At 34.4% G+C, this 131,735-nt stretch overlaps 3 protein-coding genes across 3 annotated transcripts; 1 reads left to right on the top strand and 2 right to left on the bottom strand.

Annotated features, from left to right (window-relative positions):
• Positions 1 to 32,441: 32,441 nt before the first annotated feature.
• LOC133337356 (probable ATP-dependent RNA helicase DDX28) lies at positions 32,442 to 35,948 on the bottom strand. The gene is made up of 3 exons (XM_061545586.1): positions 35,748 to 35,948; positions 33,246 to 34,070; positions 32,442 to 33,188 (listed from the first exon to the last, which is right to left on the bottom strand). The coding sequence occupies exons 1-3, from the start codon at positions 35,946 to 35,948 to the stop codon at positions 32,442 to 32,444; spliced, it is 1,773 nt and encodes a 590-aa protein (XP_061401570.1).
• Positions 35,949 to 36,799: 851 nt separating this feature from the next.
• Positions 36,800 to 38,196, top strand: LOC133337354 (la protein homolog). Its single transcript, XM_061545584.1, has 3 exons — positions 36,800 to 37,492; positions 37,557 to 37,889; positions 37,991 to 38,196. Exons 1-3 carry the CDS (start codon positions 36,854 to 36,856, stop codon positions 38,189 to 38,191), a joined length of 1,173 nt encoding a protein of 390 aa, XP_061401568.1. The 5' UTR covers positions 36,800 to 36,853; the 3' UTR covers positions 38,192 to 38,196.
• A 10,001-nt stretch (positions 38,197 to 48,197) lies between these two features.
• LOC133337355 (protein spire-like) lies at positions 48,198 to 127,178 on the bottom strand. The gene is made up of 17 exons (XM_061545585.1): positions 127,134 to 127,178; positions 120,001 to 120,118; positions 119,430 to 119,545; positions 112,815 to 112,932; positions 109,326 to 109,402; positions 92,924 to 93,054; positions 92,370 to 92,481; positions 92,006 to 92,138; positions 64,209 to 64,411; positions 59,907 to 60,192; positions 56,264 to 56,374; positions 51,284 to 51,429; positions 50,777 to 51,133; positions 50,489 to 50,692; positions 50,192 to 50,421; positions 49,997 to 50,089; positions 48,198 to 48,412 (listed from the first exon to the last, which is right to left on the bottom strand). The coding sequence occupies exons 1-17, from the start codon at positions 127,176 to 127,178 to the stop codon at positions 48,199 to 48,201; spliced, it is 2,694 nt and encodes an 897-aa protein (XP_061401569.1). The 3' UTR covers position 48,198.
• Between the last annotated feature and the right edge of the window lie 4,557 nt (positions 127,179 to 131,735).

The following is a 131,735-nucleotide window of genomic DNA, read 5'->3' as shown; positions in this document are numbered from 1 at the left end:
GAATTGCGTCTACAATAATATGTGCTAAGTTTCATGAAAATCGGTTTAGATTTAGATATAGCTCCCATATATATCTTCGTCCGATTTTAGGTAAATAGTCCACTAAAGTCGCTGGAATTCTTTCGATTTGCACGAATTTTCGTATAGCGTACAGAATTAAGTCTAGAATGATGTGTGCAAAGTTTCGTGGAAATCGGTTCAGATTTAGATATAGCTCCCATATATAGTATCGTCCGATTTAAGGTAAATGGGACACCAAAGCCCCTGTATATCTTTCGGTTTGCACGAAATTTGGCACAGGGTACTGAATTGCGTCTACAATAATATGTGCTAAGTTTCATGAAAATCGGTTTAGATTTAGATATAGCTCCCATATATAGATTCGCCCGATTTTAGGTAATTGGTGCACCAAAGTCCCCGGAAATCTTTTCATTTGCACGAATTTTTATATAGCGTACTGAATTAAGTCTAGAATGTTGTCTGCAAAGTTTCGTGAAAATCGGTTCAGATTTAGATATAGCTTTCATATATATTTTCATCCGATTTTAGGTAATTGGTGCACCAAAGTCCCTATATATCTTTCGATTAGCACGAATTTTGGGTACTGAATTAAGTCTAGAATGATGTGTGCAAAGTACAGATTTAGATATAGATCCCATATATATCTTCGTCCGATTTTAGGTAAATAGTCCACTAAAGTCCCTGGAAATCTTTTGATTTGCACGAATTTTGAAATAGCGTACTGAATTAGGTCTAGAATGATGTGTGCAAAGTTTCGTGGAAATCGGTTCAGATATAGATATATAACAAAAACGCGTCATCTGTTAGGATACATATGTAGAAAATACCCAAAGTGGTGAAGGGTATCATATAGTCGGTCCAGTCCGACTTTACCAATTTCCTTACTGGTTTGTTACTAGAATTGTTTTTGTGGAATTTGAATGAAATCAGCTCCGATTTGGATATAGCTCCCATATATATTTTCATCCGATTTCAGGTTTAAGATGCACCAAATCTGTAATATATAAGGGATGGCGATGAAATTTGGTTTGTACGTTTTTTTAGTCTGCCAATAAGTGTGTCGAATTTGGTTCAAAGCGGTTCAGATTAAGATATAGCTCCAATATATATGTTCCATCCGATTTCACGTCTAAGTAACGCAAAACCCACAAAATACATCCGATCATCGTAAAATTTAGTTTTCATGTTTTTTATAGGCTAAAAACAACTCAGAAAAATTTGTTTCAGATCGGTTAAGATTTAGATATAACATCTATATATATATGTTCCATCCGATTTCACGTTTAAACTACGCCAAAATCACAATATACACCCGATCATAACGAAGAGGGCACACTCAGAAAAAATATATAATTTTTTTGTTATAGTCCAATTTGTTAGTCCAACTTCCTAAAATTATTTCAAAATATTTTTTTTTTCGAAAAAATTCTATTTTTCACATAGCTTGTTAACACTGCTCATGTAGGGTAACATATAGTCGACTTTACTACTCTTGTCACTTTCTACTTCAAATATAATTAATTTCTATTTTTTTGTTAAAACAAAAATATATATTTATTCACATATACATATTTTCCAATGATATTGTTAATACAGTGTTAAACGTTTGTTTTTCGCCCTCTTGGCAGGCATGTCAGCCATCGTTCGACCTTGTGTGTGCGTTTTTTGCCTGACCATTGGATGATGGTTGAAATATTTGAAAATTATATTTTTTTTTTTTCAAATTTATTTCCATTCTTGCCATTCAATGAATGAATGGAAATGTTTGTTTCACATTGTTCAAAGTATTGTGGACAATGATGATGTTGTGTTTTTTTTTTAATTTTATCCCAAACATCTATAGATTTGAAAATATTTTTCGCATGAGAACAAAGAAAATTCAATAGAAATTCCATAAGTTAAACGAAGTTGATCGTAGACACATTTTTTGTATTATTAAAATATAATATGTTGAAGAGATTTTGAAGCAGATATAAATAATAAATATATTTTTAAAACCTGTTATAATATTTGTTTAAAAAAAATAGAAATTCTCCCAGAATTATTCAAAGATAACAAAATTTTTAAAGAGTTTTCTATGATTCATTTCAGGAAAATAAAATATTGGGTTAAGGAGAGCGTATAATTGATGTCATAATGTATACGCCGCAAATTGAAATTTGAATGTAAAAGAGTAGTTACCAGAACAGTGATTCAATCGAAGGGATCATCGAAGCGGCCAGATTTCGCAGAGTACTATCTAATGATCCAAAATTCATAGGTAGTATTAAGCGAAGTGATGGACAAACGTGGACAAACTCTTACAGTGAGACTCTTGATCTTCTGTTGTCAACCCACTTTCCTGGTTGCAAGGACTATAGGGAGGGTGAGCAGTGTGTGCATCAGCCTACAGTTCGAACGAGGGAGGAGAAGAAGTTGATAGAAGATACTATAAGCCACCCAAAACTGGTATGGGCGATAAACAGTTTTCAACGCTATAAATCTCCTGGCCCAGATGGTATAATACAGGCCATGCTGCAACACGCAGATAAACGAGTTATAGCATCTCCGCCGGACATCTTTAGGGCTTGTTTACTTCTGTCGTATATACCAAGTCTATGGAAAGAGGACAGTGACCTTCGTCCCGAAAGCCGGGAACCCGAGTCATACGCTACCAAAAGACTATAGACCGATTAGTCTTTCTTCCTTTCTACTCAAGACGTTAGAAAGGTTACTAGACTCAGAAATTAGGAACACTATTGACCATAGTAAACTTAGCAACTCCCAGCATGCATACATCAAAGGCAGATCAGTGGATACAGCCCTGCATGAGGTGGTTGGTTGCATCGAGAAGAACATGGAGTCCTCTGGCTACACTTTGGCAGGATTCCTCGACATTGAGGGAGCTTTCAACAATGTGAAGCTGGAAGCCATTCATTCTGCTCTCGTAAGCACAGGTATCCCCTCACTCCTTACGTAATGGATTGATAGAATGCTTCAAAGCAGAATTATCAACTCATCCTTAGGAGGTAGTGCTCTTCACTAGGAAATGTAAGATTCCTAGTTTCCGTCTGCCATCACTGGGAGGAGTGACTTAAACCCTTTCTTAAGAAGCAAAATACCTTGGTAGCATCCTTGACCTCAAACTAACCGGGAATAGGAATGTTAAGGAACGCTCTAAGAAAGAACTGCTGGCATGTAAGAATTCCATATGCTGGGGATTAAGACCCGAAATTATAGACTGGCTGTTTATGACGACCGTCTTACCCATTCTTACTTATGGTTGCCTTGTTTGGTGGCAGATGCTGCTGACAAAATTGAGTTTAGTACAGCGATCGGCTTCAATCCTGATCACCGGAGCGTTAAGAAGTACACCACAGTCAGTCTTGAACGCAATTTTTAATCTCCCACCTTTGGACATTCTGATTAAATTCCAGGCGGCCCGGTGTCCACTGAGGCTCCGGGAAACGGATACATCCTAAACATAACGCCAGGTTGCGACCTCTTTAGGGGGGAATAGTCATATTAGTGACTATATTGGGACTTTAATGACATCAAAGTTGAGTCTCCTAGTAGGGAATCATGGAGTAGTGGCTCCTTACCTCTGCTAGGTCTGTCATTCTTTACAGACGGGTGAAAGATGGACGAAGGCACTGGCGCAGGCGTTTACTGTATTGAACTAGAAACATATAACTCATATAAACTCAACAATCTTTGTAGCGTCTTCCAAACAGAAATGCAATCACGAAATCGGCCGAGATAGTAAAATCATTTACGGCCGACATTACGGGATCGGTGACTATATATATCGATAGTCAGGCGGCCTTTAAAGTGGTTAAGTCGCGTACTATAAACTCAAAAGCAATTCATGATTGCAAGTCCGCTCTGAATGATATACGAAAGATAGTCGTCCAATCTTCCGATTGAGAGATCTGTGAAACCTCCCTATTTCATTGGCAGAATCCGTGCGCTATACTGCGAGGTATTCGGCAACATACGGCTAAGAGAACCTGCTTGCAGAATCTCAAAATCTATCTGGCCAGAATTCTCTCATAAAAGAACGTCTTCGCTGCTGATACACAATAAGAGGGATATCAAAGTCGTTGTGGGGATCATAACAGGGCACTGCAAGATTAGATCTCTCACTTCGAAGTGGTGTAAGTTCTTGCACTTTGTGAAATTTCAATGGCTTTACCCCGAATTCATTTTTCAATATTTGCCGAATGGAATTTTTTTCGACCACTACGACACGGGTTGCGATGAAGTCACTTCTTTACTTTACTTTTGTAAACAAAGTACAGGTCGCATTTATCATTCGATTTATCAAAGTCCCTATTTATCTTTCGATTTCCACGAAATTTCACACAACGTATTGACTTAGGTCTAGAATGATGTTCGCTAAGTTTCGTAAAAATCGGTTCAGTTTTAGATATAGCTCCCATATATATTTTCGCCCGATTTAAGGTAAATGGTGCACCAAAGTCCCTATATATCATTCGATTTGCACGAAATTTCGCACTGCGTATTGAATTAGGTCTAGAATAATGTGTGTTATGTTTTGTGGATATCGGTCCAGATTTAGATTTACTCACATTTAAATGCTGGAGAGTGCTCTGACGATAGCCACTTATAGTTTTCCAACGAAATATACAGAAATCACACGCCTGAACTCTATCACGAATAAAATTTTTTTTTGGAAAATTCTGACCAAAATGCTTTTGTACGCTTGTAAACAATATAATGAGCTGTCACTGGAATAATTTTAACAGCTGTCGGACAAGTGGCTTAGAAATAACAGCAGTCTGAAGTTGGTTGCAGTTTTTTCATATCATGCTATATATTCACGTAAGGACCCTTAAGTATATCTGAATAAACTTCTATGTAGATTTAGATTTATAGGCGAGAACTGATACAATGGTACCTATCTCAAATTTCGATATTTTATGGAGATTCGAATTTTATATTTGAAAATTATTCCTATTAATTTCGGAGTGGAGGTTCCGACTCGCTGTATATATATATATATATATTACCATAAAAACTGTTTGAGTGCGTAAATTTTCTAATTTCAAAACCCACATAAAAATAAAATAAAAAAACACATTTTTTTAATTTCAAACCCATTGCAATATATGTTTACATATTTATATTTATCTTTCTTTGCGCCTAATATATTTTCTATGTAATATAGCAAACACATCTACAACAACAACAACACAAAGAAAAACTATTAAAAATAAAATAGCATCATTTTCAAGTTCAAGTCTAAAATAAAAAACAAAAAACCGAACAAAACACCGCGAAGAAGAAGAGCAGCATACCTTGAATTTCTAAAGATTTTTTTTTGTGTGCGGGTTAAAAAAAAATAGAGGCAGCAGCAGATTTTCTTTAGACAAATGAACGATGAATGAGGATGATAAACGCCTAAGAGAATTTCAGCAATTTCATGTTGGCCTCGTCGTTGTTCGCACATAGAAACACGACCATTATGTTCCATAAAAAACGCACACAGACACAAACACACGCACACCGAAGAAGAACAAATGATTTTCAACAATTAACGAGTTCAAGTTGAAGAAAAAGACGACACGAAGGAAAAAACCAAAAAAAAAAAAAAAAAGTTGGCTCATCCCACTCCAACAGATGTTGGGTAGGATGCCGGCGGTTGACGGCGATGATGCAGCCGCTTCTGTTGCTAAAATTCCGAAAAGTGAAAAAACAACAACAGAATTTTCGTTGACACAATGCACGTCAGTAGTGCAACGACGACAAAAAAAAAAAGAAAAAACAACAATGTATGCCTTACAACAAAAAAATGCAATTTGTTTTAAGTATATATCCGGTTTGGGGCGACGACGACAACGGCGACAATGTCGTCGTCCGTGTCTTTAGGCGTAGAGGAAAAACAAAAAGAAAAAAATCCGCAATTAAATCACAGCGCCGAAAACAGAAAAACAAAAATAACCCGACTGTCGTTGCATTGGGAATTTTTGTTTTTCTTTCCGAGAATTATATTTACAATTTTACGAATCAGAACAACAACAAAAATATGGAATACGAAGTGAACAAATTGTGACAACACTCAGCCTGATGTTAGTCACTTTGGCAAGATTAAAAAAAAATGATGGCGATCATGATAAATATAGGGGGGAAATTTTGTTTATGTTTGAAGGTATTTCCGATTTGTTATTGTTGTTTTCATCAGAATGTGGACAGACATGAAAATGCAAATACCTTGCAAGAACAAATCAAATTTGCAGGACACTAATACCCATTTTTAAATATTTTTACAATATCAATAAGTTGAAAAAATTAGGGTCAGTGTTACTAACAGATATATATCCTCAACCTATGAACGCATTTTGAAACCCATTGTGTGGGAGTTACCGAAAGGGGTGTGCCCATGAACCTCATCTTCGGTCCTGATCTATGTTTGCAAAAAATATTACAGTGCACAAATTTTGAATCAAATGGGCCGCATCGTTTATTTTATATTGAATTTAAAAAATTTTCAAAAATTTCGCTTGAGGTTGAATTAACAAATTTTCAAAATTTTGTACCCTTTGTGGGGGATGTATCAGAAGGGGTGGATCCATAGACCTCATCTTCGGTCCTGATGTTAGTTAAAAGTATTACAATGTGCAAAGTTGGGACCAAATCGAAACACTCCAATCGGTTCGTATTGGATTTGCAAATTTTCAATATTTTGAACCCGTTGTGTTGGAGGTATCAGAAGGAGGAGACCTATGGGTCCCATCTTCTGCCCTGATCTAGGTTTGATAAACATATTATGATGTACAAAATTTGGAACAACTCGGTCACTCCATACCCTATATATTGAATTTACAATTTTTCAAAATTTTTACACTTTGTGGGGGAGGTACCGGAAGGGGTGGGCCCATAGACCTCATCTTCGGTCCTGATCTAGTTTTGGTAAGAATATTACGATGTGAAAAAAAAATTGTGGAACAAATCGGTCACTCCATTCGCTTGAAATCGAATTTAAAAAATTTCAAAATTTTGAGACTTTGTGTGGGAGGTACCAAAAGGAGTGGACCCATGGGTCCAATTTTCGGTCCTGATTTAGGTTCGGTAAAAATATTACGATATGCGTAATTTGGACAAAATCGGAACTATTAAATAGGTTCGTTTTGGATTTGCAAATTTTCAAAATTTTGTACCCATTTTGTGGGAGGTACCAGATGGAGTCGGCCTAAGGGTACCATCTTCGGTTCTGGTTTGGTTACAATATTACAATATTACGATGAGTAAAATTTGAATCAAATTGGTCACCTCATTCCATTGATATTGTATTTACAAAAATTTCAAATTTTTGACATTTTGTGGGGGAGGTACTGGAAGAAATGGGTCTAAGGGTCCCATCTTCGGTCGTGATTTAGGTTAGGTAAAAATATTACGATGTGTACAGTTTCGATTAAATCAGATTCACCATTCGCTTGAGATTGAATTAAACATTTTTCGATATGTTGAACGAATTGTGTGGGAGGTACCAGAAGGAGTGGACCGGCGGATCCAATCTTCGGAAACGTTCTAGGTTTGGTAGAAATATTACGATGTGCAAAGTTTGGACCAAGTCGGAACTATCATATCGGTTGGTATTGGATTTGCAAATTTTTGAACCCTTTGTGGGCGAGGTACCAGAAGGAGTGGATCCATGGGTCTCATCTTCGGTCCCGATCTAGGCTTAATTAAAATATAACAATGTGCAAAGTTTAAATCAAATCGGTCAATCCATTCCATTAATATTCAATTTACAAATTTTTCAACATTTTGAGACTTTGTGGGGAAAGTGCCAGAAGGGGTGGACCTAAGAGTCCCACCCTCGACCCTGCTCTAGGTTTGGTAAAAGTATTACGATATGCAAAGTTTGGATCAAATCAAATACTCCACTCGATCGATTTTGTATTTAATAAATTTCAAAATTTCCCACCCTTTGTGGAGGAGACACCAAAAAGAAGTGAACCGATGGGTCCCATCTTCGGCCCGGATCTAGGTTTGGTAAATATATTACGATGTGCAAAGTTTAGACCAAGCCGGAACTATCCAATCGGTTTGTATTGGAGTTACAAATTTTCTTCTGGAGGTACCAGAAGAAGTGGACCGATGAATAGATGTAAAAATTATTTTTCAACAAAATTTGGATCGATTTCAAATTGTCTAAAATGGATTTAATTCAAAACAAAAATTGGGGCACACAACCAAAACTTCTCTAATTAGCGGTAAGGTGAGGGTATTATTAAAAAAAATCTTAAAAAATACACACCGAAAATGTTTCATGTTTCAACTCACTTTTTAAATACAAAACATTTTATCATATTTTTCAAAAAAATATTTTTCACTTTTTTCATATTTTTTAAATTATTTTTTTAATACTATTAAGTTTCAACATTTTTATTTTTTTTAATTCTCTATATTTTTCAAAATTTATTTTAAATTTTTCAATACATATATTTTTCAATTTTTATATAAAATTTTTTTGAGTTGTGAAAATATATATTTTTTAGATTTTTCAATATTTTGTTTTATTTTTCTAATTTGTCAAAATAAGTTTTGAATTTTTCAATATTTTTTATTAAAATTTTATTTTCAATATTTTTAATTTGTCACTATTTTTTTCAATTTTCAATTTTTTTTTTAATTTTCAGTATTTCTTCAAAATAATTTTTTTTTTTAGTTTTCAAAATATTTTTTTTTATTTCAAAATATTTTTCAAAAAAAAATATTTATTTCAATGTTATTTTCGTATTTTTTTTTCAATGTTTTATATTTCTCAAAACATTTTCTTTTTAATTTTTAAAATATTTTTTTTTTAATTTTTCAAAATATTCAATATTATTATTTTTTTTTTTCTTTTTTTTGCAATGTTTTATTTCACATTATTTTTTCGTGGTGAGGAAATTAATAATAAATTTCTGTATTTTTATTTCAAGGACATCACACACACACATACACTAACCAAACAAATGTATTTTTTCTTATATTTCGAATTAATTATAATATTTTTTCCCCGATAACAATTTACGATCCGAATCCGATACACAATTAAAAAAATTAAATTATTTTTTTTTATTTCACTTTTCTTTCGGACGTACGTAAATAACGAACTAAATTCATAATTTGTGTTCCGCTTTTTTTTATTCCGCGTTCTCGGTCACATCACGCTCGTGTGTTCACAGTAGTCAGGGGACAACTAAAACGCTGAGCACCAATTTTCATTGAGTGAAGCCATCAGAGAGCGCAAAAATATATTTTTTGTTTCAAATAAAAATAAAAACAAACAAAAAACGTTAAGAAGAGGGCGCGGATAAAATTTTACGCTCGGAAATACACACATACATACAAACAAGCACCATCATCATCGCCAACATTCAATATGTGAAAAATTGTTGCAAGGCAATGAAATGAAAAATACACTGAGAAAAATAATTCAATATCGAAATTAGAGATTTTCAACAAGAATATAACAGCGGCTAAGAATCTAGGGAAAGGCTGAAGGCCCCAATGAAAGGACTAAAGAGGATATGAATATTTGATAGCATAAATTTTATAAGAGGGACAGATCGCCAAAAGATGAAATGCTTTCGAAAGGTCTTCCATAGACAGAAGAATTTCGAAAGATCCTCTTTTAGCTAGAGAAAATCTGGGGTTGCAAAAAAAATGTTTTTTCAAAGTTTAAAAAAAGGCGTGCACTTAAAAAAATATGTTTTTAAGTAAAAAAATCCAGGCCTTGAAAAAATATTTTTTTAAAAAGTCCACTCCTCCAATATTGAAAAATATTTTTTATAATGTCTCCCGAGTATTTTTTACACCGTTCATTTTCTTCCTCTTCAACGAACATTTTTTTTTCGAGTGTAAAACCAAAATCCCCATATATTTTCAAAACACACATTTTTGTTTGTCAATGATGTCTTTTGTTTATAAACCACAATTCGTTTTAATTAGCCCGGTAAAGAGTGGTACAATAATATACATTTCTACACAAAATAAACACACACCCATACACTCATATAAATACGACCATTAATATATGTGTGCCAAAAAAAAAAAACACAAATTGAAAACCTCCTAATGCAGAGATTTTTTCAACAAACAAATAAAAGGAAACAAAAATATACACCCTTCCTAACAGAAGAGGAAGAAGTGGTGGGTACTTATTTGCATTAAAATTTTTCTTTGTATTTCAATTGAAAATAAAAACAATTTTTCACAGATTTTTTTGTTTGTCGTTTTGTTTTCATTTCATTTTAGTTGTGGTTGTTTTTTTTCATTTTTGGTTTATTTCTATTTGTCAATCAAAGAAGACAATATTGCATTTAGAACAGATGGTGGGCAGTATTCTTTGGACCGAAATTTTGGGTTCTCAAATATATTAAAGATGGAGGAGAAATAGTCGCTTAATTTCTGAACTATATAACCAAAGACAAAATATTGAGTGAATGTAGCAGGGCGCGTATGATTGTGATATTGATGCGTATTACGTATTCGCCCAAATGTTTGTTTGGAGATAACGAGTACAGAGGGTTTCTCAATAAAACTTTTTGTTTTGAAATAAAAGAATGTCTAATTTTCGTATTTGTCGGGAGCAGAACTTTTTATACCCTCTAACATTAGATGAAGATACAAAATACCTAAATTCAATGGGGATATTTGGTAATAACATAGTAATTTGTGGCAAAAAGGAAACGAAATAGGAAACTACATATACTCAGGATGAAGAATGTTGCTAGGACGGACCTTGAACATACAGAATTTTACGTATGAAGTTTTGACTCCAAGCGAGTATCCAACATATTAAATTAAAAGCAAATAGGTTGAAATCACCACGTGTCCAAAACCTGCAAACTACAAAATTTGAGGGAATACTTGGGCTACACTGAAACTAAAATTAGAGCCAATAGGGTCTCATATACGGGCTCAAATTCTGTAAAACACCCACATTCGGTTTCTTCGATGTATTATAAACATGAGTTTTTCGGAAACAGAAGACATTTTTCAGGTCGAGGTCCTAAGGGAGGTCTTTAATCTATACTAATAAAAGAGTAAAGTGATTGACTGACTGACTGCTGAAGCTAGAACCTTGAAATTTTGAAATTTTTTTAGTAATAAAAAGGACTAAATGTGATACCATTTGTATTTGGCGAACCGGTAGAGCTAGAACTCTGAAATTTGGATTGGTGATTGAGCTTCGAAAAGATTTACAGACACGGCGGTCTTTGAGCAGTTTTTTTTTCAATTTGAATGACCATATTCGGCATGTTATATTCCAATTCATCTTATCCCCTTCTGCGTGAACCATCAGTGGGTTGCGTTTATATGCCTTCCGGGATGGGGCATCTTCATACATACAACAGCGTCTAATAATGTCGATGTCCGAGAATAGCTGGTACAACTCATGGTTCACTCGACGGCGATATTCACCGTCAACGCAGATCGGCCCATAGATCTTTCGTAGAATTTTTTCTCTCAAACACTCCAAGAGCGGCCTCATCTGCTTGCGCAAGTACCCATGATTCAGATCCATATAACAGCACGACGGGTAGTTTCAGCGTCTTGTAAAGTGTGAGTTTGGTCTGATGTTTGACTTAGACCATAGTAGCGCCTGTTGGCCATCACAATCCTTCTCCGAATTTCAAAACTGATGCCATTCGATTTGTTTATGGCGGTACCAAGGTATATAAAATCTTTGACTACCTCGAAGCTGTAGTTCTCAAGTTTCACAGTTGGCCCAAGTCTACTGGACGTCTTGTGCGTTGATACCGTCAGCTTGGCTTTCCTGCCATTTACTGCAGAACCCACTTTGGCAGACTAGTTTTCAATTTGCTCAAAGGTGGCTGTTACCGCTCGCACTGTTCCACCCATTATGTCGATGTCATCGGCGTAGGCGAGTAACATGTGTTGTTTGGTGTACAGAGTGTCATTTCTGTTCACTTTTGCCTCTCGTATGACCTTTTCCAGCAAGATGTTAAAAAGGTCACTCGACAAAATGTCACCTTGTCGGAATCCTCGTTCGGTATTAAAGGGCTCCGAGAGGTCCTTTCCGAGTTTAACTGCTGATCTTGTGCCAGTTAAAGTTATCCTGCATAGCCGTATTACTTTTGCAGGAATGCCAAACGCAGACATGGATATATTAGATCGCAGCTTTGCTGCTACATTAGATCGCACCGCTGCTACATTAAGACGGGTGCGTACCTTGATTGCCACAAGGTAATGATCCGAATCGATATTCGCTCCTCGGATCGATCGTACGTCTAAAACACTGGATGAATGCCTTCCGTCTATTACAACATGATCGATTTGATTTCTCGTTGTTCGATCGGGAGAAATCCAAGTGGCCTTGTGTATATCGAGATGCTCGGATCTGGTGCTACTAACTACCATGTTTTTTGCTGCCGCGAAGTCAATCAATCTCATGCCGTTGTCGAATGTTTCTTCATGAAGGCTGAATTTTCCGACGGTGGGACCAAAGATATTTTCACTTCAGATCAGTGAGTCTTTTATTCTCCTGTTAACCATAAATTCACGTCTCGTTTCATTGCAGCTATAATACAGGACGTATTCGTCTGATTTACTTACATCTGTCCCTTTCCATCGCATTTCCTGTAAGGCAATAATATCGGCTTTGTACTTCTTGTGTACCTCCGCCAAAGCGAGAACTGCTCCTGTTCTGTACAACGTGCGCACATTCCAAGTGCAGATTCGCAGATCGTGGTCCTTCTTTTTCTTTGTTTTTTCATTGTAGGTTCGGTTTTCCGAGTGTGGGCAACTAACCCTACGCTTCAACCCATTTTTTATAGTTCTTTTGGGTGAACTCGCGGCACATATTAGCTGACAATTTCATCGCTGACGTCCCAGGTGGCACCACGGGGACGTCAGTGTCCACAATTGAGATGAAAGATGGACCAAGTCAGAGCCGTTGCTTGATATCTATCATCCCCTAAAAAATATTATTTAAAAAATCCAAGCCAAGGTTGATGCTTGAAAACATATTCTTTAAAAAATCCACGAACATTGGTGCGTATAACTATTGTGTAGAGTTTCAACACGTATACGCCACACTGTTGTTTTGGCCACAAAGCTTAGCAATAAGCATGCAAATCACAGTCGTCATACTCTAAATCACACAGATGCTTACACACAGCCTCAATTGAAGAAGTGTGTATTTCAATATACCCCCTAAAAAAAAACGAGAATAATTTTGGCATAAATTTAAAATACTATTAGTGTCAATAGTCATCGTAAAAAACAGATACCGAGATATTTTCACAGCTATTCATAAAAAATAACAAAAAACACACTTTCAAAAAAAACAACAACAAATTAGAAGAAAAATTCCCATAAAAACAATAATAAAAAAAAATTGAAAAACAAACAAGCCAACAAAATATTCAAATTTAAAAAAGAAAGGGTAGCAGCAGCAAACGACGACAGATTGCTGTGAATGTCTGCCTGGCAGCGGCATATCGTCGCTCATTATAATTATTACGATTATTATTATCATGTGTGAGTGAGTGATTGTGTGTCGAAATAAACAAAAAAATTGTTACTTTTTTAGTTACTCAGCTTTTTTATTCCTGCCTGCATTGACGATTTGTCGTCATGTCCCACTATTGCCGTATCGTTTGTTTGTTTGCCGAGATAGAGAGGGAGATGCCGTTTTTTTGTCATGACAGGAAAAACCAACGAAGAAAAATATTCATTTTGGCCATCTGCCAGATAGAAGCGAAAGCCAAAGAGGAAGACAAACAAGAACAAGAAGAAGCATCAACAAAAAATGAAATATTTCAACAAAAATTCCTATTCAGCGTGTGAAAAATGTTTTTTTGTTTTTGTTTTCAACAGCAAAGCATAAAAAAGCGGTGGACGGCAATAAACAAAGACACACGAATAAAAGACCAAAAACAAATACATTGGTGACCCAACAGCAACAATAACGAAATGCATAAAAATTCCAAACAAATTAAGTTAACAAATTTTTTGTTCGAAAAAAAAATCCGACATCACAATATTTTCATCTGGATGATGATCTCAGATCGCTGCAGGATATTCTAATCAAAAAAAAAACATGTGGAAAGTATTCAAAGTATATGTACCTTATGGAAACCCTGTTCGAGGTGTTTCTACATAAAATTAGAACCCTAAAGGGTATGACCTGTAAATTGCAATTTACACCAGAAAGTGCAGTAATTTGACATTCTTGGAGGTTAGAAAATATCTAAATAGGTCCATGGTCTGGCATAATCTACATATAATGGCCCCACCCCTAATAGTTTGAAGGTTATGACTGCATTTTCAGAAATGTTGCCCGATGCCGTCGTATTTAACGATTTCTGAAAATATTAAGGATAATTTGACGACCATTCGTTCTTAAGGACAACAAGAATATCGTTGGAAATAACATTTCCATTGGAATAGTGAAAAGTTTCAAAATTGTTATCGGATGTTGTCGTTTTTAAAGATTTCTGAAAATATCCTTGATAAGGATAATTTGATCCTTCAGGACAATTGTTCTAGAACAACATTGGTATCGTTGGAAAGGTTATTGAGTCTACTTTCCGTTTCAGTAACAAAAAGTTTCAAAAGTGTTGCCCGACGATGCCGTCGTATTTAACGATTTCCGAAAATATCCTTGATTAAGGATAATTCGGCGCCCATCGGTCCATCAGGACAATTCTTCCAGGACATCATGGGTATCGTTGGAAAGGTTATTGAGTCTACTTTCCATTTCAGTAGCAAAAAGTTTCAAAAGTGTTGCCCGACTATGCCGTCGTATTTTACGATTTCCGAAAATATCCTTAATTAAGGATAGTTCGGCGCATATCGGTCCATCAGGACAATTCTTCCGAGTCATCATGGGTATCGTTGGAAAGGTTTTTGAGTCTACTTTCCATTTCAGTAGCAATAAGTTTCAAAAGTGTTGCCCGATGCCGTCGTATTTAACGATTTCCAAAAATATCCTTGATTAAGGATAATTCGACGCCCATTGGTCCATCAGGACAATTCTTCCAGGAGAGCATGGATATCGTTGGAAAGGTTATTGAATCTATTTTTCATTACAATAATAAAGAGAATCTAAAATGTTACCCGATGACGTCGTATTTAACGAAGACGGGAAATATCCTTGATTAAGGATAATTTGGTCTTTCATTCTGAAGGAACTCTTCCAGGATAATATTGGTATGGTTGGATAGGTTATTGAGTCTATTTTTCATTGCATGTCGTCGTATTTATCGATCTCTGAAAATAACCTTGATATGGATAATTTGGTCCATCCGAACAATTCTTCCAGGACAACACGGGCATCGTAGGATTGGCTTTTGAGTCCACTTTTCATTGCAATAGTAAAAAATTTCAAAAATTTTACCCGATCTTGTCGTATTTGAAAAATTTTGAAAACATCCTTGATTAAGGATAATTTGGTTCATCAGGACAATTCCTCTAGGACAACATGGATATCGTTGGAAAGGTTATTGAGTCTACTTTCTATTGCAGTAGTACAAAGTTTCAAAAATGTTGCCCGATGATTATTGAAGAAATTCTGAAAATGTCCCTGATTAAGGATAATTTGACGATCCTTGGTCCTTCTGGACAATTCTTCCAGGTATCTTCGGTATCTGTGGAAAGATTATTGAGTCTACTTTTCATTGCAATAGTAAACAGTTTAAAAAATTTGTCCCGTTGCCGTTGTATTTAGCAAATTCTGAAAATGTCCTTGAAAAGGATAATTGGGTCCATGAGGATAATTCTTCCAATTATACTTACTCTTTATTAATGGACCCGACCCCGAATTTTTTTTTAATATTTTCAATTTTTATTTAAGATTTTTGCCGCATTCTTCATCCGTAGGTCCATGTACAGAACTTCGTCCTAATATAAAAGTGACCCATTTTCGATGGTTTGAAATTTTTAGCCACAGTTTTAAGTCTCTTAACATAGGCGTTGATTTTTTAAGAAATAGTTTTTCAAGTACCATAACAGAGACGCGGTTTAAAAAAAAAATCATATTTCAAGTCCCTTAATAGAGGCGTGGATTTTTTATAAAGGAATAAAGCGATGAAACTTGTCATTATCGATTTTTGAAACTATTATTACCCCATAGCCTCGCTTTAATAGTCCCGCCCCCCTAATTTCGGGATTTTGAAGGTTGTAGTGCTGTTATTTGATATTCCGACTGCTTGAAGTGTGCGAAAACAATCTTGCAGAATATGTTTGATATAGGTCGATGTTTTGTCACAGTCCCACAACTAATTGTCTCGCCTCCCATTTGGGGAATTTTAATTTTTTTAGCCGCCTTTTTCTAACGAAGTAGCTATACTGATGGCATTGGTATATCGTTCGGCTTATGGCAAGCACTCTTTTTAGGGTTCATTTCGGTTTTTAGTCTGTCACATTACGTCAAATTTAGTAGTAGGAGGCTGCCACCTATCGTTGCCTAGAAACAACGCCTACTTGAATTTTGTGTAGTGGTTGGGATCTTTGCTTATTTAGCTAATATTTTTATTGATTAATTTTTCTCGTTCTCTCTCTTTCTTCCTACTTTTTTTTGTTTATAATATATTTTTTATGAAAATTGAAATATTTATTGGCAAAAAAATCTTTATTGTAGATAAAATTAAATTCTAATGGTGGAATAAAAAAAAGAGGGAGCCAGGTATAAATAGGTAGGTAGGGGTGTTCTCTGCATTGTCCGTGCGATTTTGGTAACAACTGTGCCCCATATGCTAAAATTTAAATTGTTTTTTTTTTTTGTTTCGTTTCGTTTTTATTTTGTATGATTCGTTTATTTGTTTGATTCGTAATCCACATAGCTGAGAGTATGGGGCAGCCATGACGTCTGCCTTTAATTATACAAAAAAAACATAGAATAGCTCGGCACAGTCCTCACTCAATTATAATTTCACTTGCAAACGTGAGTGATCTTGTTTGTTTGTTGTTTTTCGTTTTTATTGTTGTTTTTGCACATTTTCGGTATGTCGATCGCTTAATTATAATTATTATTATTGTGCATAAATTATTTTCGCCTTGCTCTATTTATTTCACGAATTGTGAGGGGTGGGCAATACATACATATAGATGGCGGTACTTCGTAGCTGATATGAGTGACATCTTCGGGGGATATTCTTTCGAAAGGCCTTTGTGAAAAACTTGCATTGAGAGGGTGTTACATGTAAAGCTTTATTCATTATTTCATGATCAGATTGAGTATTTTGATGGAGTCCCAGTATTGTTGGGAGTAATTTTTCTAATAAATGTTTTTAATAAGGAGATTGATTTTATTTTTTTACTATTTGAAGATGATAGGGCGGGATTGTCATCTTCAAATAATAAAACAAGAAATATGCAAAACGTGACATAATTCGTTCTCCTATTATTCCTCTTGGGATCACAAAAAGTATCACAATCTTCCTATATTAGTTTCGTTAAAAATATTAGCAGTAGTCTATGCTTAGTGCCATCTATGGTTGCCTAGAAACAACACATCATTAAATATTGTATTGGTTGCGATCCTTGGTTATGTAGAGTTGCCATTTTTACTGGGTGGCGCTATTTCCTGTCATATATATTTTCTGTCATGGCAGGGGGCTTCGAAAGAATTTCATCGGGCGAATGGAGGTGAGCCATTTTTTTAATAATCGAAAATTACTTTATCAATTTCTACATATCCGCTGGGATTCGAATACGGGACCTATTGGTTCCTAGTCGGGCACACTATTTTGTATTTAGTCATAGATGGCTGCCATCTCTCGTTACCTAGAATCTTGAATTTTGTGTAGTGGTTGGGGTCCTTGCTTATTTAGTGTTGAAATTCTCCTAGGGATGGATTTGTGGATTTTGTGTTATTTTCATGTGTTGGACGTCGATGCCAAGGAGCTTCGAATGAATTGCATCTAGCGGATGGGGATTTAAATAATCGAAAATTACTATATCAATTTCTGCATCTCCGCTAGAATTCGAATACGGACCTATCGGTTTGAAGTTTGGCATACTACGTCAATTTAGTCGTTGGTGATGAGGGCTGCCATCTCGCGTTGCCTGGAAACAACACCTCCTTGAATTTTGCGTAGTGGTTGTGATCCTTGTTTATTTAGTGTTTGCAATTTTCCTCTGGGTGGCGGTATCTCTTTTCATACAGATTTTGTGTTATCCTTATGTTTTGGACATCGATGTTAAGGTTGTTTCATAGAATTTCAGATGGCTTCGAATGAATTTCATTTGGAGGATGTATGAAAGTCTTTTTTTACAAATAATCAAAAATCATTTTAACAAATTCTGTTTCACCGCTGGGCTTCTAACACGAGACCTATGTGTTTGTAGTCTGGCACACACCTTTGCTTTTAGTCGTAAGTCATCTCGCGTAAACTAGAAACAACACCTCCTTGCATTTTATGTAGTGGTTGTGATCCTTGCTTATTGTTGCAATTTTCCTCTGGGTGGCGCTATATACAGTCATACAGACATCATCATGTTATGGACATCGATGCCAAGGCTCGTTATTATATTGCCAGGGGCCTTCGAATGAATTTCAACTGGAGAATGGATGAAAGTATTTTATAAATAATCGAAAATCACTTTAACAATTTCTGCTCATCCGCTGGGATTCGAATAACAGACCTATCGGTTTTTAGTATGGCACATTACGTCAATTTATATATAAGCTATAATTTGATTATTGATCTGCTGTAGTCTACCGTAGGTGATGAGGCTGTCATCTCTTGTTGACTAGAAACAACACCTTCTTGAATTTTGTATAGTGGTTGGGATCCTTGCTTATTTAGTGTTGGCATTTTCCACTGGGTGGTGATATATCCTGTTATACCTATTTTGTTCTCATCCTCATTTTTTAATGTGGATGTTGTTTTATAAGATTTCATGTGGCTTCAAAAAATGTCATCTGGAGGATGGATGTAATCTTTTTTTTACAAATAATCGAAAATCACATCAACAGTTTCGGCTTCTCCCATTGGATTCTAAGACGGGGCCTATGGGTTTGTAGCCAATTTCTGTATAAGCTAAGTAAATTATTGGTATGGTATAGCCTGCCCTAGGTGATGGAGCTGGCTAAGTCTTCTTCTCTCTCTGTTGATATTATTTTGTGCAGTGTTATTTCTTTATTTAACGTTGCAATTTCATATGGGTGGCTTTTCCATTGTATTTCATTTTTGATATTATTGCTGAGGTTATTTCTTAGAATTTCACGTGGCTTCGAAAGTATTTCATTTGGAGGTGAAGTTAAGCATAGGTTTTCTTGGAAATATTCGAATACCTCCTTAAAAAAACTTCTCATATTTTGCTTGGATTTGAACACAGGACCTATCAGTTTATAACCTGACACACGACGTCAATTTGTATATATATTTTTGTTTCAATTTTAAGTTATATATATATTTTATTTCGCTCCATAGGTTTCATCTATTAAATACATTTTGTGTATATGTATATTTAAAAAAAAAGTTTTATTATTGACTCATGCCGAAGATATTCATCTATATAGTAGATTAAGTGTCACACACAAAAATATTTAAAAGCTTTTGTGCTTGCCAAAATTATTATGCAAAAGATGAGAACAAATAAAAAAACGAAAAGAAAATGACACGACAAAAAGAGAATTGTCGGCACCTATCAATGATAGGTATACAGTATGGAAAATGTCCAACGATCACTGTACCCGTTAATATTAAATTTGGGTGGTGGTCAATTCTAAGGTGGTATGGGAAATATTTGGTAATTAAAAAGATACAGTAAAATTTCGAAAATTTGGATAAATCTGAATAATTTCAATATTGGATTATTCTCAATAATAATTAGAGCCATGAGATTAGAAATTTCATTTAAAAGTTCGGCGGGATAACATTTTTTAAATGTCGACCATAATACATTTAAAAAAATAAATAAATCCCGTTAGGAATAATAGTAAAGCATCAGGTGCCAATGGATTACCAGCCGAACAATCCAAACCGGTTCTCAAATGCGCCCACTGATTAATACAATTTGGCTAGAGGAGTAAATGACCAATGATTTGATCCTCAGGATTCTGTTTCCCGTACACAAAAAGGAGACAAGTGTCATCTTCAGAGGAATTAGTCTCCTTCCTATCGCATATCTAAAGTATTATCCATCGTGCTTTGCGTGACCGATTGAAGCTGATCGACATTGCAATTATTGGACCATACATATGTAGAATCAGACCTGGTAAATCTATCATAGGCCTGATATTCAAACTGGGACAATTCCTTTAAAAAATACCACGTTATTAGTCTACTGTAGCCTACCGTAGGTGATGAGCATGTCATCTTTCGCCTCCTTGAATTTTGTGAAGTGGTTGTGAACCTTACTTATTTAGTGTTGATATTCTCCGCTAGGTGGCGCTATCCCCTGTAATACCTATTTTCCGAATGACAAATTTATTCTGCACTACACCTTGTGGTGAATGGGTACATTTATTGTTTCCGTACGGGTACATTTATTGTTTCCGTACGGCCTGGTTGTACTTATCAAATAATTCCATCATAAATCATTTGAAAATTCGAATTTGTACCCCTTTTGATTTACTTTGTAGAACATTGTAAGTGATTCAGAAAATATACCGACTCCATTAACATTTTCATTTCATTTTTCTATAATTAAATTTTTCAATTTATTTACATCCAAAATAGAATTGCAAACAAATATACGAAGTTCCGGTTTTTTATTTATTGCCCCATCATATTTTCTATAAAATATTTCCTGAAGTGTAGCTCACCAAATTTTCTATTTTTATATGAAGTGTTTGTGTGTGTGTGTGTTTTTATTTTTTGGTAACAAAATAAGCGCCCTTGATGTTAACACAAATTGAAATTAGTTCTGCAACCGAATATGAAAGGCTGTAACATAATACACACTTTACAAGAATAGGCACTATTACCTCCTTCTCCTCTCCCTGCCACCTTCCGCTCACTTTTCGGACAATTTCTTATATCTATTTTTTATACATTACATGCTAAACTGAAGTACCTCCCTACCTGCCTTTACAATAAGAAGTTCATTCGTTCGTTTTATGCTGCTGAATTGACTTGTGCTGCGTCGTGTCTATGAATAATTTAAATAGAATTTGTCACAGGTTCCTTGCAGCTTCAATCGAATGGACGAACTAACAATATCATGCACCACGAGGGCAAATCAACGAGGGCGATATAAAAAAATGAAGAAGAAGAAATCCACTGGGAGGAATTAAAATTGGAAAAATTATTTTTTATTCGTATTTTTTGAAATGACCTGAAGAAGTCAGATCAAAAAAAAAATACAAGTAATACATCGTGATGATCGACGGATCCTATTTTTTAATTCTATCCACCATGAGTTGGGCATTTAAAAAATGTCTATAATGGAACGGGACTTTTGAACATCCTTTGAAAAACATATCTGAAGTCCTTAAAATACGGAATATTGAGGGGAACCCGTATATGCAGGCTACCCTGAAACTTGGTAGGAAGATTTGTTAGCCATTGAGAACCCATAATATTCAATTACATTGAAGAATCGAATCAAAAGCTGCCAAAATACCGAATATGGGGTCTACTCGAAAAATTGGACCAATATTCATAATTTTTGGTGGGAAGATTTGTCACCCAATGAGAATCAAGAATAATGAATTACAGCCAAATCGGTTGAAAAATCGTACCGAAAATCCCCAAAATACCGAAAAACATAAGGGTGCTGAAATCCTATTCAAAATTTTCGGTACCCAATGAGATTCCAAAAATTTGGGAGGTACTTTTATATGGGGGCTATCCTGAAACTTGGTCCAATATTAATAGTTTTTGGTAGGAAGATTTGTTACCCAATGAGAACCCATAATATCCAATTACAGCAAAATCGATTGAAAAATCCAATCAAAAATGGCCAAAATACCGAATATTAAGGGTTACCGTTATATGGGACCTACTCAAAAAAATGGACCAATATTCATAATTTTTGGTGGGAAGATTTGTCACCCAATGAGAATCCAGAATACTGAATTACAGCCAAATCGGTTGAAAAATCGCACCGAAAATCCCCAAAATACCGAATAATGAGGGGTAACGTAATATAGTGGCTGCCTTGAAACTTGCTCCAATATTCCTAATTTTCGGTAGGAAGATTTGTCACCCAATGAGATTCCAAAATACTACATGACAGCCCATTTTATTGAAAAACGTGCCGTATATCCCCCAAAATACCGTACTGGTACTTTTATATGGGGGCTATTCTGAAACTTGGTTCAACCTTGATAATTTTTTGTAGAAAGATTTGTTACCCAATGAGAACCCATAATATTCAATTACAGCCAAATCGGTTGAAAAATCGTACCAAAATACCCAATAATGAGAAGTTCCGTTATATGGGAGCTACCCTGAAGCTACCCTGGTCCAATATTGATAATTTCTGGTAGAAAGATTTGTTACCCAATGAGAATCCACAATAATGAATTACAGCAAAATCGGTTAAAAATTCGTACCCAAAATCCCAAAATACCCGAATAATGAGTGGTACCGTTATATAGGGGCTATCCGAAAAAATGGACCAATATTGGTCAATTTTGGTAAGATGATTTGTTACCCCATTAGAATCCAAAATAATAATTCGGTTGAAAAATGTGCTCAAAATTCTCGAATTATAAGGTGTACCGTAATATGGGGGTTACCCTGAAATTTGATCCAATATTGATAATTTTTGGTAGTAAGATTTGCTACCCAATGAGAATACATAATATCGAATTACAAAAATCGAACCAAAAATCACCAAAATACCGAATATAGAGGGGTACCGTTACATGGGGGGCTACCATAAAACTTGGTCCAATATTTATCATTTTTGGTAGCAAGAGTTCGTACCCAATGGGAATAAAAATTAATTATTATAGTCATTATAGTTTTATTTGTTTGGAAAATATGCCAAAAATTTTAGAGTTACCGTTATATCGGGACTATCCGAAAAAATGAACCACTATCGATCATTTTTGGAAGGAAGATTTTCTACCCAATGTGAATCTAAAATACTAAATTACGGTCAAATCGGTCGAAAAATTTGTACCCAAAATCGCCACAATACTGAATAATCAGGGGTACCTTTATATAGGGGCTATCCTGAAACTTGGTCCAACCTTGATAATTTATTGTAGAAAGATTTGTTACCCAATGAGAATCCGAAATACTAAATTACAGCGAATTTGGTTGACTAACTGACTGAAACACTGAAATTGTCGGAGATACCGATATGTGGGGGCTATCCGAAAAAGTGAGCAAAAATCGATAATTTTTGGTAGGACGGATATTTACCCAATGAGAATCCAAAATACTAAATTACAGTCATTTTGTTTAAAAAAACTCCTTAAAAAAACTAACTATGGGAGGTAAAATAAATAATATGGCGCCTAACCGAGAACCTGGACCAATTCCGATAATTTTAGGTATGAAGATTTATTAACCAATGATAACACGAAATATCAAATTACAACCAATTTGGTTAAAAAATGCATAAAAAAAAACTAAAATACTTCCCTTATGTAACCTAAATCGGTGGCATATACAGGGTGAGATAAAAAACTGCAACAATGTCAAACGCCATAATTTTTACATTTTTTTTTAAATTTTTTTTGAATGAAAGCAAAAAATGTCGGAAATAGCCTCAAATTTTAGAATAAGTTTAGATTCACCCCGTGGCACGAATTATGGCCTTCAAACGGCCAATGAAACCGACACACCCACCCCGATTGTTGCTCTGTGGTATTTTGGTCCATTCCCGGCGAAGCGCTTGTTTGAGCTGATCGACACTTTGGTATTTTTTAGTGCCAACGTTGCTTTCTTGCAAATACTCCAGACACATTAGTCCAAAGGATTGGTATCCGGTGGATTTTGGTGGTCATTGAGGGCTGGAAAAAAAGCGCGAGGAACCTCATATTGTAACCGTTCCTGGGTGGGCTTGCTGAGTGCGATTGAGCTGAATCCTGTTGGAATGTCCAAGGTCTGCGACCAAAATGTTTGCGTACCCAAGGCACCCTCCATACACCCTCCAGAATATTTTCGCGATAATATTCAACATTTCTTCTAATGTCACGGTCGAGCGGAGAGCGACATCGGCTGTTATGGCGGCCCACACCATCACCATGACCGGCGCTTGAGTTCGGTTTGTTTGTTCGCAAAACTGCTGGAGAACGAATGTTTTTTTTTTTCATCGGAGAAAACCAAATTCGGTAGTTCACCACCTTCGGCCAAGTGAAGTAGCTCTTTCTGTTGAGTCTATTTTTTTCTGTTGCGGTGTAAGTTCTTGCGCTTCTTGGAATTTCAAGGGCTTTACCCCGAGCTCATTTTTCAATATTTGCCGAATGAAATATTGCGATATGTTCAGCTGCCGAGCCATTTTTCCGACACTGGGACGCGGGTTTCGGTAAAGTCAATAATTTTTCGTATGGGGATTTTCAACCCAATGAAAATGCAAAATACTCTCAGGTCGATTGAAAAACGTGTCCAACTTATCGATTTTTTTTTTTTTTTTTGATATTGTGAGGGCTGTTCCAAACCATGGACCATTACCAAACATCCTAGGAGTGCAGGTGCAAAATAGCTCCATTTCAAACATGACGAGCTCTATCAGAATCTCTACAGATGGATAGACATTTCTAAATCCACATAGAATTTAATTCTGATCAGGAATATACTTTAGGAGCCGTTAAAGTATTACGTAAGCACTATAGGGTGTGGGGAGGTCATGACTTTGCTTATTTTTGATCGCTTTTGCTTATTTTGGGTTAAGAGCTATGCTTACTTTTGATGACAAGGGGGAGGGGGATAAATAATTGCAATAAATCTGCTTACGTAATTCTTAAAGGTCCTCTTATGATATCTCGGGTAAATGTTTCGAGTTGCTGGCAGTATGGCACGAGAAGAATGCTGAGTTGTTAAAACCATGGCAATGGTCCGTCACAATTTCAATCTACCGAAAACTTCGAATTATTGTTCATCAAAAATGTTATATTTCAATTTCTGACATTCGAGTCATAAGCCGGGAGTTCAACAACCTCTCAACTTCAGGCCCAAGCAATATTTCATATTTAAACTTTTTTTCTTCGTTTTTATAAGGGAATTCTTATCCTCCACTCTCCCTCATTCTGTACCTTCAACTACTTAAGACGCTTTACTTCCTTTCCTACAGATTTTTTTCTTTGATCCTCCATGCTGGTTTGCTGCATCGTCACTGCTATTAAAAGTCAGTATTTTTATTTTCTTCTTATATTTTCCCCCTTTCTTTCTATCTATCAACAGATGTCAACAGTTTGAATAGCTTAGCTCTTTCACATGAGTATGTATGTTTGAGTGTTTGTGCAAGTACTTTCTTTGTTTGTTTGACAGCTTTTCTTGGCGTTTTTTTGCTTTGTATTTGCCTTCCTCGAAGTCATCTCTATTTGCTTGACTTGGTTTTTTTTTTCTTTTCAAAATAGTAATATAAATTTTTTATTATTACTCAACACAGAAGTCAGCAATAGTCATAGAAGTAATTGCACACCAATTGTGGAATTTAAGAACCAATTCTAGGAGACAAGGAGATATAAAAGGGGAAAAAATAGTTGAAAATGCGTACAGGCTATATAACCAATGTAATGCATATTAGGAAGGCAGTTGCGGACAGTCAGGAAGAACGGAGAGAGGTAAAATTGGTCATTTAATTTAATTTCCATTCAAACATCATTTCTACCAGTTCCTTAATGACTCATCCGACAGTAAATACAAGTCGACCCATTTAAATGATATTCTTCCTGACACCTTAAATGATATTCTAAGAAAATAGACTAATTTGCTACTTAGCGGAGAAGATCGAGTCCTTTCGCCTTAGCTAAGAAAGCATCTCTCCTAGAACGAATCTAATTATTTTATTAAGATTGAAAAAATGCACCACGGCAATCAAAATGCCAACCGCTAGAAGAGGTAAATGATCGCTGATTGAAACCGAAATTGCCGAAATTGCATCTTGGGGTCGTTTTAACTTCGACTGGTATTGACATACAAGGTATTGCCTTCGACACAGACAGCTTCCTATAAGAATTCCAACTTCCCCGGATTACATGTAACGGCAAATAAATTTGTATCTCATTCATATGTATCATAAGCATAATGTATATCGACATATGTACATTTAAATTCTATAATAACAAAACAAGTTTATGTATTGTCTAAATGGTTGACAGAAAGAGACGTGTTGCTGTCATTCGGTTTCCATATATGGGGAAAAACAATACATACCCCCATTCATAATAATACACCGGCTATTACTGATATGTCGATAGAAAATGGTCAACTTGATACCTTTTCGGGCAGTTAAGAAAAGTTGTAGGTGTGGTGCTGGACATGTTTCTTTTTTGTTTATTTTTTCGACAAATAAGGGCATTTTTTGGAAGCTAACACTTTGCGAATAGTTTTAAGTATTGCTTTGCAAATTTCGAAGTGGTTGAAAGGCATTGGATATGAGCATATGATAAGCATATTATATGGAATATAATTGAATAAAGAAAACCAAGTAATCGGCATTATCAGATTATTGATTTTAAGCCCAACATGATTAGAGTATCACTTAGCAAGCCGGTATAGTAGCACAGGGACGAGCTTGCATTTTAACAATATGCTGATCTAAGCTAAATGCCAATCAATCCATATAAAATCAGATCAAACCTAAGAAATGTAGATAAATTGGCCACACTTTAAGAAAAAAATGTCCCTAGCATAACCAGAATGGCGCTTGGATGGAATTACCCAAGGATCAAGAAATCGACGTCGACCAAGAAACACCTGGCGGCGAACAATAATCCAAGAACCAAAACAAAATAACCTTACATAGGTTGATGCAAATCAAACGACAACTAACCGAGTAAGATAGCGGTGCTTTGAGGAAGCTCTATGCTCCAAAGAGGAATAACAGGAAAATAATGGCAATGTAAATTAATTCCAATGGGGAAAAGGGTGTTTTGATGTAGCCCCCACATAACGGAACACTTCAGTATTCGTTATTTTGCGGATGTTAGTTACGTTTTTCAACCAAATTGACTGTACTTTTTTTATTTTGGGTTATCATGGTAGAGCAAATATCTCTACAAACAAAATATTAATATTGAAATACGTTTCAGAATATCACCCATATCACTCTACCCCCATTACTCGGTATTTTGGGCACTGTTTCAACAAAATTGTCTGTAATTATGTATTTGAGTTCTTATTAGTTGAAAAATGTCTAAATGAATATTAAGACTTTCTTCCGCTCATCAATAACGACTCCTTGTCTCTATAGACTCTCTTCTTTATAAAGATAATACATTATTAGTTGAAAAATGTCTAGAATCAGTAAAGACTACATTCCACTCGTTGAAAAAAAAACACCCATCAGCTCATCTATAAAGACCTACATCATCTTCTACAAAGACAACCAATAGATGCTATATACAGAACACCTTCAGAAAGTCTAGAAATGTGTCATCGTACTCGTATAAAAAATCTCTTTCAACTTCTCTATAAACAGCACCTACAGTTGCTTCATGAAGAACACCATCACCATAAAACCTTAAAAAATCCCAACAGTCCGTCTATAAAGACTCACTTCAGTTAGTGTAAAAACTCCTTGCGTATCTTCAGCTCGTCTATAAAGATTCACTTTAGATGGTGTATAGTTTAGGTTTGGTGTCACTACTGTGGCTGCAGCACTCTGAGACCATCAGAGAGAGATGAGAAGCTTACAAGGTAGTGTGAGAAGGTAAGTATGAGATAGTATCGATGGCTTAGAGATCGGATCGGAAGATATATTACGTGTCAAGGTGGCACTTTCCCAACCACTTTAGGTTTCTAATGATGCTGTAGATTAGAGCAGGTTCCGTTGTTGAGATAAGTAAACTAAGACTCGTTGGAAAATGAGCACCCACGGGAGATGCTCCTCGTCAACTAGAGTCTACAGTAATCAGTAGCATCATGGTCCCATTTACTTGCAAAGGCCTTGATATTGCAATGACAAGTAATAATTACTCTTATTTCAGCTTTGCTCAAGTTCAACAGTGTGTGTCCTTTTGGTAGACAGATACGGCCAAATAGATCTTGACACATTGCACCTAGGTTCGTTGTGCCAGAGTTCATTGGCTCTTTCGTCGAAGAACGCCTCAAAGCTCCGATATGACATATGGGTGGTTTGATTGAGCCATCAATTGCTAGATCTGTACATTAAGATTCTTGTCTATCTAATTCGTCTGCTCTTTCATTGTCACGGTGTCCTGGTACCCAACACAGACGATAGCTGCAAGTAATTGCTTTCAGAGCTGCTAGTGGGGTGATCCTCGTTGCTCTTCTTATTAGATTCGAGGCGGCTCTTTGTACCTCAGATCGTATATAAAGACTTATCTCCGTTTGTCTGTAAGGGCCCTTGCCGTCTATAAATACCCATTTCAGTTTGTCTATAAAGACTTACATCAACAGATCTCCCTTCAGCTCGAGTATAAAGACTCTTTGCATTAGTCCGTCTATAAACACTCCCTTCATTCTCGTCTTTAACGACTCCCTTCAGTTCGTCATAAATACCCCATTCAATTCGTCTACAAAGACTTGCATCAGATCGTCTATAAAGATTCCCTTCATATCGATTTATAAAGATATACAACAACAGGTCTATAAAGACTGCCATTAGTTCATCTATGAAGACTCCTTGTTTCAGTTCGTTTATTAAGATTCCTTTCATCAGGCCGTCTATAAGACTCCCTGCAGTTCGTCATAAACAACTTCTCATTTAGCTCGCCTATAAAAACTCCTTTTATTAGCTCATCTATAAATACCCCCTTCTGAGGGTGTTATCCAGGCACTTCTTATTTATACATTAAATAGTCACTGAATATTTGACTTGATCCGAATTTTGTTTGTGTGCTATTGAGACCGGCAGACCAAGTTGCACCAAGAGACACACTCGGCTTGTAATCTCCACTGACTTAAAAATAAAATTTAATTTTTATAAAATTACAAAAACTCTAAAACAGCTAAAACAACAACTTACCTTAAAAAATTCTCAAGTTGTCACTGGTTCCAGTGCTTTCAATATCCAAAGAACACCACAATACTACTTTGGATTACAAGTGTTTTGCTTCAGAACAGGCGGCGCACCCACTATAAACTCAATAATTGGTTTCCGATGTGTGTAACTTGTGTTTATGTTGTAAATATTAAAATTGAGTTTCCGTTTCTTAATAAAAAAACAATTCAATCTTTTTCTGTAACGATTAAAATGTTTTATACACTTTACCGAAAAAAACAACAACAAACCAACAAGAGAGGCTGTTGTGTTTACGATGCTTCTTCAATGCGTTGTGTGATGCATGGGGAACATATGTTTGTGTGTATGTATATATGGCAAATCAACATAGGTGCCCAAAATTGAAATGCGTTAGTATGTGTGAGAGAAAACAGAACAGTACTGAACAAAATTGTGTGTACATTTTTGTGGTCGGAAAAAATTATCGATGAATTTAATTTTTGTTATTATATAGATTAAAAGCATTAATAAAAATGTTTTTATATGAATTACAAATTGTATATGTTACAAAAATCAAATAAAGTAGCATATACTGAGATAATAGTAATATTATCAAATATTTAATTCTTGATATAATTAAATATTTGATAATGTGATGTTCTATTGTTTTTAAAAGTTTTAAAACATACAAAACATTGCGCCTTCCCAAACGCATTTTGAATAATAAAATAAAAATATACTGAAATACTTTTATCCCTAAGTGTGATTTCGTTGATTTTCAAGTTGTGTGGACACGACGTCGTGCGCGCACCCCAGCATGTGTTCATTCGTTGGCTGTCAAACAAGCTACTTTAAAGTATACTGATGGGCACCTATGCAAATCAATCAACAAATGCGGTTATTTGTTATTGTTTTACTCTTTCTTCTCTCACTCTCTGCATCTCATCGTGTTGTTGTTGCTCTATTTTGTTGCTCTTTTTCTTGTAGAGAGGGGGAAGATATAAATAACACACCAGCAAATGTATGTTTTCTGTTTTCTTGTTGCTATTGCAATTGTGTTGTTGGATTTATATTTTCCTTGTTGTTGTTGTTTTTCAATAAATATTTGAATGGCAATAAATAAGAAAATTTTTGATTTTATTTCACTTCGAATTTTTATGCAATAACTTTTGGCATTTTAATCGGCGGCATCTATTATCATTATATGATGTAGGACACTGAGGGAGTGGACATTGGAAGCAAATCTAGAAGAATTCCGTTCTTGAACGTAATGGCTTTGGATGAGTAATTATTTTGCTGCTCGATGGCTGACTGGCTCTATAGATATATGTATGTACGGATAACTTTTCGGCATTTGATTTAGGATTTTGTTTTCATTTCACCACCGCGACGAACTTCGTTTTGGAACACTTTCACGTTTCATCAATTCTCGGAGATTTCGATTTTTTTCTTAAATATCATTTAAAACTATTTTTAGATCGGTTTTTTTTTGTTTTAACAACAGAAGCAGAAAAAAATAAATCGTATAAAATGAAAAGAACTCAGCGAACTATCTGAAGTAGTCGAACCAACACTTTGACAGCAGCTGTCAATTGGCAGTGTTGCTAAAAAATCGGATAGGGTAGGGTAATTTTTTGTTTATGGTAGGTTAACGGGTAACAAGTAATCGGTTGGGGTTGGGGAATTTGTATGCGATGTGGCAAGCTAGGTGTAACGGAAATTGGAAATGAAGGTATTGTTTTGAAATTTTTGGGGGAAAACTAGTTCTTATATGAGATTATGACCGCATGTAGCCTAAAGTGGACTGATTACAATGTTAAAATTGTTTCCATGCGAAACTTCATCCTTTTGAAGATATAAACCTCTACCGAACCCTTTAGCTCGTCTATAAAGACTGCCTTCAGCCTTCAGACACCCTTCTGATCGACTATAAAGAAGCCCTTCAGCTCATCTATAGACTGCTTTCAGCTCGCCCAGATCGTATATGAAGATGCTCTTCGTCTCACCTATAAAAAACTGCCTTCAGCTAGCCTTATTCTTATTCTTTAAAAATCCACGATTTTTAAAGACTTCTAAAAAATCTACGCTTTTTGAAATCCTTTAAAAACTTCACGCCTTTTAAAGACTTCTAAAAAATCCATGCTTTTTGAAGACATTTAAAAACTCCACGCCTTTTGAAGTGCTTTAAAAAATCCACGCTTTTTGAGGACGCCCTTCAGCTCGTCTATAAAGAAGCCCTTCAGCCTTTTGGACGTTCAGCTCGTCTAAAAATCTTCACGCTTTTTAAGACCTTCAGCTCGTCTATAAAAACGCCCTTCAGCTTTTATAAAGACCTTTAAAAACTATAAGGACCTTTTCAAGTCGTCTATAAAAAATCCACGCCTTGTAAGGACCTTCAAAAATATTCTTTAAAAAATCCACGCCTTTTAAGGACCTTCAAAAAATATTCTTTAAGAAATCCACGTCTCGCAAAAACCTCCAAAAACTATTCTTTAAAAAATCCACGCCTTGAAAAGACCCAGAAAAACTATTCTTTAAAAAATCCACGCTGTGTAAAGACCCAGAAAAACTATTCTTTAAAAAATCCACGCCTTGTAAAGACCCAGAAAAACTATTGTTTAAAAAATCCACGCCTTGTAAAGACCCAGAAAAACTATTGTTTAAAAAATCCACGCCTTGTAAAGGCCCAGAAAAACTATTGTTTAAAAAATCCACGCCTTGTAAAGGCCCAGAAAAACTATTCTTTAAAAAATTCACGCCTTGTAAAGGCCCAGAAAAACTATTCTTTAAAAAAGCCACGCCTTGTAAAGACCCAGAAAAACTATTCTTTAAAAAATCCACGCCTTGTAAAGACCCAGAAAAACTATTCTTTAAAAAATCCACGCCTTGTAAAGACCCAGCAAAACTATTCTTTAAAAAATCCACGCCTTGTAAAGACCCAGCAAAACTATTCTTTAAAAAATCCACGCCTTGTAAAGGCTCAGAAAAACTATTCTTTAAAAAATTCACGGTTTGTAAAGACCCAGAAAAACTATTCTTTAAAAAATCCACGCCTTGTAAAGACCCAGAAAAACTATTCTTTAAAAAATCCACGCCTTGTAAAGACCCAGAAAAACTATTCTTTAAAAATCCGCGCCTTGTAAAGGCCCAGAAAAACTATTCTTTAAAAAATCCACGCCTTGTAAAGACCCAGAAAAACTATTCTTTAAAAAATTCACGCCTTGTAAAGACCTCCAGAAAACATTCTTTAAAAATTCCACACCTTGTAAAGACCTCCGAAAAATATTCTTAAACCCCCCTATCTGCCATAAAGACACAATTACTTTCTATAAATACCTATAAAATACGTGTTAATTTATTATAACTCTTTTTGTTTTTAAAAAAAAAAAATAACAATATAATTTAAAAAAATATCTACATTAAAACGCCTCATCCCCTTGGCCATTTAATCCCGCCTCCATTGGTATGCCAGCCTCTTTCATTTCCTTAATTATTTTCTTATTAATAATATTTTTAATATTGGCATTAACATCCGGCAGAAGACCACCACAGCGGGCAGCATGTTCAATACGCTGTGCAACATCAATTTCACGTCGTGATGAAATTAAATTCGTAACCGTGCAACGTTCCATATTGCCAACACGACCAATACGTCCACTACGATGTATATAATCGGAAATGTGTAGGGGAAAATCGAAGTTGATAACATTGCGGGCTCGGGTGGTATCTAAACCGCGACTACCGACATCAGTGGTGGAGAGTACATCACATTCGGCGTTTTGGAATTGTTCGAAACGTCCCATGCGTATCTTCATTAACATATCACCATTGAGATTTAGGCAATTTACCCCACTATTGTTGAGAAATATTGAAACGTAATCACAGGTGGGTGTTTTGTTGGAGAAAATAATGATTGGTCTTCGTAGCGCTAACTCTTTCTTCACCAAACTCAAGAGATGGGCTGGCCGATCGGCTTTGTTGACACGTAGGAATTTTTGTTCAACATGAGGCATTAGTTTGTGTAAGTTGGGACTGCTAACCTCTTCGATGGTTTCCACATCAATTACACGATGCAACAGTTCATTGATATTTGTGGGCATTGTGGCAGAGGCCAAAATCAATTGGGTACCAACTTCCGTATCTGTTTGAGAAAGGTTTTTGTGAAACTGGAAATAAAATCAAAAATGAAATATTACCTTTAAAAAACAGCGGCTTACACTTACCGGAAATCTTTTCAAAAAATGCACCAATTTATCGGAGAAACTATCATCCAGTAGAGTATCGGCTTCATCGAGCACTACATGACGCACATGATCCATACGATAGATACCAGTTGTAACCAATTTACTTAGGGCACCCACAGAAGCCACTACTATATCAACATCATCAAACTCCGGGTCCATCATTAGGCGTTTTGTATTGCCACCCAAAATTGTTTTTACCCGGACATCCATATCAGAACACAATTGCCTAACAACGTTGCCTATCTGCGAGGCCAATTCTCGTCCGGGCGTCAAAATTATACCCAATGGAGAATTCATTTTTCGTTGATTTACCGCGGATTGCTTGCGTTCCAAAATTCGCTGGACAATAGGTGTTAGATAGCACAGCGTTTTACCACATCCCGTCTCAGCAGCTATCAAGGTGTGATGATAGTCATAGATTTTTGGCCATCCCTGACATTGTATTGAAGTCAATTGTTTGATGTCCAGTTCCTGTTTTAAATTATCCAATAATTTATCGGTTAAAGGTAACTTCGTTGTGTTCAAGAATTCCAACAAGTCCTGCATCTCTTTCGCCTTTTCCTCTTCCGTCACTGTGGCATTTATCGTAAACCAATCACCTTTGGATTTCTTGTGTAACCATCCGGACGAAGCGAGAGGTATGGTTCCAAATTTACATTGTGCCTCTTGGGGGACATACAAATTGAAGTTCGGTCGTTTACATTGTATAATCGCAGGTCGGGTTTCTTTAGATTTGTTTTTCGGTTTTGTGCTGGTAGCGGCCTTTGTGGCTGCATATCTTTGAAGAGGTATCCTCGGCAGTGTCTTTGTGAATATTGTCAACATTTTTAATTGAAGAAGTCCTTATTTTTTATAATAAATATTGAATACGGGTGTATGCCGGTCAAAAAGCATGAAATTACTCGTGCTGCTTCTTCTTTAGAAAGAAGGACATAAAGGGGAAGATGGTGATAAAGACTAAGCATCAAAACAGAATAAACAATAAAAATCGATAGTTTTGTTATCGATACCGATGTTTGTTTAAAAAACAGCTGATTCGGTAATCAAGAAAAATATTGCCACATGCTCATGGTACAATTATAAAAGGTAACAGCAAATCCCAGCTGATTTGATTCCAACGTAATACTAGTGTCAATATGAATTTGACAAATTATATTTTTAAAAAATCACCCAACAGGAAAATTGGGAACGCATACAATTTGAAATTGTTCTTTATTAATGTGCTCCCGTATTCAATTTACTCAATCTGCCTGCTGGGAAAGTTTGAGGAAGCAAATCTTTCTTGAAGGAATAACTCGCTATTCCCAGCATTGTCATATGTGTTACACATATATATGGCAATGGCTCAATTAAAGGAAAGGTGTGGAAGCGATAGAAATATAAATTTGATCGATTTTTATTCATGTTTTTCAATTTTTATTTTGAGGATTCGAAAATATTCTATTTTCAAAATAAAAATAATTTGATGATAATTTGTTTGTTTGTTTACATTTTTCTGTCAAATGAGTTGACACAAGTAGAACTTACAACAACAAATTTCCATGTGGTTGTTGTATCGTTTTTTGTACAACAACACTTGCTGTTACCTTTTATTATTATACCATGCCACATGCTTGGCCCAAAAAATCTGGAGGTTATACGGATATATATGGTTTATTCCCGTACTGCAAGAATCTACTATTTGTTACTACGATAACACATTTTTCCTTTATGATATCGGAAAAAATAGTAAAAACTCGTAGATTCAGACCAATAATTGGTCTGTTCCCGTACTGCAAGAATGTACGAGTTTTTACTATTTTTTCCGATATCATATCATCATTGGTCTGTTCCCGTACTGCAAAAATCTACTCGATTTTACTATACTCTTCGATATCATAAAGATAGTATCGTTATCGTAGTAAAAGATAGTAGATTCTTTCTGTACGGGAACAGACCAATTATATTTTCGATTTTTTTCCTTTATAAATTGTGAAAGCTTTTTTGGCGGTCGTGACTGCAAAGAAGAGCTTGAGTCTAGTTTAGCGCCTGAAGTCCTGAAGGAGTTGTCGCGGAGGTGGATCTGTGTTATGGTTGGGATGGCACGACAGATAACATGCCATCAGTAACTGTCTAGTAAACAACACGTTATATTGCTTGACTGGCAGCATCCTGGACTCCTCATAGAGGTGATCGACGCTCGTCATTGGACAAAGCCGGTTGCAATTCAGAGTGCATTATGTTGTGTTGTTTGCAAGGATCTCCATTGCGGTGTCGCCAAGGAAAGAAGTTCAGACAGGGGCAGCATAATTAAGGATGGCACGATCTATAGCCTTATATGACGTTACCTAAATGGCTTTATCCTAGCCCCAAGAGGTGGCAGCCAGAGCTTTCATAACTTTATTCCTTGTTTTCATTATTATTCCTTCTGGTTGATGTAGTTGGAATGCGAGGAGAAATGAAGGAGGATTTTCGGATTATGGACGGTGGGGATGCGCCTACCTTCAACGGAAATGTCCAGACTTTGTAGTGGATAATTTTAGGTTGCGCTCCCGGAAGTAGTTGGCGATAGTTGGGTAAATAGTTGGATATTTTCGCTTTTACGTCGTCAATGTTAACACCGGATGGTATAATCGTACAGTCATCGGCGTACGACACCACTGAAACATCTGGTGGAGTAATGGGGAGTTTCGCAAGATACATGTTGAACAAAATGAGATATGGGACACCGGTACTCACATTTTGATCTTGCGATATTTGGATTTTTGGGCACTGAACTCAACGAATGCTTGCCGGTGGTTCACAAGCCAACGCTTGATACCACTCGGAAGTGTGGGATCTGTGATGTCGAATTTCAGTTCGGAATTAGCGGCCGTATCGACTAAGGCTATAACGTTCTTATCCGGGCCACTGTATGGCTGTATAAGGCCAGTTTGGCTGTATAAGGACCCAAGTTTGACATTTATGGAGTTTTTCAAAAAATTCGGGGTACAAAACCCATTTTTGTCAGTATCTTCAAAACGATTTGAGATAACTCCTTCCTATTACCACTCAATGGAAAGTTAGTTTTATATTAATCGGATCCGGGGATAACCAGGTAAACGTATCCGACCTTCCTGGTCTAATAACCGGGTAAGACCCCCCAAGAAAATAATATACCTCTTTAATTAGGGTAAAAATAACTACCTCTGGAAAAGCAAAATCAGAAAAATCTGATCGTTCAGGGAGAGACCATTAAAAAAAAATCTTAACACATGTGCACATATGCTCTGTTCCCGAACCTTCAACTAACCAGTTTTTTTAATTTTCCCTTTTTAAATATGAACAAGTTTTACTATTTTGAGAACGGGAACAGACCTGTAGCCATAACAGAAACGAAAACAAACAAATCGATTATTCAACATTCGATTACATCGATTGTTATCGTTTTAGACATTTCCGATCATTTGATCAGAGTCGATAATCGACTCAAGTATCGCTGCTGGCTTCTCTTCTTCTTTCTTTTTTAGCGTGTTGTCAGACGTACACGTGTTTTGCCGCTGACTGTTCGCAGAAAAATATTCAATTTTACACCGATTTTCAATTTATTTCCAACAAATTTCATCAAAATGACCGAAGTTACCGAACAACAACCCGAGAAAGTTGAAGAGGTTGCAAAGGAAACTCCTGCCGAAGAAACCACCGAAACACCGGCCGACAATGGCAGCACCGACGCCGCCACCTCTGCCACCGAGGGCAACACCACCGATTTGGAAAAGAAAATCATGAGACAAGTTGAATATTATTTTGGCGATGCCAATTTGAATCGTGACAAATTCCTGCAGGATCAAATTGCCAAGGACACAGACGGTTGGGTACCCATTTCTGTGTTGCTGACTTTCAAGCGTTTGGCTTCGTTGAGTTCGGATGCCAATGTTATTGCCGAAGCATGTGCCAAATCCGATGAGGGTTTGGTTGAGGTCAGTGAAGATAAGTCCAAGATTAGACGTCACCCGGAACGACCATTGCCCGAACACAATGAGGAGAGACGCAAGGACATTATGTCACGTACCGCCTATGCTAAAGGTTTTCCATTGGACTCGACAATGGATTTGTTGTTGGACTACTTTGCCGCCTACGAAAAGGTTGTACACATCAACATGCGCAAATATTTGGATAAGCCCACCAAGACATACAAGTTCAAGGGTAGTGTCTTTGTGACATTCGAAAAGAAGGAACAGGCTGAGGAGTTCATTGAAAAGGCCAATGTGAGTGTGGAAACTGTACTCCATCAAATCTGGTATTTAATTTTTATTTTCTCTTTCCCTTTAGCCCAAATACAAGGACACCCAATTGATTGTGAAATGGCAAGAAAAATACATTGAGGAAAAGCGCGAAGAACAAAAGGCTAAGACCAACAAAAAGAAGGAGAAAAAGGAAAAGGAGGAAGAAAACAAAATTAACCTGCCCAAGCGTTCAGTATTGTTCTTCGATGGTGCCAAAGATGATCTCTCACGTGAAACCATTAAGGAAGCCATACAAAAGGTGTCCAGTGATTGGGATATTGCCTATGTTGAATTCAATAAGGGTGATAAGTCCGGTCATGTTCGATTCCATGAAGAGGACTCTGCTGTTAAATTCCTGGAAAAGTTGGAAGATAAGAAAGTAGGTTGAGGATTATTTTATTAAGATATGGGTCTTTCTCACATTTATTTTTTATTTCTTTTTTATTATTTTTTAATTAACAATTATCGCATTTATTTCAGTTGAAAATCAACGATGATCTTACCCTCGAAGTTCGCACCCTCAGCGAAGAAGAAGAGACAGCCTTCCTCGAAAAGGCCGTTGAAAACATGAAAAATCGTCGCAATCATTTCAATCAAAAGAAAGGTGGTTTCAATCGTAAACGTCGTGGTGGTCACAATGATCGTAACGATGAAAAGAAAGCCAAGGCCAGCGATGAATAAATGTGTGGGCAAAGACAGGCAACACATGTCAGCGGCATCGGTCGTGATTATATTTATTTAACCCCCCAAATCAATTTTAGTTAGATCTACATACATATTTACTTTATATACAACACATACCTATATAGATTTATATATACATACAACAAACCAATTTATTACATTTAGTAATATAAATATTTAGTTTGTTTTTGATTTTTTACTTTCTCATCAGTAGTTCTACTTTTGAACTATGCAAAAAAACACACCTCTAAGTTATACATTTTTTAATATTGTATGAATATTTTTATTATTTCGTAATTCATACAATAGATTTTGTGGTTTATAAAATTGTATGAAATTATATCTTAACGAATGACTGTTTTAAGTTTACAACAACAATTTTTTTTTTGAAAACATTCAAAATTTAAAAAAAAAACGTATAAATACAAATAAAAATGTTTGCATATATTTTATAAGAATATGAGAAAAAAGAAAGAAAACAAATGACTTACAACAAATATAAAGAAACAAACAACTACTAAAATTAACGTTTTTTAATAAAAAAAATAATAATGTTAATTAGTGACAGGGGATAGCAGATGAAAATAGTGTTGTAGAAGGTTTCTGATAGTCTTTGAACATAACATTTTCAGTAATCCTCGTTTATATTGTCTTCAAAAAAATATTTCTAAAAAAATCAAAGCTTCCAATTATCTTTGAAAATTTTGGTATCGAACCTTATTCTAATTTTTGAACAAAAATTCAAAAAGCACACCTCCATCCCTAATCATAAATTTTAAATAAAAATAACAAAAAATACAAATTGAAATCAAACATATGATAATCTTTAAATAACTCACGATTCTAAAAAACATTTTATTAAGTCATTGATTGATTTTATGTTTATCCCTTAAATTTTTTTAATCAAGCTTCAGAAGGTTTTAAAAAAAAGTTAAAAAATCCACGCTTTATGTTTGGTCCTTAAAAATGAAATATTTTGAAAAAAAATATATTTTTTTACCTGAAGAAATGTAAAAGAATGCAAGTTCAGGAAGTCTAATGGTTAGTTCTTTTATTTTTTTGGTACTTAAAAACAATATTTAAAAAATCCTTACTTATGTTTAATTCTTAAATCTTCGCAAATATTTTTTTTTAAATCAAATCTTAAGTTTAGGCATCGAAAAAATAAAGACATATCTACGTTCGGCATTCCTGCAAAATTAATACGTCTATGTAGGATAACTTTAAGTGGCACAAGGTCAGCAGTTAAAGGCAGAAAGGACCAGTCGGAGCCTTTAATACCGAACTAGAATTCAGACAAGGTGACAGTTTTTCGTGTGACCTTTTTAACATCCTGCTGGAAAAGGTCATAGGAGAGACAAAAGTGAACAGAAATGACAATCTGTACACCAAACAACACATGTTACTCGCCTACGCCGATGATATCGATATAATGGGTTGAACATTGCGAGCGGTAACATCCACCTTTGAACAATTTGAGAAGGAGTCTGCCAAAGTGGGTCTGGCAGTAAACGACGAGAAGACCAAGCTGATGGTATCAGTAGGCTCGGACCAACTGTTGAACTCGAGAACTTCAGCTTCGAAGTAGTAAAAGATTTTATATACCTTGGTAGGTACCGCCATAAATAAAACGAATGACATCAGTTTAGAAATTCGGAGAAGGATTGTGATGGCCAACAGATGTTACTATGGTCTGAGCAAACAACTCAAAAGCAAGGCCACCTCCCGCCAGACCAAACTCATACTCTACAAGATGCTGATACTACCCGTGCTGTTATATGGATCTGAAGCATGGGTACTTGCGCAAGCAGATGATCCGGCTTTGGAGTGTTTGAGATAAAAATTCTCCGAAAGATCTATGGGCCGATCTGCACTGACGGTGAATATCGCCGTCGAATGAACCATGAGTTCCAGTTATTCTCGGACATCGACATTGTTAGACGTATTGAGCTGCAGCGACTACGTTGGCTAGGCCATGTTGTGAGAATGGATGAAGATGCCCCAGCCCAGAAGGCATATAAAAGCGAACCAGCTGATGGTTCACGCAGAAGGGGAAGGCCGCGAATAAAATGAAAAGATCAAGTGGAAGAAAACATTGCCGAATATGGTCTTTCAAATTGGAAAAACTGCGCAAAAGACCGACGCGCCTGGAAATCTTTTTTAAGCTCGGCTTATGGAATGAAAAATTCTTTCACAAGCCAGCTAAGTAAGTACGTATTTTAATACTTGAAAAAACATTTTTTTTAAATCGAATCTTAGGTTTAGTTTTCAAAAAATATTTTTTAAAGACATATTTTACATATTTTTTAAATCCATGCTTATTTTAGTTGTTTGCGTTTATGTTTAGTCCTTGAAAAACATTTTTTTGTTAAATCCGCTCCTATTTTAGTCCTTAATTTTTTTAAAGTCCTGCTTAGGAATACTCATGAAAAAGTTTATGAATTGTTTATTAAAAAACTTTATGAATAGTCCTTAATTTTTTTGAAAATCCACTATTTTATTTAGCCCTTCAAAAATATTTTTTAAATATACAGGATTACATATGTTTAATCCTTGAAAATGTATTAATTTAAAAGGCCACGCCTATGTTTAGTCCTTGGAAAAATATTTATATGAAAATGTTTTTTTTTTAATCCACGTTGTTTAGTATTTCAGAAAATTTGTTTAAAACATCCGCGCTTAAAAAATATTTTGTAAAAATCGTCGCTTATGTTTAGCCCTTCAAAAATATTATAGTTATTGATTTAAACCTTAATATATATATATATATATATATATTAAATTCACGCCTATGTTAGTCAAAAAAATTTTTTGTAAATCCACGCTTATTTATCACCAAAAATCTTTGAAACAATATTTTTAAAATTTTACGATGAGTATAGTCCCTGATATATATTTCAATATTCAACAATAAAAATAACATTGGTCCTCTGCTCATGGCATTTTAATAAAGTTAGCAGCTGAAATAAATATTTGAAAAGAAACCCACACATTTGATTTGTTTTAATTTTTCGGTTATAACCTTTTTTATTTTTATTATTATTTTTTTATTATTATTTTATTTTTAATTTTCAATGATTATTATATTGCTTCTTAATATATCTATATTTTTTGTTTTGTTTTTTTTTTTCAACTTATTATAATAAGTTTATGTATATATATAATTTTGTATTCAACAATTTTTCTCCTGTTTTTTAGGTTATATAACATTATTATTTTTTGTATGGTTTTAAGGTTATGTTTATCGTTATTTATATTATAATATTATTTAACTTTTTGTTAACTTACAATATTTTGTGTGTATGTGTGATTTTTGGATATTTATATAACATCAATTTCAAATACAATGTTTGTGGGGAGTTGATTTCTTTAATATTGAAATAAAGTTTGAAAACAAAAAATAAAATAAAAAAAAAAATATATTGAATAAATGCACAATTTAGAGAATAAAAAGCAACACATTACAAATAAATTTAGAAGTAATTTGTATATATATTTTCTAGGAACTCTCATTGAAAGCGAAAAAAATTAGGAATTTTGTAAAAAAGTGAGGTTATAAAATTAAGAATGATCCCATAAAAGCATAAACATTTATGTTGGATTCTGTAAACATTTTTTTGTTGAGTTTTTATGTGTACAGCGAATTTTCTGTTAGAAAAAAATTTCAAATTTGAATGAAAAATAAAAATTTTGGTTCATTGCACCGCCTAAAAATTATAGGCGTCGTTCCTTTTATGATCAAGCATAACAAGAATTTCATATAAAATTTCAAAGCGATCAGTGCGACATTTCCGCCCTCAAGTGGGGGTAATGGTAATACTAAACAATATCAGAACACGTAGACATCCTTAAATATTTACGTATAACTTCCACATCGGAAGTACATACAGCCACATAATTGATATCAAATTAAAGGTCCTCTATCCTCTTGGATATACAATAAACTTCTCGGGTCTATGTCCTTCATGTGTAAATATATGCGCCTCAGAATACAAATGTTGTAATTTTTCACACCAAAGTCTGGGTCCATTTGACCCGATCTTCATCAAAACAGTCATGCTTATTCTTTGGCAAAATTCCCTTTCTTGTGTAAAATTTCGTGGTCTTCGGGTCAGTATATCTCTTTAGTAAAACTGCTCATTTAAATTTTTCCAAAAATACGTGAAATTTCAGTCATTTTAATCTAATTTCAAAATAACATGAATTACTTAGATATTCAACTTTTAATAGTCTATATCTTTTGATAGACAAAAAAACTAAACTGATGTCAAAACATGAAACCAATAGAGTTATTTTAGTCCATGAATGATTCTGAATTGTATCGAAAAATCATTTTCATTATTTGCTGCTCATATTCAACTCGAAGGCTGTATTCTTCAATCGCATTTAATCAATCATGGTAATTTTGTTAAAAAATTATTAACTTCACTTTTTTCTACCAATTTTTCCTAAAATACTCAAATTCCCCACTAATAAGTTGATTTACTTTGTTCTGCCCTAATAACAGCTAAGTGATTTATACACCGAAAAACTACAAAACCTCCCCAAAAAATAATTTCCCCTTACTGTATCCCCCCATTAACAACACTGTTCAATCAATTTTTTTCCAATAAATCGTAAAATTTCAGTCATTCAAATCCAGTTAAAATAATTTTCAAAAATCATGATTTTCTTAGCAGCCCTTCTTTTATTTGTCCATGTCTATTGATACAGAGAAAAACTACACAATTTCCCCTAACCCATAGTGAAAATTTCATCTAAATATCTCCATTCGTTACAAAGTTATAGCCATTTCAATTTAACCTTGTGTCAAAATATTGCTGCTACACGATTCTGTTTGCCTAGTACCGCAAATGGAAAAATCGATGAAATTGCATCTTCACAAAAACCTTAAAAATTCACAGCCTGCTGTGTTGTTACCAGATCGCTTTCAAAGGGTTTTGGTTAATTTTATAAAATATGAGCATACTTTCAGGCGCGTGATTCCAATAGAAATCAATTTTAAATTAGTATGCCACAGGGTTTTAATTAAACGCCTAAAAGTATGCTCATATTTTACAAAACTAACCAAAATACACTATGGCAGCAATCTGGCAACAAACACAGAAGGCTGTTTGTGTGTGTGTATTTTTCGGTTTTTGTGAAGATGCAATTTCTTCGATTTTCCCATTTGCGGTACTAGGCAAACAGAATCGTGTAGCCGCTATATTTTGACGCAAGGTTAAATTTAAATGCCAATAACTTTGTAACGAATGGAGATATTTGAATGAAACTTTCATGATCGGTTAGGGGAAATTGTGTAGTTTTTCTCTGTATCAATAGACATGGACAAATAAAAGAAGAACTGCTAAGAAAATCATGTTTTTTGAAAATTACTTTAATTGGGTTTGAATGACTGAAATTTGACGAATTTTTGGAAAAAATTGATTGGACAGTGTTGTTAAAGGAGGGTGGCGGTAAGGGGACATTATTTTTTGGGGAGATTTTGTAGTTTTCCGGTGTATAAAGCACTTAGCCGTTATTCGGGCGGAACAAAGTAAATCAACTTATTACAGTAGATGTCGGATATAAGAAACTCAAAAAAAGCCGGAGATTTCTTTCTTATATGCGTTTTTTCTTAAATGGAATTATCGAATATAAGAAAGTATAAGCTCGGTGTTTTTGATATTCTTTCTTTTATGCGATTTTTTCTTATATGAGATGTGCTTATATCCGATATCTACTGTAGTGGGAAATTTGAGTATTTTAGGAAAAATTAATGCGATTGAGTTGAATATAAGCCTTTGAGTTGAATATAAGCAGCAATAAAGAAAATGATTTTTCGATACAATTCAGAATCATTCACAGAATAAAAACCCTAATGGTTTCATGTGTTGGCATCAGAATGCCTACCACAATGGTGGTGGGGTATAAAAAGTTCGATAGATATTTTCACCGGTTCGAAATCAGTCATTTTTTTTCATCCCGTTTGCAACACTTTGAAAGATTCACCCAAGACACCATATATTCTTGATCCGAATAAAATTCAATGACGATTTGTTAGGTAAGGGTACCTCCCAAACTTCAGTATTTTGGGCGGCACGTTTTTCATCCGAATTGGTTGTAATTTGGTACTTTGAATTCGTTTTAGGTAGTAAACCTTCCCATCAAAAATTATCAATGTTCGCCCCTTTTTTAGAATAGCCCCCATATATCGGTACCTCCCAGATTTCGGTATTTTGAGGAGCTTGAGCACATTTTTCATCCGAATTGGCTGTAATTTGATATTTTAGGTTCTCATTGGGTGTCAAATTTCGCTACAAAAAATATCAATATTGGTCAACATTTTAGAGTAGCCACCATATAATGGTACCCTTTATTTGTCGATATTTTGAAGGACTTGGGTTCGTTTTTTAACCGAATTGGTTGTAATTTTGTATTTTGTGTACTCATCGAGTGCCAAATCTCACTACCAAAAATTATCAATATTAGTCAACTTTTTAAGATAGCCTCCATTTAAGGTAGCCCTCATTATTCGGTATGTTGGGGGCCTTGGCCACGTTTTTCAACCGAAGTGGCTGTAATTTGGTATTTTGGGTTCTAATTGGGTGTCAAATCTCACTACCAAAAATTATAAATATTGGTCAACATTTTAGGGTAGCCCCCATATAGCGGTACATCCTGAATGTCGTTATTTCTGGGAGTTTGGACACATTTTTCAACCGAAGTGGCTGTAATTTGATATTTTGAATTCTCATTGGGTAACTAATCGTCCTACCAAAAATTATTAATTTTGCTTCAATTTTTAGGATAAACACCATACATCGGAACCCCAAAATATCGATATATATGGGAGTTTGGAATCATTTACAAACCGATTCCGTTGTAATTTCGTATTTAGAGTTCTCAATAGATGTCAAATCTCACTAACAAAAATTATAAATATTGCACCACTTTTTACGATATCCCCCATATAATGGCACCCTTTATAATTCGGTATTTTGGGGACAATCGGCACGTTTTTCAACCGAATTGGCTGTAATTTGGTATTTTTAAATTTCATTAGTTGTCAAATCGTCCTATCAAAAATTATCAATATTGGTCGAGATTTTAGGGTAGCCCCCATATAAGAATACCTCTCATATTTCAGTATTTTGGGGGGCTTAGCCACGTTTTTCAACCGATTTCGCTGTAAGTTGGTATTTTGGGTACTCATTGGGTGAACAATTCCACAACCAAATATTATCAATATTGGTCTACATTTAAGAGTAGATATCATACCTCCCGAATTTCAATATTTTGCGGAGTTTGAACACAATTTTCATCCGAATTGGTTGTAATTTAGTATTTTGGGTTCTCATTGGGTGTCAAATTTCCCTACCAAAAATAATCAATAATGGACAATGTTTTAAGATATTCTCCATATAATGGTACCTCCATTTTTCGAGATTTTGGGGGGCTTGGGTACGTTTTTCATCCGAATTGGCTGTAATTTGGTATTTTGTTTTTAATTGGTTGTCAAATCTCCATTCCAAAAATAATAAACATTGGTTCACTTCTTAGGTGTCAAATTTTTCTACCAAAAATATACCATGGCATATCCCGCCATATATAGAAGTTCCGAACGAAATGTCCAACTCATGTTGGAAGGTATACAAATTTCTATACGACGTTTTTGAAGTAAAATTTGAAAGGGCGTCTAAAGGACTTTCGTCAACACTACAGAGGGTCATAACTGGCGACAAATGTTGTGTTCCAAATTTGATACATTAGTAATAAGTTCCAAAAAATAAATAAAATATTAAAAAAATGTGTATTTGGAGGGAGTCTTTAAGGACGGGCTGGAAGACGTCGTTATTGACCAGCTGATGGTTATCTTTATAGACCAGCTGAAGGTGGTCTTTATAGCCCAGCTGATGTTGGGCTAACTCCAAAAAAGATAATAACCTCCTTCAGCCCGTCTATAAAACTCACTTCAGAGGGTCATAAATGGTGTGTTCCAAATTTGATGTTGCCACAAGAGCTAAGTCAAAAAAATGTTTCCGTGGATTTTTTTTGGCTTGGATTTTAAAGAGAATTTGTTTTTTAAACCCTAAAATAGGGGTGGATTTTTAAGAGAATATTATTTTAAGCCCCTAAAAAATGCGTAAATTTTTTAAGAATTTTTTTAGCGATAATTTGTTAATCGAAATTTTTTCAGAATATTTTTTTAACCTTGATATTCAAACGTTCATTTTTTAAACTCCAAAACACGGATGTTTATTTGTTTTTTTTTTAATTTTATTTTTTTGTTTTATGTGTTGTTTTTGTTATTTATTTTTCTCTGTTTTTTTTTGTTTCTATTCTACACAAAACGAAAACATTAGGAATGTTTATATAAATATATAATAAAAAAATTAAATGAGAGTTTCTAGTTTCTAAAAAAAAAACAAAAGAAAAAAATTAATAATAAGCAGACCTAAAATAATGTTTAATTATTATTATGCCCAAAAAAACTATATATAAGAAGAAGACTTAAAAATTAAATAAATTTGTAATAAATTAAAAAAAAGAAAAGATAATTCAAATTCGAAAAGTTTGCTCTTTTAACGGCCAACTTATTCATTGTTTGTATTTTTTTTAAATTTGTGTGTTATTATAGTATAAGAAAGTGTGAGAGAGAGAGGGGTTTAACAGATGAAGAAGGGGGGGGGGGGGGAATGGGGGTTTGGGACTTTCTTAGGTTTATATGAGAGTCGTATATTTAGAAGTTGTTGAATGTGTTTTTGTTTTAAATATTAAATTGTTGTTTTTGTTTTCTTCTTCTGTTGTGTTTTTGTTTTTGCTCACATGCCTAACGTATATATTTGTTTTTTAATAATAATAATAGTAAATTGTTGTAATACATACATATATTTTAGAATAAATATAGCCTAACTTTTAAGTATAAAAACTTAAATTTAAATTAAATTAGATCAAGTTTTTGTTGTTTTGTTGTTGTTTATAATAATAAGAAATTGGAAAAATTGAAAATCAAAAAAAAGAAAATCATTGATAAAACAAAAATTGATTTCTTCAAACAAAAAAATATATTAAAGTTTTATAATAATAATAAGTAGTCCTTATGATTTCAAACACAAAACTTGCAATAACAAAAAAAATAATAATTCAATACGAAAACAAATAAATCCATTAAATAATTCAATGGGGAAATTAAAGGGGTTTAATATTTTGGTTTAATTTTATTTGAATATACATAAATAATTTCCAAATCATTTGGTTGTTTTTGTTTTTTTTTTTCGAAAATATATAATGTGCGTTAAAGCGTAATTTAAAGTCAATCGTTCGGGTTTTGAAGGATACAAAAATTAAACGAAATATAATTACAAAAAATTGGGAATTTCCTTCATCATCATTATTTCCCCATAGCTGTGAATAATGGAATTCAATCTGCGGATTTTTTGGTTTTGGTTTTCAAATACGAAACAAACAAAAAATATAGTATGTATATATAAACATTTATAGCGATAAGATTGAAATCTTTATAGTCATGTGATTTAAATGTTTTCGTTTTTTAGCTTCAATATTTGTTTTTGTTTTTTCAATTTCTTTTTTGGGATTTAGACACTTAACAATGTACTGCTTGTAAACAAATAAACAAACAAAAAATTATTAACATATTTTTCCACACTACAAATACAATACAATTACACATTGTGGTTGTTGTTATTTTACATTTAACATTTAAACAAAAAAAATCAAGACCTTGGAAAACATGGAATTAAAAAAAAATGCAAAATTTTTTCCTTCAGTTTACAATTTTTCCAGCAATAGGAAATAATTTGTTTTTGTTTTTTTTCAACTCCTTTTTTTAATGCTAACCCATAGTCCGAAAAACCAATTAATCATATTTCTTTTGTTCTTTTGTTTCTCTTCTTATGCTATGGCTTAATATTCTATTCTCCAATGTTGTTGGTTTCTTTTTTTTTTGTTCTTCCTTTTGATGTCCTTTTATGCATAGCTACAGATGAGGCTGCTGAAACTGTTCACTTCCACACGGGCGACAGGTCCAAGGTTAGATTCTTAATTGCCCGATTACGTGCCGACGAGCGTTTCTGTTTGGCCGATCTTGAAATTTCCATTACCAAGCCGCGACAATCATTACACACCGGCACCAACTCACCGCGTACATTATCTTTTTGGTCTTGACTCAATTGGGTACCGGACGATGACAGGGTATAGGCCCGTGAGAATTTGCTTCTGGAAAAAATTTTAACCAAAAAAAAAAAATTATTAATAAATTATTAAAAATTAATAAATTCGAAAAACTATTTTAAAAAATTGTTGACTAGGAGAGGATCTTTATAGACGAGTTAAAAAAGTATTTATAGGCCAGCTGATGATGGTCTTTATCGATCAGCTGAAGGTGGTATTTTTAGAATAGATGTAGATGGTCTTTATCGAAGAGCTGATGCTGGTCTTTATAGACCAGCTGAAGGTGGTCTTAATAGACCAACTGATGGTGGTCTTTATAGACCAGCTGATGGTGGTGTTTATAGACCAGCTGATGGTGATCTTCTTAGAAGAGGTGATCTGCTGATAGCGGCCATTATAGACCAGCTGATGGTGGTCTTTTTAGACCAGCAGTAGATGGTCTTTATCGAACAGCTGATGCTGGTCTTTATAGTCCAGCTGAAGGTGGTCTTAATAGACCAACTGATGGTGGTCTTTACCGACCAACTGATGACGGTCTGTATCGACCAGCTGATGGTGGTATACTTTGAGCAGTTGAATGTGGTATTTATACACCAGCTAAAGGTGGTCTTTATAGACCAGCTAAAGGTCGTCTTTACACACCAGCTAAAGGTGGTCTTTATAGACCAGCTGATAGTGGTCTTCGTAGACCAGCCGATTTTTGTTTTTATAGATCACCTGATGGTGGTCCTCTTTGAGAAACTGATGGTGGTCTTTTTTGACCACCTCCTCAGTGAACTGAGAAATTTTTTTCTATAGTGAACTGAGGAATTTTTTTCTATAGAAAAAAGCCTCCTCAGTGATCTGAGGAATTTTTTTCTATAAAAAAATCTCCTCAGTGAACTGAGGATTTTTTTCTATAGAAAAAAGTCTCCTCAGTGAAATGAGGATTTTTTTTCTATAGAATTTTTTTTTCTATAGAAAAAAACCTCCTCAGTGAACTGAGGAATTTTTTTTCTATAGAAAAAAGCCTCCTCAGTGATCTGAGGAATTTTTTTCTATAGAAAAAAGCCTCCTCAGTGATCTGAGGATCACTGTAGAAAAAAACCTCCTCAGTGAACTGAGGAATTTTTTTCTATAAAAAAAAATCTCCTCAGTGAACTGAGGATTTTTTTCTATAGAAAAAAGTCTCCTCAGTGAAATGAGGAATTTTTTTCTATAGAAAAAAACCTCCTCAGTGAAATGAGGAATTTTTTCTACAGAAAAAAACCTCCTCAGTGAACTGAGGAATTTTTTTCTATAGAAAAAAGTCACCTCAGTGAACTGAGGAATTTTTTTCTATAGAAAAAAGTCACCTCAGTGAACTGAGGAATTTTTTTCTATAGAAAAAAGTCACTTCAGTGAACTGAGGAATTTTTTTCTATAGAAAAAAGTCACTTCAGTGAACTGAGGAATTTTTTTTGTATAGAAAAAGCCTCTCGGTGTACTGATGAATTTTTTCTATAGAGAAAGCCTCTTCAGTGAACTGAGAAATTTTTTCTATAGAAAAGAGATTCCTTAATGGACTGAGGATTTTTTTACAGAGTACTAAGAAGTTTCTTCTATTTCCCATCTCTCAATAATTTTCTAATTTCTTATCTATCCACTTACTTCCGATCCAATGTACTGCTATTCGAATGCGGTCTTGATGCTGGACTATGTACCGGCAAACTGCGTGGCCCCTCCATGCTGCGTGACATTATGCTAAAATGTCGATTATTTGTGGCCTGATTCTCTTTGCCGCTATACTGGATACCATTGGCAATGGCCATGGAAGCATAATGATGTTGGGGGTGATATGATTGCTGATGCGGATGATGAGGCTGTTGTTGCTGGTGATGATAATAGTGAGTGCCAGCTGTATACGATGTGGTCATTGTCGACGATGTATCGTGTATAGCCTCAACTGCTTGACCTGCAGCAGCAGCAACAATTTCAACACCGGAACCACTACCGCCGGCCATAATACCGGGTGTGCTCATATTTGATCTTTGGTGTTTGGGTGATGATGGTGCACTGCCCACAGAGTTGCGTGCCTAAGGGAAGGGAATTTCAAAGAAATGTTAATGGAGATTTGTATTATAGGGGTTTCGTATAACTTACCTTACGCTGAGCCTCGGAACCCATTAGCTTCTCAATCAGAGACTTGGGAAATTGTTCATCCAAAATATTACCCGTCGACGAGGAATGGGCATAGCGAGCATGATGTGATGGTGAGGGTGTGCTCGAACCAGCGGGACTTGACAGCAGTGAGGGTGAGATTAGCACAAGTGGAACATTGCGAAAATGTTCGGAAGGTATGCGCATCTGTATTTCAAAAAAAAAAAAAAAAAAAAAAAAATTATCGGATTAAGGGAATTGAAGCCATTGTAGGGGGCAAGGGGGACTTACTTTGGTATAACATTTGGAACAAACGGTACGCTGGCATATTTTACACTGAATACCCCAGGGACCGAATATCGAGAATCTGGTACGCAAACATAGAAAGCAGATTTTTCGCTTTTCGACATCCTCCTTGACACGTATACCAACCGGAAGGCCCTCCAATTCGGCCTTCGTCATAACCGAACGAATGTGGACAATCTCCTCCAGGGTTAATGAGAGGCGATCGTCACCACGTTCATTCCAGGTTTTCTCATCCATAAAGGATTTGTTCCACGGGCCTAACGAGGATGACGAACGACTATCGCTGCAATTATCCTCCTCCGACTCCTGCTTCTGCTCGTGTGCGCTGGGGCTTTGGGATCTCTTTAGCTGCTGTTGTTGCTGTAGATACTCTTGCTGTTGATTGTATTCATTGTGTAGCTGTAAAAATGGTTGAATTCGGGATTAGTTTGGCTTTTTGAAAAATAAATTCAGGGATCTCACCTGCTTGGCTGTGCTCACACTGTCACCAACAGTTGTGTTATGTACATCGGACTGCCTGGATCCGGGCCTTGATGTCGGCATTGAATGCGTCTCATCCAAATTACTTTGACATCCAACAATGGTGTGTCGTCGCTGTGATGCCCGTCGTGATTCACACTGGGTGGCCAGATCATAGGCTATAATGGCAAGGATGGAAACAAATTGTGTGTACTTTTAGTGACATGTTTTGTTGTTGTTGTAATTTTTTCTTGTGGTGCACAATATGAAGGTATGTTTTTTTTTAAATGTAAACATGTTGAATATTGGAATTTTTTAATGTATATGCTGTGGATGCGGTTTTCGGAAAAAGACTCCCCGGGATTTTTTCTATAGAAAAAAGACTCCTCAGAGTACATAGGAATTTTTGTCTATAAAAAAGGACTCCTCATAGTACTGAGGAATTTTTTCCTATAGAAAAAAGGCTCCTCAGTGGTCTGAGGAATTTTTTTCTATAGAAAAAAGGCTCCTCATTGGTCTGAGAAATTTTTTTCTATAGAAAAAAGACTCCTCTAAGGGCTGAGGAATTTTTTTTTCTATAAAAAAGACTCCTCAAAGTACTGAGTATTTTTTTTTCTATTGAAAAAAGACTCCTCAGAGTACTGAGGAATTTCTTTCTATAGAAAAAAGACACCTCAGTGTACTGAGGAATTTTTTTCTATAGAAAAAAGATACCTCAGTGTACTGAGGATTTTTTTCTATAGAAAAAAAATACCTCAGTGTACTGAGGATTTTTTTTTCTATAGAAAAAGACACCTCAGTGTACTGAGGAATTTTTTTCTATAGAAAAAAGACACCTCAGTGTACTGAGGAATTTTTTTCTATAGAAAAAAGACACCTCAGTGTACTGAGGAATTTTTTTCTATAGAAAAAAGACACCTTAGTGTTCTGAGGAATTTTTTTCTATAGAAAAAAAGACACCTCAGTGTACTGAGGAATTTTTTTCTATAGAAAAAAGACACCTCAGTGTACTGAGGAATTTTTTCTATAGAAAAAAGACACCTCAGTGTACTGAGGAATTTTTTCTATAGAAAAAAGACACTTCAGTGTACTGAGGAATTTTTTTCTGTAGAAAAAAGACACCTCAGTGTACTGAGGAATTTTTTTCTATAGAAAAAAGACACCTCAGTGTACTGAGGAATTTTTTTCTATAGAAAAAAGACACCTCAGTGTACAAAAATAGCCTCAGTGCGATGAGGAGTCTTTCCTCAGTTTCTACCGAAAAAAAATTCCTCAGATCACTGAGGACTCCTCATCGGACTGAGGAAAAAATTCCTCTTTTTTTCTATAGGAAAAAAAATCCTCAGTCCGCTGAGGAGCCTTTTTATAGAAAAAATTCCTCAGTCCGTTGAATAGCCGTTTTTCTATAGAAAAAAATCTTTAGACGCTGAGGAGTTTTTCTCTACAAAAAATTCCTTAGCCCCTGTGAAATTTTTTCTTTAGAAAGAATTTCTAAAATATGTAACAAAGAAGCACATGTATGCATATGTTTTTGTGTTAGTTAACATGCGACATAGAATTGAGGTTATGTTGAATCGAAGCAATAAATCTGAGATCCTTTGTTAGTTAGCCAGCCACATTAGTATGCAAAAAATGTTCAAATATTTACAAGGCTTGGTTTTAAATAAAAAAAAAATGAAAATAAATATACAAACAAAAATTTGAAAAAATAGAGAGTACGAAAAAAAAAACATTTAAACAAAGAAGGACAATGACCAAGGCAAACACAAATAAATTAGGCAAGGCGATGACGATGACCTAAAATGTCCACCCAAAAACAAAACAAAAAAAACTCGTGAAATATAGAAAAAAATGCACAAAGGATTGTGAATATATACAGTTGAATATATATATATATATATATATATATATATATATGAATGTGTATGTGTGCGAAAAGTTGATTCGATTTTCGGCTAGAAAATGAAAGTTCCAAAAAAGAAAGAAAGAAATGAAAGGAAAAACCATTGACAGAAGTGTTATATGTGTTGTATGTATGTGTGCGAGCGAGTGAGTGTGAAAGGTAAATAGTCTATCGTAAGTATATGTAGGTATGTAGAGGAGGGGGGACAACAAAAGCAAGCATATGAACATTTCTTTTAGGTTCTGAGTTTGGAGTTTGTCTGCAAATCGTATGACAAGACAGGAATGACAGCAGCTTTAGCGCCGATTGATGTGATAGTGAATTTAGTTTTATTTCCAAGAGATATGTAGGTATGTATAGAATGTTTTAGAAATCGCTATATGGGTGATTTCAAAAAACAACAGCAATTTACAAAGTCAAAGATCCGTCAAAAAATACTCTATAAATTCGAAGTTCCCCAACTCGTCTACAAAGACCCATTCATGATTTTTTACGTGTTGTGCTTCATGGCGTATGTCTGTTGACGTTAGTTATACGCCAATGTAGATTTTTAAAATTCCATAACTCCCTTCAGCTCGCCCATAAAATCTCGCTTCTGTTCGACTATAATGAATTCCATATGCTAGTCAATAAAGACTTCCAATAGTTCGTCTATAATCATTCCATTCTCCTTGTCTTTAGTTCGCCTATAAAGACCTCATATGAAAAACGCTCCCTAAATCGTCGAAAATACTCCTGTTGCTTCCCTATGAAGGTCTGTTTCAGTTCGATATCCGGTACTCTGAGAGGTATTTTTTCTATAGGAAAAAAATTTTCAGCTCGGTGGGGAGTACTTTTTTTATAGAAAAAAAAATCTTCTGCTCTATGAGGAGTCTATAGAAAAAATACTTCAGAAGATTTTTTTCTAAAGAAATATTTTTCTATAGACAAATTCTTTCGAGCTCTTTCGTCTGCTCCTTTATAAAGTCCTCCTCATATGAAAGACACCCTCCAATATTCTCCACTAGGCATGACTGTAAATATTTACAACAAATTCCTCCAACTAATCTATAGTCTCCCTCAGCTCGTCTATAAAAACTCAATTCAGTTTGTCTATAAAGACCTATAACTGCTCGTCTATACAGCTACTCTTCAGTTCGTCTATAAAGACTCCTTTCTGGTCTTCCTTTCAGCTGGCGTATAAATACCCCCTCAGCTCGTTTATAAAGTCTCCTTTCAATCGAAAAGAACCGCTTCAGCTCGTCTGAAAAGACTCCCTTCATCGCATTGCAAACGAAGGACATTGTAGCGTACGACTACTGTTACTAATTATACGCCACCAGGATCCATTGTAGATTTGTAAAATTCTATTTCATGCATAACGAAACACTTCCTTCGTCAATAATGAAGGAGAAAAGGTTTGGTTTATTTCATTTCACCTATGAAGGATGCCTTCAGAACCTCTGTAAACATTCCCTTTAGTTGTATATAAAAAATCCCTCCAACTCCTCTAAAAAAGACCACCTTTCACTTCCTCCCTTTGTCTATAAAAAAACTCCCTATAAAAGATTCCCTACCTACCTGTTTTTGTCCGAAGGCCATCACGAGGTGTGTGACTGTTGCCACTAATTATACGCTACCAGGACTATGAACTTTTGAAGTTCTCTGAAGACATGCTTCGTGCTTTTCTGTAAAGAAGTCGTTGAGCATGCCAGATGTCCGTTTAAGCTGTTTATTTTCATCCGTAGACCTTTATACAAAATTTTGAAGATATCTATAAAGACTCCAATTGGCATCTATTCTAGAAAAGCCATCTAGACCACCTATGAAGACTCCCTCGATCGGGTCTATGAAAACCTCAGTTCAATGTAGAGTTTCAAATTCTATACAGAATCCCTTTTGATTGCTTATAAGCAAGCCTTCTTGCTCGCCTATAAAGACTACTTTTAGTCAGTATTTCCTGCTTTTGTGTCCGCAGTTCTCAATGGCGTATGACTATTGCCACTACTTATATGACACCATGATACAATGCAGAATTTTAAATTCCTATCGAGACACACTTCAGTTTGTCTACAAAACAAATACCTCTCTATAAACACTCCTTTCGGGCTGACTTTCCAGACTTTTTGCCCATAGGTCTTCATGGCGTATGACTGTTGCCCCTACTTATACGTCACCATGTCCCAATGTAGAATTTTAAATTTCTATAAAGACACACTTCTGTTTGTCTATAAAACCACTTCGTGCTTGCCAATATACATTCCATTTAGGTTCACTTTCCTGGCTTTTTGCTCATAGGCCTTCATGTCGTATGATACCGCCGCTAATAGTCAATGAAGACTTCCTGTATCTCGTCTAGAAAACTTCACCTCATCACTCAATTTTTACGCTGACATCCCAGCCAGTTTGTCAGTAAGTCTTCATGGCGTATGAAGACTTACATGCCCCTACTTATACGCCACCATGCCCTAATGTAGAATTTTAAATTTCTATAAAGGCACACTTCTGCTTATCTATAAAAAACAATTTAGAGCCAATCTCCATAGACTTTCCAGGATTTTTGTCCGTCGTTTGGAAAACTCAAAACACCTCGTTTATGAAGATTCAAGCCCAATATTGAATTGTAAAGTTCTATAAAGACCCGCTGTGATTTTTCTATAAACACAACTTCGTATTCGCCTTTATAAACTACTTTTAAACAGTATTTCCTGTCTTTTATCCGTAGGTCTCCATGGCGTATTATACGCCACCATGTCCCAATATATATATTTTAGAGTTCTATAAAGAATCACTTCCGGTGGTCTAGGATGGTCTATGTAGATTTCATGAAATTGATTTAGAAAAACTGCACTTAGATCCTCTATAAAAAACCGCTCTAACTCGTCTTAAGACACTCCCTCCTTTAAGACCCCCTCCTGTGTTTCTTATGTCAATAGGTCACCATGGCGTATAACTACTGACGTTAGCTATACGCCATCTGTGACTAAAAGGAAATTTGTTTTGAATTGTTTTTTTTTTTGTTTTTTGGAAATCACCCATATATTTGATTTATGAATGACGAATTTTTAGACTTTTATGAGTAGAAATAGTGAAAGAGAAATTAATTTCATATATTTAAAAAAAATATTTACATTCCAAGGCGTTGTCAAAGAATTTATGATATTCATCCTCAGTATAGGGATCATCATCACCATCATCAACATCATTTTCAACGACGACATCTTCGGGTTTGGCTAGAGAAATTCCCCCAAAGAAATAAGTTTGTCATCACCACACATCACAACACACAAGGGGAGAGAGAGAATTGAGCAGGGATTTGGTTTTTTTTTTTCAAAATTATTTTTTTTGTTTATTTTTTTGTTGCAAATCAAAGTGAAGATTTCAAAAGAATAAACTCTACTGTTTAGCCAAGTTATAATTTATTTAATTTGAATTAAATTTTAAAATTTTTTTGTTGAATGGAAAATTTACAAATGAGGATTTTTTTTTTAATTTTTGATACTAAGAGCAAAACTACAACTAATAAAAATAATTATTATTTTTTTGTTTAAATATTTATGTATATCTAGTATTTAATTACAACCAATATTTGTTAGATTTCGAGTTGAAAATTATTTTTTTAATTTTTGTTTTAAGGAAACCACTTCAATTTAGTGTTGATGTTAGTGTTTTTTTGGGGGTTTTGAGGTCAATAAGGCTTCAGTGTGTGTATTTTTATGTGTGGGTATTGGTGTGTGTGTTTGGTTTTTTACGGAGCAAGAAAAAAGTGTTTCCGTTGACCAATAAATTATGGCAGAACAGTTTTTTTCCACCGATAAAGAATAACAACAAAAAATTTACATTTACAAAACTAAACGACTAGTCTTAACGGATTTTTTTTCAATTTTTTTTTTTGTTCAAAAAGCTTTTTTTGGTATTTCATATTTTAGTTTTTTTAATAATAACTAACAATTAGTTTAGGCTCAAAATAAAAATATATTAGGAATTGTAGTAGTAGTAGGAATCTAAGTTTTGGCTTTTAACGAAAACAACAACATCTAACCCAAAACAACAACAAGATTTTTTTAAGCAATAACCACAATTAATAATTTAAATACCTTAAAGAAAAAAAGAAGAAAATTAAATTATAAAAAAAAAAATAAAATTAAATTAAAAAAATTGCATAAATAACAACAACAATAAGAAAAATAAATACAAATAATATATTTAAAAAAAAAAAACTAAAGAAATTTTGAAAATGCCAACAAAACGCCAGTTAATAGATTAGGGCAACCATTTCAAGAATATATAGTACAGTTATTAATTGTTATGAAAAAAATATTATTTGTATAAAAAAAATTAATAATAGCAATCTACAGGGTTAAGAGGGTGGTATGATAATTTTCGGAAAGAAGGACTCCCTTAAGATTCCTATTTTATAACACAAAACTCCGTCCAGTTTGCTGTCTTGCCTTTCTTTTTGTCCATAGGACTTCTCTATAAACACACTATTCTGCTTTTTTATGAAGACTTCCTTCACCTCGTCCGGAAAAATTAAACTATTTGTTTATGAAGACTCCAGTCCAATATTGAATTTTAATGTTCTATAAAGACACGCTATGATTTTTCTATAAACACAACTTCGTGTTCGCCTTTATAAAATACTTTTAAACAGTCTTTCCTGTCTTTTATCCGTAGGTCTACATGGCGTATGAGTGTTGCCGCTAATTATACGCCACCATGACCCAATTGAGAATTTTAGAGTTCTATAAAGAATCGCTTCCGCTGGTCTAGGATGGTGCTCGCCTGTGCAGATTCCATGAAACCCGCCCAGGAAAACTGCACCTAGCTCATCTATTAAAAACCACTCCTACATGTCTAAAGAGACTCATTTTGTCTGTGTTTCCTACGTTTTTTTGTCAATAGGTCACCATGGCGTATAACTACCATCAGTAGTCACCTGCGACTAAAGGGAAATTTCTTTTGAATCGTATTTTTTTTGGAAATCACCTATATATCAGATTTATGAATACGAATTTTGGGACTTTTATGAGTAGAAATAGGACTTCATGGTGTATGACTATTGTCGTCAATTATACGCCACCATCAGCCAATGCTAAATTTTAACCTTCGATTCCGTCTAGCTTCTGTTTGCCTATAAGAAGAGTTTCCTACCCATGAAAACTCCCTTTGACTCGTTTATGAAAACTTCATCACACCTCATACTATTTAGACTGCCTTTCCTGCCTGTTTGTCCGCAGGCCTTCAGGGCGTATGACTGATGTCCCTACATAAACGCCACGGTAACCTAATGTAGAATTTTAAATTTCTATAAAGACACACTTCTCTTTTTGTCTATAAAAACAACTTCTTGTTTGTCTATAAACACTCCACTTAGGCTGGTTTTCCTGGCTTTTTGTCCACAGGTCTTCATGGCGTGTGACTGTTAAATTTCGATAAAGTCACACTTCTCTTTGTCTATAAAAAATTCTTGTCCGTCTATAAACACTCCATTTAGGCTGACATTCTTGGCTTTTTGTCCATAGGTCTTCATGGTGTATGATTATTGCCGCCAATTATACGTCACCATGAGCCAATTCAAAAATTGAAGTTTCTATTAAGACTTGCTTCTGTTTGTCATGAAAAGTCCCTTCAACTCGTTCATGAAAACTTAATAACATCTCTTAATTTTTAGACTGCCTTTCCTGCGAATTTTTCTATAGGTCTTCAGGGCGTATGACTGTTGTCCCTACTTATACGTCACTATGACCTAATGTAGAATTTTAAATTTCTATAAAGACACACTTCTCTTTTTGTCTGTAAAAAACAATTTCTTGTCTGTCTTTCTTGGCTTTTTGCCCATAGGTCTTCATGGCGTATGACTATTGCCGCCAATTATACGCCACCATGAATCAAATTAGAATTTTAGGCTACTATTACGACTTGCTTCTGCCTATAAAATCACCTTTCTGCACGCCAATGAAATCTCGATTCAATTCGTTTATGAGAACTTCATCACAACTCTTACTTTTTAGACTGTCTGTCCTGCGAATTTTTCTGTAGGTCTTCAGGGCGTATGCGTTTCGTTCATAATTATACGTCACCATGGCTTAATGTAGAATTTTAAATATGTCTATAAAGTAAAACAACTTCTTGTCCTTCTATTGATACTCCTTTTAGACCGACTTTCCTGGCTTTTTGCTCATAGGTGTTCATGGCGTATGTCTGTTGGCACTACGTATACGCCACCTAATGTAGAATTTTAAATTTTCTGTAGGTCTTTTGTACGTTAACGCGACTTAATGCAGAGTTTTATAAGTGAATTGTTCTCTTCACAGGTGCTGGATTTTTTTAAAAATTATTTTAAGGACCTATACAAGGCGCGTATTTTTTAAAAAATATGTTTTAGGGATCTTTAGAGGGCATGGATTCTTTGAATAAAATTTTTTTACGGATCTTCAAAAGGCGTGAATGTTTTAAAAAATAGTTTTTAACGGCTTGAATGTTTAAAAAAATATGTTTAGGGTTCTATACAAGGCGTGGACCTGATTTAATCTTCTGTGCTTCATGGCGAATGACTGTTGACGTTAATTATACGTCACCATGGACTAATGAAGATTGTTAAAATTTATAAAATTTTTCATTCGGTCCTACCTAATGAAAAATTCCCTCCCTTCTATTAAATATTCTTCAACCTGAATATATATTTTTCCAAAGAATTATCATACCACCCTTTTAGATATCTACTGTAATTCTAAATATTTGTTTTTATGTTTTTTTCGGTTAACTACTTACTTGTACGCCGTGTAACACGTGTTGTCAGTGTTGTGGGCACTTGTTGTGTGGTCGTATTGCTGTTGTTGCTGGATGTTCCTGTTGCTGTCGCACCTTTGCCCGCTACAGCTGAGGTGGAGGTGGCATCGCTCATCATATAGCCACCAATGGGATAGGGTGGCATTTTGGGCTGTGAACAAACACCTATGCTATGATTGAGCTGATGTCCTCCGCCACCACCGACCATTGTCGAGGATGATGATGTTGTGGAGGCCAATGAGGTCTCATCGAAACATGGATCGTCATCCTGGAAAAACATTGAGAACATGGAAAAAAGAAAAAAATGAATAACAATAAAATGCAAATTTTCATGGGAAAGCGTATGGAAAAATACAAACACAAAGAAAATATGGCATAGATGAAAATGTTCATGGGATGTGTGGGAATGGGGAAGAGGACAAGGTCAGACAAATGAGATTTTTTTATCGCTGTTATACACAACTTTGTTTTGAAGAAAATTCCGTCCATATGAATATTCGACTTCTATATAACTTCAATTGCATTATGTTCCGCCACTGTAATATTGAAAAAATTGAGTCCTTATTTCCCCCCAGAACATTTTATTTTGACTTAATTTGTTGACATTACGTGAGTGGGATTTACAAACATATGGCAAGCTTGATCTTCATGACGTATGATTATTGCCGCCAATTATACGCCACCATGAATCAATGTAGAATTTTAAGTTTCTATTAGGATTTGGATCTGTTTGCCTAGCTCGTCAATGACTACCTTACCTGTCTGTTTGTCCGTAGGTCTTCAGGGCGTATGACTGATGTCCCTACTTATACGCCACCATGACCAAAGGTAGAATTTTAAATGTCTATAAAGACACACTTCTCGTTTTGTCTACAAAAAACTTCTTGTCCGTCTATAATCACTCCACTTAGGCTGAAATTTCTGTCCATATGAATATTCGACTTCTGTATAACTTCAATTCCATCATGTTCCGTCATAACCAGGTACCACTGTAATATTGAAAAACTTGAGTCCTTATTTCCTCCCCCTTTAACTTTGTATTTTGACGTAATTTGTTGGTAGTACGTGAGTGGGATTTACAAACATATGGCAAGCTTGGTGCGTGCAAAACTGCTCAGATGAGTTAGGCAGGTGGGTGGTTGTCTATGTGGTAGGGTCTGTTGAATGTATTTTTATTTATTTTTTTACTTCCAAAGATTTGGGATTTATGTTCATTTGTCTATCCGAGAAATGTCAATTGCCAGTGGCTGACTGACTGGGTCTATATGGCTTTCAATTCGTTTTAACCTAGAACTGTCCAATGACGTCAATTGTTGACGGCCATCCGAAGCGAAGGATGTTGGATCATCAAAAAATAAATAGAACAACCAATCATTGATGGAAAATTACCATACCATAGGGACCTAGGAGGGATAATTTCGTTTTTAATTACACAAAAAGGAGAGGCGAACATTGAGAACGTCAGGTTGAACCAGTATGGACTGGTTTAACTGTATTTATTTTACTTACACCCACATAACCATTCAAATACATAAATATATGTGTGTGTGTTTTTTTCCATTATAGGAACTGTGCTAGTTTGTCTTTCGAACATTTTTTGCAATTTTATCCCATCCCTTAGCACCTTAATTACCTCCGGACACTATGGGGTCATCATTACTACCTTCTTTCTGCTCACCTTTTTGCAATCACAGAATAAAAGCTGCGTGCAATAATTTGATATACCACCACGGAGGAAGAGGTGGTTGGAGGAGTTGAGTGGATTTAAAAACCACAACAGAGACACAGGTTAAATTTTCTATGGCAGACAATTTTTATGACTTGTAATTCAATTATTTGTTGTTGTTTTTTTCTTGTAATTCAATATGGCTAGAAATAATCAGTGATATGGTGGAGTAATGTAGTTCTCATGTGGTCACATATACGGTCAGTCACTTAATTATGATAGCGAACAATGGAGGAAATAATATTAAAGGAAAAAAATAAATATTTAAAGTATTCACAGCAGGGCAGATTTTAAAAATATATATTTTTATTCAAGGTGTGGATTAAAAAAAATATATATTCAGGAGCCATGTCCAAATATGGATTTTTTAACCCATTTAAAGGAATTCCTAAGCTCCAAACTTAATTTTTGTTAACTAAACATATTGTAGGGACTCCTTCCATCTGGACTATAGTGATTCCCTCTTGGTATGATAATTTTTGGAAAAAATACTCTTTTAAGACTCCTATTTCATAACCCAAAAATCCGGCCAGTTTGCTGTCTTGCCTTCGTTTTGTCTGTAGGACTTCATGGCGTATGACTATTGCCGCCAATTATACGCCACCATGAACTAATGCAAAAATTTAAGCTTCGATTAAGACTTGCTTCAATTTGCCTATTGTTCAAAGTACTTTGAACAGAATTTTGTATTACAGAAGATTTGATCGTTGGGGTGTTTTAAGATAAGAGTCTAAAATCCCACATGCAACGCTGATAAGACAGTTGTTGTTGGTGTTGAGATTTTATGACGCACACTATGGGAAAACTTTCCACAGATCAAATTCTATTATTAGAACAAATAGTTTATTGATAAGTATTTTGTGTTTGAGATTAGGCTAGGCTAGAACGGCCGGGGGCACCGTGCCTGTCTTCCAGGCGTATGAATGTTGTCCCTATTTATACGGCACCATGACCTAATGTAGAATTTTAAATTTCGATAAAGCCACACTTCTCTTTGTCTACAAAAAAACCTATTGTCCATCTATAAATACTCCTTTTAGACTTTCCTGTAATTTTGTTCCTAGGTGTTCATGGCGTATGAGTGTTGAACCTACTTATACGCCACCATAACCTAATGTAGAAAATTTAAATTTTCTGTAGGTCTTCTGTACGTCAACGCGACTTAATGTAGAGTTTTATAAGAGCATTTTTCTAGTTCTTCACAGGTGCTGGATTTTATACTCTTCACATTGGGAAAAATCGGTTCAGATTTAGATATAGCTCTCATATATATTTTCGTCCGATTTAATTTAAATGGTGTACCAAAGACCCTAAATGTATTTCGATTTGTACGAAATTTGGCATAGCGTAATCAATTAGGTCTAGAATGATGTGTGTTAAGTTTTTTGAAAATCGGCCCAGATTTACATATAGCTCCCATATATATTTTCGTCCGATTTAATGTAAATGGTGTACTAAAGTCCCTATATATCTTTCGATTTACACGAAATTTGGCATAGCGTACTAAATTAAGTCTAGAATGATGTGTGCAAAGTTTCGTGAAAATCGGTTCAGATTTAGGTATAGCTCCCATATATATTCTCATCCGATTTTAGGTAATTGGTGCACCACAGTCTCTGAAAATCATTCGATTTACACGAAATTTGTCATAGCGTACTGAATTAAGGCTAGAATAACTTGTGAAAAGTTTCGTGAGAATCGGTTCAGATTTAGATATAGCTCCCATATATATTTTCGTCCGATTTTATGTAATTGGTTCACCAAAGTCCCCATATATCTTTCGATTTGCACGAATTTTGGTATAGGGTACTGAATTAAGTCTAAAATGATGTTGCTAATCTTCGTGAAAAGATTCATAGCTAGGCCGATTGACACAACGTACTGAAGTAATATAAATTAGTCTCTGGCAATTTTCCCTGAAATCGGTTCAGATATAGATATGTAACAAAAACGCGTCGTCTGCTAGGATACGTATGTACAATATACCCAAAGTGGTGAAGGGTATAATATAGTCGGCCCATTCGAACTTTACTACTTTCCTTACTGGTTTCAATTGAATTTCCCGTTGTTATTTGAATATCTTCCCCCAATCGTAATTTATTAATGTTATTCCCATTTCGTGTAAAAATATTTTTACATCTGTAACTTGGAATTTCCACCGCAAATGAAATGAAATCGAAATTTCAGACATTCCCTATTTTTTTTTTTTCAATTCACTTTCCATGGCATCTCGTCTTGCAACCAATCATCTAGACAGTGGTAACCACATTAACATTACCCACAATGTTGCATCATGATAAAAAAGGGGGCACAATAACAATGACAACAAGCAAGCAAAATGCAACAATGAATCCCAATGATTCGATAATTTCAAGACCCTCCCCCGCCCCCCTACATGCGGCAAATAATAAATGGATGGATGTGTGATTACAATTCACACATCACCCAGCTTGGCTGGTTACTGCCACCCATCCATTCATTGTTGTTATTATGTCAACACAAATGTCATTATATGTCATTATAAGATAGATGGATGATATACCCATTCCTCAACATACCTCAATCAATGAGAAATCCACTTTGATGATACGCTGCTTGGAACGCGGTGTTGTATGGATTTCATTCGACTCCTGCAGTTGCTTCAATGAATCCCGCAATTTATATTGGTGCAGCTGTTGCTGCTGGGATGAGACCGGCGGTGCGCCTGCTGCAGCTGCTGGTGATGCTGATGATGATGTTATTGTGGTAGAAGTAGGAAGCACTGGAATGAAGAAGACAGAAAAAATACCAAAGAGTTAGTCACAAGATGGGGCAATGCAACAAATTAATGTGATGCATAAACAATGTAATCAGAGGCGAAAATGTTGCACAAAAAATGAAGAAGAAGAAAATGTAGATTAAGTTGTAAAATCAAATAAAAAGTATTATATCACCCAAGCTGACATCGCTGCAATGCATCTGGAAGATGGCAAAATGCGACAGCTAGGGATTGATGGGAAAAAAGTATTGGGGGAATTGTTTTCTTTACACTCAAAAAAAAACTCATATTTTTTAAAAATGTAGACCCTTAAAAATCTAGGCCTTGTCTAGACTCTTGAAAAAATATCCTTTAAAAATCGACAACTTAAGGTGATCTTTAAAACGCCTTGTGTAGACCCTTAAAAAATCCAGACCTTGTCTAGACTCTTGAAAAAATATTCTTTAAAAAATCCACGCCTTGTGTAGACCCTCTAAAAATACAGGCCCTTGGAAAATATTCTTTAAAAAATCCACGCCTTGTGTAGACCCTCTAAAAATACAGGCCCTTGAAAAAATATTCTTTAAAAAATCCACGCCTTGTGTAGACCCTCTAAAAATACAGGACCTTGAAAAAATATTCTTTAAAAAATCCACGCCTTGTGTAGACCCTCTAAAAATACAGGCCCTTGAAAAAATATTCTTTAAAAAATCCACGCCTTGTGTAGACCCTCTAAAAATACAGGCCCTTGGAAAATATTCTTTAAAAAATCCACGCCTTGTGTAGACCCTCTAAAAATACAGGCCCTTGAAAAAATATTCTTTAAAAAATCCACGCCTTGTGTAGACCCTCTAAAAATACAGGACCTTGAAAAAATATTCTTTAAAAAATCCACGCCTTGTGTAGACCCTTTAAAAATCCAGGCCCTTGAAAAAATATTCTTTAAAAAATCCACGCCTTGTGTAGACCCTTTAAAAATACAGGCCCTTGGAAAATATTCTTTAAAAAATCCACGCCTTGTGTAGACCCTTTAAAAATACAGGCCCTTGGAAAATATTCTTTAAAAAATCCACGCCTTGTGTAGACCCTGTAAAAATGCAGGCCCTTGGAAAATATTCTTTAAAAAATCCACGCCTTGTGTAGACCCTCTAAAAATACAGGCCCTTGGAAAATATTCTTTAAAAAATCCACGCCTATTATAGGCCTTGAAAAAATCATCTTTAAAAAATCCACGCCTTGTGTAGACCCTCTAAAAATACAGGCCCTTGGAAAATATTCTTTAAAAAATCCACGCCTATTATAGGCCTTGAAAAAATCATCTTTAAAAAATCCACGCCTTGTGTAGACCCTCTAAAAATACAGGCCCTTGAAAAAAAATCATCTTTAAAAAATCCACGCCTATTATAGGCCTTGAAAAAATCATCTTTAAAAAATCCACGCCTATTATAGGCCTTGAAAAAATCATCTTTAAAAAATCCACGCCTATTATAGGCCTTGAAAAAATCATCTTTAAAAAATCCACGCCTATTATAGGCCTTTAAAAAATATTCTTTAAAAAAATCCACGCCTATTATAGGCCTTGAAAATATATTCTTTAAAAAAATCCACGCCTATTATAGGCCTTAAAAAATATTCTTTAAAAAATCCAAGCCCTTGAAAACATATTCTTTAAAAAATCCACGCTTTGTGTAGACCCTTAAAAATCCAGGTCCTTGAAAAAATATTCTTTAAAAAATCCAAGCCTTTGAAAAAATATTCTTTAAAAAATCCAAGCCCTTGAAAAAATATTCTTTAAAAAATCCAAGCCCTTGAAAAAATATTCTTTAAAAAATCCAGGCCCTTGAAAAAATCTTCTTTAAAAAATCCACGCCTATTATAGACCTCGAAAAAATCTTGCTTAAAAAATCCACGCCTATTATAGGCCTTGAAAAAAAATCTTCTTTAAAAAATCCACGCCTATTATAGGCCTTGAAAATAAATCTTCTTTAAAAAATCCACGCCTATTATAGGCCTTGAAAAAAAATCTTCTTTAAAAAATCCACGCCTATTATAGGCCTTGAAAAAAATCTTCTTTAAAAAATCCACGCCTATTATAGGCCTTGAAAAAAAATCTTCTTTAAAAAATCCACGCCTATTATAGGCCTTGAAAAAAAATCTTCTTTAAAAAATCCACGCCTATTATAGGCATTGAAAAAAAATCTTCTTTAAAAAATCCACGCCTATTATAGGCCTTGAAAAAAAATCTTCTTTAAAAAATCCACGCCTATTATAGGCATTGAAAAAAAATCTTCTTTAAAAAATCCACGCCTATTATAGGCCTTGAAAAAAAATCTTCTTTAAAAAATCCACGCCTATTATAGGCATTGAAAAAAAATCTTCTTTAAAAAATCCACGCCTATTATAGGCCTTGAAAAAAAATCTTCTTTAAAAAATCCACGCCTATTATAGGCCTTGAAAAAAAATCTTCTTTAAAAAATCCACGCCTATTATAGGCCTTGAAAAAAAAAATCTTCTTTAAAAAATCCACGCCTATTATAGGCCTTGAAAGAATATTCTTTAAAAAATCCACGCCTATTATAGGTCTTGAAAAAATATTTTTTTTTTTTCAATTCCAACTAGTTAAAATATGTTTTCATTTTTTCCTCGAGTGTATTAGTAAGTCGAACTTTTGAATAAGACCTGACATAGTTTTCTCATAACCTGAATTGAATTATTTTGGGAATACACAAAACCCTATACGAGGAAAAAATGTGTAACACTTGTGTGTTATGTTATAATACCACCTTTTATGGCGGCGGCATGGATTACTACACCTCAGATCCATTGCTGTCATAATTTTTCCATTAAAAATTCTGGCTAATGCAAGTCGAGTGTCGACTGTTAGTGTGTATGTGTGTGTGTTCACAACCATCATCATGTCCCATTCGGTAGTTCTCTTCTTTGACCTGCAAGTCGTCATAAAAAAGGTCTAACGCTCTGTGTTCTTGCGTTGTGTAAGCTATGAAACAAGTTCTTTCGTTCGTTCGTTCCACCGTTCCATCCAGCTGGGAAAACACAAGCCGATGTTGTCTGAAACATCAAATGTTTGTTTAGCTTTTGAGGCAATGAAGAACCAAAAAAACAAAAACGAAAACTTGATTTTGTTTCCTTTAACGCAGCTAACGGCGACGGCGGCAAAATTCAGCAAAATGGCCCGGCCCGACTGGGTCTGGTCATATATCTGCTGACAAAATATGGCCAACTAACATTGCCATTCATCACCTTAGAAGTTGCTGCTGCTACTGCTACATGAAATGCCGTTCGTTTTTCTTGCTGTTGTTTTTGTAAAAAAAAAAACAACAACAATTCTCAATTGCAGAACAATTTAATTAAAATGAGGTTAAAGTATTCTAGAAGTGGTTCTTTAGGTATTCAAGTGTTTGATGTTTTGGTGAGAACAACAACAGCAACAACAAAAAAAACAATTTGAAAATAAATATATGTATGTATATAAGGTGACAGAAAACTGCCTCAAAGAGAGAATAATTTATGAAGCCAAGGGCAAAGATTAAATAATTCTTTCGAAGCCTGAAGGAGAAAATGCTTACGACTAATATTGAAGGGTTACCCGAGGTTCCAAACGAAATGACAAAGAGATATCATAAAAAATGTAAGTTAGAGTTTGGAATTTTTGCACGGGCATTGCGAATGCTCTTGCGATCAATGGTACTGAAAATGGAATATATCGGTCCAAATTTTGGTACAGACCCTATGTAATAGTACATCCCAATATTCGGTATTTTTGGAGACGTTTTTCAACTAAATTGCCTTTAATTTCATATTTTTTAATCTCATAGGGTAGAAAATGTTCATACCAAAAATGATCAATATTGGTGCAAGTTTAAGAGTTGGGTCCACATAGGGTTACCTTCCGAATCCCAATCTTTTGGAGATTTCAGGTATGTTTTTCAATTTTGGAGACGTTTTTCAACTAAATTGCCTGTAATTTGATATTTTGGAATCTCATAGGGTAGAAAATGTTCATACCAAAAATTATCAATATTGGTGCAAGTTTAAGAGTTGGGTCCACATAGGGTTACCTTCCGAATCCCAATCTTTTGGAGATTTCAGGTATGTTTTTCAACCGAATTGGCTTAAATTTGATATTTTAGATTCTCATTGGGTAGCAAATCTTTCAACCAAAAAATATAAAAATTGGTTCAAGTTTAAGAGGTAGCTCCCATATATAGGTCCTACCGATTATTCGGTATTTCGGGCATATTTGATAGTGTTTTCATTTTAAATAGCTGTAATTTTGTATTTTGGGTTCTTGTTGGCTAACAAATCTTCCCTCCAAAAATTGGCAATATTGGTTCAAGTTTTGGTAGAGGTTCCATTTAAGGTTACCTTCCGAACTCCAATCTTTTGGAGATTTTAGGTATGTTTTTTAACCGAATTGTCTTAAATTTGATATTTTAGGTTCTCATTGGCTAGAAAATCTTTCAACCAAAAAATATAAATATTGGTCCAAGTTATTGGGTACCTCCCATATAAGGGTACCTTCCAAATTTCGATATTTTGGGGATATTACATAGTGTTTTCAATCTAAATAACTATAATTTTGTATTTCTTGTTGGCTAATAAATCTTCCTTCCAAAAATTATCAATATTGGTGCAAGTTTTAGAGTTGGGTCCCACATAAGGTTACCTTCCGAATTCCGATCTTTTGGTGATTTTAGGTATGTTTTTCAACCGAATTGTCTAAAATTAAAAAAAATAGGTTTTCATTGGCTAGCAAATCTTTCTACGAAAAATTATCAATTTGGCCCAAGTTTTAATGGATAGCTCCCATATAAGGGTCCTGCCGATTATTCGGTATTTTGGCTATATTAGATATAATTTTCAAATTAAATAGATGTAATTTTGTATTTTGGGTTCTTGTTAGCTAAAAAATCTTCCCTCCAAAAATTAGCAATATTTGTTCAAGTTTTGGTGGAGGTCCCATTAAGGTTACCTTCCGAAGTCCGATTTTTTGGAGATTTTAGGTATGTTTTTCAACCGAATTGGCTTAATAAATTTTATATTTTAGGTTGACATTGGCTAGCAAATATTCTTTCCAAAAAATATCAATAGTGGTCCAAGTTATGGGGTACCTCTCATAAAAGGATCCCGCCGACTATTCGATATTTTGGGGACATTAGATAGTGTTTTCATTTTAAAAAGCTATAATTTTGTATTTTGGGTTCTTGTCGGCTAACAAATCTTCCTTCCAAAAATTGGCAATATTGGTTCAAGTTTTGGTGGAGGTCCCATTTAAGGTTACCTTCCGAATTCCGATCTTTTGGAGATTTTAGGTATGTTTTTCAAATGAATTGTCTTCAATATTATTTTTTAGGTTGTCAATGGCTAGCAAATCTTCTTTCCAAAAAATATCAATATTGGTCCAAATTTTGGGGTAGCTCACATATAAGGGTACCCTCCGGAATTTCGGTATTTTGGGGATTTTAGGCTTGTTTTCAACCGAATTGGCTATGATTTAGTATTTTGGGTCCTCATTGGCTAGAACACCTCCCTGCAAAAAATTATAAATATTGGTTCAAGTTTTGGGGTTTGGGACATTTTGAGTAGTTTGGGGACATTTTTAAACCAAATTGGCTGTAATTTTATATTTGGGATTCTCATTGGTTGGAACACCTCCCTACAAAAAATCATCAATATCGGTCCATGGTTTGGGGTAGCTCACATATGAGGTAACCTTCGGAATTTCGGTATTTTGAAGATTTTTGGTAGGTTTTTTTAACCGAATAAGCTGTAATTTAGTATTTTGGGTTCTCATTAGGTAGCAAATCTTCCTACCAAAAATTACAAATATTCATTTACTTCTTAGGGTAGCTCCCATATAACGGTACCTTCGAAAATCGATATTTTGGGGAGTTTGGGCGCGATTTTCAACCAAAATTGCTGTAATTTTATATTTGAGATTCTCATTGGTTAGAATAACTCTGTACAAAAAATTATAAATATTGGTTCATGTTATGGGGTAGTTATCATATAAGGGTACCTTCGGAATTTTCTCATTTTGGGAATTTTAGACACGGTTTTGAATCGAATTAGATATAATTTGGTATTTTGAGTTATCATTGGGTAGCAAATCTTGCTACCAAAAATTATAAATATTCGTTTATTTTTTAGGGTAGCTCCCATATATGGGTACCTCCGAAAATTCGATATTTTGGGAAGTATGGGTACGATTTTCAACCAAAATGGCTGTAATTGTATATTTGGGATTCTCATTGGTTAGAATACCTCTCTACAATACCATATCAGGGTACCTTCGGTATTTCCGCATTTTGGGATTTTTTGACACGGGTTTTAATCGAATTAGATATAATGTGGTATTTTGACTTTTAATTGGGTAGCAAATTTTCCTACCAAAAATAATAAACATTGGTTTAATTTTGGTGATAGCCAATATTTAAGAGGACCTCCCGAATTTCGATATTTTGACGATTTTAGGCACGTTTTTCATTCGAATAGGCTGTAACTTAGTCTTTTGGGTTCTCATTTGGTAGTAGATATTCCTTCAAAAAATTATGAATATTGGTCCACTTTATGGGGTAGGTCCCATATAACGGTTCCTCCCGAATGTGGGTATTTCAAGAAGTTTGGGCACATTCGCCTTCGGATGGTGTTTCCAAGAAATATTTATATCATATCCCCATATAAAAGCCCCAGTCGATTTTAGGTATTTTGAATGTCCAGTCTACAGATTGATGGTATATATATATATATATCCTTCTGCAGAGACAGGCGAGTTTTTCACAAGGTATTGCAAGATCTTCACAGGGCCCACTGTAAATACACCCTCTTAATTTTTTATTGATAATAAATATTTACATTTTTCCACTTTTATTCTTCATCCTCGACCATAATCGCTGAACTATAAACTTTTGTGCTACCTACATACCTAGTGGCCCACATAGTATAACTTCACCATTTCCCCACACACCTTACCACCCCCCTTGCCACTCTGCATAGTTGATTGTAACAAATTAAGTCTATAATTTTATTTCTTTTTTTCCTCAAATGAATGACAATTGAATTTCCATTTGTAAATATCAACGCCAGCACCTCCCCTCTCCCCACAAAACTTTCATTTTCCTATAGAAAACCAATCGGTTATACAGCTCAGTTACACCCACCCACGTCATGGACGCGTAACCCAACTATGAAAGAAAAAAAATTATGGAAATTTAATTTTACAAGACGAGGAGGAAGAAGAAGCAGAAAAACAGTTGATTTCATTTTGCATTTATTCGTTCGGTCGCTCATTCATTCATATCTTCTGATGCTACTCAACCATAAATTTGTACTGTTTTATGTCAACGGGACGGGGTATATTATAAGATGAAAGAAATTAAATGAAAACTATCATGTTTTTTTAAAGGTTAGGGTTGAATGAAAATTATGACCACTACAACTAATGGTACTACTATTCGACATGAGTATTTTGTCATTTTTATTCTCATAAATTTTTAACGTAGAAGAATGGAACTAATCACCTCGATGTTTATTTTCGAAATAGGAATGACAGGCCACAGCTCCATCTAGGAGAAAATATCAATACTAAATAAGCAAGGACCTCAACCACTGCAAAAATTCCAACAGAAGATGGAAGGAGTTAGAGCCACCCAGAAGAAAATGGTAACATTAAATAGCGAAGGTCCCCAACCACTGCACAGAATTTAAGGATACGTTTCTAGGTAATACTAGATGGCAGCCCTAGGACAAGACTATAGCAGGCCAAACAAGGTTATAGCAGGGGAAAAAATTCGTTCAAAATCCCTTTCGAAAATGTGTAAAAAGAGGAAATGTATTCAAAGTCCCGAGAAGAAGAATAATACCAGATTTTAAAAGAAGAATAGGACATTTTTGAAATTTAGTTTCATAGGGGCTATACGCTTTCCAGATTCAAATTTATTCAGGTTTAGAGAATACAATTTTCACATTATATAAATTCCATTTATCACATTTCCTGGCTTATATATGTACCTTATAGTGAAGAGAAGATGAACTGCATCAAAAGCCCCCTGACATTCAAATAGTCATACTCGATATCGACAGACTTAAAATAGAAATGGAAGGAAATAGCGCCACTCAGAGTAAAATGGCAGAACAAAATAAGTACGGACCTCAACCACTGAACAATTTAAACAAGTGTTGTTTCTAGGCAACAATAGATGGCAGCCCCATCACCTCGAATAAGGCTACAGCAGACCAATTATCTACTTTGCTGGAGCAAAAAACAATGATTAACGAAATAACACAATGATCTATCGATGATAATGGCGAAGCTTTTTCCTAGCTCTAATATGTTCCTTAATTCATTAAAAGTCTCCTGAAACATCAGCAGACCCAGACAAAAATGGCAACACTAAATAAGCAAGGACCTCAACTACTGTACAAAATTCAAAGAGGCGTTGTTTCTACACAACGATAGATGACATTCCCGATACTTAGGACAGGAGACTAAACACCTACCTTGCTGGAATAAACAATGCTTTAGGAAATATCACAATGATTTATAGACGAAGATGCTTTTTCCTGGCCCTAATATGTTCCTTATAGTGAAGAGAAGATAAAATGATTCCTAAGTTTCATGACATTCTAATGACCAACCTCGGCATCAACAGAGGAGCATAACTTTAAATAGAAATTAGAGGAAATAGCGCCACCGAGAAGAAAATGCCAAGATTAAATAAGCAAGGACCTCAACCACTGCACAAAATTCAAAGTGGCGTTGTTTCTAGGCAACGATAGGTGAAAGCCCCATCAACTAGGACAAGGTTACAGGACACTAATCACCTACTTTGCGGAAACAAAGAAACAATGATTAACGAAATAACACAATGATTTATCGATGAGGATGGTGATGCTTTTTCCTGACCTTAATATTTTCCTTATAGTGGAAGGAACATAAAATGCATTAAAAGCTCCGGACATTCTAATAACCAACCTCGGCCTCACAGGTGATCATAAATTAAACTAGAAATGGAAGGAAATAGCGCCACCCAGAAGGAAATGGGAACACTAAATAAGCAAAGACATCAACCACTGTAAGAAATTGAAACTGGTGTTGTTTCTAGAGAGTAATAGATGACAGCCCCATCAACTAGGACAAGGTTACATTATACACTTTACTGGAATAAAAAACAATGATTAAGGAAATAACCCAAGGATTTATAGTGTAAGATGGTTAAGGTCATGTTTTCCTAAACCTAATCTTTCACATCCTTACAATCTCTCTCCCGCTACTCCTTCCAGAACCCAAATTATCTAGCCGCTTCTTCACCTCTGCGCATTATTACCTTAACGTATCATAAATATTCATAACACATTTATATTTCTATATAGAAAGAAAAGTGAAACGCCATAATAAAACAAATAAAAATAATAATAATAAAATCATGGTCAAATGGAGACAACTTTGGAATAATAATTTTCATAATGAGTAGAATTCCCTACGTCCCTAACTTGCCGTCCATCCCACTCACGAAGTAAAAAAAAACGCATCTATAAACATAAGGTCAGGACAGAAAATATTGTGTCTGTAAAGGATAACAACGACCAAGCGACGAACAAACATTTCTTATGCAAAGTATCCTTGATGAGAATGGCAAGGATATACAACAACTGTGTGTGTATATATAGGTTCTATTTATGTACATACATATATGCATATATAGTAAACAAAAAATGTATATAATTAAAAGCAATTCATGTAAGTCCTCCACAAGACAGTGGATCAAAAAGATAACGACATATATTTCTAAAATATTTGACAAGTTTGGAGATACCTGAAATCATCAAAATACGGAAAATTGTCTGTACACTTCTATGGGAGCTATATTAAAACGTGGACCAATATTTATAATTTGGAAGAAGATTTAACACAACTACTTCATTATTTGGCTGGGTTATCCTCATGCGTTGATGCGAAGTTGATTATTCGAATATCACGACAGCTTCGGATGCTATACATTTTTTTCCAATTTTTCGAAAGATACTTTTAAAGAAATTTTCCTATGTAGATAATTGCTCTACTGCAGCCTTGTCTTAGATGACGGGACTGCCATCTTTCGATGCCTAGAAATAATGAATCATTGAATTTTGTATGGCGGTTGGAATCTTTGCTTATTTAGTATTACGATTTTCTCCTGGGTGGCGCTAACTGCTGTTATTCCTATTTTTTTATCCTCATGTGTAGATCCTGATTCGGTGATTGATTATTATAATTTCTACATTTCCTCATTTTATTTTTGATCTCTATAAGGTAGGTGGTCTGCTGTAGTCTTGTCCTAGGTGATTGGGCTGACATCTATCGTTGACTAGAAACAAAACCTCCTTGAATTTTGTGCAATGGTTAGGGTCTTTGTTTGTTTAGTGTTGTCATTTTCCTCTGGGTGGCTCTACCTCTTTTCATTCCTATATTGACTTATATTCAAGTGTTGAAGCCGAGGTCTTCGGAAACATGACCATTTTTTACACATTTTCGAAAAACGCTTTTAAGTAATTCTTCCTGTTCCTATAAGTAGATAATTACTGTAGCCTTGTCCTAGTTGATGGGGCTGACATCTATCGCTGTCTAGAAATAATGCCTTCTTGACTTGTATGCAGTGGTTGGAGCCCTTGATCGTTTAAGGCTGCCTTTTTCATTTGGCGCCTTTGCCCTTTTCTTCTCCTGTCATCAATTTTTTTGGGTTATCCGCATGTGTAGATCATGAGTAATTGGTCGGTTATTAGAATGTCAGGGCTGTTCGATAAATTCCTCTTCTTACACATGTTTAAAAGGCACTTTCAAAGATATGTTCCTCTTTCATTAAGTAGAGAATTTCTGTACTGTAGTCTGTCCTTGAAATGTTATCAGGCTGCCATCTATCGTTGTCTGGAAATAATGTCTCCTTGAATGTTTTGCAAGAGGTTGGTGTCCGTACTTCTATAGTGTTGTGTTTTTTCTCTGGGTGGCTCTATCTCCTACAAGTCCTATATTGAATTATCCTCATATGTAGATCCTGATTCAGCTGTAACTTGTCTTTGAAATGTGATGGGGCTGCCATCTAGCGTTACCTAGAAAAAAATATCTTCTTGGTTTTTGCAGTGGTTGTGGTCCTTGCTTACTTAGTACAAACGTTTCACCGTGTCATGTAGGTGATGCTAGCTCTTGTCACACCTATTTTGTGTTGATCCTGTTTCCATGGTTAGTTATTATAATGTCAGGGTGAGTCCAATGCAATTCTTCTTTTTTCTCTTCCTCTATGTAAATTTTAGTCTGTTCTTACATTTTGTGCATTGGTTCGGGTCCTTGCTTGTTTAGTGTTGTCATTGTCCTCTGGGTGGAAAATGTCATTTTCCCCTGCTATTCCTATATTGAGTTATCTTCATGTATAGATCCTGATTCATTGGTCGATTATTAGAATGTCAGACGGGGCTTCGGATATATTTTCTTCTCTTTTTACAAATTATCGAAAGACAATTTAAAATAATTTTTTCCTTCTCCGCTAATTAGATGATGGTCTGCTGTAGCCTTGTCCTTGGTGATGATTCTTGGGCTGCCATCTATGTACTCGTTGGTGTCTTCGGTTATTTAGTATTGGAATTTTCCTCATGGTGGTGCTATCTCCTGTGATCCCTATTCTACGTTATCCTCATGTGTAGATCCTGATACCGTGGTTGGTTATTGGAATGTCAAGAGGTTTCGGATGCATTCCCTCTTTTTTAAATTTTTGAAAGGCACTTTGAAAGAATTTTGCTCTCTTCCCGGGTCTTATCGGTTTGTAGTCTGGTACACTATTTACTATTTTTCGGTGTAGCCTACATATGAAGATCCCGGTTCTTCTATAAGTATTCGGAATGGCCTCCCCATGTTTTTTGGGTATAATACCACTATGAAGCGTCCAGTCCTTTTGTAGGTAATTGGAAGGTTCTAGCCACAATGACTATATTATAACATTACTAAGTGTTTGCGATTTATTATTCCGGAACCTTGGTGAGTCTAAACAATTTGTTCACTGAACCTTTTTTAAAATAAATCCATGTTCCTACGAAGGCCCCATACAAAGGCTAAGCATAATTTATCGGTAGATCTCCACACAATTTACAAACCTGAGATATTGGTATTTTTTGACAGCTAATTTACCATGCCATAGTCCCCATACAGAAGTTCCGATCGATTTACCGACACTTTGATTAGAAAATCCGGCTAAAACTGAAACCGGTACTATTATATGTGAGAGATGGTAATACGTTGAATGTTGCGGTCAAAGGTGTGGGCGAAAAGGATCAGTCACCTCTTTTATAGAAGATCAAAAAGACCCATAGGTCTGCCTATGGTTAGAAGTGAAGGCCAAACGGCCTTCTTATAGAATTTTTTAAGAAATCCTTGAATAATAGTAGGTCTTGAAAATAATGTATAAAAAAATTCCCGCCTAATAGTAGGCCTTGAAAGTATGTTTTAAAAAATCCCCGCCTAATAGTAGTTGTAGTAAGGACCTGCATATTCCATTTTCTCCACTCTATGGTGGTGGGTATAAAAATTAATTAGATGTCCTGTTATATTATCGGAGATCCAAGGATCAGAAATCCTTTTAATAGAAGATTAAAAGTTTTATAGAAAGCCAAGAGGTTTGCCTTGTATAATCCGGAATGCGAAATTCCAACCACTTTTGTTAGATAATCCGGTCAACACCTTAACCGATACACTTTTTTAGAGTTCTTCGAAAACATCGGCATGTATATTCGATTTTTTTCACTTTATGGTATAACACTTTAGAGCATATAACAGTGGATCGGAAGTTATTATTCAGAGTTTCAAGATCTTTTAACAATACATTTCAGGAAACCCTCAAAAATTCTGCTTTTAACAAATCGTAAAAATTGTAAATCCCTGTGCATCCTACAAGGTGTTGATATTTACCTGAACGCGGTTTGGGTGTTGGTGGCACATGTTGATGATGATGATGGTGCCGACTGGCATTATTATGATTACTAGAACGGGGTCTTGGTGCTGCTCTGGGTGTGGGCAGTGGTTCTTCAGCTTCAGACTGTGAACAATAGAGTGAGGCATCGCTGGCCTCATCCACGCCATCAGAGGAAGCACGTGTTGTTGGGGTGGTTTTTGATAAAGACGACGTTACCGATGATGACTTCAACGCACTGTTATTCGCGGAACCGGGGGTGGAGGACGAGGAGTTCACTTTATAACCGGTGGTTGTTGTCATTTTTGTTGAAATGGAATTTTTTCCCGGTGTGGTTGTTGTTGCTGCTGATGATGGTTTTCTTTGTGCATTTGACACTTGGAGATGCATTTGGAGTTGAAGTTATTTGAAGTTAGATATTGCTTTGTATCAAATGTTGTGTTGTTGATGTTTTTGTTGTTGATTTGTTATTATTAATTGTATTGTTGTTGTTGTATTAGTCATGCTAGACAGCTAGCCTGCCTTGAACGACTAGACAGACAGAAAGACTTGTTTGTCATCGATAGATTTTTTTGTTATTATCCTTGTGCCGCTTTTTTGTTTAGTTAAAAGAACAACCACAACAAATAATTCTCGCTCTCTCTCTCTCTCTCTTTGCCACTCTCTTTTTTTTTAAGAATTTACAATTTCACTTTCAGGCCGTTCCCTTAGCTTTCATTCGTTAGCTTTCTTCCGTTTTATTTCGACGGCCTATTTGACACATGACATTTGTTACAGATTTTTCTTTCTTTTCTTAGCCTTTTTCTTTATTCACTTTTTTCTTTCTTTGCTATCATCATCGATCCACAATAACATTGGAAAACTTCAGAATGGAAATTTTCAATAACAAATTTAAAACTTTTCCACTCTTCTTTTCACCCTCTAAAGGAACAACATTCCAGGATAAAATTCTTTCCCTTTTAGAGAAGAAGAAAAAAAACCTTGCCACAACTTCTTTTGTTCACCTCATTTATTTGGATTTTCTTTTAATTTTTCGTTTCTTTCCTTTACACGTCTTTACAATTCTCCGTACGCGAAACAACTGATTTTTACGACCAGTCACTTTGGTTGTCTTGGCTACCACACACACAACACGATTTTGAACCCTTCGTTTCGTTATGCCATAGCGTTTCCACGAAGTGCGCATGTGCCTGCCCTCTCAAAGTCAGCAAAGGGGAAATGAGTATTGAGATGTGGTGAGAGAGCGAGAGGGAGAGTACTCTCTTTGGTAAACAGCTTTAAGCTTTCGTAACTAAAATAGCACAGTTATGCTTTTTTGCAACATAAATGGAACACCAATCACACAGAGATGCCACTTTTGGGAGTTTTTGACCAATATATATATATACAGTGGTGGCCACAGAATTAAAACATTTACTGTGGTAAACATTTTTTGATCAGCCCTCGATTCGTTTGAAGTATTTTTGAAAATTTTTTAATTCAGAACACTTCGATATACTGCACTTAAGAGATTTAGTGTGGAAATGGAAAATTATTTCATGCAATTTTTCCATAAATAACGGTTTTTATGAAAATACATCGACTTTGAAGTGGCCATATAATTAAAACATTGTGTAATTTTTTACTTTACTGCATTTTTTTTTTAATATTTTTTAAAAAAGCTCTTTAATTTAGTTAAATTATGTAAACTAAGCACCGATAAAATCATTTACTGATAAAAATTTTTGAAAAAAATCTGTAAAATCTATCAAAATTGCCAACAATTTGTACAGTACACCTAACATTCAGAAAATCACCTTTATTATAGAAAATAAAGGTCCGAATGCACCAGAAATTGCTAGAATTAGTAAAAAACAATAAATAATTCTCAAAATAAATAAATATTTGAAATTAAAACTCAAAAAATGGGAATTAACCTAAAGGAACGATTCAATTTCAATAGCCTTTACTGAAGAAGGCCGGAATATTTTTGCAGTATGTGAGAAAATATCGATTGATATTGGTATTTATTATATCAAATCGATTGTTCGAGTAGTACAGAATATATTTAATCAAAAAATTTATCAGTCACAACAGAACGAACAGAGATCAACACCTATGTTGACGAGAAAACGTTTCTGGTACACAGCAGCATGTTTGATGGTTAACTCTTGACCCTTCAAATCTATTGAACATGACAATATTTTTCCAAAATAATATTTTTTGGAGAGAATAATGCCCATTTAATCTATTTTAGCCTAAAAGAAAGAAAATTTTTACAATTTGACAAATATTTAAAGTCTTGTGTTGAGCATCAAAAATGCTGCTGTGTGGCGGAATCTTTTACTCGTCAACATAGGCATTGATCTCTGTTCTTTCTGTTGTGACTGGTATATTTTTTGATAAAATATATTCTGTACTACTCGAACAATCGATTTGATGTAATAAATGCCAATATCAATCGATATTTTCTCACATACTGCAAAAATATTCCGGCCTTCTTCAGTAAAGGCTATTGAAATTGAATCGTTCCTTTAGGTTAATTCCCATTTTTTGAGTTTTAATTTCAAATATTTATTTATTTTGAGAATTATTTATTGTTTTTTACTAATTCTAGCAATTTCTGGTGCATTCGGACCTTTATTTTCTATAATAAAGGTGATTTTCTGAATGTTAGGTGTACTGTACAAATTGTTGGCAATTTTGATAGATTTTACAGATTTTTTTCAAAAATTTTTATCAGTAAATGATTTTATCGGTGCTTAGTTTACATAATTTAACTAAATTAAAGAGCTTTTTTAAAAAATATTAAAAAAAAAATGCAGTAAAGTAAAAAATTACACAATGTTTTAATTATATGGCCACTTCAAAGTCGATGTATTTTCATAAAAACCGTTATTTATGGAAAAATTGCATGAAATAATTTTCCATTTCCAGTGTTCTGAATTAAAAAATTTTCAAAAATACTTCAAACGAATCGAGGGCTGATCAAAAAATGTTTACCACAGTAAATGTTTTAATTCTGTGGCCACCACTGTATATTCCTTAAAAATCTACCCTTTTGATACATTTAAAAAAAAACTCACATTAAAAATATTTTTTAAAGAATCCACTTTGAAAATAAGTTTTAAAAAAATTCACGCCTAATAGTAGGCCTTGAAAATACTATTTAAAAAATCCACGCCTAATAGTAGGCCTTGAAAATACTATTTAAAAAATCCACGCCTAATAGTAGGCCTTGAAAATACTATTTAAAAAATCCACGCCTAATAGTAGGCCTTGAAAATACTATTTAAAAAATCCACGCCTAATAGTAGGCCTTGAAAATACTATTTAAAAAATCCACGCCTAATAGTAGGCCTTGAAAATACTATTTAAAAAATCCATGCCTAATAGTAGGCCTTGATAATACTATTTAAAGAAATCCACGCCTAATAGTAGGCCTTAGAAAGTACTATTTAAGAAATCCACGCCTAATAGTAGGCCTTGGAAGATACTATTTAAGAAATCCGAGCCTAATAGTAGGCCTTGAAAATACTATTTAAAAAATCCACGCCTAATAGTAGGCCTTGAAAATACAATTTAAAAAATCCACGTCTAATAGTAGGCCTTGAAAATACTATTTAAAAAATCCACGCCTAATAGTAGGCCTTGAAAATACAATTTAAAAAATCCACGCCTAATAGTAGGCCTTGAAAATACTATTTAAAAAATCCATGCCTAATAGTAGGCCTTGATAATACTATTTAAAGAAATCCACGCCTAATAGTAGGCATTGGAAATACAATTTAAAAAATCCACGCCTAATAGTAGGCCTTAGAAAGTACTATTTAAGAAATCCACGCCTAATAGTAGGCCTTGGAAAGTACTATTTAAGAAATCCGAGCCTAATAGTAGGCCTTGAAAATACTATTTAAAAAATCCACGCCTAATAGTAGGCCTTGAAAATACAATTTAAAAAATCCACGCCTAATAATAGGCCTTGAAAATACAATTTAAAAAATCCACGCCTAATAGTAGGCCTTGAAAATACAATTTAAAAAATCCACGCCTAATAGTAGGCCTTGAAAATACAATTTAAAAAATCCACGCCTAATAGTAGGCCTTGAAAATACTATTTAAAAAATCCATGCCTAATAGTAGGCCTTGATAATACTATTTAAAGAAATCCACGCCTAATAGTAGGCCTTAGAAAGTACTATTTAAGAAATCCACGCCTAATAGTAGGCCTTGGAAAGTACTATTTAAGAAATCCGAGCCTAATAGTAGGCCTTGAAAATACTATTTAAAAAATCCACGCCTAATAGTAGGCCTTGAAAATACAATTTAAAAAATCCACGTCTAATAGTAGGCCTTGAAAATACTATTTAAAAAATCCACGCCTAATAGTAGGCATTGGAAATACAATTTAAAAAATCCACGCCTAATAGTAGGCCTTGAAAATACAATTTAAAAAATCCACGCTTAATAGTAGGCCTTGAAAATACAATTTAAAAAATCCACGCCTAATAGTAGGCCTTGAAAATACTATTTTAAAAATCCACGCCTAATAGTAGGCCTTGAAAATACTATTTTAAAAATCCACGCCTAATAGTAGGCCTTAAAAATACTATTTAAAAAATCCATGCCTAATAGTAGGCCTTGAAAATACTATTTAGAAAAATTCATGCCTTGGGTCAATGCCTTGTGTGGATCCTTCGAAATGTTTTTTTTAAATCCTCGACTTGTGTGGATCCCTAACAAATATCCCTAAAAAACTTCGACCAATTTTTCTTCCTTAATCCCTTCCATGTGGCATCTCTCTCACCATCCCTCATTATCATAATATTAGTACGTTCGTTGTTTTTAATATCCTTTTTATTTCCTTTCTTTAGTTATGAGTATGTATGTTTGTGTGTGTGTAAGTTTTAACCTTAATTGTGTAAACGCAAGAAACAAAACATTCTACATACCACCTTCATTATGGAGGGGGGGTGGAGCTTTGAAAAAGGAAAATATATGTGCATCACATGCACAAGCCGCGTGCTACGAACTGGCTGGCTGACTGACTCACTCATTCACATAACATTTCGTCTTCCATCAATCTCCTTGCAAAAAAACCCATAATCCTTTAGACTTACACTTAACCACTTGTATATCGAAAAAGAGAGAAGTCCTTAAGTCCTTCTAACCGATATCTGTTGTGAGCTGTTGCATGACTTTCGAAAGAAAGGAAGAAAGATATTTTGTCCATTGTTTTACTTTCAATGTTCAATGTTTATGGAAAAGGAAATAAAAAGAAATATACATTAGACCAAAAAAAAAGAAAAAAATAGGGAGTTACACCTTCGAAGATCTTGGTTTTGTTTTTAATTCATCCAAGCTGTGTTACTGAGAACGACATCTGTACTTCGAATTAAAAACTATTCGTGAGTGATCTAACAAGTGCATACTTTTAGGCGCTGGCAGATTACAGTTAGATGTCAAAGATTTTAATTAAAGTTAAAGAGAACGACATCTGTACTTCGAATTAAAAACTATTCGTGAGTGATCTAACAAGTGCATACTTTTAGGCGCTTGACGATTACAGTTAGATGTCAAAGATTTTAATTAACGTTAAAGATTTAATTAAGGCTAACAGCCTGTTTTTGTAAAATTCTAAACGAACGAATTCGAGTGACTTACGACCAAACACCTTGGTTTTGAAAAATATGTCATTTATTTTTGTTTTGAATCAAGAAACATTTTTTTACATAAATAAAGGTTTGGTAGTAATTCGTTCGAATTGTTTCGTTTCGAATTTTACAAAAACAGGCTGTAAGAAATGTTCACAAAATGGATACGATGAGTTAGGAACTTATCAATGCGGTTCTGATCTGCCAGATCATTTAATATTTGAAAGTAGAAATTTTGTATTATAAGGATTAAAAAAAAGTTCACAAAATGGATATGATGAATCAGAAACACATCAAAGAAGTTCTGATCCGCTAGTACAAGTATTATTGGTAAAAAGATTATACACAAAATCTATAAAAATATGAGCGTTAAATATCTGTTATCGGTTCGTTGTTTTTCTACTATAAAAATTCAACTTAAACCCTTAACAAATATCTGTTAGGAGGTTTTAAATCTGATCTGCTAGAACATATATTGTTGTGAGCTATATATCCCGCAAATATTGTTAAAATATGAGCACGCCATCTATAATCGGATTTTGGATCTGTAAGTCTTTGAAAAAAGAGGAAGCTTTTTGTTTTTATATAAAAATTCGATTCGAACATAAAAAAATCTGATCTCCCAGAAATGCTTTAAAAAATAGGAATGTGCAATCTATAATAGCAGTATGGGTCTGTGAGCCTATTGAGGGAAGAGTTAAGAAGAAATAGTTCCACGAAAGCAATGCGAACATAATTATTGTAAAATAAGTATTCCGCAAAAAACTGTAATGATGCGAGTATGTCATCTATAATCTCAGTTTGGATCTGTAAGCCTTTTGTAGAAAAATAACCTGCTTTGTTTTTCTATAAAAATACGATTTAAATTCTTAAAATGTTTCCGTTAGGAGAATTTCATGTCTTAGAATACGAAATCAATGGGGTCCTGATCTGATAGAATATAATTATTGTAAAATAAGTATTCCCCAAAAAACTATACAGATGTGAATCCACCATCTATAATCAGAGTTTGAGTTAGTAGGTCCTTGAAGAAAGAGAGCATTTTTCTTAAATTTGTTGTTAGGATTTCATTGTAAAGTGAATAACCTGCAAACAACTGTACGCCATCTGTAATTGCAGCTTGGGTAAGTATCTTAAAGAAAGAGGGCGTTCTTTGTGTTTCTATACGAAAAAACTAGACTAAAGTCCTCGGAAAGTTTCAGTATTTGGTCATTTTAGAATACGAAATCAATACGGCTCTGATCTGCTAGTGTATGATGATTGCGCCATTTATAATCAGAGTTTGACTCTGTAAGTATTTGACAACAAGAGGGCGTTCTTTGTATTTCTATTAAAGTTGACTAATAGCCTCAAAATGATTTTGTCAAGAGGATTTGAAACTTTTAGCACACAAAATGCAAAATTTCAGTGACTTTGGTGGGGAAAATGAGGCTAGGACCGGATCGCTTCTGTTCTGCAAGTGGAATATTACAGTCTCTTCGTTCAGACACGAAATCAATACGGCACTGATCTGCTAGTGTATGATGATAGCGCCGTCTATAATCGGTGTTTGGCTCTGTAAGTTTTTGACAACAAGAGGGCGTTATTTGTATTTCTATTAAAGTTGACTAATAGCCTCAAAAAAATTTTGTCAGGATGATTTACATCTTTTAGCACCCAAAATGGTGAGGAAAATGAGGCTAGGATCGTATCGTTTCTGTTCTGCAAATGTAATATCACATTCTCTTGCTTCCGATAATTGCAGAGTGATATAGAAAATGTGGAGATATAATTAAACCAGTGAACAGGGCAGTATAGTCTGACGGAGTCGACCATGTGATATCCTGCACAGCTAAAAAGATTCCCATGTAAATTTATTTATATTCGTATTATAATTTTCACCTCTAGAGCGACCAGAAAGACAAAAAGCGACCAAAGACAAAAATAACATTTTTGATCAATCTCCTAAATATGAACCTATCATTGCCGAAACTCTAGTCGTTTCTTTGGTCAAGATTAGATATACATGCAGAATTTCGAGACGATTGTTCTTCCATGACTGCGGTCTGTACTTTGATTAAAAATTATAAAGACGGGCGGATGTACTAAAAGGCGGACCTAGGATCAATATTCGTTAAAAAAAATTAGGTCGAATTTTATTTAAAATCATATGAGGAGGTTTTTCAGTAATTGAAAAGTAAAGATCGTATCAGAGTCGTAGTAGAAGGTAAAAAAAATCGGGGACCTAGTTAGAATTGAGGTATTCGCACCTCTTAGCTCATATATATATATATATATATATATGTAAAGACACGGGGCTATGCCAAAAGACGGACATACATCGAAAATCTTCGAAAAACAATTATTTCAGCCAAATTACAGAAATTCAGTTAGCATTTTTTTTGAAAATACCGAAAATGGAGTGGAATCTTTATAATGAGGACATATGTGCGGATATTTCTCAACCTCCCATATACAACCTCTTCATATGTGGAATATGTAGCCAAAACATACATATACCCAAAAAAGTTGAAAGGTGAGGCTTTTTTCTAAGTACTATGTCTGGCCTTGGACCTATATAGAATATATTCTGCAAAAACATGTTTAACCCTCCAAGAACTCGGAATATGCAATAATTTTTTATATTCGGTATCAGATATAACAGTTGTATAACAACATAGATAACTTTTATACACCACAAGGTGAAATATTTCCTCAACAACTGTGTTTGGTTTGTGCCTCAGCTAAGAGTTGAATATTACAGTTGGTGAAATTTTGACTGAGAATTGCCAACCAGTTGAGAGGTGAATATTACAGTTGGTGAAATTGTGGCTGAGAATTGCCAACTAGTTGAAGGTTTCCTAACCACTTGTAGTCGGGCCCAAAACCACTGCAAAATTACAATACAAAGATAACAGTATAACAGTTGTGTAGTTGGTGTGTCGGAAAAACGATAATTGTTAATATCGAATAAAATATTATAACACATAGTTAAATTATAACACATATTTAAATTATCCAGTATAACAATTATTACACTTCTATATTAAGCCATATGCTTTGTTAAAAGCCGTAGTTGGTAGATGATTATTAGAATGGCTCGATATTGCGGATTATAGAAATGCAACGATTCGAAAACGAACAGATATTTAGACGTAAGCGGGGAAGTAATAGTCCGATTCGATAAATTTAATGTGTTTGTGTAATTAATATAAGTATTTAATTAATAAAAACCGGTTTTATTAACCGAATATCCGGTTCAAAAATTTAGAAAACCGGTTATTTCTTCCGCGAAATTGTCCGCTTCAATAAATTTAACGCGTTTGTTTATTAGCTTTCTAATGGTATGGATATAAGGTATAAAAACCGGGTTTATTGCCCAAATATCCGGTTCAACAATTTTTAGAAAACCGGTTATTTCACACTAGAAATAGTCCCCTGAAATAAATTCAGAGCGTTTGTTTATTAACTTTCTAATGATATGCTAATAAGGTATTAAAACCGGTAATGCATATAATGCATTAAAACCGGGTTTTTACTATAATATCCGGTTCAAAATTTCTTGAAACCCGGTTCATTCTTACTCGAAATATTCAAATTCAATAAATTTAGCGCATTTATTTATTAGCTTTCTAATGGTATGCATATAAGGTATAAAAACCGGTTTTATTATCTGAATATCCGGTTCAAAAACTTGGAAAACCGATTCTTGTTTCCTCAAAACAGTCCGAATCAAAATATTTTGTATTTATTAGTTTTCAAATGGTATACATATAAGGTATTAAAACCGGTTTTTTCGGAATATCCGGTTCAAAATTTCTAGAAACCCGGTTCTTTTTTTCTCGAAATTTCTTTTTTGCCATATTTGGCATAATTATATACGTTTTTAGAAAATATTTTGGACGAATCCGCCAGTTCTTCATAATAAAGAATTTTTGCGAAATATATTGAAATACACTCATATCGGGTTTTAGTGACTTGGCACGGGTAAAATTGAGAATAGGCCAATAAAACTTTAAAATATCGATTCCTCGTCTTTGAGGACCCCAACTAAATTCTAATGAGCAATATTTTTGTAGAGTATTACGATGATGAAAAATCACATCTTATGATAATTGGAGACCGGTTCAACAAATTAAGGTCAAAAGGGACATAAAAAGAATCGAAGAAGGACCAAATGCGATTTTTTTCCTTCTGGGATGAATTTTCCAAGGCGTGGATTTTTTAAAAAAATATGTTTTTGCGAAATTTTTCAATATTTTTTAATGAAAAATCCAAGTCGTGGATTTTTCTAAAAAATATTTTTTTAGGAATTTTAGAAAAGAGAAATTTTCAATTTTTTAAAAAATATTTTCCAACGTTTGGATTTTTTAAAAATATTTTTTTTGAGGAATTTTCCAAGAGATTTTTTTGAGAATTTCCAATATCTTCCAAAATATTTTGTTGATGATATTGTTATTTTTGTGAATATTATTTTTGTTGTAAATTGGCTTGTGATTTCTCTTTAAAATATAAAAATTTGAATTACATTGCCTGTTCGCCTTCCTTCCTTCCGAAAACAATTTTGAGGAGAGGAGGAAACCAAATTGACTTGAAATTAAAAAATTTCACTCCCACCAACCACAACAACAAACAACACGAAAACCAACGCATTTACAACAAATGTGGAAAATACAACAGTTGTTGTTGTTTGGTTGTTACCTGCAAGGTTGCTAAGTTGCTCACCGGATCTCGTGGCACAAGGTGTGAAAATTCCAATGGAAATCTTTGCATTTTTTGCTGTTATTGTTGTTGGTGGAAAAAAACAATGCTGCAGCTTATCGCCAATTGACATCAGTTGGCTTGAAAACAACAGCCAGCAGCCACCCGGCAAGGCAGTTGGCAGCCCACCCCAACCATCCATACCGCCACAATGCTGAGGAACTGTTTCACTTTAACGTCCCTGGGGTTTTTGGCAGTTTGAGGAGTTGTTGTTGTTGTTTTTTTTGTTAATTGCATTTAAACAATGAATGCACCTTGAATATTTTTTTGTATTTTGTTGTTGTTTTTTTGTTTGTGAAAATTACAACAAACGAAATTGAACTTTATTTTTCCAAATCGTTGATTTTTTTTGGTTTCTTTGCGGAAATTGGCTTCCGTGAGATTGTCAAAATGATGTCATTTACCAATAGCAGGAGCAGCGGGGTATTTTAAATATTCGGAGAAACAATAACAACAACAAAAAGAAAATTGAAAAATGTAATCGTATACAATTCAACAGGGTTATAACGAACGAAGTCCACCGGAGTTGTTTTGAGGTTTACATCGCAGCTGAGTATATTATTATGAGGATGTCCTTCGAACCCTGTCAGGATGTGTGACAGACCCCTTACTTAGGAGAGTAATGAAATGTTCGAAGGACCTATGTTCCACTTTATCGTTGTAACAGCCAACTTGTGGGTGAAATGTCTTGCGGAGGATTTCATACTTGTCGTGTCCGGTTTTCTTTTCTTCTATTAAGGACATTTTTAAAAGTTAACCCTTGGTGATTGGTGTGGGATGCGTGCGTTTCTTCAAGGTAATTTAAATTTAAATTTCTATTCGATTTCAAGGACATTTATGACATTTCAAGTAAATAATAATTATTTGAATATTAAAATTTAAATACATATCAAGAAACAAGTTTTTATTTTATATCCTGCAGCCTTGGATGTAGGGTGTGGGGGTCCTGGCAAATGAAATTTAATTTGTAGCAGATTAAAATTCCATATTGACTCATCAAGTCTCTCAGAAAATTCCTATTGGGTATGAAAGTCATTGGTGAGCATATGAAAAACCCATAGAAGAAAAAAATCGCCATAGGTCAAAGTTCGGAGATATGGTGTGATTACTTTTTGGGCTGGAGATCCTGTTATACATGAACTGATAGCTTTATATCTTGATTTGTAGTTATTGTATGAATTTTTTGCCAATACATTTCTTCGGTAAAATCGAATGAGGACTTTTTTTGTAGAACATTTAGCCGTTCTAACTGAATTATTTATGCATCCTTTTCGTCCTTAATTTATTGAACCGGTCTAAAATTATGACAACATGTGATTTTTTTTCCCCGCAATGTTCTATAAAAATATTGTTCATACGATTTTAGATGGGGTCTCCAAGACAAGAAATCGATATGTTAACGTTTTAAAGGTTTAATCTCAAGTTCACCCGTATCATGTCAAGTTTACCTATATGTAGGTATTTCTATATATTCCGTAACTATTCTTTGTTTTGAAGAACTATCGGATTCATTTTAATTATTTTCTACAAACATATATAGTTAAGAAAAACTGAAAAAAATAGAAAAAAAGAACCGGTTTTTAAAATTTTTCGAACCGAATATTCGGATAATAAAACCGATAATAGTCCGGTTCAATAAAAATTACCACATTTGTTTACTAGCTTTCAAATGATATGCATATAAGGTATTAAAACCGGGTTTGTTACCTAAATATCTGGTTCAACATTTTTAGAAAACCGGTTCTTTCTTACTCGAAATTGACCGGTTCAATAAATTTAGCGTGTTTGTTTCATTAGCTTGCTAATGTTTTCCATAAAAAGAATTAAAGCCGATGTTATTACCCGAATATCCGGTTCAAAATGTTAAGTAACCCGGTTCTTCCTTCCTCAAATTAGTCCGGTTCAATACATTTAGCGCCTTTGTTTATTAGCTTGCATTTTAGGTATTTAAAACGGATTTACTACCCGAATATCCGGTACAAAAATTCTTGCAACCGGTTCTTTCTTACTCGAAATAATCCGGCTCAATAAATTTAGTGCGTTTGTTAATTAGGTTTCTAATGGTAAGCATAAAAGGTATTAAAACCGTTTTTACTACCCGAATATCCGGTTAAAAAAATTAGAAAACAGGTTCTTTCTTCCTCGAAATAGACCGGTTCAATAAATTTTGAGCGTTTGTTTATTAGCTTTCTAATGGTATGCATATAATGTATAAAACCGGGTTTATTACCTGAATATCCGGTTTAAAAATTTTAGAAAACCGGTTCATTCATCTTTGGAATAATCTGGTTCAATAAATTACATTATTGTTTATTAGATTTCTAATGATATGCATATAAGTTTTTAAAACCGGTTTTACTACCCGAATATCCAGTTCAAAATTTTTAGAAAACCGGGTTTTTTGTACTCGAAATAGTCTGATTCCATAAATTCAGCGCGCTGGTTCATTAGGTTTCTTATGTCATGCATATAAGGAATTAAAACCGGTTTTATTACCCGAATATCCGGTTCAAAAATTTTTGAAAACCGGTTCTTTCTTACTGGAAATAATCTGGTTCAATAAAATAAGCACATTTGTTTACTATCTTTCTGATGGTATGCATGTAAGGTATTAAAACCGGTTTTATTGCCCGAATATCAATATTGGTCCACTTTTCAAAATTGGTCCACGGTTCAAAATTTTTAGAAAACCGGTACTCCAAATAGTCTGGTTCCATAAATTCAGCGCGCTTGTTCATTAGGTTTCTTATGTCATGCATATAAGGTATTAAAACCGGTTTTATTACCCGAATATCAATATTGATCCACTTTTCAAGAACGGTACTTCCAAAATGCCGATATTTTGGGTTGCCTGGGAACACTTCTCAACCAAGTTGGTTGGAATTTGGCACTTTGGGTTCTCCTGGGTTAGAAAATCATCTTACAAAAAATGACCAATATTGGTCCACTTTTCAAGATAGGACCCATTTACGGTACCGTACAAACATTTGTTATTTTGGGTTCTCATTGGGTAGATAATTTCCTTACCAATAACGATCAATATTAGTCCACTTTTTAGGTTAGAACAGTACCTCCCAAATTTCGTTATTTTGGGTACGTTTTTCAACCGATTTGGCTGAAATTTAGTATATTGGGTTCTCATTGGGTAGCAAATCTTCCTACCAAAAATTATCAATATTGGTCCACTTTTTAGGGTAGGTCTCATATAAGAGTACCTCTGATTGTGGGGTGCTTGGGAACATTTCTCAACCGAATTGGTTGAAAATTGGTATTTTTGGTTCTCCTGGGCTAGAAAATCGTCTCACCAAAATTTATAAATATTGGTCCACTTTTTATGGTAGGCTCCATGTAACGGTACCTTCCAAATTGCGCTATTTTGGGGAGCTTGAGCACGTTTTTCAGTTGAATTGGCTGAAATTTCGTATTCTGGGTTCTCCTGGGCTAGAAAATGTTCTCACCACAAATTGTGAATATTGGTTGACTTTTAGGGCGGGCCCCATATATAAAATGTTCTCACCACAAATTATGAATATTGGTTGACTTTTTAGGGCGGGCCCCATATAAGAGTATCTCTGAAAATTCGTTATTTGAGTCGGTTGGGTAGATTTTCAATCGAATTGGCTGTAATTTTTTATCTATAGAGACTCCATTCCGCTCTTCTGTAAAGTCTGGGTTTACATAAGCAACTCTGGTGCTGCTCTCTTCGATTCTCTTTTGAATTTCTTCCCCCTTGTCACTTTTTATACCTCTCTCTTCTAAGTACTCAGGAGAGTTGCTTACAAAAGTTGCATGTGTAACCCCGAGAAATACACCCCTCCGCTTCTCTATAAAGACTTTATTCTGCTGGTCTATAGTAGCCTCCAATTGGTTCTTCTATAAAGATTCCCTTCAGATTGTCTATAAGAAATCCCTTTCGATATTCTATAAAGGCTTCCTTACGCTCGCCTACAAAGAGCTTCATCTGAAGGATCTATTCAGCTCGTCTTTAAAAGACTACCTCCAGCTCTTCGATACATATTCCCCTTTGTTCATCTTTAAGATCTCCCATCAGCTAATTTTACATCATCAATTTTTCAACGCCCCTCTTTTGTAAACAACGCTTTAATTCAATAAATATGGATTTAATATTTTTTGAGGTTAGGATTTCTTTTTCAATTTTTTTGGATTTTTTCAAATAAGGACTTGATATTTGAATTGAAATTTGTCATTCATGCATTAAGTTTTGCCTCTATAATTAAAATGGGTTTTTAATAAATATAAAAATAAATTAAAAAAATGTGGGGAGTACTTACATCGATCTTTAAGGCGGGGCAATGTTGGCGATGGTATGTGTTTTAATTTACGTCCCTTGCGTATTGAATCCATCAACTGTTCACGGGGTGATGGTGTTCGCTTGATGGGTGGTGGGAGTTGACGTTCCGATGCCTACAGAAATTAAAAAAATGTATAATAAAATATATAATAATAAAAATTAAAATAAAAATTAAAATAATAATGAAAAAAATATTTCAGAAAATTCAAGATAAAGCATGCATAAATATCTATTACCACGTCGTTTTAAACAGCTATTTTTACAATGACTAGACAGATAGTTAAAAACTATTTTTTTAATAAAAATTAAATAGCGCATTTTGTTGTTGCTGTTGTTCAACTAACCTTCTTTAAAGGCGGCCGTGACCGAATAAAATCTAATATCAGAGCATGAGCATCTTTTTTCACGCGTGGAGGAATATCACCATTAACCATAACTTTGCGTAATTGATATTTTCTGGAAATAAAAATTAAGAGAAAAAACAAAAAAATCATTAAAAAAAGATATAAGAGAGAGAGAGAGAGGGGAAAATAAAACAATAGTAACGACCTATATTGACACTAATTTATAGGCATGGGGAAATCGATTCGATATGCCATACAAATTAGAGCAAACGTCAATGTTCTCTCGTTTTGATGGCAAATAAAATATTGGGAACATATTTAGTATCGAAATATTTATATCTTTAAATGTTAATATTTAACAATTTTTTTTAATTTTTAAAAAAATTATTTTTAATTTTTAAAAAAATTATTTTTAATTTTTAAAAAAATTATTTTTAATTTTTAAAAAAATTATTTTTAATTTTTAAAAAAATTATTTTTAATTTTTAAAAAAATTGTTTTTAATTTTTAAAAAAATTATTTTTAATACCATATATTTTTTCAATTTTACCAACCTGGATCTGATATCCTCCATTAGTATTTCATACGGTGTCAATTCATATTCGATGGGTGCTCGTTCATAGTTGGCCTTCTTTAGGCGTACACCACGCCGCAGCTCATCAATGACCTGTACCCAGAAGCGGGCCTGTAAAATAAAACAATAAAAAAATATTTTTATTAGTGAATATATACAAAGAAATTTAAAAAAATACAATTAGAGACATCGAAGCAAGCACAAACATGCAGCAGTATTAAAAAAAATAATTCATGCTATTGTTTTTGGTGGCTGGAAATAAAAACCTACTTGTATTGCCCTCCATATTTGCAGCTCTTGCTAAAGCAGTATTTTTATATTTGGCAAATACAAAAATAAATTGAAATATAAAAAAATCAGTACGAAATTCACAACGATTTTTTTCAAATTCTGAATTCGAGACTTGTGTGGATACTTAAAAAATATGTTTTAATAAATCCAAGCCTTGTACATGACCCTAAAAATATGTTTTAATAAATCCAAGCCTTGTACATGACCCTAAAAATATGTTTTAATAAATCCAAGCCTTGTGTATGACCCTAAAAATATGTTTTAAAAAATCTACGCCTTGTGTATGACCCTAAAAATATGTTTCAAAAAAACCAACGCCTTGTGTATGACCCTAAAAATATGTTTTAAAAAATCTACGCCTTGTGTATGACCCTAAAAATATGTTTTAAAAAATCTACGCCTTGTGTATGACCCTAAAATTATGTTTTAAACCAGTAAGGAAAGTAGTAAAGTCGGACTGGGCCGAAATGAATGAAACCCTTCAACACTTTGGGTATATTCCATATATGTATCCTAATAGACGTCGCGTTTTTATTATATATCTATATCTCAGGGAAACTTGCCAGAGATTAATTACTAATATTACTTCAGTACGTAGTGTCAATCGGCCTAGCTATGAATCTTTTCACGAAGCTTAGTAACATCATTCTAGACTTAATTCAAAACTCGTTCAAATCAAAATATATATAGGGACTTTGGTGCACCATTTACCTCAAATCGGACGAAAATATATATGGGAGCTATATCTAAATCTGAACCGATTTTCACGAAACTCAACACACATCATTCTAGACCTTATTCATTACGCTGTGCCAAAATTTCGTGCAAATCGAAAGTTATATGGGGACTTTGGTACACCATTTACATTAAATCGGACGAAGATATATATGGGATCTATATCTAAATCTGAACCGATTTTCACGAAACTTAACACACATCTTTCTAGACCTTATTCATTACGCTGTGCCAAATTTCGTGCAAATCGAAAGATATATAGGGACTTTGGACACCATTTACATAAAATCGGACGAAAATATTCATGGGAGCTATATCTAAATCTGAACCGATTTCATGAAACCTTGCACACATCATTCTAGACTTAATTCAGTACGCTATGCCAAATTTCATGCAAATCGCGAGATATATAAGGACTTTGGTATACCATTTACCTTAAATCGGACGAAGATATATATGGGAGCTATATCTAAATCTGAACAGATTCTCACGAAACTTAACGCACATCTTTCTAGACCTTATTCATTACGCTGTGCCAAATTTCGTGCAAATCAAAAGATTTCCAGGGTCTTTAGTGGACTATATACTTAAATCGTGCGAAACTACATATGGGAGCTATATCTAAATCTGAACCGATTTTCGCGAAACTTAACACACATCATTCTACACCTTATTCATCACGCTGTGCCAAATTTCGTGCAAATCCAAACATATATGGGGACTTTGGTATACCATTTACCTTAAATCGGACGAAGATATATATGGGAGCTATATCTAAATCTGAACCGATTTTCACGAAACTTAACACACATCATTCTAGACCTTATTCATTACGCTGTGCCAAATTTCGTGCAAATCGAAACATATATAAGGACTTTGGTACACCATTTACCTCAAATCGGACGAATATATATATATATATATATATAAATCTGAACCGATATTTCCCAATTTCAATAGGGTTCGTCCTTGGGCCAAACAAACCACATCCAATTCGGATCATAAATGCGACCTGTACTTTGTTTATTTAACATGGACAGACGGACGGACATGCATAAATCGACTCAGAAAATGATTCTATGCATATTCTCTAAAGTAACCATGGGTCTATCTCGATTATTTATGCCTGTTACAAACATATGCGCAAAGACATAATACCCTGTACCACAGTGTGGTGAAGGGTATAAAAATCCGAAATAATCTTTAAAAAATCCACGCCTTGTGTATGACCCAAAAAATAGTTTTTAAAAAATCATAAAAAGACAATAAAAATGTTTGGATTTTCCTACAGTTTTCAATTGCCTTTTTCTGGTAATAAAAAATAAATTTGTTTCAAATAGATAATTTCTATATATTTTTTATTTTCTATAATTAAAATGTTCCTCCATTCGATTTGTCATTGTTCTCTATTGTCTGGGTGGTTGTTACAGTAAACTATAGTATACTATTAAATTATTTATAGTAGTAAAATATCGACTACAACAACAATAATAATAGAATGTAAACTTAAACACTTGAAACGGTTGGTTATCGGTTTTCAATATTGTTGTTGTTTTTCTTTCGAGTACAATAAAAAGTACAAGTTTTGTTATTAAATGGCCCCCTTATCGCTATTAATAATAGTATTACAGCAACAACAAGAACTACTTCAATAAATTGCGTTCAATATCAAAAATCAACCAACAAAAAAAAAATAGATTTGTCATTAGAAAGAAAATAAATCTAATTACACGAGTGAAGTGTGAGAGGTGAATTTTTAAAATCGAAAGACGATTTCCAAAAAACTTGGCAGCACTGAAATTTTTTTCGTGTTCGATGACGTCTTTGTGCCATCAATTAAGCCATAATAGATATGATAATGAAATCAATTTTTTTGTTTATAATTATTGATAATCTAAAATTCGAAATAAAAAATTGTGTGTCATTCGCATTTCTTTTAAGGTTAAATAATTTTTTAAAAGAATATATTTTGGAGGTCCAAACAAGGCGTGGATTTTTTAAAGAATATTTTTTGGAGGTCCACACAAGCCGTGGATTATTTAAAGAATATTTTTTAGAGGTTTTTACAAGGCGGGGATTTTTTAAGGAATATTTTTTGGTGGTCAAAACAAGGCGTGGATATTGTAAAGAATATTTTTTCGAAGTCTATTCAAGGCGTGCATTTTTTAAAGAATATTTTTTCGAGGCCTTTACAAGGCGTGGATTTTTTAAAGAATATTTTTTCAAGGCCTATTATTAGGCGTGGATTTTTTAAAGAATATTTTTTCAAGGCCTATTATTAGGCGTAGATTTTTTAAAGAATATTTTTTCGAAGTATATTCAAGGCGTGGATTTTTTAAAGAATATTTTTTCAAGGCCTATTATTAGGCGTGGATTTTTTAAAGAATATTTTTTCGAAGTATATTCAAGGCGTGGATTTTTTAAAGAATATTTTTTCGAAGTATATTCAAGGCGTGGATTTTTTAAAGAATATTTTTTCGAAGTATATTCAAGGCGTGGATTTTTTAAAGAATATTTTTTCGGAGTATATTCAAGGCGTGGATTTTTTAAAGAATATTTTTTGGAGGACCAACACAAGGCGTGGATTATTTAAAGAATACTTTTAGAGGACTTTTTAAAGAATATTTTTTCGAAGTCCATTCAAGGCGTGGATTTTTTAAAGAATATTTTTTCGAAATATATTCAAGGCGTGGATTTTTTAAAGAATATTTTTTCGAAATATATTCAAGGCGTTGATTTTTTAAAGAATATTTTTTCGAAATATATTCAAGGCGTGGATTTTTTAAAGAATATTTTTTCGAAATATATTCAAGGCGTGGATTTTTTAAAGAATATTTTTTCGAAATATATTCAAGGCGTGGATTTTTTAAAGAATATTTTTTCGAAATATATTCAAGGCGTGGATTTTTTAAAGAATATTTTTTCGAAATATATTCAAGGCGTGGATTATTTAAAGAATATTTTTTCGAAGTCTATTCAAGGCGTGGATTTTTTAAAGAATATTTTTTCGAAGTCTATTCAAGGCGTGGATTTTTTAAAGAATATTTTTTCGAAGTCTCTTCAAGGCGTGGATTTTTTAAAGAATATTTTTTCGAAGTCTATTCAAGGCGTGGATTTTTAAAGAATATTTTTTGGAGGTCTATACAAGGCGTGGATTTTTAAAGAATAATTTTTGGAGGTCCATACAAGGCGTGGATTTTTAAAGAATATTTTTTCGAGGTCCATACAAGGCGTGGATTTTTAAAGAATATTTTTTCGAGGTCCATACAAGGCGTGGATTTTTAAAGAATATTTTTTCGAGGTCTTTACAAGGCGTGGTTTTTTTAAAGAATATTTTTTCAAGGCCTATTATTAGGCGTAGATTTTTTTCAAGGCCTATTATTAGGCGTGGATTTTTTTCAAGGCCTATTATTAGGCGTGGATTTTTTTCAAGGCCTATTATTAGGCGTGGATTTTTTTCAAGGCCTATTATTAGGCGTGGATTTTTTTCAAGGCCTATTATTAGGCGTGGATTTTTTTCAAGGACTATTATTAGGCGTGGATTTTTTCCAGGTCTATTATTAGGAGTGAATTTTTTGCAAGGCTTATTATAAGGCGTGGATTTTTTAAAGAATATTTTTTCAAGGCCTATTATTAGGCGTGGATTTTTTAAAGAATATTTTTTCAAGGCCTATTATTAGGCGTGGATTTTTTAAAGAATATTTTTTCAAGGCCTATTATTAGGCGTGGATTTTTTAAAGAATATTTTTTCAAGGCCTATTATTAGGCGTGGATTTTTTAAAGAATATTTTTTCAAGGCCTATTATTAGGCGTGGATTTTTTAAAGAATATTTTTTCAAGGCCTATTATTAGGCGTGGATTTTTTAAAGAATATTTTTTCAAGGCCTATTATTAGGCGTGGATTTTTTGAAGAATATTTTTTCAAGGCCTATTATTAGGCGTGGATTTTTTAAAGAATATTTTTTCAAGGCCTATTATTAGGCGTGGATTTTTTAAAGAATATTTTTTCAAGGCCTATTATTAGGCGTGGATTTTTTAAAGAATATTTTTTCAAGGCCTATTATTAGGCGTGGATTTTTTAAAGAATATTTTTTTAAGGCCTATTATTAGGCGTGAACTCTTTAAAGAATATTGTTTAAAATTTTGAAAATTTCCATTGCTTTTAATAAAGTTACATAAGAGATTTTTTTTTCTGAAAAAATCCTCTGTTCGCCGATAATATAATACGCAACATAAAACAACCTAAAAGGGCAAACGCTTCGCCTCATGGAAAGAATCGACAATATGGTTGCATGGTCGCCCATGCATAACATCCCGCAACAATCAGGAAACCATTTACATCGTTTTTCTGTTTTTTTTGTTAATTTTTTTTTCAAATAGCCAAGAGTTCAGGTATATTTCTAACATGATTTCAACATAAAATGCAAATTTTGAAACAATTTCAACACATGTGGAGGGATGACGGCGAATAGGTACGTCAGTGATTGGAGATTGGTGGCTTCGTTGTTACGATGGTCCACCAAACAATGATTGGATTGTTACAATCCGATCAAATGGCCAAAAACAAAGTACCCCTCCAAAAAAGAAAGAAAAAAACTAAAGTTCGGCAAATGAAGTAAGGCATGATCGTTTGTGGTGGATGGTGCAGTAATATTTTGGGCAGATTGTTTGTTTTTGTTGTTGTTTTTTTTATTTTGTTGGTTTCTGGGTATTTTGAAACATCAGCACCTTTTGTTAAGTTAAGAGAGGTTATGTTGAGAGACAGGATATGATGTAATTGAATGTGGCACATGGCTATGCCACAAGTGCTATTGTTGTTGTTGTTAATTTCTATTGTTTTTGGTATCTGTATGTGTTCCTTATAGCATGTTAACGCATGCTAAACGGAGTGTGGTAAAAAAGGGCTTGTGTTTTTTTTTTTGTTTAACTAATTGTTCCGCAATTTTAGGCAAGACCGATTTTTATAACGTACTTGAACCTATACGAATTGATTTTTTTAAAGAAGGCGTGTATTTAAAAAAATATTTTTTTCAAAGATCCATACAAGGCGTGGATTTAAAAAAAAGTATTTTTTCAAGATCCACACAAGGCGTGGATTTAAAAAAATATTTTTTGAGGATTCTCACAAGGCGTGGACTTTAAAAACATATTTTTTTGAGGATCCTCTCAAGGCGTGGACTTTTTAAAAAATATATATATTTTTGAGGATCCTTTCAAGGCGTGAACTTTTTAAAAAATATATATATTTTTGAGGATCCTTTCAAGGCGTGGATTTTTTAAAAAATATATTTTTTGAGGATCCTTTCAAGGCGTGGATTTTTTAAAAAATATTTTTTTTTGAGGATCCTTTCAAGGCGTGGATTTTATAAAAAAAATATATTTTTTGAGGATCCTTTCAAGGCGTGGATTTTTTAAAAAAAATATATTTTTTGAGGATCCTTTCAAGGCGTGGATTTTTTAAAAAAATATTTTTTTTGAGGATCCTTTCAAGGCGTGGATTGTTAAAAAAAAATATTTTTTTTGAGGATCCTTTCAAGGCGTGGATTGTTAAAAAAAAAATATTTTTTTTGAGGATCCTTTCAAGGCGTGGATTTTTTAAAAAAATATTTGTTTTGAGGATACTTTCAAGGCGTGGATTTTTTAAAAAAATATTTGTTTTGAGGATACTTTCAAGGCGTGGATTTTTTAAAAAATATATATTTTTTTAGGATCCTCTCAAGGCGCGGATTTTAAAAAAAAAATATTTTTTTGAGGATCCTTTCAAGGCGTGGATTTAAAAAATATATTTTTTTGAGGATCCTCTGAAGGCGTGGATATTTTAAAAAATATATATTTTTTGAGGATCCTTTCAAGGCGTGGATTTTAAAAAATATATTTTTTTTTGAGGATCCTCTCAAGGCGTGGATGTTTAAAAAAAATATTTTTTTGAGTATCCTCTCAAGGCGTGGATTTTTAAAAAAAATATATTTTTTTGAGGATCCTCTCAAGGCGTGGATTTAAAAAAATATATTTTTTTGAGGATCCTCTCAAGGCGTGGATTTAAAAAAAAATATTTTTTGAGGATCCTTTCAAGGCGTGGATTTAAAAAAAAATTTTTTGAGGATCCTTTGAAGGCGTGGATTTTATAAAAAAATATTTTTTTAAGATCCATACCAGTTTCTAATTAAAAATTCAAATAAGTTTTTGTTACTGTTTTCATTTGTTTTTATTGGATTCCCCCATGCTAGCAAATGTTGGGCATCAAGGCGTTGCCAGGTAATAACGGCAATTGCCGCATGCCACCATGCAACTGGCAGAGAGCAGTACACGATTTATGTGTGTTAGCTGATGCGTTTAACGATCGCGATTGTTGTTCCTATTGTTTTTTTCTTTTGTGGTGGCTAAAATGTTGCAAGAGATTTAACGGCAATTGTTTGGCATTGCATTGGTTGTTGCTGTTGTTCCTACTGTTGCCTTCACCATTAGCACTTGAGTGTGAACGAAGTTGGGATTTGGTTTGCATTAATTTCAAACAATTTTATTATTTATGTATGTCATACAACAACAACAACAAGTTGCATTAAGCCTTTCTTCAGCCATAACCAGATTTTAAACATTTATTCTTCAGCTTCGTCGTGTTTGTTGTCTTCCTATTGCTTTTCTAACCTAACTCAGCTTAGCTTGTGCCGGTGATCCGCTCCTTTTGCGTTACAATTCCCCATACGGAAGCTGTTTATTATTATTGTAATGTGTCGGCTGGCGAATGTTGAATATATTGTTGATTTTTTTTTGTTGTAAAAAAAGTCCGATCACTTTTTTATTGCATTTTAAATGATTAACTGTGGTCTACTGTCCACTGAGTATTGGATAAAAGGGGGAAACAAACAGCGATTGGTAGATTTCAATGATATTGGAAAGCTACATATGATGGTGTTCCGTTCCGCATAAAAAATCTTTGAAAAAATATTTTTTAAAAAATCCAAGCCTTGTGTGGATGCTTAAATGTTTTTCAAATCCTTGCCTTGTGTAAATCTTTAGAAAATCCACGCCATGTGTAGATCCATATTTTTTTTTTAAATCCACGCGTATTTAGATTCTTTAAAAATATGTTTTTAAAAATTTACTCCTTTTGTAGTAACTTAAACATATTTTTTTAAATCCGCCTTGAGGATCTTTAAAAATTATTTTTTTTTAAATCCACACCTTATTCTGAACATTAAAAATTATTTTTTTTTAAACGGACGGGCCGACCATACGATATTACCACATACCTCTATCTTTCTGCGGGTTTTTATTCCGAGCCTGGGTAATATTTCCCGATAGTTGCTCCCTCTTGCCCGATTAGAGGTCAACATTACCTCTTCCTTACACTGACATATTTTCCGAATATTACAAAATTTTAAGTATAGCCCTTCTAATTACTTGTCCATATTCCCTTCACCGTGGGTTGTGTTGTGATGTTCCGCTTATAATTGCAGCCTAGATGTCGAATCGAAAAAACCGAAAAAAATAATTTGTCGGTCCACTTCATCCCAAAATTATTATCTGATCATCAGAGAAAATTATAGGCGTTGTCCTTGACCATAACTGGAACCTCATGGAATATTTCAAAGCGATCAACGCTATATTTCCGCTCTCTAGTGTGGTAATGGTTTATTAAATAATATCTGAATACATAACCTCCAGTAAATATTTACGTGTAACTTCCACATCCGAGTACATACAGCAATATAATTGGTATCAATTTAAAGTCAACCACTCCTTTTGGATATACTATCATCTTTTCGGGCCTATGTCCTTCATGCGTAAATATATACGCCAAAGGAATACAATTTTTTTCATTTTTCACACAAAAGTCGGGGTCCATTTGACCCGCTAAATATGACCGATCTTTGTCAAAACAGGCATGCTTATTCGTCGGCCTGATCCTCTTCTCTATGTAAAGTTTTCGCGATGTTCGAGCTATAATTGCGGCATCTGGAGCGTCCAGAAAAACCGACAAAAATTAAGTATTTGGTCCATTTCGTCCCCTGAATATTAAGCGATTATTACCAAAAACAATAGGGGTCTTCATTGGGCCGAATCCATCCTACATGCAAAATTTCGTGAAGATTGGTCCATAACTGTGGCCTGTATCGTGTTTACAAATTATAATGGACAGACGGACGGTCGGACGGACACACATATCTAGATCGACTCAGCTAGTCGAGATATTACGATTGGTATACTTAAAGGTGGGTCTAGGGTTAATATTTCGCGGCATTACAAACTTGGGGCTGCACAAAACTATAATACCCGAACCTTAAAAATATTTTTTAAAAATCCACGCCTCTTGTAGAACCCTAAAAATATTTTTTTTTTAAATCCACGCCTCTTGGAGAACCCTAAAAATATTTTTTTTTTTAAATCCACACCTTCTCATGGTTCCCAAAAAAATATATATTTTTTTAAATCCACGCCTCTTGGAGAACCCTAAAAATATTTTTTTTTTAAATCCACGCCTTTTGAAGGACCTTAAAAATATTTTTTCAAAAATCCACGCCTTTTGAAGGACCTTAAAATATATTTTTAAGTCCACGCCTTTTGAAGGACCATAAAAATATTTTTTTAAAAAATCTACGCCTTTTGAAGGACCTTAAAAATATTTTTTAAAAAATCCACGCCTTATGCAGGACCTTAAAAATATTTTTTTAAAAAGATCCACGCCTTATTGGAGGACCTTAAAAATATTTTTTTAAAAAATCCACGCCTATTGGAGAACCATAAAAATATTTTTTTTAAAAATCCACGCCTCTTGGAGAACCATAAAAATATTTTTTAAAAATCCACGCCTCTTGGAGAACCTTAAATAATATTTTTTTAAAAAATCCACGCCTCCATTTCTTGTGTAGATGCTTAAAAAATATTTGTTAAATCCCCTTCCCTCACTACCTCCTCTCTTTTTACTGCCGTTGCGGAAATTATTGATATTATATCTGAGTGAAATGTAATTTTTTGTTTTTCATTGCCACTAAATTGGATATAGAAATTGAAATGCCTATTATCCGAACATTAATGCGGTAAAAAGTGAAATAGAAAATAATTTCACTTTATTTTTCCCCAACCACCAACACCAGTAGTAGAAATAGAAATGAAAAAGTGAAATAAATGTTAGCTTGTTTATAGTAATTCCGCGCTCAATTCCGCTAATCGCCAATTACTTATCATTATACAAATTAAGTGATTTGAAATCATTTCAATTTTTTTACAGTTTTCAATTTTTTATGTAAATAAACAATAAACCAGGATGTAGAGAGAGAGAGAGAGGGAGTGAGAGAGAGAGAGAGAGAGAGGGGGGGGGGGAAAGTGAGTGGGGTATTAGGTGATGAAGCCATTAATCGAAGGCCACTTGGCCTTGTATATGAACAAGACTATTTGGTCTGCTATTGCCAGAACTTAAAAAGAAGTACACGCCGGTTTTTTATAGCAAGAGGATCGCATGGTCTACCATTGTAAAAATTCACCTAGTTTTCTCCTATATAAAAATAGTTGTTTTTTTCATTAAAAGAGGTCATCATGCTCCTTAGATGGTCGAAGGATATTCGCCTTATATCTGTGTCACATATTTCCCTTGTTAAGCCTTTCAAACCAACCTCCTCATGAGCTGCATAACCTGCCCCATAACTTTATGCTAAACGCACGAATCCGACTAAATGCATGTGCAAACAAAATCATAACCGGTTGAGGATGACGATGATGGCTATAGTTTCCATTTCGTTCGTTATTATTTGGGAATTGTGTAACAAGAGCTATCAAAAAAATATTATTTTTATCAAAAGACGAATTACAATTTTCTTTGTGTTTTCTTGAAATAATTTATGCAAATTATGTAAAATGCAGCAAAGCGCATAATCACCCCAAAACTGACAAACAAGCTGCAGAGCCAGTGAACCACCGACAGTCAACCAAATTGGCCAAAGTAGTGATTGGTCCAAAAAGTAAAATTCAACCCACAAAAGATTAAAATTAACCCTTAGATCACCAGGAATAAAAAAAAAATATTTTTCAAGGTATATAAAGAGGCGTCGATTTTTATTTAAAAATTTGATGTTTTAAAAAAATGTTCAAGGCCTATATATAGGCATGGATTTTTTAAAAATATTTTTTCAAGGCTTATAGACAGGCGTGGATTTTTTAAAAAATATTTTTGTTAATGTCAATAAATAGGCGTGGATTTTAGAATTTTTTTAAGGCGTGTAATTTTTAAAGAAATATTTTTTTAATGTCAATAAATAGGCGTGGATTTTATAATTTTTTTAAGGGGTGGATTTGTTAAAAAATTTTTTTTTAATATCTATAAATAGGCGTGGATTTTATAATTTTTCTAAGGCGTGGATTTTTTTAAAAAATATTTTTTAAGGCCTATAAACAAGGGCCCTGTATTATAGCGGCCATGAAACGAGACATGAATTTGGCTGCGGATTTATGGTTAATAGGAGCAGAAAAGTCCTCGTCTCCAGATTCACTCCAGTAGATGAGCGAATTGCTATAATCCGTATAAAAGCGAAGTTCTTCTACATCAGTCTCATTTGCGCCCATGATCCGACCGAAGATAAAGATGAACAGACCAAAGACATATTTTACGAGCGCCTAGAAACAGCATATCACCGTTGCCCTGGCCATGACATTAAAATTCTGCTAGAAGATTTTAATGCAAAAATCGGAAGGGAAAATATCTTTCGCCCCACCGACGGAAAATTCAGCCTTCATGAAGAAACATCCGACAACGGCATGAGCTTGATTGACTTCGCGGCAGCAAAAAACATAGTAGTTAGTAGCACCAGATTCAAGCATCTCGATATACACAATGCCACCTGGATCTGTCCTGATCAAGCAACGAGAAATCAAATTGATCATGTTGTGATAGACGGAAGGCATTCACAAAGCAGATTGAAATATCAAGTGGAAGACAACATTGCCGAATGTGGTCTTTCAAATTGGAAAAGTTGCGCAAAAGACCGACGCGCCTGTAAATATTTTTTAAGCACGGCTTTTGGAACGAAAGTTCTGTCACATGCTAGCTAAGTAAGTAAGTACACAAGACGTGGATCTTAAAAAAAAAATGTTTTGAAGATGTTCACCAAGGGTTTTATCGTGGTCCCAAATAGACCCCCATATTATAAAATCCATTGAAAGGTTAAACAGAAACCTGTCACAAAAATTACTGCCACATGAGATATTATTTTGCCTGTCAGTTTTTTTTTGTTTTTTGATTTTTTTTCAAAGCTCATAACCGTACAAAATAATCATAAAAAAATTATTTGAAATGCATTCAGGCTTTTGTGTGACGTTTTTTTTTTTGATTTTTTTCTGTTTTGTTGCTTCTTAAGCACAATGACACATTTTTGTTGAGCGCCATTTGCGCAGTCGTCGCATTAAATCTGAGTGGCTGTCAGGCAGGCAGGCATGCGCATTATACAGAAAATTGTATTTTTTTCTGTTTTGGTTTGAGCGTTGACAAATATTCCGCACATTATAATTCTGTTGGATTTTTGTTTTATTTTTTGTCGGTGCAGTAATTTTTACGCAATCCCAAAAAACTAGAGACTGACGGCAATTTTTTTTGTTGCATGGTGAGCATTTTGTTTTGGAAAAGATAATCCCAAAACAAAAAGTTCGGTTTCAAAGGAGTTCGAAAGTGTTTTTGGTTATGGATTTTCGTTCACACAGTGAACATGGTTTATATGGGAATTGATTTTCAAAGAGTGGGACATAGATTACGAATTGTGGGTCGGGGACGAATGGCTGAAAAAATTTGGGTGGCATAAAAATTGATATGACAATTTTGACAATTATGTGTATTGGGTTTTATAATTTTAAAACAAATCGTTTTTTTAAATTCCACAAAATCTTAGAATTTATTTCGAATGAAAAATAATTTTTTTATTGTTCTAAAAATGTCCTTATCGCAAAAAAATAAAATTAAATACCCACCCCTTCCCACCTAATTACCTTCTTAACACATGGCTAATAAATCACCAAAACAATACACACGCAATAAATATCAATATGCCGCCAGTCCGACCCATCAGACACGTGTGGTCTCATAAAAATCACAGTCTTAATTTTACGAAGAGAAGAAATTTTGGTGGGAGCCGAAGAAAAAAAAAAAAAAAACTCAAATTATTTATTTACCCTGAAAACACGCAATCCAATACTGCCCAACACCAAAAAAATTGTAACACTAATAAAAAGGCATATCAATCCGTTAAATAAATAGTTTACAATGATAATGAATTCCACAATGGAGGTCATCATACCACCTCCGAGAGGAAAAACAGCCTACCCGAAGAAAAAAGAAGAGTGAAAGACCGAAGAAGAAGAAAATAAGCCCCTCACAAAAATAATGAAAAAATTAAATCAAGGAGTGCCAAATGTGGGGTAATCATTACAATAAATACAAATACGAAACAATAACGCCAGCAAAAAAAACAAAAAAAAAAAAAAAAAAAAAACACGTCGACTTCGTTGAGTTCGGCAGGGTCGAACTTATTATAACATACACGATGAGGTGGATGATATTCAATATATCCAAAATCAATCGGAACTTTAATATGGGGTCTATGTCTTTTGCAAATTGTTGCCGGGAGAAACGAAATACCAAACTACAAAACCTCGGGTCGGAAAATTGGACTAGGACCCTGAAAACACCGAAAATTATGAATGAACTTTTTGTATGGGAGACTATGTAAAAATAGGATACAGGCGTATGGACTTGTAGGGGTTTAAAATCTACAGAGTAGTTTTAGAGCCGGAAGTTTTGTTGAACAAAGACGAGAAGTATCAAATTACAGCCACTTCGTAATCCTCGAAATACCAAAATTTGTCGGAATCGATATATGCCTAGCCTATATGAAAACATAGACCTATATTGAACATTTTTGGTAGGGAGATTTGCTACCCAGGGAGAACACAAAATAAAAAATGTACAGTCAGGTTAGTTGAAAAAATGTGTCCCAGCATCCTAAAATATCAAAATTCGGAAGGTACCCTTATGTGGGAAATATACAAACATGTGAATCGATATTGATTATTTCTGGTAGAGAGGTTGGACACACTATGATAACCGTAAATACTAAATTACAGCAACATTTTAATCAAAAACTTACTTAAGCCCCCAAAAATATAGAAAATTGACTGGTACCGCTGTATGGGGACTACCTCAAAATGTCGACCAATCTTGATAATTTTTGGTAGGGAGATTTTAATGAAAAACGTACCCAAGCTCTCAAAAATATCGAAGATTGATAGGTACCGTTATATGTGCTCTACCCTGAATCTTTTCCCAATATTGATAATTTTTGGAATGAAGATTTGCTACCCAATGAGAATCGAAAAATAACCAATTTGATTGAAAAACGCGCCTAAAATCTCCAGAATACAGATATTCGGAAGGTACCCTTATATGGGGACTATCCTAAAATGAAAACCAATATTGATAATTTTTGTTATGGGGATTTTCTGCCCAACGAGAACCCAAAAGACCAAATTGCAGACAATTCGAATGAAAAACGAACCTTAAAATACTCAGAATAAGGATATTAGAAAGGTGCCCCTATATGGGGTCGTCCCTAAAAGGGTGACCAATATTGATTATTTTTGATATACGAGAACCTAAAATACTAAATTTCAGACAATTTGATTGGAAAACGCACCTAAAATCCTCAACATACAGAAATTCGCACTTAAAAAGCGGACCAATATCGATAATTTTTGGTATGACAATTTCTTATGCAATGAGAACCCAAAATACCAAATTGCAGATAATTGGATTTGAAAACGCATCTAAAATCCCCAGAATATAGATATAGATATTCGGGAGAAGAAGACAATTTGATTGAAAAACGCTACGAAAATCCCAAGAATTCAGAATTCGGAAGGTACCGTTATATGGGGGCTATCATAAAAAGGGGACCAATATTAATAATTTTTGGTAGGAAGATTTGCTAACCAATGAAAATCCAAAATACCAAATTACAGCCAATTTGGTTGAGAAATGAGCTCAAGCTCCTTAAAATACAGAAATTCGGAAGGTACCATCGTATGTAGACTACCATAAAAGTGAACCAATATTGATCGCTTTTGGTATGAAGTTTTGATACTCAATAAGAATTCAAAATACCTAATTACAGCCAATTCGGTGAATAACTCTGCCTATAATCCCGAAAATTGAGGTGCCGTTGTATGGAAGCTATACCAAAACGTGGAACGATATTCATAATTTTTAGTAAGGCGATTTACTATCCAATAAAAAAAAATACTAAATTACAGACAATTTGATTGAAAAATTAACTGAAGCTTCCCACTCTGGTTGGAAACCAATCAAATTACAGTCAATGTGGCTGAGAATTGTGCCCAAGCTCCCCAAATGCCGAAATTCGGGAGATACCTTTATATGGGGGATACCATAAAACGTGGTTCAATATTAATTATGTTTGGTAGAGAGATTTTTTACCTAATGAAAATCCAAAATATTCAATTACAGCCAATTTGGTTGAAAAATGAGCTCAAGCTCCCCAAAATATCGAAATTTGGGAGATACCCTTCTATTGGGGCTACCCTAAAAACTAGACCAATATTGACAATTTTTGGTAGAAATATTAACTACCCCGTGAGAATTCCAAAATACAAAATTACACCCAATTTGTTTGGAGAAAAGTGTCCAATATCCCCAAAATATCGAAATTTGGGAAATACTCATATATATGGTCAATTCGATTAAAAATCGAGTCCGATATTCCCAATATAACAAATATATTGGAGAGTTCCGCTACATGGAGGCTATGTACAAAATATGGACCGTTAATCTCATTTCCAATACCAAACATGCTAGAAGTAGTAGCAATGTATGTGAAAAATTCCGAAGCTCTATTTTAAATATTGTGAGTTCTATAGTGATATGAATACTTTGATAAACCTACATATAAGTTTATTCCGCTCAAGAATATATAAACTTAATATACTCTTAATCTTATGGAGGAAGGTACACAATAAAAACAATATTTGAAAATTTACAACAATGTGAATTTAATATATTTTATTTAAGAAAAATCGTTGTCCATCCTTACCCCTACCTTCACTCCCTTCCTCCCCGTAACCCATCATGCGTGTGTTACAACACTCCATAAATCTTCATTTTCGTATGACTGGAATTCATGATGATGACGACGACCACACCACGCCAATGATGGATAAGACAGGATTTTGATTTATGACTCACTTATGAAAACCCCCGGCTTAACTATTATAAATTGTTCATTAATGTTTTGTTATTGTGGTTGTTTACTCGTTTTAGTATTGTGTATAAAAAATCACTTAAAATTCCCCGCTGTACTTACCCAATCATTGAAATCAAATTTGGCCAACTCCTGCTGTGATGTTTGGAAATCAGCTTTTAAATGTAAATTATCAGCATCTGCAAAGGGGAGGGAAGAAAATGCAAATACAAAATTAATTATATTATTAATTAATAATATTTTTAATTGGGGGAATATTTGTAATAATTAAGAAGGAGGAAATAAATAAATTAAATTATAAATGCAACGTCTAAATTTATTGGACTACAAGTCGATGAGTCTCTGGATTCGAATTTCGGAAGAATAATTCTTTCAAAGTGATTTTCGATTTTTTATAGAAAGATACTTTAATTTTCCTCCAAATGAAATGTATTCGAAGCCCTCCAGATGTTCTAACAACCAACCTAGGCATGAGGATAACACAGAATAGGAATGATAGGAGATTGCGCCATCCAGAGGAAAATGACAGTGCTACATGAGCAGTGATCCGAACCAATGCTCTTAATTCAAGCAGGTGATGTTTCTAGGCAGCGCTAGATGGCAATCCACATAGAACATGGTACATCATCTACATTTATGTAGCTATGTTAATGATAACAGAGCTCTGTTAATACTATGTTAAAAATGTGACTCATGTCTTTGCTTAATTAGTTCTCTGTTTTTATTTTTGAACGGGATTTTTCTAAAGATAAATGATCATTCTGATAGAAGACTATTAGCAGGTCACTTTTTATTACAAATACATTTTTTATACAATCTGCATTTGAACCACAAGAAGGCTTTCTATCTATAGAAGGACCACAGGAAGTTATCTCCATCGTCTGACGACTCTTAAGAGTTATTTAAAAAAATATACATCAAAACATCGCAACTTTGTTTTCTCCTATTGGGACCAAAGGGATTCCACAAAACATCGATCCGTTCTTGTGTCAGTTTCGTCAATAATTGCTGTTTTTATTGCAGTTAAATAGATAATTTATCCGTCGTAGCTTGTTCTAGATGATGGGCCTGCCATCTATCGTTGCCTAGAAACACTGTATACTTGAATTCTGAGTAATGGTTGGGATCCTCGCTTATTTGGTATTGACCATTTCCTCTGGCGGGTGGCGCTATATCTCGACATTTATATTTTGTGTTATCCTCGTGAGTGTTTTTTAAAATTTTAGAAGAACAGAAAGTATTCTATGAGCTGAAGATTCTCGGGAGTTATTTTGTTAATGACATAACTTCAAGACATCGCTTTTTCCTTCTGTTTCCCCCATTGGGACCATAATTTCGTTCATCATTGTTTTTTATTACAGTTAAGTAGATAATAGGCTGTAGCCTGTCCTAGGTGATGGCGTCCCCATCTATCGTTGCAAAGAAAAACCCGCCTGTTTTGTGTGGTTGGAGTCCTTGCTTATTTAGGTTACGATTCTCCTCTGAGTGGCGATATGACATACAATTCCTAGTTTGTGTTTTCCTCATGACCGTTTATTATTAGAAGAACATCAGGAATTATTAGAAGAACTGTCAGGAGTTATTCTGTTAACAAACGAACATCATTACATCGTAACGTTATTTTCTTTTGTTACTTCTCTTTGGAAGATGGGATTTCCACAAAGCATCGTGATCCTAATCGATTAGCTATTTTATTAGTTTTGTTAACCAGTTCATTGGTTTTTTAATTCCAGTTAAGTGGATGATTGGTCTGCTGTAGCATATCTCAGCTGTTTGAGGACTGCCACCTATCGTTGCCTAGATACAACGCCTCGATGGATTTTCTGATATGGTTGTTGTTGTTGTAGCAACAGAATACATGTCGTTTTGTCATGCATCGTCTGGCTCTGCATCTTCTACCTCCAAATTTAGGAATGCTGCAACTTCAGCGGGTTGCGTCCAAAGTGAATTCGGCGATAGGTTTTTTTCTTTGCTTTTAAAAATGGTCTTCTGTAGCCTGGTCCTAAGTATTGGGGATGGCATCTGTAGTTGCCTAAAAGAAACGTTTCCTTGAATTTTTGTGCAGTTGTTGAGGTCCTTGTTTATTTAGTTTGGCAATTTTCCTCTGGGTGGCGCTATCTTATGTCAATGTCAGTGATTTTTAATTTTTTTAATTTTTCCTGTTCCGCTGTAATTTATTGGTTTATAGTCTGGCACCTTATGCCCTTGTGATTCATTAGCGTGGGGTCTTAATTTAGATTGAGTCGCCCAACTTAGATTTAGTCGCTTGCAATGGATTTTATATAGAATATCAGATAGCGACGATAGGCCATGGTGTATTAGTTTGAGGTTATCCGTCGATGATTGGCATTAGTCACCGACCGTCAAATACACTTCTTCAAAAAGTTTTTTATAGTAAGAAGATTTCATAACACATACAACTTAAATTTTATGGAGAAATGTTAAGAATAGAAGATCTGCAGTAGGTTCTCGAATTGTAAACCGCTCCCTGTAAGCTTAAAAAAAACATGGTGCTTTTTTTAAACATTTGTAGAGGGCATGGATTTTTAATAAATTTAATTTTTTTCAAGACTAACTTTTAACACTGATTTTTTAAAAATTCTTTTTAAGACCAATTCTTAGTTGAGGATGTTTGAAAAATAAATTTTCATTACCAAAATTAGGGTTAATTTTTATACCCTACGCAACTATGTTGTCAGGGTATTATAGCTTTTATAGTCCCAAGAGTTTGTAAAGCCGCGAATTATTGGTCATAGACCCACCTTTAAGTATACCGATCGCCATATCTCGACTAGCTGAGTCGATCTAGACATGTGTGTCCGTCCGTCTGTCCATTATAATTTGTAACCACGATACAGGCCACAGTTGTGGACCAAACATCACGAAATTTTGCATATAGGATGGGTTCTGCCCAATGAAGACCCCTATTGTTTTTGGTAATAATCGGTTAATATTTAAGGGGTTGAAATGGACCAAATACTGAATTTTTGTTGGTTTTTCTGGTTGCTCTAGAGGCTGCAATTTTGGACCAAACATCGCGAATTTTTACATGGAGAAGGGAATCGGGCCAAAGAATAAGCATACCTGTTTTGATCTTTAGGTCAATATTTAGCGGGTAAAATGGACCCAGACTTTTGTGTGAAAAATTATAAAATTTATATTCTATAGCTTATATATTTACCCCTGTAGGACTTAGACCCGAGAAGTTGATAGTATATCCAAGAGGAGTGCTTGACCTCAGATAATAATTTTTCGGATGAAGTAGACCGAAAACTTAATTATTTGTACTTTTCGAGTCGAAAGCCGAACATCAAAACAGAACCCACGGTGAAGGGAATCTGGACAAGTAATATTTGTTGACCTCTAGCCGGTCAATGGGGTGCCAGTATAAGCGAAATATAGTCCAATCTCAGAATATAGAACCATAGAAAGTTCGATTTTCATGAATGTTGTGTAAGGTATCATATGGTCGGCACCGTCTGACTATACTGCTTCGCCCATTGGGTTTTTTATACCTTTTTAAGCCCAATTTTTAGGCTTGGATTTTTTTAACATTTTTTCACAGACAAACAAAAAATAGCTGCTACTTACCACTATTCAAAACTTGTTGCAAAAATATTCGCAATTCTAAGGTTTCGGTTACTAAAGCTCGACACACCGCTTTATAGTGTTCTTCAGGTACAGTTGGTTTTATGTGATTTCTGCAGGCCTGAAAAATAGATAGAAGAGAACAAGCAGATAAAACAACAAATTATAGAAAGGTATGAGAAATACAAAATAAAACAGGAAACAAAAACATAACCTAAAGAAAGACAAAGTGGCGGAGTTAGGAAGAAGGTAAAAAAAATTGCAGATCACCAGTCTTGCATAAAATCTACGTCTTTAGTTCTGAGTATCAGGTGTAGATGGCAACAACAACAGCAATGACAACAACAGAAAAAGAACCTTAACCAAGACAAATTGAAGGTAATGAGAGATGACTTCGAGACTGGAGGAGGTAGGTGGCGGATGGAGGCTATGATGCAGTGGCAAATGACAATACAAATAGTTTTATGGTAATTTAACACTTATTAAGTAATTTTGTAAAACTTTTATGTGGAAGAAGAAGCAGCAGAAGCGAAACAATAAAATGACATGTTGTTGTTTTTTTTGTTTTTGCAAAACTACAAGGAAATATGATTTAAAGAAACCCCAACAAGCCATGCAATTGGATGATGATCTCCACCAGCACCACCACCGTCATCATCATCGTAATGATAGTGAGGTTTGTAGGTAGCTAAGGTAGCGGAACATTCAGTTCATCTTTGGAGATCCATTTTCAAACCAAAACTAAACCAAAGTGTTGACAAGTTTCAGTTGCAAATGGGTTTGGTTGCTGGGTGGATTTGTTTGGTCGGTCGGTCGTTCGGTTGGGTATTTAGAGATCATCATTATGGATAGTTGGTTGGATGGATAATCCCCCTAGTTTTTTTGTTTACGCTAAGGCGATAATCATTGTTGCTGTTGTTTTTGTTGTTGTTGTCATTGCATTAAGCGTATCATTGTGGGCTGCCTGACTGACTGACAGCCGGCTGCCTCTTCCTCAGATCTTCTGTGAGAAACCACAGAAAAATATTAGAAAAATGTCAGCTGCATTATAGAAATATCACTTAGGTGTGAAAATGAAAACACACTCACACACATACACACTAAGCTATGTAGATTCACACATTTCATAAGGTGAAACAATAACAACAACGTAAGAAAAACTTGAACTGTTTTGACAGTAGGGAAAATTGTGAATTTATGGAGATTTTTCTTTCACGGAGTGGATATTACAAAAAAAAAAAAAAAAAATTGCAGGGTACGACCTACCAACGGAAGGGGGGGCCAACAGAAGGCTTAGCTGACATGTAGTTTTAAAGAATATTTTTTTAAGGACCTACAACAAGGCGTGGATTTTTAAAGAATATTTTTTTAATGACCTACAACAAGGCGTGGATTTTTAAAGAATATTTTTTTAAGGACCTACAACAAGGCGTGGATTTTTTAAAGAATATTTTTTTAAGGACCTACAACAAGGCGTGGATTTTTAAAGAATATTTTTTTAAGGACCTACAACAAGGCGTAGATTTTTAAAGAATATTTTTTTAAGGACCTACAACAAGGCGTGGATTTTTTAAAGAATATTTTTTAAGGACCTACAACAAGGCGTGGATTTTTAAAGAATAATTTTTTAAGGACCTACAACAAGGCGTGGATTTTTAAACAATATTTTTTTAAGGATCTACAACAAGGCGTGGATTTTTAAAGAATATTTTTTTAAGTACCTACAACAAGGCGTGGATTTTTAAAGAATATTTTTTAAGGACCTACAACAAGGCGTGGATTTTTAAAGAATAATTTTTTAAGGATCTACAACAAGGCGTGGATTTTTAAAGAATATTTTTTTAAGGACCTACAACAAGGCGTGGATTTTTTAAAGGATATTTTTTTAAGGACCTACAACAAGGCGTGGATTTTTTAAAGGATATTTTTTTAAGGACCTACAACAAGGCGTGGATTTTTTAAAGGATATTTGTTTAAGAACCTACAACAAGGCGTGGATTTTTTAAAGAATTTTTTTAAGCATCCACACAAGGCGTGGATTTTTTAAAGACATTTTTTTTAAGCATCCACACAAAGCGTGTTTTTTTTAAAGAAATTTTTTTTAAGCATCCACGCAAGGCGTGGATTTTTTAAAGAATTTTTTTTTAAGCATCCACACATGGCGTGGATTTTTTAAAGAAATTTTTTCAAGCATCCACACAAGGCGTGGATTTTTTAAAGAAATTTTTTTTAAGCATCCACACAAGGCGTGGATTTTTTAAAGAAATTTTTTTTAAGCATCCAAGCCTTGCATGGATTTTTTTTAAATTGCAATTCATCTCTCTTTCATATCTTATTTAACTCCACATTGATATGTAGTCGCAATTTTCCATTAATTCGATTACATATTAATCTACATTTTTCATTTCGTGCTGTGGTATTTTGAAACCCAACTTCCGAACGGAAGAAATTTCATACCAAAGTCATGGCAAAACAAAAACGAAACAGAAAAACTGACGTTCTTGACGTTAGTGATTAAAACAAAACTTGGCTAGTATTACATCCATTACAACAACAACATAGTCTCGTTAAATAATGATGTTGTTGTTGTTGCAGCAGCAGTCGGTGGTATTATTAAATCACTTCCCTATGTGGTTAAAAGCCAAAACAATCATGCGTAACATATTTACACAATTTATCTCTGCCACAATTATCCGCAACTCAGTTGTACGGTGTGTGTGTTCGTTCGAATGGATCGGTGGATCGATGGATGGTTGGGTGGTTCGATGGATGGATGTGGAGTGTGAACAAGTTAAACAAATACGATCAGTGGGTAGACAAATAATAATATTTGTTATTAACCGACTTTAGGTGGGGGATATGGATCATTTAGTGCTGTTGTCAAGAGGTAGAGAGATGCGAGCACTGGACTATGGAAGCCAACTGAGGCTAAATGTTTTTTCTTCTCATTCTCTTTATGTAATTTCAGCATCTAATATTTGTAAAATGTAACCTCAAAAATTGAAAAATTACACTTGTGATTAAATAATTGGATTTATTTAAGAAAGACTCAAGCTCAGATTTTCTCAAATTGGTCTTGAGAAAAAAACCAGCATTACATGCATGTGCTCAGTGATAGAGGTCTACTTAAAAAACAACTATGATTCCAGGAAAAAAATTAAGACAGTAATAGCAAAAAAATGTTTGTATAGTCATGGGAAGTAATTGGAATTTGTAATTTGTAAAGCGAGAAATGTAAAGTACGAGACTAATATAAAATCCACGCCTTGTTTGGAAGCTTAAAAAAATATTCTTTAAAACGTAGGGGATGATAGATACCAAGCAACGGCTCTGATTGTCTTTAACATGGCGAAGTCCAGGCTTATCTTGGTCCCTCTTTCATTTCAATTGTGGACACTGACCTCCCCGCGGTGTCACCTGGGGTAGCTATTTTCAGACGATTACGCACTTTAATATAGCTGCCATGAAATGGGACATGAATTTGGCTGCGAATTTATGGTTAACAGAAGAATAAAAGACCTCGTCTCCAGATTCACTCCAGTAGATGAGCGAATTGCTATAATCCGCATAAAAGCGAAGTTCTACTACATCAATCTAATTTGGGCCCATGCGTAAAGAAACATCATATGATCGCTGCCCTGGCCATGACATTAAAATTTTGCTAGGAGATTTTAATGCAAAAATCGGAAGGGAAAATATATTTGGCCCCACCGTCGAAAAATTCAGCCTTCATGAAGAAACATCTGACAACGGCATGAGGTTGATTGACTTCGCGGCAACAAAAAATATGGTGTTAGCAGCACCAGATTCAAGCATCTCGATATACACAAGGCCACCTGGATTTCTCCTAATCAAGCAACGAGAAATCAAATTGATCATGTTGTGATAGACGGACGATCCGAGGAGTGAATATCGATTCGGACCATTACCTTGTATCAGCCATAGTTCGCACTCGCCTTAATGTTGCAGCAAAGGTGGGATCTAACACAACACGGAAGCTCGACGTTGAAAAGCTGCAAACACAACAGGTAACCGAGGCCTACTCTGCTCAACTTACCCACCTGCTTGACGAAAGCACTTCTTGTCCCGATAATAGTATAGAAGTTCAATGGCTAAGAATTGCCCACTCCCTACAAACTGCAGCAAAAGCAACACTTGGTTACCAAAAATCACCGCCAAGAAACCCATGGTACGATCAGGAGTGTCGTAATGCTACTGATATGAAAAACGCAGCATATAGGGCAAACCCTGCGGACAGTAGCAACACGTAATGCGATGGAGAACTATCGGGAGAAAAGGAGAAACGTATTTTCAGAAAAAAGAAGAAAGAACAAGAAAAACGTGAGCTTGAGCAAATCGAGATGTACAGGAGTCAGCATGAAGTCCGGAAATTTTACCAACGAGTAAATCACCAAACCGAAGATTTTGGTGCAGGCACATCCTCCTGTAGAGATGAAGAATGAAACCTGGAAGGAGAATTTTGAAAAGCTTCTGGTATCAAATAGTGGCGGTGAAGAAGATATCCCAGAAGCAATAAGAGATGACGGTATAGAATGTATATCACCTAGCCAAGATGAGGTCAGAATAGCAATTAATCGGTTGAAGACCAATCCTGCGTCCCATGCACAAAAAAGGAGACAAGACGATATGTGCCAACTATAGAGGAATTAGCCTTCTTCCCATCGCATATAAAGTGCTACCCAGTGTGCTGTGTGAACGACTGAAGCCAATATTCAATGACATTTTTGGACCATACCAATGCGCCTTCAGACCTTGCTAATCCACCATTGACCAGATTTTCACTTTCCGCCAAATCCTGGAAAAGACCCACGGAAAAAAACCCATCGACACATACCATCTATTCGTCGTCTATAAAACCGCATTCGACAGACCTATCCGTTCAGAGGTGTCTAAAGCCATGTCTGCGCTTGGCATTCCTGCAAAATTAATACGGCTATGCAGGATAACTTTAAGTGGCACAAGGTCAGCAGTTAAAGTCGGAAAGGACCTATCGGAGCCCTTCAATACCAAACGAGGCTTCAGTCAAGGTGGCAGTTTGTCTTGTGATCTTTTTAACATCCTGCTGGAAAAAGTCATACGAGACGCAAAGGTGAACATAAATGGCACTCTGTACACCAAACAACACATGTTACTCGCCTACGCCGATGACATCGATATAATGGGTCGAACATTGCGAGGGGTAACAGCCACGTTTGATCAAATTGAAAAGGAGTCGGCCAAAGTGGGTCTGACAGTAAACGGCGAGAAGACCAAGCTGATTTTATCAATGCGCAAGACGTCCAATAGACTCGGACCAACTGTGGAACTTGAGATCTACAGCTTCGAGGTAGTTAAAGATTGTATATACCTTGGTAGGTACCGCCATAAATAAAACGAATGACATCAGTTTTGAAATTCGGAGAAGGATTGTGATGGTCCACAGATGCTACTATGGTCTAAGTGAGCAGTTTAGAAATAAGGCACCTCCCGCCAGACCAAACTCACACTCTACAAGACGCTAATACTACCCGTGCTATTATATGTATCTGAAGCATGGGTACTTGCGCAAGCAATATCTTGGAACGTGGTCTTTCAAATTGGAGGAGATGCGCACAAGATCGACGCGTTTGGAAATGTTTTTTAAGTAAGTAAGTAAATCCACGCCTTGTGTGGGTGCTTGAAAAAATATTTTTTTTAAATCCACGCCTTGTGTGGGTGCTTGAAAAAATATTTTTTTTAATCCACGCCTTGTGTGGATGCTTGAAAAAATATATTTTTTTTAAATCCACGCCTTGTGTGGGTGCTTGAAAAAATATTTTTTTTAAGTCCACGCCTTGTGTGGGTGCTTGAAAAAATATTTTTTTTTTAAATCCACGCCTTGTGTGGGTGCTTGAAAAAATATTTTTTTAAATCCACGCCTTGTGTGGATGCTTAAAAAAATATTCTTTAAAAAATCCACGCCTTGTGTGGAAGTTTGGAAAAATATTCTTTAAAAATCCACGCCTTGTGTGGATCTGTTAAAAATATTTTTTAGAAAATTCACACCTTGAAATAAATGTAAAATTGGTTTTATAAGTTTGTATTCAAAATGTTTCCAATTTGAATGACATTTGCGGTCATTTTTACTAGAATTCAACACTTTGTTTTGAAAACATGAAAATTGTCATTCAAAATACTGACACATAATGATGAGGCGCAATAACTGAGAAACCCCGAACGACGCGTGTCATTTAAATTAACACCTTGCAAATGTCATACACAACAACAACAAACAATAGGTACAAAAAACATCAAATGTCATTCGAGCATCCATCAAACCTACAAGGTAACAAAATCGGAGATCCTAAAAGTCACCGAGGGAGAGGATGCCAAACAGGGTATGGAAGAGAGGCTTAAATTTTTTTTTTGTTTAAAAAAGAAAAGTGATTCCGGTAATCAATAACCCACAAACAAAAGTGTTTGAAACACTTTGAGGTTTCTTTGGAAAAAAGCAAACAATATAAAATTATCTGTCAATATAAAATCTCGGTGTCTTTTCATTTAAACGTTATTTATTTGCTTAGAATATCACTTCGATCTTTTTGATCGCGATATCATTGATCTATTTGAAACGCTTACCTCTAAGACATAATCGAATTCTTTGGTTTCATCGTGTTCATCATCCCAACGCTTGTAGCCCTCGTCAATGCCTTCATCGATGCAGTCATCAATACAATCATCGTCTTCTTCGGTTTCTGAAAGGCAATAAGAAGAGGAAGAATTACAAAAAGGGAATTTGAGAATTATAGTTTTGTTTTTCTTTTTTTTTGGTTTTGTTTCGCTCAGAATTATGAAATGGCTGATTGACGTTATGGTAATAATTTTGTCATTGTCAGTGTCAGGGTTTCTAGAACTGCCAGTGAGGTTTTTTTTCAATTAAGTCACATCTAAATTAATTACAACAACCACATGTGTGGATGGATGGGTGGATGGGATGGTATGGCTTACAACCAAACCACCCACCAACCTAATGGAATTGTGTGGACATTTTCAATTGAATGAAATGCGCAATTTATTATTCTTTGTGGAAATTAGGGAAATTAAAAAAATAAAAATTTTCCCTTTCGAAATTTTCATAAATTTTTTTCCAGACTCATGTTCTTCAAATTCGATCCAGTCCTGATAATAATTTTTTTTAGATAATTCTTACCATCTTCAGTCATGTGGGTAATAAGTTCCTCCAGTTCCTGGGACATTTGACATTGTTCATCTTCGTGTAAATTATAATCCAAGGCATTATAAACGACGACGGCAACGTTTCGGAGGACCTGGAAAGAAACGAAAAAAAAAATAATCAGATTTAGAAAATATATTTAATTTTTAAGCAAAATTAAAAGCCAGTAAGGAAAGAAGTAATGTTGGATTGGGCCCACTATATGGTACCCTTCACCACTTTGTATATGGTATATTGTACATATGTAATCATACAATTGTATGTCAATGTTCCCTCGAAGGAAACATACTGATGTCTTTCTGCAACCTATGATGAATTTAATTTCATTCGGGCAGATTTAGAGGCGTCTGCGTATCATGGGACAAATCGATTTATAGCAAAATTGATACATGTTATTCGGTACGCCGCACTGTTAAAAATGTAATCTCAATCAGACACCCGTTCAAAATACATATGGAAGCTATGGCTACATCGGCACCAATTTCAACAAAACCCAATAACGTCATTCAAGTCTCAATTTGGCGTTTAGTGCACCATTTACCTTAAATCGGACGAAATATAAATAGGGCTATATCTAAATCTGAACCGATTTTCACGAAACATAGTACACATCATTCTGGACCTAATTCAGTACTCTGTGGCAAATTTCGAAAGATATAGAGGGTCTTTGGTGCACCATATACATTAAATCGGAAGAAAATATATATGGGAGCTATATCTAAATCTGAACCGATTTTTACGAAACTTAGCACACATCATTCTAGACTCAATTCAGTATGCTGTGCCAAATTTCGTGCAAATCGAAGAATATATAGGTTCTTTGGTGCACCATTTACCTTAAATCTGACGAACATATATATGGAAGATATATTTAAATCTGACCCGATTTTCACGAAACTTAGCACACATCATTCTAGGTTTAATTCAATACCATGTGCCAAATTTCGTGCAAATCGAAAAATATTTAGGGACTTTGGTGCATCATTTGTCTTAAATCGGACGGAAATATATATGGGAGCTATATTTAAATCTGAACCGATTTTCACGAAACTTAGCACACATCATTCTACTCTTAATTGAGTACACTATGCAAAATTTCGTGCAAATCGAAAGATATTTGGGGACTTTGGTGCACCATTTACATTAAATCGGACGAAAATATATATGGGAGCTATATCTAAATCTGAACCGATTTTTATGAAACTTAGCACACATCATTCTAGACTCAATTCAGTACGCCATGCCAAATTTCGTGCAAATCGAAAAATATATTCGGACTTTGGTGCACCATCTACCTTAAATCGGACGTATATATATATATATATATATATATATGGGAGCTATATCTAAATCTGAACCGATTTTTACGAAACTTAGCACACATCATTCTAGACTCAATTCAGTATGCTGTGCCAAATTTCGTGCAAATCAAAAGATATATAGGGACTTTGGTGCACCATTTGTCTTAAATCGGACGAAAATATATATGGGAGCTATATCTAAATCTGAACCGATTTTCATGGAACTTTGCACACATCATTCTAGACTCAATTCAATACGCTATGCCAAATTTCGTGCAAATCGAAAAATATATTCGGACTTTGGTGCACCATTTACCTTAAGGGGACCCCCCATTCGCGGGGTCAAAATTTTTGTTGATATAATTCGAATCTTCACTGATTAAAGAATGTCTCTACAAAATTTCAAGTGAAAATCTCAAGAACTCTTGAAGATATAGCCGATTTATTGTGTCAGCATCAAGTGACGGCTGAAGGGCTTCTCAAACTTTAAACGCGTTTTTCTCTAAACATTTTTTTGCGAATGGCGGGCACGATAACTCAAAAACTAACAATCCAATCGGTTCCAAATCCCTTAAATCAGACAAAAAATATATATGGGAGCTATATGTAAATCTGAACCGATTTTTCCCAATTTCAATATTGGTCGTCCTTGGGCCAAATAAATGAGATGTGCCAAATTTCATCCAATTCGAATAAATAATGCGACCTGTTCTTTGCTTACAATTTAACATGGCAGACGGACGGACGGACGGACATACATAAATCGACTTAGAAAGTGATTCTATGCATATTCTCAAAAGGTTTCCTTTTGCATGTTACACACATATGCACAAAGAAATAATACCTTGTACCACAGTGTGTTGAAGGGTATAATTAAGGACCCATATTAGACGTAGACTTAACAAAAATATGTTTTGAGGACTTTACTTTGAATTTTTTGAACAATTATTTTTTTGAAGACTTTACCAGGCGTGGATTTTTGAAAAAAAAATTTTTTTTTTGAGAGCCTGGATTTTTTAAAAAATAGCTTTGGGTGACCCTACAAGGCGTGTATTTTTTAAAATATTTGTGTGACTCTACAAGGTGTGGATTAAAAAAAAAAATCAAGCATCAACACAAGACGTGGTTTTTAAAAAATATTTTTATAAAAAATCCATGCCATGAGTGGATGCTTGAAAAAAATATTTTTTAAAAAACCCACGTCTTGTGCGGATGCTTGAAAAAATATTTTTTTTTTAAATCCACACCTTGTAGAGTCACCCAAATATTTTAAAAAATACACGCCTTGTAGGGTCACCCAAAAAAATTCTTTAAAAATCCAGTCTCCCAAAAAATATTTTTTTCAAACATCCGCACAAGGCGTGGATTTTTCAAAGAATATTTTTTTCAAATGTCGTGGATTTTTCAAAGAATATTTTTTCAAATGTGGATTTTTGAAAAAAATATTTTTTCAAACATCCACACAAGTCTTGGATTTTTTCAAAAATACTTTTCAATTAATTTTTTTTCCATAAAAAAATCTATTCAAAATTTCCGCTTTCCCATTTATTAGAATTTCCGTTTCTTGTGATTAGCTGAGCTTTTTTTTTCTAATCACCCTCATAAATTAGTCATTTGTAGCAAAGCCATATCCATAAATAGAGGAAGTACTCAATCGGAATTTTTAGGAAATTCTTCTTCTTCTTTTTAATGTGAATTACTTAAATTAATTTAGAGGAAAGTTTTCAAACACAAAGAAGTCGCAAAATCCCTCGATTCAAATGCATTCACACTCACGACGTTGGTGTGGTGGCCTGGGGCAGATAGGAAAATTTCTTGTGAATAATGTTGTGGTGGTGGGGAACCTTTGGAGCTTCACAACGAAGGTAGCTGCCACTTTAATAGAACAATTACAGACAGACAATAGTTTGTGGCGCTGCCACCAATGATGTGGCATGCATAAATAAATGAATGGGAATATGGCATGTTCTAAATCCATTATTATGCTGTGAGGTGCATTAAAAAATATAACAGCAACAACAACAACTACACCCAAATGTGGAATATGCCCTTCGCACAGTCATGCGGGAGCGATAGTTGGCAAATAACAATGAAATAGATAGACAACAGACACCCAAGGAAGAAGAAGAATCAGCAGCAGCAACCGAATTCCATTTTTATTTCTTAGTTGTTGTTTTTTTTTATTTTTTTCTCAATAAAATATTTGCCATAAGGCAGAAGAAGAAGACGACGACGAAGAAGAATTTCCTTGTTCGTATGCATTTTTTTGTTTGGTCTGCTGGAGCTCGCACTGCCAACAATGATGAGATTGGGTGCAGGTTAGGGTGCTGGCGTTTATTAAATTTAAAATTCCAATAATAAAAAATAACAAAAATTAGTTCACAAACTAGCAGAGAATAATGAGGAATACATTTTGCGGCATAAAATACTGAATTAAAAAATTCAAGTTTTGAAACAAATTTCTTGGAAATATAACCATTTTGTGGTTTTCGCCTTTTGTCTAGACTGAGCAGAACGACCCTCTGATGTTTTCCATGGAATTTGTATGACTGAATGATTTTTTTAAGAAGGCAATCAAATACCGGAGGAGATCATAATTATCTATTTTGAGGTTAATTTAATATGAATTAATTTAATATTTAAAGGAAAATACTTTAAAAATTATTTTTTAAAAAATCTACGCCTACGGTGGATCGTTAAAAAATATTTTTTAACAAATTTACGCCATGGTTGGATCCTTGAAAAAATATTCTTTAAAAAAAATTGAAAAAAATATTTTTTATAAAATCCAAGCCTAGGGTTGATCTTTGAAAACAATTTAAAAAAAAAATTCAAGCCTAGGGTTGATCTTTGAAAACAAATTTTAAAAAAATCCAAGCCTAGGATTGATCTTAGAAAACAATTTAAAAAAAAAATCCAAGCCTAGGGTCGATCCTTAAAAAAATATTCTTTAAAAAAAATTTGAAAAAATATTTTTTTAAAAAAATCCAAGCCTAAGGTTGATCTTTGAAAACAATTTTTTAAAAAAATCCAAGCATAGGGTTGATCTTTGAAAACAATTTAAAAAAAATCCAAGCCTAGGGTCGATCCTTGAAAAAATATTCTTTAAAAAAAAATTTGAAAAAACATTTTTTAAAAAAATCTAAGCCTAGGGTTGATCTTTGAAAACAATTTTTTTAAAAAAAATCCAAGTTTTGGGTTGATCTTTGAAAACTATTTTTTAAAAAAATCCAAGTTTAGGGTTGATCTTTGAAAACTATTTTTTAAAAACTCCAAGCCTAGGGTCGATCCTTGAAAAATATTTTTTAAGAAATCCACGCTTGAAAAATATTTTTTAAGAAATCCAAGCCTTGAAAAATATTTTTTAAGAAATCCACGCCTTAAAAAAATAGTTTTAAAAAAATCCACGCATTAAAAAAATATTTTTAAAAAAATCCACGCCTTAAAAAATATTTAAAAAAAAATCCACGCATTAAAAAATATTGTTTAAGAAATCCACGCCTTAAAAAATATTTTTTAAGAAATCCACGCCTGGGGATAGGCCTTTGCAAATATTTTTTAAGAAATCCACGCCTTAATAACGCCTTGAAAAAATATTTTTTAAAAAATCCACGCCTTGAAAAATATTTTTTAAGAAATCCACGCCTTGAAAAAATATTCTTTAAAAAATCCACGCCTTGAAAAAATATTCTTGAAAAAATATTTTTTTAAGAAATCCACGCCTTGAAAAAATATTCTTTAAAAAATCCACGCCTTGAAAAAATATTCTTTAAAAAATCCACGCCTTGAAAAAATATTTTTTAAGAAATCCACGCCTTGAAAAAATATTCTTTAAAAAATCCACGCCTTGAAAAAATATTTAAAAAAAAATCCACGCATTAAAAATTTTCTTTAAAAAATCCACGCCTTGAAAAAATTTTCTTTAAAAAATCCACGCATTAAAAAATATTCTTTAAAAAATCCACGCCTTGAAAAAATATTCTTTAAAAAATCCACGCCTTGAAAAAATATTCTTTAAAAAATCCACGCCTTGAAAAAATATTCTTTATAAAATCCACGCCTTGAAAAAATATTCTTTAAAAAATCCACGCCTTGAAAAAATATTCTTTAAAAAATCCACGCCTTGAAAAAATAATCTTTAAAAAATCCACGCCTTGAAAAAATATTCTTTAAAAAATCCACGCCTTGAAAAAATATTCTTTAAAAAATCCACGCCTTGAAAAAATATTCTTTAAAAAAATTTACCCCTTGAAAAAAAATTCTTTAAAAAACTCCAGGCATTGGAAAAATATTCTTTAAAAAATCCACGCCTTGAAAAATATTCTTTAAAAAAATTTACCCCTTGAAAAAAAATTCTTTAAAAAACTCCAGGCCTTGGAAAAATATTTTTTTAAAAAATCCACGCCTTGAAAAAATATTCTTTAAAAAATCCACGCCTTGAAAAAATATTCTTTAAAAAATCCACGCCTTGAAAAAATATTCTTTAACACAATTTACCCCTTGAAAAAAAAAATTCTTTAAAAAACTCCAGGCCTTGGAAAAATATTCTTTAAAAAATCCACACCTTGAAAAATATTTTTTTAAAAAATCCACGCCTTGAAAAATATTTTTTTAAAAAATCCACGCCTTGAAAAATATTTTTTAAGAAATCCACGCCTTGAAAAAATATTCTTTAAAAAATCCACGCCTAGGGTGGATCCTTAAAAATATTGTATTTAAATCCTTGATTTTTTCTCAAAAATCAGCCACTCCTACAAGCGACTCCAATTTTTCTTCTGTGTGGGAACTAAATTTTCAAATTATTCCCATTTCGAAAAAAAAAAAATAAATTAGCCAAACATTCCATTCCTGTGTGTGTGTGCCTAACTGCAGTGGCATTTAAATGCAGTCATTTATTTTAATTTTCCGAAAAATTAAAGCTGTTTCCAAAACCAAAAATTATTGCAAACAAAATAATTTAAACTAAAACTAAATCCACAAACAAAAACTTATTAGACATTGTCTTTTGTGTTGTTGTTGTTGTTGTTTTTTTGCAATTTTTGAACAATATTTTCATCTAACCAACAAGTCAAATTAACCTCATTCCCAGGCTATTGTTAAGCAGGCTGGCTGCCTGATCGGCATGGCTGGCAGGCCGGCAGACAACATTACATGGCGCACAAAACAACAGCAATGCAGTCAAATCAACAATTTCTACATAAAATATTAAAAACAAAACAAAACATGAACAACAAAATGTCATAGAAATGTTATTTATAAAACTCAAAAAACTGAAACCGAATCGAAACAAAAACCTATGCGGAGCCCAAACTTCACTTCAAAAAGTCGCCTAAAACAAGTAGACAAGAGTGGAGGTTTATTTTTTCTTTTTTTTCGCTCAAGACCCACTACCAGGCTTTGTAATCGAGCTGGCAAGGCAGGCAGGCAGATAACTCAGTTTTGTCTATTTTTTGTTTTTTTGTCTTCCAGTTTTAAAACTTCAATTCCAAAGCAATCCACGTCACGATGGAAAAAATGACAAAAACCAAACGTCAAATGTCGCCGCCACCATCACCACCAGGCCGTCAGACAGACAGCCTGCGAGTCAGTCAGCCAATGCTCATGTTATAGTTTTGCACAAAAGAAAAACAAAACAAACAGCAAAAAAAAAAACATTTTTTGTAAAAATAAACCAAGCCATAAATGACGACGTCTCCGTCGACGGCAACGATATGCAAAATGTCAAAATTATAAAAAATATGTCTTTAAAATGCCTTTAACAACACCAAAAGACCGAAAAAAACGTAACAACATCGCGGTGTCTAAGACGTTGTCGTCATCGGCTTCGTCATCGCTGCCACCAGTTACTACCATCGCGCGATTTTTTTTCCATTCATGGATCCGTATGTGCAGCCATTGCATCGAATTCATAGACTATGACAAGCAACAACAACATAAGAAAAAAAAATAGGAGTTCATAATAAAGGAGTCTATTTGAAATGTCACTTGAAATGGTAGCCCCGACAGAGGCACCACCAGCAGCAGCCACAACATATGGAGTCACATTAAGGGGGAATGAGTGGTGCAAAGTAATTCGGACATTGGATCTAAAGAGGCTGTTTGGTGGGCAACACATTTTTGGAGGACTACAGATTTAAAAAAAAAATTGAAGTTATAGGCTACAAACGTTGATTTCAAAAAAATCTGCTATAAAGTCTAAATGAGATTTAAGTCTGGAAGTCCGAAGTTCTGAATGAGTTATATGACTGGGATTTTTAAATGAGATTTTTAAAAGACTGTAAGGATTATAAGCGTGGATTTTTTTTTATAGAATATTTATTCAAAAATTTTTTTAATTTTTTTTGTTTTTAATCCGAACCTGTATTTTAAGGTTTTTTGAGGTTTATTTTTAAGGGCTGTCGGAGGCACAAACGGTTGTCGGAGCCACAATCACGACTTAGAAAAAAATATTAAAGATCCACCAGAGGCAACCGCTTATATTTCTTAAGGCGTGGATTTTTTACAGAAGATTATATTGAGGACTGCCCGAACCACATACGTGCATTTTCTAAGGGTTGTCGGAGCCACAATTACGATTTTGTTAAAGAAGATTTTTTAAAGAACTGATGGAGGCAAAAGCTTGGATTTTTTAAAAATTATCGGAGGCACAGGAATGAATTTTTAAAAGAAGATTTTTAGGATTATCGGAGGTACAACCGTGGATTTTTGTAAAGAAAATTATGTGAAGGGCTGTCGGAGCCATAGGCTTGAATTTTTTAAGAGCTGTCGGAGCTACAATCACGATTTTTTAAAGGTGATTTTTATACAAAAGCTTGCAATTTTAAGGGTTATCGGAGGCACAGGCCTCGATTTTTTAAAAGAAGATTATGTTAAAGATTGTCAGATCAACAGGCGAGAATTTTTCGAGGACTGTCGGAAACACAATCACGATCTTTTTAAAGAAGTTGTTTGAAAGGACTTGCTCAGAAAAAAGCTTAGATTTTTTTAAAGGGCTATCGGAGGCACAGACCTGATTATTTTAAAAGAAGATTATGTTAAGGACTATCGGAGCCATAGACGTGAATTTTTTAAGAGCTGTCGGAGCTATAGTCACGATTTTTTTTTAAAGAAGACTTAAAAGACTGTAGGAGGTAGAACTGACACAGCCAAAGGTTTGGATTTTCGGAGGCACAGCATACAAGATTGATTTTTTAAGGGTTGTCGGAGGTAAATAAAAAAAATGTTTTGAGGGACTGCCTGATTTTTTTCAAGAATTGTCGAAGGTAGAATATGCATTTTTTAAGGGCTGTTGGATTTTTACAATAGATTTTTTTAGGGACTGTCGGAGCTGCAATGGTGGATTTTTAGAGAACTTTGTTTTAAGTGTTGTCGGAACCACAAGGGTGGATTTTTTAAAATAATGTTTTTCGCAGACTTTTGGTTCTACGATTTTTTAATGGGTTGTCAGAGGCTCAATCTCTGATTATTTTAGAGAAAAAATGTTTAATGTTTTTCGAAGACACACGGGTCGATTTTTTTTAAAGAATAAATTTAAGGATGTCGGATGTACAAGCCGGAATATTTTAACGAAGATTTTTTAAGTGTTCCCGTAACCACAAGTGTCTATTTTTTAAACTAGATTGTTAAGGTCTATCGGAACCACAAGTGCGGATTTTGTAGAAAAGACTTTTTGGAGGGCTTGGATTTTTAAGAATGGTTGAAAACAGGAGCATGTTTAATGTTTAAGCGTTGTCGGAGGCACAGGCCTGATTTTTTTAAGAAAAATGTTAATGTTTGTTGAAGACACAAGGGTCGATTTTTTTTAAAGAAAAACATAAGGGGTGTCGGAGGTACAAGCCGGAATATGTAAACGAGGACTATTTTTGAGGTCTATAGGAACATCAAGTTCTGATTTTTTAAAGGATTTTTTTTAAGTTCTACCGGAACCACAAGCGAAGATTTGTTGCCGGAACAACAAGTTCGGATTTTTTTGAACGATTGTCAGAGCCACAGGCTGGATTGTTGTAGGCAACAAGTATAAATATTTTAACGAAGATTTTTTTCGAGATCCATCGGAACCACAAGTACAGATTTTGTACAGAAAAATTTTTGAAAGGCTGTCGGAGTCACCAGCGTCGATTTTGTAAGGATTGTTGGAGGCACGAGAATGCATAGTTTAAAGAAGATTTTTTTGAAGGGTTGTCGGAACCACAAGTGCGTACGTTTCAAATAAGAGGTTTTTAGGTCTATCAGAACCACAAGTGCGGATTTTGTAGAGAAGTTTTTTTGATGGATTTTCTCCTACCAAAACTTTTACATTTCAGTTCGAATTTTGGGGTTGAAGATACCTTCAGATTTCGGTATTTTGTGGAGTTTGACTATGTTTTTCAACCAAATTGGCTGTAATTTGATATTTTAGGTTCTCATTAGGTGTCAAATCTTCCTACCAATAATTATCAATGTCAGGTAAAATTTTGGTATAGCCCCCATATGGCGGTACCTTCTAAATTTTGTTGTTTTGGAGGAGATTGAGCAACAAAATTTAGAAGGTACCGCCATATGGGGGCTATAAGTAAAGTAAGTAAGTAAGGAGGAGATTGAGCACGTTTTTCAACCGTTGTGGCTGCAATTTGGAATTATCATTGGGTAGAAAATCTCCCTAGCAAAAATTATCAATATTGGCCCAAGTTTCGAGGTGGACCCCATATAACTATATTTCCGGAATTTCGATATTTTGGGTTGCTTGGACACTTCTTTCAACCAAATTGGCTGTAATTTGGTATCTTGGGTTCTAATTGGGTGTAAAATCTTCCTGCCAAAAATTATGAATTTTGGTCCACTTTTTAAGGGTAGGTCCTATATATAATTTTTTTTTTTATCCAAAATTTCGGGTTTTTAGAGAGCTTGGACACGTTTTTCAACCGAATTGTGGGTAATTTTATATTTTGGATTATCAATGGGTACCAAATCTTCCTACCAAAAATTATCAATATCGTGCAACATTTTGGTATGGCCTCCCCTATAGAAGTTCCACATCAATTTTTGGTATTTTGAAGTCTTTAATCAAATTGTCCCAACCGAAGTTGCTTTAATTTGGCTTTATGGGTTCTTGGAGGGTGAACAACTTTTTTTAGAACAATTTCAATATATATTTGATATAGGCTCCACATATAGTAGTCCCGCATCGATTTTCAGTATTTTGTAGGTTGTAGGAGTATTTTCCAATCGAAAAGCCTGAAATTTTTCATTTTGGGTTCATGTTGACTAAATACTTTATTTCGAGATGATTTTCAGTATAGGTTCTTGATTGCGTTCAAAGGTTCCGCTGTAATTTCGGGAGGTTAAAGTACATAGGCCTTGGCTTTTCAAGCTACTAGCAGACTATTTAGCACCCATATAAAGATCCCGATCGATTTAAGGTATTTTAAATGCGTCCACCACATTATGAAAGGTATAAACAGTTCGGAACAGCCGAAGTTTGCGATATTTCTTTTCTCTAATTTTAATGTAAAACACACATTCTCAAGCATTATAATTACAAAACTAACAACAACAACCATCTTTAGATAATGATGTGCTCAGCATAATTTTTACAAAAAATAAATAATCGCATATATTCCGCGAAGCCACAAATGAATGCGGCTATGAATGGTTAAAATGACAGGCATTACCACACTTTCGCTGTTGAAGACAACAACAACAAAAAACTACAGCAACAACAACAACAACGAAAAACACTTGTAATGCAGCTGAAGCTATGTGTGGGCGATATCAAGCGATACGACCATCACCACTCACTCTCATGGATGAGGATGGGCAAATGAAGATAATCCGCAAGGCAGCATTTGACAATGGAGCAGCAGCTCCTCAGCAATAATCTGCATTTGTCAACAACAGCAAATGGTGGTGGTTGTTGCTGGTGTTGTTGCTCTTGCAACAAATGTGCAACTTTTAATAACTAAACAAAACAAACATTAATTCAAATGTGGAATTTTAAGAGAAGAAGAAGAAGCAGCAGAAAAAATTCCGAACATAAAAAATTTAACATCTTCGATATAAATATGAAATCATACATCGTGTTTTTTTCTGGCGGAGATGAGGATAGATTTTGGTTTCCATGGAAAAATGTTACTTAGCCATGGGTATTTCGTATTTAGAATGTCATGTTGCAAACATCGCTTGATGTTGTTGTTATTTGCTTATCTCTTTGTCTCTTAACGGAACTTTGTTGCACCATTCGCCTCTAAGGCAGTTAGGAATTGCCAGTTTTTTTTTTTTGTTTGTCCTCCATGGTCTTTGTGTATCTTTATCTCTTTAACACCATCATAAAAACGGGGCAACATTGTATCCGAACACAAATGCCTTTTCAATTGTGAATAGGTTTTTTTAATGCGGACTCATGTCTATGGCAGAATTTTACAGTTGGTCAAA

Source organism: Musca vetustissima, unplaced genomic scaffold (genome assembly GCF_032173495.1).
Source record: "Musca vetustissima isolate MV318-11 ecotype Yass unplaced genomic scaffold, APGP_CSIRO_Mvet_v1 utg49774, whole genome shotgun sequence".
Lineage (NCBI taxonomy): Eukaryota > Metazoa > Arthropoda > Insecta > Diptera > Muscidae > Musca > Musca vetustissima.
This window is presented reverse-complemented; position numbering and strand designations above follow the sequence as displayed.

Coding starts and splice junctions, on each gene's coding strand:
- LOC133337356 (XM_061545586.1), bottom strand. CDS start 35,948: ATGTATCTTGCGAAACTCCCCATTACTCCACCAGATGTTTCAGTGGTG. Junction 34,071..35,747: donor TCTGGACATTTCCGTTGAAG/GTAGGCGCATCC, acceptor ATATTCACAAAG/ACACTGCCGAGGATACCTCT. Junction 33,189..33,245: donor ATTTTTTGAAAAGATTTCCG/GTAAGTGTAAGC, acceptor TTTTATTTCCAG/TTTCACAAAAACCTTTCTCA.
- LOC133337354 (XM_061545584.1), top strand. CDS start 36,854: ATGACCGAAGTTACCGAACAACAACCCGAGAAAGTTGAAGAGGTTGCA. Junction 37,493..37,556: donor AGTTCATTGAAAAGGCCAAT/GTGAGTGTGGAA, acceptor CTTTCCCTTTAG/CCCAAATACAAGGACACCCA. Junction 37,890..37,990: donor AAAAGTTGGAAGATAAGAAA/GTAGGTTGAGGA, acceptor CATTTATTTCAG/TTGAAAATCAACGATGATCT.
- LOC133337355 (XM_061545585.1), bottom strand. CDS start 127,178: ATGGTAGTAACTGGTGGCAGCGATGACGAAGCCGATGACGACAAC. Junction 56,375..59,906: donor ACGTGTTACACGGCGTACAA/GTAAGTAGTTAA, acceptor TCTTTGGGGGAA/TTTCTCTAGCCAAACCCGAA. Junction 50,090..50,191: donor CAGCCTCATCATCCGCATCA/GCAATCATATCA, acceptor TCGACATTTTAG/CATAATGTCACGCAGCATGG.